Below are 144179 nucleotides of genomic sequence, written 5' to 3' on the forward strand. Positions count from 1 at the left end.
CTGTTATATTTGGGACTCGAATTTCAACCATCGCTGAATTGGAGTAAGCATATAGACAATCTTTGTAAAAAATTATCAACCTCCATCTTCCTAATCAGACGAATGAGGCAAATAAGCGACATAAAAACCGCAAAATCAACATATTACTCGAGTTTCCATAGTGTGGCCACGTATGGTATATTGCTCTGGGGACAATGTGCAGATGCTCAAAGAGTTCTCATAAAACAGAAGATTGCTCTAAGGACCTTATACCAGATGAAGAACACAGACAGCTCTAGAGAAATATTTAAGAGGGAAAAAATACTTGCCATCACTTCATTCTTCATACTGGCTTGCGTTAAATATGTTCATCAACACCAGAACAAATTCCCGAGAAATGAAAACTATCATAGTTATGATACTCGGGGAAAAAATCATTATGCTGTCCCATATGCAAGAATAAAGAGAACACAACAAGGTCCGAATCATACATGCCTGAAACTCTATAACAAGCTCCCCAGCGATGTAAAAACATTAAGCCTACCTGCATTCACGAGACGGGTAAAAAGTTTGCTTCTCGAAGATACAATTTATAATATGACTGAGTTTTTTGAACTCACCTTTTCTGTCAGTTAACGTTGCATATCTGTGATATGTTTATATACTTCATATTGTGTAACTGTAGTGTCTACCTAAATAATAGTGTTCTGTTATATATTTTTTTGACAGGCCATATAATTTTTAATGGCGAATATTTATACATGTAATCATTAATTTGTAACATGTGTGAATAAATATTATTATTATTATGAAGTTTGGTTTGTCTCCAAAAAATAATTATTAACTTTCCCTTCTAAGAACACAACAACGAAAAAAAACCCTTTGACGATATTAATTATTGAGCTTTAAGTTGAGATTGTCTGTGGTTTCCTTTTTTCATATGGTTAGGTATGTGCGAGGTACCTTACATACGTAGGTATAGTATACATATTGTCGTGTCTCTACTAACCTTTTCATCCTCCTTATGTGTCCTAATCTTTTTTCTCTTTGTTGTTTTTTCTTGTGAGATTTTCAAATGTGTATCTCGATAAAACTCATGAATGTCTGCTCACACACATTGCTTAGGCAGAATCCCTCAAATCTTGTTCACCAAAATTGTAGTTATGTTATTTCGTGTAATATTATGTTATGTTATGATCTACAGATGTTATGATGTACAGATGTTGTTATGTTAATTTACTTCTGGAAAATATTTATAGGTATTCTTTGTAAAGCTGGATAGATCCTCATTATACTTATTTTTTCGATTTTCAATCACTGTTATTTTAGCCTATTGGGTTCATTTTTTTTATCAAATTAATTCTTGTGAAAAGTCCATTGACTATTTTGATCGAGTTACAAAAAAAGAAATAACTATAAATGAACTATAATTAAATACTAAAGCTCCTCAATATAAGGAATCAATTATTTTCTGAAATTCCTATAACCATCGCAATTTTTATTTCATTAGGCAAGTCATTATAGAAAGTTAATCCCTTCACAAGTGTTGATCCTGATACGGAAATTATCCACATAAAAGTTATTCTTATTCCTTATTGTATTCCTTCCCAAAATAACTGTTAACTAAGAGAATATTATGAGAAAGATAGAATAAGGTGGCTCAATGAAGTCGATAAATTTTGTTGATATCGTATATGAGATCATTATACGAGTATTCGCACAAAAAATTCGAAGTTTTATTTTTATTTCATAATAAAATTTGTCGACTCCACCTAAATTATTCACGTCTTGGGAGAAAAACTTCGAGAATGATTTCATCAGTTTATAATTGATAGGATTATATAGAATGGACTAAAATTCGTAATTGATATTTTCAGCATGAATTCGAACTTAATATTCTCTAGTTCCCATCTAAAACATAAACTAGGCCCTTGTTCCTTCAGGTGGTTGAATACAGTGACCTCCATCATAATGAAGGATATCTGTTCATACTGTATCATAACATAACCATAAATTATAGTAATCTTGTTTGGAAAAACCGCAACATTTGTTATACCCAGAAATTATCAATAGTTTTTGGGATAGACGTCATACAAAATTCCAATAAGAATGATATTATGGAAAGAAGCAATTCATCGCATGTATATTTTAGTTCACCAAAAGTAAACATATATTAAATACCTATCCTACAAAGAATTCGTTAAATTCTTTGCTTGTTTGCCTTTGGATTTCATGATTCAAATTTAAAAGTATAGTTCCTATTTCCTATCAAATTTCATGCTATTAAGTCTCTAGTTTTCACAAAAAGATCAGAGGATTTTTTCAATTAAATTGTTGTATTCTTCACTATTGACTATAGTCCAGGTGTTTGAGGTAAAAAGGGTTTTGAAGATAAAGACATTTTTATAGGTTACTCAGGGTCCTCTCAGATGCTGAGTTTTCGACCTCGTGTCATGTGTGCTATCCCAGAGAGAGAATGAAAACATAATTATCGATTTTTTTCTACTTTATCCTAGCAGAGAGTGAGCAGTGTTTTTCATTGAGTTTCCTTATAGTTATATCCGAGGTTACATCTTATGTCAGTTCATGTCAAGAGTATTTTGGGATTTTCAAGAAAGATAAAAAAAATTTGCAAAAGAGCTGTTCGAATTTTGCATTTGAAATGGAATTTCGTGTGTCGAAATGTTGAAAAAGTTAAAAAATGAATCAACTTCAGTAAAAACAGGTGGATATGCAATTTCTTTATCTAATAAATCAATGTTCATAATTTTGGAAGATTGGAAAATGATGAAAGGTGGAGGTCGATGAATAAATCAATTCCGATACTTCATCAATAAAAAACTTATGTAATTTAATTCGTGATGAGGCGTGCATTTACAATTTGATATGCAAACTTTTCAACAATCTTAGAGATTGCAGATAGCAGAAATGTAATATATGTGAATTTTGCAAAGTTTTAGCAAATTCGTCGAAAAAGATATGTTTTTTGAGGGAAAAAGTTTTGGATTATGCATTATACAAATTATTTAGGCACCATGTTACAAGCCTATCAGTGTGAACGCATTTCTGTCAGAAATGGAAGCACACAACTCTTCTTTTTGTTCGTTTCCTCCAAATTCGTTTATTTGTTATTTTGAACCAAAACTTAATTTATTCAGTAACTGCACATGTTAAATGATTATATTTCACAAAATAAATAATCTGTCAGTTAAAAACCTTAGTTTTTTCTTTCACCTCGAGAATAAAATTAAAACAATATATGCTTAGTAATGCTTATTTTTTTACTGGATTCATTATTGACTTGGTGTGCTGAGTCTTCGCGCAACATCTATCTTCGTATATCCACTTTTTTTGTTTAAGAATCCTCCACACTCGATTCCTTTATTTTTATCTCGTTCAGAATACTTACCTACGTCAAACTTGATGCTACAGCCCACTTAATTGTATTGGGTTTTCACGAGAGTAGCAGTGTATTGACCTTCATCTTCAGACAGGATGGTGAGTGCTGAATTCTTATATTCAACCACAAGGGAAATACCCATTCGGTCTGCAATAAAAACAGTGGAAGTGTTTATGACCAATTTTGATAGGTAAGAAGACGACTGAAGAGAATCTGAAGGATCGAATAAAACTGAGTTCTGATGAATTCCCAGTTAGTAATACAGTAGGTTGAAGTGATTATGCTGATAGCAAATTTGTTTTTCAACTAGTAGTTTATCATAATCCATATCACATAAACAATATCGGAATTAAAAACCTTCAAATAAAACTTGAAATTAATGAAGAAGTCATAACTACAAAGTTGTATGAAAGAGTGAATTTAGCCAGGACCGTCGCTAGGGGGTAGGCAGGGTAGGCGGTTGCCTAGGGCGGCAAAATTCAAGGGTAGCATTTCAAGCTTGATCAACAAAAATTATATGTGTAGAAATTCAAAGTACCGAATGAGATTTAATTCAGTCAGCAACAACAGGAAGGAATACCGACAAATTTAATTAACATAAAAAACCATCAAAAAGACATGCACTCATCAGGCTTGTCGGCGTTCTCTTTACGTTGCGGAATGTTATTGCCACTTGGGGTACTGGATTATTTTCTTTTCAATTATCTAATCAGAATGTTGATTCCTCAGAATGGAATGCAAAATATAAGAAAACAATTCCATTTCATCACTTCCAACTGATCCTTCTTGAGAAATATAAGAAGATTTATTATGTCATACCACATTCCATTATTTTATAATATTCTTAATTTTTTATATCAAATTATCTAGTTTTTGGCATGGGCGCTTTCAAATTAAATAATGGTTCAACCGATTATTTCACTCGATAAACAAAAAAAAAACAAATTTTCAAGCTTTTTCTAAATTCGAATCTGAGCTATGAACCTAAAAATGCAGGGCCCACTCTAGATGGGCGGTAAATAATGGAGGGAGGCATTATCTACTTTTTCTGGGAAATCTGGATTAGTGAAAGAACGAATTTTTATTTTTTTTGACTCAAACGAATTTCACTAATGATTTTTTTTCAAATCTACTAATCTTAAACATCTTTGCATCGTTAATATCTGTAACATCTATTCAAATTTAAAATAATGGTTCATTCGCATCATCCGGTTTTTTGATTCAATCATATCAAAGAAAAACAAAACGATATGTTCGAGCGTTATATGTAGTCAAAACTCAGCAAAAGGATCTGAAACCGGAATTCAATTAATATATTTTATCATTTATTCATAAGAATTCAATTGAGCACGTTTATGTTTATTGCATTCCACTTATCCTAAATCATCCATTGGATTCAAATTTGAATTTATAAAAACTAATTACACTTAAAATACATTTTTTCCTTCCTAAAAAAATGGAAAAGTGCGGAGTTTTTCACACTGAATATTTGAAAAAAATTCACCAAACCAACATCCAGCCTAAACTCCCCCTCTCTTTTGCTTAGTACAAAATCCGTAAAATAGTATTTTTGCCGGGCCGGTAGAAACGCTTGAGCAGACGCTGGACCTCGATTATCCAATATTAATTTTTAGCATTCTGTAGAGTAAACTTCTGTTAGGGCGGCAAAATGGGTCTCTGCCTAGGGCGGCAGTTTGGCAAGCGACGGCTCCGAATTTAGCCCTTAAAAGGGATTACCACCATGTGGTTTTTCGCGTATCGGTTTAACTTTGGTACCTATTCATATGTCCCCTATGGCGTTTCTGCGATGACCAAGCTTTGTGCAAAGTAAATATCATCAATTTTTTTGCAAAAAACGAGAAGTAACCAAATTTTTTTCCATTCGAAAATTAACAATATTTATTCTCTACCATGTAAGTGAAAACCCCATATAAATCGGTGAATTGTAATACTACTCTGTTATCTGTGTAAGAAATATCTCTAATTTCGGTAGTGGTGTTCCCTCTTATGGTGGATTTATGCACCAGTCCTAAGAACTAAGACTAAACCTAAGAACTTAGAACTAAGAATTGAACGCTAACAAATTAATGAGGGCGTTTATGCACGTTTCCTAAGAACTAAATACTAACACTAGCAGGCCAACTGTTAACTAAGAACTAAGGGCTCAGGTAAAATATAGAAGTCCGCGTGCGCCGCATAGAATTTCAATATTAACGAGTACCAGTTTCAATAATTTTATCTTCCGTAATTCGTGTTTATCGATGAAAAGTATTAGGTGTATTTGAAAAAATTAAATTTAATTTTTTCCCAATAAATATCAAAGAAGTTCTAGTACGTGCGCATGCCTTAACTAAGAACTAACAAGAGAGTGCATAAACGCCACTGAATTCTTAGGTTTAGTTCTTAGTTCATACTTCTTAGTCCTTAGTTCTTAGGTACGGTGCATAAATCCACCATTAAAGATAAAGAGTGCGCGATGGGTATGCGCGTAGGTGAAGTTTTTTGGATTTCCATATAGCGCGCTCTGGTTTTCTGTATTAATGACAATCAGTTTAAATATCCCAACAGAGTAATAATTTCGAGTTTTACTAGGTTGGGGCATTAAAGTTTTCATAGGAATGTAAGGAATATACGAGTACAATGTGCGTTGCGCATGCGTGAATAAGAAATTTTCAGAAGATAATGTACAGGCCGTCCCAAATTCGATATTCACTGAAAGCATGAAGTCTCAATATCTTCAAAATGCATGAAATTTGTGGAAAACCGATGATGGGATGCTTTTCCACAAATCTGCACCTAAAAAACTACGTTGAAAAATATAGGGTGCCCCATTGAAACACCAACCCTCCTCTATATCTCAAAAACGGAAATCAATTTCTACTATCTGTTATGAGTATCATTTAAACCATTGATATGACTGAAAAAAAAAACGTGTTAGAATTTTCCGAATATCTGGAACAGAAACCAAGATATAGCGAAATATTTGAAACAGGCATTTTTCAGAGAGTGGATAACGAATCAAGTTATCTATGATCTGCTTTCTGATATCTCATTTTTATAAAAAAAAATTTTCTCTTTAAATCTTATAGTTAGTCTACTTTCAGTGAGCATCGAATTCGGAACACCCTCTAATGTAGTGATTTGGTTTTTGAGGAACGAAGAAAGGGGAAGTTAAAAGGCACACCTATTCACAACTTCAGAAATTGAAATATTATTATCACAAGCCTTTTGTGTCCGCACTAAAAGCGAAGTACATCTCAATTGAAAATTGGTGAAAATGATTGACGTGGACGTTTTGGTTAGATATAAAACCTGGTGCCATTATACATATTTCATCGAAAAACCAAACCTTCAAGTTTTTTATGGAATCCTGAAGGTCAAAAATACATAACCCGCATTAGTCGAGTACAATAGTTTTTAGATAATGGAATTATATTCCAAACTATATATTGAATTGAACCGCAGTAAAAAATCTACAATAAGGAAAAATTTCCCGATTGAAACATATCAAAATGCTATCATCTTTCCAACCAATCTCTAAATCCCTGGAAAGTCAGCCCTCTGTCCTGTAAACCGAACAATTAGCGCTGTCAACACTTGCACTCAAGAGTGTGTCAAAGGAAACCTCAAAGGGGTGCGTATTTACATCACAACGGAAAGCCTGAGGTCTCTGGAATCTTATAGCCGGGGTCTCTGTTGACATGGGAGTGCCGTAATACCATAAAGCAACTGACCAGAGGCAATAAAGTAACTCTACTATGGGTACCGCGGCATTGTGGTATTGCAACTTGCAAAAAGGGCATCAAGGTTGACACCTGTTGATCCGGAACGCTTCTGTGGTCTTGAAAAATAACAATACAAGACAGCGGTCCAACAATGGGAGGGGGAATATAGGAAAATCCTCTGAAGGAATACTCCGGGTCTTGCTCAGGCAAAGCAATTTGTGTTGCTTTCACAGACCTATACCAGAAAGCTCCTGAAGCTACCACGAGCTGAGCTTCGGGTAATGGTGGGACTGCTGACAGGACACTGTCAGTGCAAATACCTTTTGTACCGCATGGGTAAGTCAGCAGATGAGATCTACAGACTCTAATGAAACAGCCGAGCACATAGTGTGCAAATGGCCGGAGCTGACTGGCCCAAGAACCACTCATATGGGAAATTCATTTCTGGATACTCACGAAGTATTAGCTAAAAGGCTCCTAAGGATGTCGTCGGTTTCATTAACAGCATTGAGGGCCTTCCTGGGGCAGGCTAACAGAGTCGTAACGACTTCGATTCAGTGAAATAATAATAATAATCTATCCAACCATTTATTATTAAGTTTAAAATATTAAAATTTGATAACAAAGAAGTGGAGTAGATAATGTTGACATTATAGTTTTATAGTAATACAAATCGTTCAAACTTCATCATCTGCTGATTCATCCTCGTCATCACTCTTGATTATACCTAAGGTTTTGGCCAATGATTTAACGTTGGTTATAACCTCTTCTTGGACCAAGTTGAAGCTCATGGCCAACAGAGCTATGCCGAAAAGGAGGTATAGCGAACACAAGGCTATACTAACCGTAACAGTAGTAGTAGTTTTAGTGCTATCTTGACTAACACCCTTCGCTGGTACCAGGTCACCAAACCCTATAGTGGTGAGAGTGATGAAGCAAAAGTAGGCTGCATTGAGGAGTCCCCATTGTTCCCAGTAGTCAAACAGGAATGCTCCGCCCACGATATAACTCATGACGAGGAAAACGCACAGACCTATTGGTACTGGACGTGATCTTTGCTTTCCTGTATCGTAATATACATTGTCATAGAAGAACTCTTCATCTGAGTCGGGGTCGTCGAGGTATTTACTTCTGTATCCATAACCTAGTGGAGTCATCATCTTCGGACTAGAGTTCAATCGAGCTGAAAGTATAAAACTTGAAACAAATTGAATTTGAAAAATAATAAGTCCGAAAAGACAATGGTTGAAAAGCCTAGTTTTGAAAATAAATCAGTCCTACTCATTTATTTTTGATGTATAGGAAAAAACTGACGAAGGCTTTAAATAATTGAAGGTCCTCTTCCTCTATATTGATGATCACTCAATGCTGTCTAAGTTTATAGACGTTAGCTAATGAAAGACATCTCAATTATGAAAAATCCCCCTAAAATAGGATATACTAGAAAAGTTCTAGCCATTGATATAACTTGCAGAGGATAGTAGTATATTTTGCACTAGAAGACTGCTTCTTGGCTGGATATATACTACGATTAAGGGGAAGTGTTCGTAGCTAGGTCTGGCCCTAAATTTAGGTATATCTGCTTATATAGTACATTTTATCCCTGTAGTTCACATTCAGAAAGAGTGAATTATTATAAAATTCGATTTTACCTAATCGTTATCAGTACCAGTGCTACCATCCTCAACAATAGTCTATCAAATGAGGAAATAGCAAGCTTGCCGTGGTATCTTAATAGTGACTTTGGTGGGGTTTGAAATAATAGCTGTCGTTCAAGGAAAGTTTGTATGAGAAAAGTACGTCGTAAACCTTACATCACGTCATATTCCATTTAGAAATTCACCTTCTACAGAAAACCTTAACAGGTGTATTAAGGCTTAGATGGTTTTGCGAAAAATGTTTCTGAGGTCTAAATAACCACCATTGAATAAAGAGAACTCAGAGTACTTCAGATGTTGCTTTGAAAATATACCTACTTCTGCAGTTTCTCAAAAAAAAAAAAATAGTGAACATCTTACGTGAACATCTCTTCTTCCTAACATGATGAGCATCATCTTGATCTTCAACAAAATGATCAGCCACTGGAAGTTGTAAATGGTTGGGATCTCTAGATTCAGTTAAGGACTCTTGGTTGTAATTGCCTCTTCTATTTTTTTCTGAGTCTCTCATGGTTATCCCTGCTGAAAATAATTCAATATGCATCTGATATGCTTAAGATAGATATAAGATATATGAACAGAAAGATAAATACTACCTGGTACTTCATTGCCGTTAAGTTCTCCCTCTTTAATAACATATTTATTGCAAAGAATTGGCGTTTTGTCGAAGTTTTGTAACTCTAAGGTTTCAAAGTCTCTGGGCCTTTGACGATTCTGGAATTTCTTCCTATCCAAAGAGCCTCCTCTACCACCAAATCTTGGGGCTGATTGCCCTCTTCTCTCATCTGAAAATCTAGAAGCCTGGTTTCTTTGTAGACTGGTGCCGCGTTTTGTGTAGTCATGGTATCTGTGGTAAATTGAGTAATTTAAATTTAATAATTTAAATGATTCCTATCAACTTTTTTCGACACATAATTGAAATTCATACTTGCAACTCTTGATTTTTAGACTAAACTCAATACCTACGTGAAATATAGTAAACAACATTTTTTTTTCAATAAAATGCATCAACATTCTTTTTACCTTAAATCAGTATCAGAATGAGAGGTCTGCAATTCCAAATTTCCATATCCGCTGTCAGCAGATCTTGTTGAATTTCTAACAGATCTTCTGAATGAAGTATTCCGAGATCTTGAAAATCTCCTGTAACCATAAATCTATGTGAATTCTCTACGAAAGTTCAGTAATGAGAAATATGAAAATACTGAAATTGAAATATATGTATATACGAGTATAGAACGTCCTTCCATAGTGATGAACCCCACCCCACCACAGATCAGCTGCTCAGAATTGTGGAATATTTTAAATAATCTCTCAAAAATATATTCATTGGAGTTACAACATTCGATATGTTTTCTAAAATAATAGTCGCAGAGGTTAATAAATTTTAATTTCCACCCATACCTCTCAGTGCAAAATAAGAAAAGAAGCACAATTCATAACTTATCAAATCGACGACAGGAATATCTCCAATAGATCCTTGGTCTTTAGCATACAAATAGCCAAATAAATAAGACAGTGCTGCTGCTGCACCCCAATAATTACTCGTCATAACAGATACAAATATTATAGAAACACCATATGTATTGATCAGTATCGAATGATGCAATTTTGCTCGATATTTCTAAGGCTCTAGATGGCACGTGGGTCTCGTCTTCAAACTTCATGAAGCGTCAACTCATCTCTAAAAGCCATAGTGCTCCAAGTTGGTGTGTTGTCTCCTCTTATATATTCAGCATACTCATCCGAAATCTCTTGTATTATCCGTGAGGATTGCACAATTGGTGATGGTTTTAATTGAATCTTTATTTCGTACTCGTAACTCGGCGTCCTACGCATAGGTACCAACTAACTAATAACTAAGCTTTATTATAAATCCCCAATTCTGACCGAGCCTTTCTAGCCATATACACAGATAATACTGCTATCATAGCTAGGTCAAAAGCCCCCTGATTGGCAACTAAATACCTTCAGAAGGATGTAAGCCATCTGGAAGAAGTCGAAGTAAATGGCTAATCAAAGTGAACCCAGAAAAGTGCTGCTCTTCTCTTGTCACGGGGACGATTCAAACTGTTCGGCCACGTCCAAATATACCCTGGGAATCCCAAGTAAAATACGTGGCAGTTATCTTGGATAAAAAGTAAACATTCTACGAGTAAAAAGGTGCTTGACAAATTGCTTTCGCTGCTCTATCATAGCAGCAACATATCCCTTCAGAACAAACTTTTCTTGTAGAAAACCATTGTCCGTCCAACTGAAACTTATGCTTCAACGTGTTGGGCTTTCGCACTCTCCGCAACGAAGTTCAATAAGTTATAAACCATTAGAATACATTTATTAAGACAGCCTCCAACACACCTGGATTTGTTTCGATATCCAACTCTATCGTGAGGCGAACCTTCCTCTTGAGAGACTCGAACAAGGTACATTAAAGTTCTGGGAAAATTCCTGTATAATTCAGCAAACTTGCCAAGCATGTACCAAGCATGGAATCAATGTTTGGAGATAGAGCGGGTCAGTCAGAGAGAGTCAGTTTCAAGATACTCATTTACATCTCTGGTGCTATCAGGTCGAACATTAATGTTCCATAAAACGATTGGGCGACCAACAGCCGCTCTCCATAATCTCACGTGAGGATTTAGAATATCCCTGAAGTATCTATCATCAGTCGTGGATCCCTGAATATGAATTTGTTCTATGCGACCATTGGACATAATATCAGCCCAAAACATCTGACGAATGGAGACACAAGGCAAGCTGAGCTATTCTTGTTGGCTCTATCCACAGTCGAATTTCATGGCTATCCTATATCAAACAGATTCTTGTCTCATCGAAATAAAATCTTCGGACAAGTATACGTACTCTTGGGTCAATTGTAGAGGCAGAGCTCTGTGCTCAGGTTTTAGTCGAGTTTCTTTCAGTGGTCGACAACAACTAAAACCTGTCGCAAGTATTCGTCTTCGTAATGTTGTGAGCCAGGCATGTCTCATATCTCTTATTTGTAGTGCTGGTAAGGCTATGATAGCGTTACTTGGAACTTGGAATTTCTTTCTCTTATGCAGTTAGGCTATTAGCCTTTTACTTCTCAATCTCAATATAATTCACCTCTGGTGAACTATTAAGATCTACTCTAGCAGGTGGCACTTTGCCACTAAGAAGGTTTGTGTAATCATTACACAATCTCTGTGCCAGTAGAAGTTTGGCTTTAACACACACTTCCTAGGGAAGTGCCGTGTTTGGTCTCTTATGTTTCCTAGGGGCTTTTCCATCATAGTTGCAAGTCTTTCTTATAAGGGTTTGCATGATTTTTCATCTACTGAAGGTATTCACGCTCAGGTCTTTTAGATGGTCGTCTAGGATAATAGGGTTTCTCCGAAGAGTTGAGTTATATAATGGTTTTGTCATTGAATAGTGAGACGTCTTCTACCGCTCCTTGGTCTGTCACGATGATTTTTGGTCAGAAGATAGCGATTTCATGTCAAGAAAAGGCACTTTGCGAAACAACAACTTTATTGCCAACAAAAAATGAGCATCGCCTTCTACAATTCTTGCACGGTCAATCTCACTGTAATGTTCATCTCGGCAGTCAAAATCATAAAATTCAACTACTTTCACTTAACGAAATATTCGTACTAAAAATGTTATTAACAAAAAAAATTTCTAAACATCTGTTTCTTGCAAAAAATATGAGATGATTAGGATTAAGAAAGGTAAACATTCATAAAAGAATCCACAAAAATCCCCTCATATGAGAATAAAGGTGATATAAAATGTTTTGAATCTATGTGTATATTCAGTTCAGTGACAGTGAAAGTTTATAGGGGATGAATCCTTTCTTGTTGAAAATTAGGGGAGGTCGTTCTTGTGATCAAACCTCTCAGGCCTTTCCTTGAAAAATTACACGCTTCCAAAAATGAGAAAATACATTTTCATTTTTTTCCTGAAACATTAACAGCCAATTACTCAGATTATTCCAATTTCAATTTTAAAGAAAAAACACAAAATTTTTCGATGAATCGGATTCATTATTCTAAACTGATATTTTTCAATTGAATTTCGTTAAAAATCAAGTGAAATAGGGGGTGCATGTTTTGTTCCTTTAAAATTTCATAACAAAATAAAAAATCGTAGGTAGACTTATTGGTGAAACATTCCCTCAAAACGCCATCAATTCAATTTTTCAGCAATTTAGAGAAAATAATAAAAAAAGGTTTTTCATTTTTGGAAGTGCGTATTTTTTCAAAGAAAGGTCTTCGAGCTTTTATATGTGAAAGACCAATAATTTACGACGAAGATTGAACCCATTAAAACTTTCGCACTTGGAAACAGCCTGTATAACAATATTTCACGCTTCACAATAGCTTTATCATATTCTTAAATTTTGCTTGGAATTTGAATAATTATTTTATTATTACGTCAATCAATGCTTAATATTCTCAGAAAAAATATAATTATATTGAATACCTGATAGTTATACAAAATGTAAAAACTGATGAAGGTACTGCGTAATGTAACAATTGTTGTATGCTTTTTATTTAATAAATAGTTACATTTAAAATTAGCAGTCTTTGAGTAACAATTTAAATCGACTTTCATCGGAGAAGTAACAGTCAATCAAATATAATTAGTAGTTTAGTATTGGAGGAAATATCGTGTATCATGAGTTGCCTAATAAAAAAAAATATCCATTTCAATAGTTCAATTAAAGTCATTGAACTATTGAAATGGTTTTTTATTAGACAACCCAATATACTCTTTACATGTATCGAAGTTTGCTAGAACTTACTCTGCTGATCTTATGGAACCTCTCATCGATCGCGCCTTCCTAGGTTTCTTAGGCCTCGTACAAACGTAACAACACACCCTCCAATAAAGAAACCTGAAAGAAGTGGCCATAATATCCCCTATATTCGATAGGCATAGCAGCATCAGAGGTATGCCCAAAATGGCGTAAAAAATTGTGACTACTTTGCCCAGTGCTGTTTTTGGGGTTATGTGACCATATCCTACAATCAGAATTGATTTAAATTTTCTTTAATTTGGAATTCATGACAATTTATTAGTCTATATATACTTAGTGAAACAAGAAGTGTTACATCTGGAAGAGATAATTTCTTCAACAGAATCACGAGTCTTTCAGAAGTAAGTCCATATGTCTACCTACATTTTTTATGGAAAAAAATTTCATGAAGAAACTAGTATGAGCAGATATTTTCAATGATTTCGAGTCCGTCTACTATAATTTCCAGTGTCAGAAAATCTATAATTCGAGATTTTAATGGACTGTACTTAGGATTCCACGGAATTTTTTTTACATTTTAATTTCGATTTAGAATCTTTAGAAACTGAAGGTTGCTCCTCCTCGAAGAGGGAGGCAATAATCTTTCTCCATGACCAGCCATCTCGCTGGATTTAAATCCAAAGCTAGCGTTAGGGGTGAAGCAACCGTTCCAGGCGCCTCTATTTGAAGGGCGGCAATTCGGTCCATTTTGCTGGCCGCCTTTTCATATTTTATTATTGATTTTTAAAAACAACATAAAGGTTGTTCCGCTGCGCTGCGTTTGTCAACATCCCTGCAATCAAAATCTCCAAACCGCCTTTACTAAGCCACTTGTATAATAAACAACACATGGTAGTACAACCAATATCAACAAAATTCTCTATTATCCTCAGTAAGAGAGGGATAAGTATTTCACAAAGATGAAAAACAACACTAGCTTCGCTTTCAAATTATTTGGAGGCCGATGTTTACACAATCAACATACGGAAAATTCCTACGATTTTGCTTTCGAAACTACACTGATCAACAATTGCTAGGGATCACTTATGAACTTCTCTTCATTTGTATTTTTTTCAAGTTATCTCGTGAATATCTGTACATTATATGTTCTCTAAGGAAAAAGTAAGATGTTTTGAGTTGATTATATCAAAGTCTTCCTCACTTCATCGGCTCTTGTTCACAAAATCGATTATTATCTGTAGGCTGTTACAGGTGGAGTGAAAAGCAATGTGGTATTTGTTATTAAATCGGTTTTTTTCTTTTGTTCAAACACATAAGGTGACAATAATTGAAGAAATGAGAACAATATCAGCTTATCAGTCATGCCGAGAAGACGTTTGGCTCCTGTGCAACTGGACCAAATCATACGGTGGATACAGGAAGGTTTGTCCCAGCGAGAAGTGTCCCGGCGGTTGAATGTCGCAAAGTGTCGTGAGTCGGGCTTGGAATAGGTTCATCCAAAACGACTCAGTAGCTTATGTTCATGGGGGAGGTCGGCAGCGCAGTACAACAGCTGCCCAAGATCGTCTTTTGATCCTCAATGCTAGGAGAAATCCCACTTACCCGCTTCGCGGCTCAATAGATCACTGAGAGTTGCACCAGGAGTTCTAATTTCGAACCAGACTGTAAGACGACGACTACATATTCGTGGTTTGAGAGCACGTAGGAGGGTACAACATTCCCGTTTGAATAGGGAACACCGGGTTCATCGACGGCAATGGGCTGAGGAGCACCGCAATTGGACACTTGAAGATTGGAGCCGATGTTTATTTACGGATGAGTCTAGATTTCGTTTGGTCAACTCCGATGGACGTATTCTTGCTTGGAGGGAAAGAGGTCGAAGGTATGCAGAACAGTTTATGGTACCCACAACAGCTTTTGGCGGAGGTTCTATATGTGTATGGGGAGGCATTTGTTTGAACCAACGCACAGAGTTGGTTGTTCTACAGAACACCACCATGACCAGCCAGATATATCACGATATGGTTATTGAACCCATAATTGTTCCGTTTGCGGCTGCCGTGGGCGAGAATTTCACATTAATTGACGATAATACCCGTCCACACCGTAGTCGTCTGGTTAATGAAGCGCTAGAAACTCATGCTATTGATAGGATGGACTGGCCAGCTCGCTCTCCAGACATGAATTGCATCGAACATGTCTGGTCTGAGATGTATAGACAATTGTCAACCTTAGACCTTTCTAACGCTTTACGGGATATTTGCCCCAAAATTTTATAAATCGTTTGATCGAAAGTATGCCTCGTAGGGTAGAATGCTTGAGACGAGCTCGTGGGGGACCAACTAGGTACTAGCTCAACCGAAACTTCAGCCTTCTTGTGGTTTCATCATAAAATTTTTATGTTATTCAAACACAGAATTTTGAGTGTTCCTAATAAAGTCTTTTTTTCTCTTCAACTTTCCATTTTTTCATTCTTTTCTCAAGTGAACCATATTATCAACTGAAAATACTCTGATATCTGACTAAATTTATAATCTTGGAGCGAATATTTCAGAAATAAATTTAGAACAAGTAAGTGATCCCAGTGCCCTATTACCGCCTAGGCCAACATAGGCCATGGCCTAGGGGCGGCACAATTTTAGGGGCGGCAAATTTTTCGGTGAATAAAAAAAAATTCTTTAACTCCTCTACGAAAATGTAGAAATAGCCATCTTCGAAAATTTCGCACATTTTTTCATTACCGATGTATAATTCTTTTGAATGGAAGATAGAAATATTGTTGCATTTTTCACACCCCTCGGTAATCTGAAAATCAAAGGAGCCGCCCTAAAACCGAACAGCAGTCGGCACTGTCGGCGGTTAAGCGCATCAAAGAGAACATGGAAAACCTATCCTATCGTAAATTGTAATTGCTACTAATAAAACACGGATTACTGTCAGGGAAATCAGAGGACTGGCATAATATTTAAAATATGAATGCGGCACGTTTGATGAGTTGCCCTAGTAGGTATTATTTTCAATGGATGCAAGTAACTAGTTAAATTTTTTGCGTGAATTTCGGAATCGGCACTGGCAGCTCGTCAGTCCTATTTTTCCGTCCATGCAATACACTCAGAATCTAGAACTAACCACTATAGAGTTGTCGCCAGTCATTTTTAAACATTGCTAGTGCAATTTTTAGTATAAATAAATTTTGTGGGAACTTATCTTCAGATCTACTTGTTCATTCTTTTTTTCGCTATGTCAAGAAAACGTGAAAGTGGTTGTGAATATAGAAAACGAGCAAAGGAAAGATCAGAAAAAAATGAGGAACTGGTGAAGAAGATTCCCAAGATTGACACCTTTTTACAAAAAGGTGATAAAAAACAAAAAGTGGACTCGACAGAGCTGAGTGAAATTCAACAAGAATTCGATCAACCTTCAACAAGTGGTAACAACACATCAAACAAAGCTGAAAGCATTATGGAGATTCCGGAACAAGTGGAATCTTGTGAAAATCCGAAAAAAGCTTTTCCAGAAATTAGCGGCAGTTCAGATAACTTCAGTGATGATCCAGCTCTGTGGGATGAAATAACAGAGGAGTTGAGGCAGAATTTTATCAATCGTGGAATTAAACAAAATATTGATTTATTAGATTTTGAAGCTTCAAGAAGGAATTACAATGATCGCGTTCGATATTGTTCGAAAGGATTGTTTAAAACCCGATTGAAAAATGCCGAGACTCACACTCGCGATTTCTTGATTTACTCTGCCAGCACAGGACGTCTCTACTGTCTGCCATGCCGTTTATTCAGACTTCGAAGCTGTGTTGCAAAAATTTGCGGAAAAGAAGGCAAGAAGAAAACCATTATTAGTTTGATTATGAAAGCTGTAATTTTTTACTATGAAATATAACTCTGAAACATTAGATTGTTTTATTTCCAGATAGAAAATTGTCTTTATCAACTTCTGCGAAAATCACGTATTTAAAAAATTTGAATTTTTAAAATTCTCATTACTCATAGGGGCGGCAAATTGTTTTTGGCCTAGGGGCGGAAAAGAGTTTAATCCGGCCCTGAGTGATCCCTATCAATTGTTGAGCAGTGTAGTTACTGTTGAATGCCAAATGTTTTCAGTGGAATAGATCTTTGTTATCCCAATTTAGTTTTGAAAGCAATACTGAAATTTTGCATGTCCTACCGCCCTTTGTATCTTGTGGTGTGATAGGTAATTTTTCTTCGATCGTACGCAGTCATTCGTATGTGAAAATCAGATATAGTACTTACGCATTATTTATCGGTGTCGAAAAAAATTTTTTTGTGCTATTTTGTTTCATTATGATCTCTTCAACACATTACATAGAAGTTGGATTTTTATGTTTGCGATATACCATGTGTTTTTCGATATGTTTGACCATTTTATTTTATTCAAAAACCTTGGAAACACTTGGTGTAATATTATATAGGATGCTTCACCGCGATAGCCTATTAGACGTTTATGGAGAACGTATCATAATTTTTTGCTGAAAATTCGCATGTTGGGGTTAAAGACAATGATCTTCGACTCTGAAATATTTCCAGATCTCTAGAACTTCCGGTTTCATCGGAAACAGACTACTACCTTCTTATTTAAAATGGTACATCCAGTACATTATTGCATCATTAGATAGCTGATTTGATGATAATTTCGGCAATGGCAATGTGCCATAACTTCGATAAAAACTCAAGGGTTCATGAGATAATAGGATTTTTATGAAAATAATTGTGGCGACGATGACTCTTTCTTTTTAATATTTCTGCAGAAAAGTTTTTCCCGAAAAAAGCTTTTCGATTTTCTATCCTGCAAATACGTAGTATTTTAAGACTGTTTGCGGTTTGAACCAAAAGTGTACAGAATGTTTATGAGAAGATCATGAACTTGATGAACACAAATTCATCAAAACTTGAGATATCCAAATTTGAATCTATATTTTTTTGTTGGGATTTCGAAGTGATTACGAGGGAGATCATGTTGTTATTTGATGCTTTTTCAGCAGGGGCGCCGAAAAATTGTTTGCTTCAGGCGCGAAAATTACTCGCGTCGGCCCTGTTTAAATCCTATGGAAAATGTGTAAGATAGGATGGGGAAGAGTATGTCCACTTCGCACCTTCAAAGACAGTGCTAGATATTGCTATTCACGAAGTTGAGTACGTATGACTTCCACAGTTTTGCTTTCTGTTCATTTTCGAATTGACACCTATCAGGGTAAAACGATTTCGATGACCAAACTGGAAATGACAATCAGAAGGTCAATGCTTGCATTTTTAATTTGTTGTTAGTTTTTCATGAACTTCAACTTGCGCATAAACATATTTTTCAAGGAAATGAAGAATGGAATTAATGCCCTAATTTGTCTTGTTCACTATAAAATGAGCATCGCAATCGTCTCCTGAGTCTTGCTTACATAACAAGGCACCAAGTGGACCTCCCATAGGCTACCATTGACCCAGATATACCAATGTTGACGACTCTTACGCATAAGAATATATTCAGTCGTTGATTTGCTTGCAAAATATTATTAGTTCAATTCATTATATTGGTTCGTAAAAGTAAAGCAATAAATACCCTCTTGATTCGCTATATGAATAATAAACCTTGGATGAGTTTGCGACAAAAATTCTAACCCCTCTTGAAATTGTCATAAGTAGTTTACGTTTCGAAAATTCAGATGCAGTACCTATCTACTAGGTAATATTGGATTTGTAGTTTTTGATATAGAAATTTTATATTTATTTTTGGTTGATGTATAATATACAGAATATAATATGGTTTATTCAGAGACAACAACAAATTCACATACAAACTAGTTAAATCCTTATTGAAAGAAAAACACACTTGAAAAAAATGAAACAAGCCAAGCGTATCCTTCTAAATATGAACTATAACTAATTTGAAAAGTAGCAGAGTACAGGTTCAGACAAGTTGCGCAATATGATATTCAAACTTAAAACTGTTTGAAGAAGTTTGATTTCAAGCCAAACCTAAAGATACAGAAATAAATGCAAGTCAAACTTTTTAACGTAAAAAGTTTGATTTTCAAGTCAAGTCAAGTTTGTGAGTAAAAGAAAAATTTTTGACTCGAATGCATCTCTAATTAAGACACCCTGTAAATTTAGATTGCATGCATATAAGTTCACTTATCGAAACTTTTGATTAAAAATCATACCTACATCGATTAATCTCTCCAATTATTATTGACATGTAATCAGAATTCACCCTATTCTGTTTAAATTACTTATTATTGAGATCGTTCTCAAAATTTAGTGTTGCTACAATTCCTAAGAAAAATTTCCTACCTACTGAACGTAGTGTTTGGTTGTAATGTTGAAACAAAATTAAATCAGTCCTTGTTAGGAAACAATGAACATTGAAGAATGTAAGAATTGGTACTGTAGATATATCCAATAAGTCATGGTCGAACAAGCTAGGTTCCTTGGGCAAAACCCAGAGTAAAATGTGTGGGAAATAACGACGATAGTCTATGACATTCCTTATGCAGAAAAGAAATATGAAGAACAAGATATGAATACTTAACAAGTCTGATAATGAAGAGATTCTTAACTGGCAAAAAGCAACGAACATAAAAGAAATTGAATACATTAACCATTCCTTGTACATGGTTCAACATGATGATGGCCCAACGCACTTTGCTGTGGATTTAAGTACACCTATTGAAGTAAAGAATTACCTAATTTGTGGTTCTATCATCATTGCGTTAAAATTTTACTCACGATGGAAAATAAGAAAAATAGAGATAGTGGAAATGAGATATCAATATCGTGCGTCCGTCAAATCAAAAGCCACAAAACCACCACCCCTATTCAAAATCCAATTTTTATAGTGCGATTTGTTTATAGTATACTTGTTTTTAATTTAATCGAATTTTAATTTCAAGGTGAAGTTCGGAAATTCAAATCTGCTATCTAGAATTTCTAAAACTGCATACCTATTTATTTTGAGTTTCAATATATTTGTCCAATTAGTGCCAAAATGCAGGGATGTCTTTATGGGATAATTACTAAAATGTGCCTTTGAGGACTAACGAAATCGACAAAACAAAACGTCCTTTGATAAATTCGACAAGGTGATTTTGAGTTAAAAATACGATTTGATATAAAAATGAAAACATGCCTGAGAGGAATAACAGAGGCTATTTCAAAGATAATTGAAGAACCCGCAATTTGAAAGCGCTAAATTATACAGGGTGCAGCACCATTGATGCAACGCTTTGTTAGGGTTACCTAAGCTAAGAAATTTTCGATTTTTTTTTTCGACTCACCATCATGCTCCATTAGAGCTAAATTTTCTCGAATTGTTTAGTGACCACGTAAATGGTAAATTGTAAATGACCACGTTTTTTTACGAAACACCCTTTTTTTTATTGAAATTTCAGATTGTATGGAATATATGAACCCAATTTTGTTCGAACTCTTCATTCTTTAATTTTTCATAAAATTAAAAAACCTTATAACTCTGAACTAAGATATTTGAATGAGATTTCGAAAGTGAATACTAGGACAACAGAGGTAGTAATAAGTACTAATGACTTTTTAATAATCATTGAGAACTACTAGGTGTTCAAAATGAGAAGGTTCATTAATGACTTATTGAAACGTTGAGATTTTGGCTCATTCCAAATAGCATACCATGTATTTTATTTTTTTATTAGGTAGCAAATTTTATTATCTTTGAAAAATTCTCTACCATGGGAGAAATTGAAATAAAGGGTGTGCCATTTGAAAATTGCCCAATATTAATGAATAAGTCATCAATGAATTGTATCATTTTGAACACCTTGTAAAATTCCTAATTATTATCTAAAAGTCGGTAGATACTTACCTCTCTTTCTTCTAGTGTTCACAGTCAAAATTTTATTCAAATAAATTCATTCATTTTGAAGTTAGTAGGTTTTTCTAAAATCAATTATAATGTTTTTAATCGTTTAATGTATGTATATGCAAAGCGGTTGTTTTAGTCTTTCTTTTTCAATTTACCTTTGGATTTGAGGACTTCAAATTGAGTCTTTTTGATCTATTGGAAATATATTCATAATTTCTCTTGTGAGAATTTTATATACATTACACCCTCCCTCTGTATAGTACCATGGATCCGCCACTGCCTTAATAGGCAAAATCGAATCAAAAGATAAGTCACCTTAACAATGGTGAAAGACAGCCATAATTTAATCCAATTTTTGTGTAGTTCTAGCTTCAATCTATAGGGATCTTTTGTCTTAAAGTGTGACCTATACACTGAATTTCCTGGTATTCGCTGAACCAAAACGAGATTGACTTGGAAATGTATAATCATACTCAATGTTATATGTCCAGAAGATTTCAATTGAACGGATGTACCTGGTATTCCTTCGTAATTAGGGAAGTACCTTGAAGTCTTTCTGGTCGGAAATAACCACCGAAATTCACGTTGAAATATTCACAATGATAAGTCCCCATGTACAGAACTGCAGATATCATTAATTATTTCCTTATTCGAATATTTTCACGGGTACCTACTTATATTCGTGTTTTAATTTATTGTTATATTATAATGAATAATTATGAGGAGAAAAAACGTGATAGCTATGACTACTTTTCACTCAATTTTTGTGTTCTTCATTCGTATTGAAATCTCCATGAAATTGTCAGTACATAGGTCGCTTTATTAATATTGTAAAATTCATTCCATATAGGTCAAGGGAACTGTAACAACCTAAAATCCCAATATTTTCTTCCTTCAGTACCTAGTTTGATAACCACCGCCGATAATGATGAATAAATTTTGACCGCTCTTAGTTTTAAAATTTCAACTATACACTGCTCTATAAAAAAATATGCTCTTTATTCATTGATATTTTTCATTCCTTTATACATAATATCCATACGGTAAACCAATAAATGTTTAGCAATCAAACCTAATTTAATCCTGATCGCGTAACCAGGTTTGATCACATCATAAGAACTTTAGGAAATAGACCATAGAACATTCAAGAAGAATAGTGAGAAGAGAGAAACACCCGATATTTCCATGATTACAGATTCGATTGGATGGATATTAAGCGTGTATATGTATGTAGAATATCCATGTAGAGGTACAAAATTCAAGAAACATATCGAAACACGACGTCGAGATGATTTTTACATAGCAAAAGTTAATACTACATTAATGAATAAATCCACATTTAGCAGGGGATTAGTTATATTTAATAAACTACCTGAAAAGATCAAATATTGTAATAATTATAGAGAATTCAAAAAATGTTTAATGAGTTATATTTATGAAGAATTTAATTAAGTTAGTGGATTACATTTGTATTGTTTTCAATAGCCGAGTGCTAAATAAAGTTTATTATTATTATTAAAAACAAAAACCTAATATTTCATTGAGAACTGAATAGACCGATGTTAAATTTTACACGAATAAATAGAATAGCAATACGAAGCTCCCTTCGACTGATCACATCATCAGAACATTCAGAACCATAACATTCATATTTATTCACAAAAATCATTCACATTTTCATCTCACTGAGGTGAAAAAATAATACTCATAACACCACAAGACAAGCTTTGATAGCTTGATACAATCGATTCAGTTAATTCTACATGAGAATATAGGATATATGAAAAATAAACAATAAACTAAAAATTTTCGCTGTAATCAATGGCTGCGTTCAGCGGAAAAATCAGTTGCAAATCTGATCACTGAGTCCTCGCTAATCCTAAATTGATCAGAGAATGGTTAGAAAATACCTAAACTCTAAAACCTCTGTTTTTACAGTTCTCACAACGTGTTGAACTCAGTGAGCGTAATTCAAAGTCGCTCAGAAAAATGGCGTCCGCTCACTAAACATGTTGCGCTCACTGATCAAATCCGTTCAGCGAAAATTAGTCCAACTGTTTTAGAACTGTTGTGTCCGCTGAACGCAGCCTATAAGACATATAGTCTGCAAAATACAGAATACAAATAACACTAATATAACATAACAAGGATGATATAAACATAACAAGATGAATTTGAAACAATTAATATTCTTGACCCCCCAATGAGATAGAAAAAGCAGAAATCTCTCCATAAAAAAAAGAAAAGGTAGACACCAGAAAAACGAGACAAAGAAAAGAATTAGACCTCATATTCAGTAATTGTACACATTATTAACGTCAACACAATAGTGCACCCGCAACCAAGGTTTTTCAAAGAACCACTTCCTAAGTATGGATTTAGATAGCTTTGATTTGAGAAAAAAATATTGGCACCAGATACGAGTGGCACCTCTGGATGAGGTCTTGCTATCACAACCGTATTGTGTAGATATGATCCTTGGGTCATATTTGTGTTTCATGTAAACAAGTTCTGTTCTATACTTATAGTATTGTCTATATATTTCGGTGCAGAAATAGAGTTGTCTCAAATAAAAATTCCGGAAATTGAGTATTATAGTATATGTAATTTTCAATAAAAATTTTTGAACAATTTCTAGCCTTTTTCTGATAAACATTTGAGGCTGTCCTCCAGGCTATGATATCACATCTAAAGTGACTTTCCGCCATAAAGCATAATATCGAACTCTCATTAAATCCATTGTAGCACCTTAGTGAGGTATCTCATTTTGCTGAAATGGATCTGAGTTTCTTCAGTAGATATTCATCTGAGCACCATAAATCTAAAATAAAGAAAATTCAAGAAGAATTTGGAAAAAATTAGAAAGGACTGACTTGTCCGCTCTAGTCTCAATTGGATCGGGCTAGTGAGGTCAGGTAGCGACGATTTTTCTATCGGCTGAAATGTTCCAATCCAAAATTTGAACCATGATAGTGAAAGAGATTATTATTTTCGAAAAGTTGATTACTCACAGAAAGAGGAGAAATAATACGAGATGATCGGAGTAATTTAGAATTCCTAGTTTCCTCTACAAAATTTTTCCAACAAAGTAATATTTGACATATATTGTGTTGAAAATAGGTAGGTATTCTAATTCAATTTTTTCATGCCATGCCACTGAATATCAATCGAGTTATTGTATTCGGTAGTGATTGAACTTTTATTTCTATTTTGGATTTTTCATAAACGTAATACAATATTCTATTACAATACAGGAAATAGAAATAAAAAAAATTGTGCCTTCCTATTTTTAATTTAATAATTCAATCTTTCAACAAAAGGTCTTTATCCATAAATTTTAAAGGTTATGAATTTAAGATTTTGAGGGAATTCGTCCCTATTGGTATATAGGGTTGGGATGAAGTATGGAACCAAGTAAATATCTTTCGAACGGAAATACCATTATTTATGAAATTCAGCAGGTTCGTGCAATGGTGCAAAATGCATCTGACGTACAATTTTTTGTTGAAAATATACTTCTGGTTGAACCGCAAATAACTGCAAAATTTCATCAAAATTGTCCTTTTCGTTCAAAAGATTACTTGGGTCCATACTCTACCCCAACTCTGTGTACAATACGACTTACAATGAAGGAATTGAAAACATTTGAGATTTGAAAAAAATAATATGCAATTTAAAAAAAAATCGCATAAAGAGCTCTTGAGCGCTCGCCATTCATGCGCCATTGAAACCCTATAATTGTTTATAACTAGATATATATTTGATGTGGTGGTTCTGATGATATAATTCCCTTAAAATTTGAAATTAACATTCGAATGGATTTTTTAGGTATACCAACCAAATTTCAACCTTATTAAAATATTGGGAAGGGTTTTTCGAAGTTTTGCTCAATTTTTTTTATTTTAGTAGTAGCGCAATCAACAGCAAATGCTGTACTTAGCTATATATCTTCATATTATACAGAATGTTTTACGTAAGCGGGTCACTGAATCTTGTGGCTTATCCTTCGAGCAGAATTGAAAAGTGACCCATCAATATGATAGTATATTTAACGGGCTATCCAAATATGTTATTGGAAAAACTATTGAATAAAGGCATTAAAAGTTATTGAAGAAAAACTATTTTTTGCGAATATTACAAGTTTTCAAATTAAACATGTCTATAGACAATTTCTCATCAATTGATTCTTCATTTGAAATGAAAGGATGGAAAGTTATTGAAGAAAAACCGTTTTCCCAAAAAAAATTCTTTATCAAATTTGGCTGGTTTTCGAAATGAGAAAAATTTGTTTTGGGAAAACGGTTTTTCCTCAATAACTTTTCATGCCTCGGTTTGATAGTTTTTTCAATAACATATTAGGATAGCCCGTGAAAAATACTATTATTTTGATGAATCAATTTTCGGTATTGCTCAGAGGATAAACCACAAAATCCAGTGACCCGCTTACGTGAAACACCCTGTCCATCCACATTCAAAATTTCAATTTGGTCCCTGGTAGGATATTCTGTCAATGAAATATTAGGTAGTTTTTTCTTCGATATTCCACCAGAATGTTATATGGTTCTGATGTTGCGATCAACAATAATTTTTCTCCTAGCTTCAAACTGTTATTGTTATTCTTTATGTTCTCTCAGAATCTTAACTTGTTCGGATTAAGTCCTTTTTTGGTATTCTTCTTGAATTGTTGGAATTTTTTTTCAATGTCTCGCTTGAATTTTCTATGATTTTAGTGACGATATCAACACGAATGTTGTATGCAGTTTGAAATCGTTATTGTACTTACATTCATATCGTCATTGAAATATTTTGCACTCACCATGAAACTTACTGTTATTCTTCCTGTGGGTTTTAAATTACCAACAAAACAAAATTTCGAACGGTCATATCAAAGAACTTAACCATGTATTCAAAATCTGAACCTATGCTGTTGTGAATTTCAAGTTTCTAGTTCTTTCCGTTCGAGAGTTTGATATAGTATTTAGGGACGGCCGGCACCATAGAGTACTACTAACTGTCATTGTGACTAAATGATGGTCTGATCAGTTTGGCGAACGACCGCTCATTGAAACTTAAACAATGATTTCGAATATAATAATAAAATGCCTAGCACTAGAGCGAAAAATCTGGAAAAGTTTCATTGGAAAAATACTGATATTCGAAAAATTCGGCGGAAGCAATGTTGTGAAATTTGTTTTTCAAAAAAAAAAGGTGTTTACCGCGTGGAGTATTGAGTAATTTGTAACAATCGAACGCACAATTCATCCATTACGATGTTCTTGCAGTGTAATCGGCATTAATTCCAGCCCTACTTCGAAACAATAGTTCTTCATGGATTTTATCAATTGGAAATACAAATTCATTCAAGTGTCCAGTTCCTATCCCACCAATGCATTGAGAAATCCTTAAATAAAGTCTGCAGATATTACCAAATACCATTTTGTTCACCTTGTCGGTTAGTGTGGTCGATCAGATGTATTAAATTCACAATGCGGTTCACTGTTGTATTAGGTAAGCCAGATCATTTTTTTTTTCAGAGTTTGATCGCTATAAGAATCTTTAACCTTAGTATATTTGAAAAACACCGAAAGGTATCAATGGGATTTTGATTATATATACAGGGTGATTCCGATGGAGATCGTCAGATTTAAGGAGAAGATTACACTCCAGTAATGTAAACTTATGGAAGAATCTTAAGCAGGTAGCGAATTTTTGGAAACGAAATGTACGGAATATTGATAAAGCCTTACCAAAGTTATGAATAAAAGAAAAATCGTACAAATCACCCTGTAGACTCTCAATAAAGGCCCCCAACCATAAACCAAACATTGTTTCTAAACTTTGACTAGTGTAAACTTCTCCTAAAATCTGACGGTCTCCTCCGGAATTTCCCTGTATATATAATAATAAATAATATAATAATAAACTTATAATAATAATAATATATTTGAAAAACATGGGATTTTGTAAGCCAATAAAATAATATTTAACATAATCTACATAATAACATTTTCAAAATAAGTTCCGAAAATTTCTTCTAAAATGTTTTGACTATGAAGGTATTGATTTATTTCTCTCTGGTAACGATACTATTATCAACTGTTTTTTGCAGGCATTATATGCACTTCAAGTGTGACTATTTCAGCTGCGGATAACAAATGGGTTTGGAAAGATAGTGGAAGAAGTGAAGAAGGAAGAAACCGTGATTCAAGATATGAGAAGTACATACTTACGAATTATCATAGTCATATTGACATAAGTATTATCTATCAACCAGCAGAATCATTTGAATTTAGTTCCATTTTCATAGGGCTTTTTTTTTTGAAAATCTTCATGAAAATTCGGATTAATTATAAGATTTCACCATTTCAAGTCATATCACCTTTTTCTATAGGAATATAATAAATCAATATTGAATAAGTTGATTTTTTTTAGATCAGACAATGGCCGATACAACGTGCAGGAAAACTACGACGATTACGTTCAGAACAGACCCATTAATGACAGACCAATCTATCCTAATCCTGGACTGATTTCCAGGCCCCAAATTGGTGTAATTCCTATCGATCCTCCATATAATCCAAGACCTCCAATAATCCAAAGCAACAGGTGAAATAATACAGTCGATATCAGGTGGAATTTCTCAAGATTTACTATTTATTATTCATTTGAATATACGAGTTTTGAATATCTATTGGCGCTTTAAGAATTAGGTGTCGGGTGTCTCAATTTCGTTGTTTAAAGAGAGTATCTCAGAATTCCTTTGAGCTAGAAAAAAATAAGCAGTACATTTTCGGGCCCGATTTTGAGAGAATCGATTTGGTGAAAACCGCAACGTTTTAGGTTCAACGGTTTTCAAGCTATAAGAGAAAATTGGAAAATGGCGCGGAATGAAAAGTTTTAATAACTTCCTTGGTTTTGTGCTATGTATAAACAAGAAATAATAACATCCCACACGCACTTTTTTTAGTAGAATCCATTGGTGTAATCATTCATTTTTTATTGCAATTATATTATATAATTGTAGTTATCATATTGTAATACAAACTTGTTTGTTTTAATGTGAACTATAACAAATTTCATAACAAATAATACCGTTTTTCTTCTTTATAAAAATATATAACATGATATTTAAATTTTTTATCAAACCTTAAAAATCATCAAAAGTTTCAGTTTCACACCGAAAATCAACCAAGTGCCTAACTACGATAATCTGTGAACTTAAAATAGTCGGTGGCCCCAAAATCTCCGGATTCAACACCGTTTGATTATTTTTTTGATCACAATGATCACATTCAAAGAACAATATTTATCAATTTGAATATGTTGAAAAAATTTAACGATTTGAAATCCTTGGTGGCCACTGAACATTTTAATTATCTGAGGTTTACATAGATAGGCATTTTGTTGGTTTGCCGTGTGAAACTGCAACTTTGATGATTTTTTATAGTTTTATCGAATATTCAGGTATACGATATAAAAAAAATAATGCTGGGGCTTTTGAAAATTCGAGCAGAAATTCGAAAAAAAATGGGAAAAAACCAATGTCAAGTCTTCCAACGCTCGTCACCCATGCGCCAATTGGGCTCTCGGAGACCACATATACCCAAAAATAGTTGTGATATCCAAGGCCGCAATTGACGAATGAATGACGATCGCTCGAAAGATCCTGACTTCACGTCAGCGATTTCCTCATTATTTGTACTATTATGGTGTATCAATTAATACGTGAGCTTTAGTTTATATGATCTGCAAGTGTGCAATTGGACATAAGGAGCGCTCCAAAGCTCCTGTCTTCATGTAATTGCTTTTCCCATTTTAGCTGTTATGGTGTATCAATTAATAAGAAAATATTAGTTTCGGAGATACATAAAGTATGTGTTGTGGACAGATAATAATTTTTATCATCCGCGAGCGGCATCCTGAATTCAATTTTTTTTTAAATTTGTCATCGACAGTTCAATTAAAATTGGAAATAAAGATCTAATATGTTTTTCTATTCGAAACATAGAGAAATAAACATAAGATAGAGGAAGTATACGCAATTTTTACATGTCCCCAACATTAAATTACGTTTTCGGAAGGTGATATATTTTCAAATTCACAATTTTTCTATATCCTTATGAATGAAATATATCCATTTGAGTGATTCTCGATTGACTATGCAAATTTGAATATTTGGAATCCGATATTTTTCCTTCGAATTTATAATTAGCAGAATATTCAATATTTTCTGTATCTACCTGCTGAAATCCAAGGTTTGGCAACTTTTGCTCTCTTGTGTCGTCAGTTGTTTCACGTCGTTTGAAGTTCGTTTTCTGAATTTTTGATATATTTAGGTATTTATTTTAATATATTTTGAGTTAATATGAAAATTTTATTCACTATGGGACATATGAAGTGCGTTCTTTGTGGAGAAACTTGCGAATTGAGTGAAATATCATATGATATTTCATTGAACTGATATGTTTTCATTTCCTCGCGCTTCATGTCAAATTTGATAGTTTATGTTAGGGAGAAAATTTACTGAAAATGACATTTGCTCCCTCTATCTATGTTTATTGCTCTGAGATTCGAAATAATATCTTCCCTTTTCAGACCTGGAGGTTTGTATGGTAATAATGGCTATGGCCGACCAAATCCATCAACGGGATATTATCCCAATGATCCAGCAGATCCTGGAGTGCTGACTGGTCCCATACCATCATGGGTTAAAGAGGGACCCTTCAAAAACTACGACACTTGTAAATGCACTGAAAAATTCAACTGTAGATCACCGGGTATTAGCTACGTAAGTTATCCCTACAAAGTTATTTTCATGATACTGATAGTGTTGTTAAACATATCAGAATCAACTTTTATAGTTATTTAATAGGTTGTTTTTCAAAGACCCTCCAAAACACCCCGTTATAGAGCGTCGTGTCAATGATGGAATATGCTGTATAACTCGATTTCAATTTACTATTTATTCGAAATTATTTTATTTCATGACATTGGAAGTATCACACTCTAAAACAATTAATAATTTGTGTAATTATTGCATAAAAAAAAATTGCCATCTTTAATTCCACTTTATAAATTTCATGAGCATATAGTCTGAAAAAAATATTTGACCACATCATATATAGTTTCGAAATATAAATCCATTCGATCGACCAGAATTATACCAATTTATTTATTATACAGGGTGGCCATTTGAAAACGAAAAAGACGAGATTACAGACGAAATAAAGTTTTTCGATAGAAATGCTCGGACAGGTCGATTTCTGTTTCGAGGGAGACAACTTAAGATGTAGGTTACGGACGCATAGCGCTTCAACCCTTGCTGCTACAACCCCCACCCCCAATTTTTGAATAGGGAAGATGGGGTGAGTGATACCTCAATTTAAAGGTATTTTTATACTGATTTCAGCACAGTAATTGCTTTTTCATTTTATGCATTAGTTCCCGAAATATTCATGCGTTTGTTAGTTAGGAAGGAAGCAACAGTCATGGTTGTTTTGAAGCTCAAAATGTCGATTTTTCACAAAACACTACAAGTGCCATGAAAACACCACTTCATTTTCAAATACTTAGTTAAGAATATTTCGAGAACTAATGCATAAAAAGAAAAAACAATAACTGTGCTGAAATCAGTATAAAAATACCTTTCAAATGAGGTATCACTCACCCCATCTTCCCTATTCAAAATTTGGGGGTGAGGGTTGTAGTAGCAAGGGTTGAAGCGCTATGCGTCCGTAACCTACATCTTAAGTTGTCCCCCTCGAAACAGAAATCGACCTGTCCGAGCATTTCTATCGAAAAACTTTATTTTGTCTGTAATCTCGTCTGTTTCGTTTTCAAATGGCCACCCTGTATGTATTTTGGATTCCATGTAGTTCCAGCCTCAAAAAAAAAAAACATAAACTGAGAGATAAAATATATTCTTCACCAAAATGATTTATGAATTATAAAAAGTTGATAGTGCTATCCGTTCATGGTTTAATGTATACCTTTATGTAATAATTTTGTCCCCAAAAAATCAAGTTGAAGGAATTATTTCTCCTTGATGTAACACTTTCAATTCCATCGAGTCTATTTCCTTATTGTCTTTTAGGGTCACTGTGATGTGGGAAAAAAATATTGCTGCTACAATCGAAACAAAATTGAAGATCTAGGTAGTGATTATCCTCAAATTCCTGTACATTCTGCAGAGAATGGAATATTAGTGGGACCAGGAGGACCTAGTGGAGGTCTAGGTAGACCAGGATATTACGGAAGGCCTGTAGGTAATGGACGACCAGGTAATATATTTTAATTTTGCACTATTTTTTTTAGAACAATCCAACTTTCATATAAATCTAAAAAGACCTACGATTACCCAAGTAACATCTGAAAGGAAATATCAATTTTTTATTGTTCTTTAATCTTCACAATTCAGAAAAGGAAATTATAGATAATAAAGTTTTTTCATTTCTCAACAGGAAGGAAGAGTAATCTATAAAAAAATTAGTATTGAGCACCATTTCATGCGAATTAAATATTGTTTCTCTTATTTTTTCAGAAAATGGAATATTAGTGGGTCCTGAGGGAGACAGAAATGATTTAGGAAGACCAGGAGGGTTTGGAAGACCAAGTGGGATAGGTAGACCAGGTAAATAACTACATCACTTCAACCATTTTTTTTAGACAACATTAACAAGTTGAGAAAATTTAATGTTTCACACTCCTGTCAGAAATTCTATTGGTTCTACATAAAATCATAAGATATTATGACATTGAATTTGGGATCCTCCGTTCTGAAATTGCAATAAAATAATGGAGAATTCATTACGCCGAACTTACTGAGTAGAGGTATTGCGGTAGAAAATACTGTATTCAGAATTTTCACGCATTTATGATTATAGAAAATTAAAAAAGAATATCAAAAGAAAATCACCTTATATTTCCGTGACGCATGATGTTGAGATTTCGCATGTTTATATGATATAATAATTTCAAACAGCATTCAAAATTTCAAACTGATCACTCAATCAGAACCATAACAATTCAACAAGAATATTAGAAATTGAAGAACAGATATTTCACTACAGATCCAATCCAATCGAGTTGATATTATGTGCACGTATATACACTCACCGGCAGAAAAACTCGGCCACAAAAATTTTGCTGAAGTTCGTTGACCACGAACCATCCATTTCGCCATCTTTCAGTTTTAATTTCACTTCGATATCTTGATTCCTTTTGTAAATACACGTATTCAAACAAAAACCTGGAATTTTATGAACACGCTAAGCTCCATAAAGGAACAGGCCGGCATATCAAGAGCAGGACGTACCGTATCATTATTTATTGAAAACGGAGCTCTAAATGCTCCACGTTACATACAAGACATCATTCAGGAAGCTGTAGTTCCCTATTCTCCATTTGTTGGAGATGATAATGCAAGACCGCATGTAGCAAATATTGTTAACCAATATTTGGATGTGGCTGATATCCAACAATTAGAATGGCCTGCATGTACTCCGGATCTAAATCCGATTGAACATCTCTGGGATGAAATTCAGAGATATATTCTTCGTCGTCCTATATTACCCGAAATACTTACCAAGCTGCGTTTTGAAATCAGTATTTGACGCAATTCATTAAGATTGCATTACTTGTCTTATCAATTCGATGTCTCGGCGATTGCATATAGTTATTTCCGTTAGAGGTGGCATACGAAGTATTGAAAAATGCCAATTATGTTTTTCTTTTTGTTTCGAATTTCTTTTGAATATTGAAACATTATCAATTAAATTTTTCCCTCAAAACAATTCCAGGCTTTTATTTGAAAACGTGTATCTTCAAAAGAAATCAAGATATCAAGGTGAAATAAAATCTGAAAGATTGCGAAAAGAATGACCCTTATAATAAATTTTGTGTAAACAAATTTTCCGAGCTGTTCCACAGGGTGTTAAGGAATTGGACTACAAATACATGTTTTTTTTTCACCCTGTATATTTATACAGCTACCAACATTTTTGGAAAACTGCTCTGGAATCTTCTGGTTTCGTCACTTTTACAGCGATAAATTAACTCCAATGTTAAAATGTCATATCGTCGGCTAAGATTGTAAATCTGCTATGTCCATAATGAACAATTTTACAGGAGACCAAAAAACCCTACAGTAAGTGTTATAATAATAATAATAAGAGAGTTTATTCATGAAAATACATTCAATAAACTCTATTGAATGTATTTTTATGAATAAACTCTCTTATTATCATATTATTATTATTATAACACTTACTGTACGGTTTTTTTGGTCTCCTGTAAAATTGTTCATTATGGACATAGCAGATTTACACTCTTAGCCGACGATATACCTGGAAATGTTATTGTCATTTAATCGACATCGATAAAAAAGGTGCATCCTTTTTTATCGGATAAAAACTTCTCTTCCTCAATATCTAGTATAACTGTCAATTAGTCTGTCAGATTTTTGAATTTAATAGTATATTCTAAAACAAGTTGCAGAATGGGCTCCTATTCCAACACGAATGCGAAATTCGAAAACGAGCGACGAAGGAGCGAGTTTTCGAACGCAAGAGTGTTGGAATTGCCTTCTGCAACGAGTATTAGACGATATTTTCTCTATTTCAGTCAAGTTTTGTGAAATATTGTCGAAATTCAATGAAAAATTCAGATTATATATCCTAGTGACTTTTGTATTGTATCTTGGCAGTTGGTGTGACTGTTACGGAAATTGACAGATTACGGAATTTGAATATGAATTGTACGTTTCGAATTTTGAAATAATTTACAATTACGCATCAAATTCGTGAATTATACCTGATCAAATCGATTCAACACAACCAGAATTAAGAGAAATTGCGAATTATGTTGCAAATCATTCCACTATATCCAAATTATATAATATTGACAATTATTGACGGTTGTTGAAATTTGATAGGATTGGGAGTCAGTAAAGACAACCACAAAACGAAAAATATAACTGAAAATGATGCTGTAATGAGTTCATTACAGCACTGTTTTTTAGAACTGTAATGATCTCATTACGATACTGAAATAGAGAAAACATATTATAGTGCTTTTACTTTGAATTGGTGTGGTCTTGCCAAAAAACACTCGAGCTTTTCTTTTATCAGATAAATTTCTCTTTAACTCAAAGTTTTGCCAATCACCAAATTTGCTCGAAAAACTGACATTAGATAAAATGGCCCCACCTTCGGTGCCGCGATTTTATCATGTCAGTTTTTCTCGTAAAATTAGTGATTGGCAAAACTGTTTCGTTGCAAAGAGAAATTTATCCGATAAAAAAAAAGTTCTTGTGTTTTTACTGTTGATAAAAACTGCATCGTTTTTTATCGCTCGAATAAACTTATTAGGATCGCAATATTGTGAGATGAACTGATATGGCTTCGAGAATTTATCCAGCCGAAAGCACTCGAACCATTTTTGAGATCGGACAAACTTTAATTTTTCAACTCGAACTAGATTTTTTCGAGCAATTCAACTTGAACGAACAATATTATAGATAAAAACAATCCAGCTTCGCTTCGACTTTTATCTGTCTCGTTTTTTCTTTTTTTTTAAGTTCAATATGAATATCAAAAAATTCACAACTTTGTTGTCTATTCTTTTCACAATAATTACAGTGCCGTATCTAGGGCGTGGCATTGCCACGGGCGCAAGGTCTGCAGGGGCGACCCAAAATATCAAGAGAAAAAAATATTGGAGCACCAGACATAATAATTCGAAAGATCACAACTCGGTTTTCATGTATACGCCTCACAACGAGCAATGCCGAGGAACCTGGAAACCAAGGACGGAGATCTTTCTTTTTTCTTGGAGGGAGGACTCTCGAAAAAAAAAATTTTTTTACAACAACGTTTACTCATATCTGTAATGTGAGAAAAAGAGGTTTGATAACGAAGTTGGAACTTAATTATTCAAAATATTTTTTTCTATTACCAATTCGATGGTTCTCACCTTATACTGGGTTTTTCTAAAACGGAGTTTCGAAGGAAAATATTCCATGGATAATTTTAAGAAAAAAAAGTCCCATAAACATGAGCCCGCAAACACTTTGTTTTCGAGATACAGGGTGTTTCTTGTATAGTCATACTTTTTAGTGATGCTTATATTTATTAGTTTATCCAATCTTTATTAATCTTCGCTACAGAATTTGTTGATAAGTACCATAAGTTATAATTGATTTATTCATCACAGCATTCAAACTGGATTTTTATAATAATTTGGATTTTCCTGAGGATTACCAGAGAGCTGAATTTTTTTTTCGAAATCGATAGCAGATATGACAAAACTACAACAAACCAAAAAGTGTTGTACTAGACCAGATTTTCTTTTCACATTTTTTTAAAGAACCAGTGCTTCACCAAAAAATAGTCCTGGTGGAAAGAAGCAGGTACCCTTCCAGAAAAAATATCACCCTGTAGATTTGCATACAAAATAAGCAAATCACAATATGAAAACTTTAAATCGGAAGATCTATGCCAATTCAAGGAGAATATCTTGTGAAGGAAAGGTGCTATGTGAAAAAAAACTTTGACACCGGTATCTCAAAACCAAAGCGTTTGCAGATTCATGTTATAGGATTTTTTTCTCAAAATGATCCCAGAAATCTGTCATTTTCATTTGTACACATTAGGAACACCGTTTAGATATAATCATTTCAAAACTGATATCTGCACAATTAAATTGCAATTTGAATGAATCACAATAAATTGTATAACACGGCCCAGACAATTTTCCGATGCGAATTACTCAGTTCAGTACTTTGATAACTACAGTATTGAAATTTTGTGACGAGAATGAAACAAAAAACCGAAAACAATCAGTAAGTGCATACCGATTACGAATGCAAAAATTACAGATGGCAAATAAGGGGCGACACCGACAAAGCGGATAGATAAAGAAAAATAATAAACCTCGGACATAGATCTTGAAAGCGATAATAAACTCATAAACCGTATAAAAGGATCCGATTTTGTACTCCGTGTCGATTTCAGAGGAAAGTAAAATGATCATTGGTTCTTTTTATGGAAAAATTTTCGTTTTCCGTCTTTACGAGAATTCTGAAATTTTATATTTTGGAAATATTGGGGGGGGGGGTTATAATTACCACCCATTTCTACGCCCTTGCTGGAAACATTGAAAATATTTCTAGCCTTTCCTACTAATTTTCTATTTGCGTACTAAGCATAAAATAATCACAAAATATATGACTTAAGTTATGAACAAAAAAATAATATAAGAAAATATAATCGATGAAAAAAAATTCTTCAAAAATGGGGGGGCGCTGTCTAAGATATTGCCACAGGCGCAATAGTACCTAGATACGGCTCGGCAATAATATATCTTTATAATATATTTTTTTATTTTTGTCTTGGACTTCACTTCCAATTCTAAAAATGACAAAATTAATAACCAACCAAAAGAAATTTCAGAATAACTAAAACTATAAGGTACTGATAACAAAAAATTGTATTATTAAATACAAACATTCCGAAACGTACGTCTGTCTTTATGTTAATTTAGTTATTCAATTTGTTAATCGTTCACTCAATTTGTACAGTTTTAGTTATTTTGAAGTTTTTTTTGGTTAGTTATTAATTTTGTCATTCTTAGAATTGGAAGTTAATTCCAAGACAAAAATAGACCAAATATATCATAAAGATTTATTATTGTGAAGGGAATAGACAACGAAGTTGTAAATTTTTTAATATTTATTAGTATTCGTTTCGAAATTCAATCAAATATTACAATATTACATGTTGGTAAATACTGATATTTGTTCTGTAATTGAAAAATACAAAGTTGAGATTCTAAAATTCAAAACAGAAAATCGATATGAGACAAATTTCTTCGATATCAACAATTTTGAAGTGATATTCTATAATGTCAATATTATTGTTGAGTATAAAGAATTCAATAATAATCAATATTCAGCATTTATCGCGTTCGAAAACATCCGAATGATCGTACGAAATTCGAATTTGAACCCAAATTATTCCTCAATGAGTTTGACCTAATCGTTTCAGATTATTTTGGTCAAATATAAAAACATGTAAATATGCAGTTCATTTATCTACCAATAAACCTCAACTACTTCATTGATGCACGGTCATGTTAAGCCTTACTTGAATTCATCTATAACTTCTGGAATAAGGGGGTTTCCAATAAGATATTTCATTTATATATTAACAAAAAACTAGCATTAGTTTTGCGAACTGTGACTGCAAAATTTTCATCATTTTTCTAGTGAATTTCAACAATTCCAATAAGGTTTTTAATAATGTATAGTTCCATCTCCAGTAATGGCGTAGTTTTTACTTGTCAAATGTCAAAAAATGACAGCTTCAACAGTTATAGCTGCTCAGATAGCGGACTATTGAAAATGAAACCTGTTATTGGAAAACCCTTTATTATATAATTCGGTATTGAAATGATGATATTTCATAATTGAAACCCTGGATAGTGAACGGACAGTCCATTGCGCAATTTTTTCTCTAATTTCTTCAAGCTTTCAAGGCATTTCAATCAACTTCATTCGAAGAATGGCTTGTCAAGATTCGATTAGGTTTGATCTTGTGGTTCACTAAACTCAATATTTTTACAGGATTTGGTGGAAGACCAAATGGTTATGGAGCAGACAATGGAGTACTAGTTGGCCCAAACAGATCACCATACGCTCGACGAAGAGATTCTTCTTGATTTGAGTAAAAGAAATCCGTGTCTCCATACGTGTATATATTGTATATTTTTTGAAAATAAATCGTTTCGTGAACCTTATGTAATTATGCAACACCTCAGACCATTATCATATAATGAATTCACATAAAATATTCGCAAGTTATTCGGTATTATCTATATTCGTCAACAAGTAATCCTCGTAATTCATTTGTTCGAGTATCGAAAGATATGAAAAAAGATCAAAACGTTGCTTAAAACTAGAACAGGTTGAAGGTGAAGTTCTATTCTAGTCATTCACTCTGTACAAGTTCAACTCCATCCATCCGACATAGACGCTATAATCTTGTGGTGATGTTTAAAATAATTTTGTTACTCTTGATCCAAAGTCTGGCACATATAAATGAGGTATTTGGGGCTGAGGACGAGCTACTTTCAGTTGTTGCGGTGAGTTAATTTCTTCAACGAAATTCTTCGAACCCAATTCTGAACAACCTTCCAGAATATCTTGTTCTAGATGACTCAACATAAGTTCAAATTCATATTTTAATTCAATAAATAATTGGTGATATTTTGATTAATTTTCTTCTCAACATGAGAGTAATTTCAACAGGAAAGTAATTTACCATATTTTGGAACATAAGTATTCCAATGTTCTCTAGTGATACAAATTTATTATTTTTTCCTGAATAACATTACTGATTTCTATGAATATTATCCGGAAAAATTATTTCCTCATTTCGAATTATACATTTCATATTTCGAAACTGAAGCTTTGTCCTAAAAAATCATTCCTAATTAATATGATTCTAATGAATGCATTCCTCATTTCCAATTGGGAATTATTTGAAAAAGCACCTACTCTTTCTTGCAAATTATAATATTCTCAATTCCATAACTTGAAAACTAGAACCTTCATTACCCATACCAGTCGAAATAATTGGTTTTATATTTTTAAATTTCATTTAAAATTCATAAACGAAGCTGAAAGGAAGATTGCATCGATTTGTGTAATACATTTGGAATTCAAAAAGAGTCTGAAAATTTCAAGCCATAAAAGCTATTACTAAAATAATGATCAAAAAATCGGTCTTGATCATCACTCAAAATGGTATACTATTTTATTATCCTCAATTATAAACCTATGTAATTTTTCAAGGATAAAATTTTTCTAAACTTTCCTACAATTTTCAGCAAGAGAAATTGAGATATCCGAAAATAGAATCAAATACATATGGATATATAGATAATCATAAATTTGAATGCATCATAATCGAAATTATACGTTTTTAAAGATTCTGTTACTACAACTACAATGATAAATTTGAATTTCCACGATTTTAAATACAAAAAACGCTGTTGGGTTGGGTTGAGCCTTGGCGCCTCTTTTTACTGGGTACTGACAGACAGACAAACGTCAATAATTAAATTACGTATTTACATAAATATTTATGTCGCAAAAATTCAACAATTTTGATTGAATGCAAAACTTACTTATCAGCTTACTATACTCTCTCGAAAATCAATCTTGATGTTTGAATAAATTCAAATATGGAAAATACAATTTAATGGTAGCTAAACATATTACAATGTTTTGAAGAAAAATGATCTGTGAACTAGTATATATATATAATTCTCTCATCAAAAAGTGGTATGCGCCAAATTGAAATTAAGCCGAAGAAAAACATAAGGAATTGATTCAAAATGTAATTAAAGCTATGTTCGAGTTTATATTTTCAGCAACTACTCGAATATTTCATACAAAACCTTTGAAATAATGAAATGTTGGTATCTCTACTGAGTTTATTCCTCTAGCTTTCAATGATATTTTGATACTAAATACTCACTGCAAGTTCTGCACCAAATAGTTTTGACACTATAAATTCTTGAGAATTTAGAACTCTGCATAGTGGTTGAATTATGGAATGAAAGAAAATCCTTAATCTCATAAAATCCCATTTTCTAGTGTTGAGTATGAACTTCGGGAAAATACTTTATTAAAGTTTTGATTTTGTCATTCTCATTTCAATTAATATTGATATTGTTGTTGAAATCGACATTCATTTGGATATTGATAGCTAATTTTTAGGTGTTCAGGCATGGGGATAGAACTCCAACCGATTTTCCACCTACAGATAATTACCAAAACCTGAGCTATTGGCCAACGGAACCTGGAGAACTGACAAACGTAAGTGGTTAATTGGTATAGAATGGTTCACAATTTTCTCATCTCTCGAATAATTTTTGAGTGCTCATTCCTTGAAAGGATCGCTCTGTCATTTGATCACAATGTCAGAATTTTTTGAATTTTAAACCTAGATTGGTCTCAAACGATGGGGATACTGAAATTAAATGTAAAATAACAATTTCAAGCTTCATGCAAAATTTCGTGTATATTGCGTCGCCAGATTCATGGAGATTTCGAACAAAATATTGAAAAAACTGAATTAAATCCAGGTATTTTTGGGTGGTCGCTCATTTATGCTCATTTGTGCTACACGACTACACAATTTTATATAGTTAAATCTAAGGTTGCAATTGGCGCATGAATAAATGAGCGCTCAAAAGCTTTAATTTCGATGCTTTCCAATTTTTTTAGATACTCTGACAGAATTATCCATGGTTCTAATAACGCAATCGACAATTGAAATAAAATATTTCGCAAAACGCTTGAATTTTTTATTTTATATTCAATATACATATTTGCAGAATCACAACTCAGTAGGATCAGTTCTCACTGAAATATAAGACTTTTTTTTGCTATTTCTACTTGAATTTTATTTATGGTGGTACTATCACATTGAAATTGTTTTTTTCAAATATACTCGCAAAAATATCATTTCGATCGAATATGTTATCACTGAAATATTGTCGTTTTCTTTTCCAACATTCTTTCTGAACTGAGTTAAATGTTCAATGTTCAACTTGAAATTTTGCACAAAGCATGAAATTGAAATTTCACCTAAGATCTCAACTGCGTCGATTTTGTGGTCACGGAAAAAGATATTTTTTTGGTTTTTTCTTTGAAATTTTGCACAAACTTTGAAATTGTTATTTTGAACCAATCTGAGGTTATTTTGAACCAATTTCAAGGTTCCAGCTCTTTTTGTTTGGGATTCTTCGTGTGTGAAATTTTTAAATTACAGGCATTGTGACGCAATTGCCAGATCTATCTGTCCAAGAAAAGAGCGCTCAAATGTATATTCACAAATACCTGCATTCCGAAGATTAAGACAAGTACAATTTTCAAAATGAATTGAAAATAATTATATTAAAATCTTAAAAAATTAACTATTTTTTACACAGTGTGTCAATTTGTCTACAATATAATTGTTATCAAATGAATATCTCGGACCTCATAATGCAAAATCAGATGGTGTCAATCAATTTGTATGAACCCTGTAAACGTGACGACAGCTACCTCTAAAAAAACTTCTTCAAAAATGCCGAATGTAAGAATACGCATAGCATGCCAAGAAATTCAAGATGAAGTTTTGCAATACGTAAGGTCGAATTTGGAAATAAATTATATTTTTGTCTACAAAATAATGGACAAGATTTTGAAAATCTTCTATAGTGTAAATTTCATTTTATGTTTCATTGCAACTGTTGCTTTGCTATTAAAACTATTCTTCTCTTTTTTCTTAATTGTACTAACAAAAAAGGTCAAATGTATGGCATTGTTGAAGGGGCAATCGAATTAACTTCAAAATAAGGTGTCACACGACCCCCCTTCCCTTTTAAGATTACGAACCAAAGTTTACCCTTTTTTCTTTTTTACATTTCGCATGGAAGCCAATATACATATTGGTCCATTGAAGATCATATCGAGTACTATCTGACCCTAAAATTTTGATTCAAAATATCCATCGACAATGAAATAACAGCGGAGGCAATGTGGAATTTATCTCCAGAATATAATTCGTATCCGACACATTTTAGATATTGTGTTTGATTGTCTCAGTCTTTACTTGTCGGAAATTCATCTTGATGATTAAAGTTATTTTACTTTTTAATCATCATTTCAGATATAGTAGAAAGTACTCTTCCGTCTTCCATTATTTTACCTGTCATTTGGTCATCAATCCAAATTTTGAAGTGAAATTTCAGGATCAGATAGTAATCGATAAGATCTTCAAAATGAGGTATCGCAACACACCCCATACCTATTCGAAATCAAGGGGTTGTACTCACCCCCGAGTTGTTCCCCCTCAAATCAAAAATTGATGGTCCGAGTGATTTTCCACATTTTCATTTTAAAGCCGGAAAATCGAGGTGTTAAGTTTTGTTGGACCACACTGTATTAAGAGTGGTACATTTCCAAATTGCCACACTGTATATTATTGAGGTCAGCTAATATTTTTCTTTTCGAAAATTATTTCTGTTCTATTGTTTTTGTAGATTGGTAAAACGGAGCATTTTGAACTTGGAAAGTGGCTCAGGAAGCGATACTATAATTTCCTCTCTACAACCTATCATAAGGATGACATTTACATCAGAGCCTCCAACACCGATCGCTGTCTGATGTCAGCAGAAGCCAACCTAGCAGGCTTGTTTCCTCCTGTTGACAGACAAATTTGGAATGAAGATCTTAAATGGATGCCTATACCGATACATACAGTTCCCTCAAAAGACGACAACTTATTAAAGATGGGAAAAGCCTGTCCTAACATGAAACAGAAATATAAGGCCCTATTAAACAATGACCATTTCAAAGATATTGACAAGAAAAACTCGAAATTGTACGATTTTCTGTCTGAAAAACTCGGATTGCAGATCGAAAAGTTTTCTGACATTGAGGCACCTTACGATACCATGACTGTAGAAGTTGAATATAAGTTGGAACAGCCGGAATGGACTAACACACCCTGGGGTGAAGATAACCATAAGCTATTTCCCGACGAAATGAAAATTTGGGCGGATTTGTCTTACCAAACCCCCACTTACAATCAAGAATTAGCCAGACTTGGCACCGGGAGGTTTTTTGATACTGTTGCTTCCCACTTTCAATCAGTATTAAACAAAAACACTGAAGAATTGTTAGCAAAGAAAATGGCCTTATTTTTTGGTCACAAAAGCACCATCTGCGATTTAACTCACACCTTAGGCACATTTAGGTTGGCATCATATGCTTCATCATTGATCTTCGAACTTTGGAAAAGCTCTACAGATCAAACTATCTACGTTACATTGAACTACCTCGATAATATGAATCCTGAAAAACTCACAATTGCTGGATGTACGGAAAATTGTGCTTTCGAAAAATTCCTAGCCATACTTGAACCAATCAGAATGAATAAAACAGTTTGGAAACAGGAGTGTAAAGGGAATGGCGCACATAAGATCGCAAGCTCCATTACGGTTATATCACCTGCAATTTTGGTCGTGATATACTATTTAGTATAAACTCTGTCAAAAGAGGGTAGAAAACATAAACCTTACTTCATGGTAAATTTCCAAAACCATGAAATATCTGATCATACAGACTCTTAAGGTGTCATACCAATTATTCTATGTATTTTATTACAATAACCTTCTTGCCCAACGGTGCTTTTCAAGGAACAAAACAAATTTCAATTAATATTTGATAATGTAAATATAAATAAGTATTAAAGCATATCAGTTCATAAGATTACCACGACCATATGTATGTGTAAAGAAGTGGTACTACTCACCAATTGTTGTAATAACTACGATAGAATAAAAAAGTGACCCAGTGCGTGTCCACTGAACAATGTTCTCGTCTTCTTCTCCATCCCAACCATCTTTGTTCATGGCTTTGACCAAAGCACCTTCGAAATTCTGAATGAGATTGGAAGCGTTCCTTGTGAAATTTGTCTCATCTAAAACTTTGGATTCCAAGGCCAGTTGCCATAGATAATTGGTGACATTTTGTCGTATAAATTTGATACTTCTTTTGACCTACCGGGAAAAAAACTGTATTATCTTTCACTAATACATATTGTCCTCATTTTTGTTCTTACTTCTTTTTCATTATCGACCTCCAATGCCTCGAAAGTGAAGGCTCCTGCAGCACAGTAAGCCACCACAAGGGATATCAAAGTGACATGGGAAAATATACAGGTAATTGTTTTCCACGTAATTTTCCAGCATTTGGCACATGTACTTTGATTTTCCAACTCTGATATGGTATTTCTCGACTGATAACGAGACATTTTTGATCTCCTATTGTTTTCTCCCACACCCTATTTGTTTGACAAATTCATATTCATCTCCACAAATCTATCGAGTTTTCACAACCCCTCGCTATAGACTACAAACTGTCACATCAATCAAATCCTGTATAAAAAAACAACCGCATATACACAACAAGACTATGCAATTCCACAACTAACCAATACTTCTGTTCCCCAACGATTTGAAATAACTCTATTTATAAAATACTCATTTCCACTTCTCTAAAAATAGTGGGTTCAAATGTATAACCATCGTCGGAAGAATGAACTTAATTAATAAGGCAGCTCTGACATAAACATTTTTGTTTATTTTTTGTATTTGTCTTTCATTTATTTATATTTTGGAGATTTCATATTTGATGTATTCGGTCTTTACTTGGTGGAAGTTCGTTATAAATAAAATAAAATAATATTTATGGAAATTGCTTTGTTTTATAATTTTATGGATTTTCAAGATTCAAGATTTAATTTCCATCTAATAAATTAGTCATTCAATATCTGACGATAAGTCATTTTTTTAATTGAAATTGAATAATTTTTATATCTCTAATTCATTGTAAAAAAAAATAACACAAGAACATTGTGTAAATTGTTGTAAATATAATAATAAAATCATTTCAACAAAAAATAGGTAAAAAATTTTAAAACTCTTAAACTATCAATGCTTTCCTGCATGCTTGTGCTGATGATTATGCTTATGTTTATTACTATGGTGATGATCATGTCCATGTTTCGCATTATGCTTATGATCATGACCATGACGATGATCATGATCGCTGTGATGCTTGTGACTATGCCAGTTCTTGTGATCTTCATGGTGATCGTGGTGATCTTCATGTCCATGATGATGTTCATTATCGTGCTTGTGATCGTGATCCTCAGAATGCTTATGGTCGTGGGAACCATGGTGATCATGATTGTGATGTGATTTGTGATGATGCTGTCCTTTTTCATGGTGATCATGCCAGTGGTTATCGTCGTGACCATGCAAATGAGTGTGCTTTTGTTTTTGATCATGTCTGTGATCATGATGATGCTCGCCTTGGTGGTTGTGATTATGTTTTTGATTGTGATCGTGCTCGTGGAGATGCTTGTGTTGATGGTAGTGGACCTCTTTCTTTTTCTTCTTTTCTGTGAATGATGGGATTGTTTCTCTTAGAGGTGAGAAGTTATTTTGCAAGTTAATAATATAGGTACTAATTGACAAAGAATATGCAATACCCAGAAGGAGCTGTTTAAATTAAATTTTTTTTTTATGAAACATATATTATAGCAGGGAGTAAAGGATTGCATTTGGAGAAAAATATCGTGAAGGTTTTTTCATGTCAACAATTTTTGTTACTTAAATATTATAGTCGTTTTTTGGAAGTTTTTTAAATTTTACAACAAACCAGCAGGAGATCCAAAGTCGATGTTTAGTTGTTGTTAAAATGCCTAGAGTACGTGTACGTGGATTTATCGCCAGCTAAGTGAATTTGAAAGAGGTCGAATTATTGGTCTACAGGAGGTGAGGTTGTCATTTCGAGAAACCGCTTACCGTGCGAATAGAAATCCAACTACTGTTATGAGATGTTATCAAACGTGGTTCGATAATGCCCTAAATCGAAGAAGTAGGCACCGGAGGTCAAAGGGGCACAAATGAAGTTCAAAGCCGACGTCTAAGATCTATGGCCATTAGAGACCGATTTGCGACAACTTGATCTTTGGCTGGTGGGTGGTTAGGAAAAAAAGGCCATCCTGTAACTGTCCGAAAGGTTTACTACCGGATAAGGTCTTTTTACTGCAACATTTTCGACACCATCTTGTGTTATCTCTGACGGCAACGATTACAGAGGTGCAGATAACGTCAACATTTGAATGTGGAATGGCATCAGATCGTCTTTTTTGATGTTTCTCGATTCTCCTTGGGTGCACATGATGGTCCAAGAAGAGTTAGACGACGTCGGAAAGAAAGATGTGAACCTCAGTTTGATGTTGAGCGTCTTGTTCACCGAACACTAGACGTTATGATATAGGGTGCTATTGCACATGCAAGTGGGTCACCTTTAGTCTTTATTCGATGTTACATGTCAGCGCTGCGTTACCTTCAAGAAATAGTGGAGCCATATGTTCTCCCTTAACTTAACCGGCTCGAGAATCCAATATTTCAGTAAGATAATGCCCGACCTCATATTGCCAGAGTTAGTTTGAACTTTTTCGAAGCGACCCATGTGAATCATTTGCCATGACCGCCCAGATCCCCCGATCTTTCGCCCATAGATCATTTTTGGGACATCATAGGTAGAAGGCTTGGAAATTTACCCCAGGCCTCACATACTTTGGCGGCTCAGAGACATGAAATACAGGTTGCGTTGGATAGTGTCCCTCAAGAAGAAATAGACCATCTTATTGCATCAATGCCGAGATGTGTTGAGGAATGTATAGATAATCGCGGTGGACAAACACATTATTAACAAATTTATTGAAAAAAATTGTAAACCTTTCGTTTTTTCTCCAAATTTCAATTGTTAACTCCTTGCTATACTATCTATGTTTTACCAAAAAAAAATTTAATTTAATCATCTCTTTCAGGGTATCGCAGTTTCTTTGTTGGTTAGTATAATTAATCGGTAACTCACCACCATGGTAAACGTGGTATTCTCCATCGTGTTCCAAGTACGGTTGGTGATCTGGATACTCCTCTACTTCATAATTATCGCTTGTTTGGCCTATGCTATCTTCACTATTGCGGTGCTTCCTAGATCTACCGACTTGAGGGTGTTCCAATTGTTTGGCATTTTCTATGAGATCTCCCAGATCTTGAGAGAAATATTCGTATACGGCTTTCTCTGGATGATGAAAATCTGAAGTTTTTGGTCTGCTGATTGTATTCTCTATATTTGAAGATTTCTGACTATTGGCTGTATGATCAGAATATATAGAATTCTGTTTTTGGAAGGTTGGTAACTTTACGTGAGTATGTTTCTTTGAAGAATGTGCTGTTGATGGACGATCCTGCTCAGTTGACCTATATGAAATTGCGATAGTTTTAATGATTTTTTTTTACTTTTAACTTCAAGAAGATATGATAGAACACTGTTAAAATATCAATTATTTGAACTCACCTGAAAATTGGCTGATTGCTGAAAGACGGTACGTTTTGTTTATTTGATTGCGAGCTATATACTGGGAATTGAGCAAGAGTGGGAGTTGTCTTAACTGAGGGAGACAATAATGTTCCACCCTGTTTAACCTTCTCCTCTATATTCTTCAGTCCTAACAAATTGATGCCTTTAGTATTTGGATTACTAGTGGAAAACTTTTTCTTGGATTTGATTCTAGGATTGGATTTATTAGAAGAGAATGAGTAGTAATGAATATTATTCTGCTCTCTGCTGGGTACCAGTTCATCTTTCGGATATCTATCCACAGGGTTTTCAACGATTAGGAATTGGGAATTTGAATCGTCAACTTTGATTGGTTGTACGAAATTCTGAATGAAGATAAACAATGCTATGTGAATCTGTAAAAATAAATAGCATTATGTAATATTATTCTTATTGTTGTTAGTAATTTTTTTGGAATTCTTTTACTTAGTTACAAAATCTGATAATCTTTCAAGAGCTAAAAGTCGGGTATTCGAATACAGAAATTTATCCTGGTTAATTTAATTTAGGTTGATAAAAAATATTCATCAATCTCATTTCGATCGCTTTTGAGTAGCCGTTTCCTCAACAGATCGCTCTATAATTCCGTTAAAAAGTCAGTAATTTTTTAATTTTCGACCAGGGGTGGTCCCTAACGATGAGGTTCGACAATGATGACGCCGCGGTCAAGTTCGTTAAACAAAATACGACTAGAGGTTCCGTACCTAAATATGATCGCTTTATATTTTGTTTTAAACCACCAGAATCATAGAAAGTACAAAAAGAATATAGGAAATAAATTATCCAATACTTCCCTGGACAGAAAACAGATGAATTTGAAAAATTTCGAGTTGAAGCATCGCCAGCAGCATATGAGAAATTCAAGCAGAATATAAAAAAAATTGAGGAAAGTACTGACGTGAAGCTAGGAGTTTTTAATAGACCGTTTATAAATGCGCCAATTGCGCCCTTGGAGGCCATATACGAGTATACCTATAAACAGTTCAGTGTTCTTCAATGGTGCAAATGGATTATGAAAGCATGAGCGCTCATAACCCTCAGTCTTTACTTCAGCACTTTCCTCATTTTTTTTTATTGAACATTTTACATTATTTTCCATCTTTACTTATTTTTCAGAAGATTTATATTAATGGCACAATTTCTGTTATTCCATATTTTAATTCCACACAAATATTTCGGTACTAATAAATCAAAATAGTTTCGTAGTCTGTTACTATTATTATAATTCTTGACAAATTTTACTGATTGGTTTATCAATTTCTCTTTTAGACGCTGAATATCTCGATATAAAAAATAAAAATAATAAATAATAAAAAAATAATATAATAAAATAATAATAAAAAAAATTAAATATTAAATATTCATATGAGAATCGAACGCGGGATCATTTCTAACTTTAAGCGCAAGACTTTAGGTACATACGGTAAAAAAAATTGTCGTATATTAATAGATGTTCTCAGTTTGAAAAATTTTCATACATATTCATTTTTATGGAGGTTTTTCAATAACAGTTGATATAATTATTTGAGAATAGGAAATTATGAGCCATATAGTGTGAAATGATCAGTGAATTTTCATTCAATTTTTCAATTCTATTATACCTACATTCCAAAAAGTAAGCTGAAAAATTCAAAGGGATTAATTCATCACTGGAAAAAAACCGTATTCTCCCGCATTCTCTTACCAATTCAAGAATACGCTCAAACGGCGGACGTTGAAAGTAACTCCATGAATATAGGGTATTTCATTATAAACTGGACAAACATATATAGTCACGTAGATGACAGAGGGAGTATCATTTTTGCCTTATGAATATTACTTCGTTTTAGAAGCATAAGCGATATACCTCGAGGGTGTTCATCATAATTTCTGAGTAATATTCTATTTAGTGTGGTCAGTTTTATGTAACTTTTCAAGTTACGATTTCTGTTCACTGTTTGAGGGCTCCGTTCAGAAAAGATGAAGAACTCTGGAAAAAAATTTTTGAACTGGCGGAAAAACTGCAATGTTCGTGATTTTTTTTCAAAGACAAAGCGTTTGCGGGCTTATATTCATGGGACTTTTTATTGCCAAAATTATCCAAGGAATCTCTCATTTTCCTCCGTAACTCTAATTTGGGAACATCCAGTATAAGGTAAGAACAACCGAATTGGTAATAAAAAATTATTTCGAGTAATTTGGTTCAAACTTCGTTATCAAACTTTTTTTCTCACATACAGATATGAGTAAACGTTGTCGCCAAAAAAATTTTTTCGATTACCCCTCCCAAGAAAAAAAAGATCTACGCCCTTGTCTCCTTCTGTCCTCTAACATGATTGAAAAAAAACTGGTTGGGCTATAAGGACCAAAATTTCGAAATTGAGCTGTCGAAATATTGCAGGTAGTAATATAAAGTTATCACAAAAAAAAATGTCACTGTAATTTCAATGAATCTCTATTGGGGGTCGAACTCTCTACTTTCGAGTATATTACCTGTGGAATGTAAATTTGAACTAATCCAAGGATATTATAATGGCTTCAATATAGAACCGTTCCATATTTTTCGATTCTGTTCTCGTATTCATGTTAGGTATAAAAAAGTACATGAAAATTTCGTGAAACATTTCAACTATTTCATGAACTTGAACATCTTATATCTCGTTTATGCTTCCAAAACGAGGTATTATTCATAAAGCAAAAATGATTCTCATAGTCACAAGTGTCACCTACGTGACTATATATATATATGTCCAGTTTATGATGAAACACCCTGTATAAGCGCACTTTTATCACGTATGGTTGTTGACAAGTAAGGTGTGTAAAATATAAGGCCAAATTGTGTGAGCTCAGATTTCTTATCACGTGATATCATGCGTGTACTTCGAGTTTGATAACATGAGATACAGTCCAACCAAAGTCACTTGACCAACGTATAAAAACGCTAATATCCTTGAATATTAAGCACCACGTGTTTTTAAATACTAGGGAGAAAATTACTGAAGCGTTATAAACTTCCATGCATCTGAAGAAGAGAATAACTTACAACTCAAATATTAAGCTTTGTATATTCAGTATTGGTCGATTGCTTTTGAAAAAATTAGATCATCTCTAGCTTCCAGAAATAAGTTTTAAAACCAGAGGCGTATCTAAATACTATTGCGCCAATGGCAACATATTTGACAACACCCCCCATTTTCGAAGATTTTTTTTCATGCATTATATTTTCCCATGGTATTTTTTTGTTTATGATTTAAGTCATTTCATTTTAAGTTATTTCCGTTAAATTTTTAAAATACATATCACACCATATTATACAAGGTGTGTATGAATTGTTGCGAAAAAATTCAGGGACGATTACTTGTCAATAACTAGGGTGGATCTTTCATATGAATTTTTTTTTGAGCCCCCCCCCTGCTTAGTTACAGCCCCCTAAAGCAGGCTCTCAAAATGTAGTTTTCAATTCGTGAAAGATTCATAATTTCTGCTTTTTTTTTTGTTACATTTATTTTAATTTTGTACCAGTTCTCAATAAGAATATCGTTTTGACATGCGCCTTTGGATACATTTGAGGTCGAAAATAATTCCAACCTTCACAACTCAGGCGTTTTATCTGTTAATATTTTTTCTCAAAAGCCGCGAATTTTAGCAAAAAATTATAAGAGACCTTATTTGTTAAGAATGAAGCAGTCTTTCCAAAATTAATTTTCTTATCGCAAAATATGAATTAAGAAAAAGTTATTGCGAAACAAGTTGGTGAAGTGGCTTTTTCTACCTCTTGGAATCATAGAAGAACACCAACAATTAAAGAAATAACTACTGAAAATCTAAACAACCGATCGTTATAAAATTGTATCGAAGAAAAAGAAACCCCACTTTACACAAAAATTCCGTTTGTCGAAGAAATTCCAACAAGCTTGATGAAGCGCAAAAAACCCGTAAAAATAGGGAAGCACACATGCCGACGCGCGATCGTAATATTTATGATATAAAGCGGCACCTTTGAACATGCCGATAACAGAAATATTAACTACTAGATTAGGGCACGCTTAAACATAGCCATATTTAAGTATATTACTTCTTTCCTTGAATTTTGTTTTGGTGATCTTGTAATTATTTTAGGCTTTGTACGCACATTCTAGGGAAGGCTAGCTATATTTTAAATATTTCCAGATTTCTCGGCATCGCTGACTTGTGATTTTTCGAATTACTTCGCCTGGTGCTCCAATATTTTTTTCTTTTGATATTTTTGGCGCCTCTGCGGACCTTGCGACCATGGCAAGTGCCACTTTTGCCACGCCCTAGAAGACCTAGAAATTAATGGTTTTTTCAGCAGGAGGAATTTTCATATGACAAATGAACTTTATGCCAAAAACTGAACAAATCTCATCCAGTCATCCCTGATATAGTCCTGGTGGACTGTTCTCCTTTCCATTAATTTTCAGATAAAAGACGGCTAGTAAGTTCTGAAGTCGTTTAAAAATATATCAATAAGTTATTGTATTATTTCAGAAAGAGCCTACTTTGAACGCAATACAAGTTTGAATCAACAATAAATCGGAAAAAAAGAAGACATGCCAATTTGATTCGGTTAAAAATCTTCTACATACCCATAACTCCATAGTTAAAACACTGAACAGTAAGATTCGAACTGTAGTTTCTACCTCAGATCTGTTTTTTATATCTGACACATTTATGGAAAAAATGCAGCGGTAGGAGATGAACCAATCCTTCTATTTTTCGCTCCGGTGCAACAACCATGGAGTTATATGCGTATCGTTCATGTCTTTTATCAGGTTTAATAGGCATGCATTTCGTGCAATTTTCTACTTATTGATTATAATTGCTCAGTTATCTTATCTTACGGCAAATCTGATGCTAGGCCTTTAATCAGCAGGTGAAAATGTATGTACCAGGTACAGATTGAATGGATTCACACCTTTTTCAGCATTCGTTCGGCGAACAAAACGATCTATCATTTCGTCAAAGTGTCTGCAATTTTCGAAATTTGAGCCGGGAATGGTCTCAAACGATGAGGTTCACCTTTTATTAGGTCCAGGCGTATAGGTACATGATAACATTCAAACGTTTAGACCTAAGAACTAGAAATTTGTAGGGTAGGTTCGGATCTTGAATACCCTGATGGGCACAATCCGACTAAGGGTTCCGTGACGATTGCTAGTTGAAGATTTTCTTCCGGCTGATTTCAATACTAACGATTCATTACTTCGAACTGTAACACCCAAAAGGAGTTGTTTAAATTTTATTTTATTTTTTTTGCTAAAATAGTATAACAAGGAGTAAATGATTGAAATTTAGAGAAAAAAACGAAGGGTTACAATTTTTTTAATAAATTTATAATTAATGTGTTTGTCCACCGTGATTATCTATACACTCCCCAACACGTCTCGGTATTGATACAATAAGATGGTCTATTTCTTCTTGAGGCATACTATCCCAAGCTACATGTACGTCATGTCTCAGAGCCGCCAGAGTCCGTGGGGGTTGGGATATATTCCCAAGCCTTCTACCCAATATGTCCCAAACATGCTCTATAGGCGAAAAAGTTTAAACTAACTCTGGCAACATGAGGTCGGGCATTATCTTTGTGAAATATTGGATTCTCGAGCCGGTTAAGTTAAGGGAGAACATATGGCTCCACTATTTCTTGAAGGCAACGCAGCGCTGACATGTAACATCGAATAAAGACTAAAGGTGACCCACTTGCATGTGCAATATCACCCTATATTAACATGTTTATCTAAATGATACTTAGTTAAGAATATTTCGAGAACTAATGCATAAAATGAAAAAACAATTACTGTGCTGAAATCAGTATAAAAATACCTTTCAAATGAGGTATCTCTCACCCCATCTTCCCTATTCAAAAATTGGGGGTGAGGGTTGTAGTAGCAAGGGTTGAAGCGCTATGCGTCCGTAACCTACATCTTAAGTTGTCCCCCTCGAAACAGAAATCGACCTGTCCGAGCATTTCTATCGAAAAACTTTATTTCGTCTGTAATCTCGTCTGTTTCGTTTTCAAATGGCCACCCTGTATATGCCAACGTACTTAATATGGCCTTCTGTATGGATATATTCCTGGTCATCAATCTTTAAAGGTCCTAAATCCGGCTGACTGGATTCGTAAGATGTGAAAGTTAAGTAGGGAGTTTTCTTTGCATTTAGGGTCAATCCGTTCTGTCTGAACCATCTTGAAATAACACGAAGATCAAATTGTATGTCCTCCTTTAGTTTCTCCCATGTTCCCCCTTCAGCCATTAAAACCACATCATCAGCAAAGGCTATGATTTTTCCAAAGATTTTCATACTCAATAAAGCGTTCACATAAATGAAAAAAAGAATCGGTCCCAAAACTGTGCCTTGGGGGGCCCCACACGTTATCACCTCCTCATGGCTGGTTTCATCCTTCATTTGAACCATTTGAATTCTTTCAGTTAGGTTACTAGCCCTAAACAAGTCAAGGGCTATTCCTCTTATACCGTAGTTATATAATTTTTTCAATAGTTTTTCATGGTTTACCGTATCAAATGCCTTAGATAAATCGAGAAAAACACCAACCTGGGGTACACTTCAGTCTAGAGCATCGTATATACATTTTGTCAAATCCTTGATTGCATCTTCTGTCGACATTCCCTCTCTAAATCCATATTGACGGTCTGATATTACATTGTTTTTCTTCAGGAATATTATTATTCTCGTCTTAATAAGCTTCTCAAGTATTTTTGCTAAGTAGAAAATAATCGATATAGCCCTATAATTGGACATCTCTAGTCTGTGTCCTCCTTTGTAAACTGGATTAATAATGCCCTTTTTCAAACAATTCGGAAATATTCCATTCATTGAAGATGTGGGCTAGAGGTAGTGAGATTTAAGGTTCAATTTCTTTCAATAATCTCAACTGCAGCCCGACAATACCTGGGGTCACACTTTCAGATCTTCTATTTTATTCTCGACCTCTTTTTCATCAGTTGGAACAAAGAAGAAACTGTCTCTTATGGATAATTCTTTCAGGTTCTATAATTTTGTCGGAGTATTTCCTTCCCAGATTACTGAAAAATCGATTGGATTCACTAGCAATTTTTGATTTTTCATTTATAATATATTAATATAACCTTTATCGTCTTTGATCTTTACAGTACCTTTTTCAACTGTATTTTTTTTATTGTAGATTTTTTTTACTTCTTTCCATAAAACTTTTGTTTCTCCTTTACTGCGATGAACCACTCTCTGGCAGGCCTATCGTCGAAAATGTCGATAAAATCATGGTAAATATCAAGATAGATCATTATGCTACCAGTCGTAGCATCGCCCAGGAGTCAAACATCAATCAAAAAACCGTTTTGAACTATTTGCAGAACGCTTTATTCAAAAAAAGCTTCATGTGTGGTTGCCGCTACCTTCTGATGCATGGACAGAATTTCCATCTGCAAATTCCTGCTGAATCACAAAATATCGACCCATTTCTGAAAAGTATGTGGACTGGAGATGAAAAATGGGTGAATTACGAAATGTCAGGTGACAGATTGATGACCACTAAGATGCATAGAATACCTGGTGTGTTTACTGATTCGATTTTGTTTCAGACTTTTTGGGAGACCCACCTGTTGATTTGGTGGTCTGCTTCACCAGAGTTCTGTAAGGTGGCACTCTTTAAAATTTTTCGAATTCCCGCTATCTGCCTGGTGCCGTTCAAAAAGGAAACACTGATTTTAGACACTGCAAACATTCACAATAAATTACAATTCAGTTCATTTCAAATTTTCAATCAAATGAATGGAATATAATGACAGACCATAGAATATAAAATATTATTGTTCTATACTCAAAGTTCACGACAAGAGCGTAGAAATAGGGGGATACTGGGGGTTAATTACACGGTGTTCCTAAATTGGAGATACAAATGAAAATGACAGATTTCCGGATCATTTTAAAAAAAAAAGTCTTATAACATGAGTCCCCAAACATTTTGTTTTGAGATACATGTGTTAAAGTTTAAGTTTTTTTCTGGTATAACCTTCCCTTCACAAGATATTTAATTTGAATTGGCCATAGATATTCCAGTTTAAAATTTTCACCATTTGATGCTAATTGTGAATGCAAATCTACAGAGTGATATTTTTTCTGGAAGGATGCCTTCTTTCTTCCTCCAAAACTATATTTTGATGAATGGCTGTTAGTTTAGAAAAATGTAGAAAAAAACTCTGGTCCAGTACTACACTTTTTGGTTTGTTATAGTTTTGTCGTATCTTCTATCGATTTCGAGAAAAAATCTTTAGTAATCCTCAGGAAAATCCAAATTATTATAAAGATCCAGCTAGTAAGCTCTAATGAATGCATTAATAATAAGTTTTGGTATTTATTTACCCAATCTGTAGCGAAAATTAATAAATATTTGATAAACTGTACGACACACTAGAAACAACCTGTTTATTGAAAGGAAAGCGTTTGTGGGCTCATATTAATGAAACTTTTTTTTCTCAAAATTATCCAAGTGATTTCTCATTTTCCTTCGTAACCCTAATTTGGGAACACCCAGTATAAGGTAAGAACAACCGAATTAGTAACAACAAAAATTATTTCGAGTAATTTGGTTCAAACTTCATTATCAAACTTCTTTTTCTAACATTACAGATATGAATAGGAGTTGTCGTCAAAAAATTTTTTTTTCGATTATCCCCCTCAAAAAAAAGAAGATCTACGCCCTTGGTTCACAAGAGTCGAGAATTGAGAGAAATGTCAAATGTAAACGATGTATGCGCCATCTGAAAAGCCCGCGATCCCTCGAAATCAAGTAGGTATAAATCCGAAAAATCTCCCGTTTTGTCTGAAAGTTTTACAAGTATAAGTAGACACACCAGGTATTCTATGCATCTTAATGACCACGAATAGGGTTGCTATGTGTTTGAAGGGATTGGCAGGGAATACTCTACTATGAGTTGCTTCCCTCTGGTTCTTCTTCTTTTTTAGACGCCTAGGTTGGCGACAATTTCAGCAAACTCCTTCCTATTCAAAGCTTTACCCAATGGTTAAACGCCCAATTCTCACTTCGAGTTTAAAAAGACGATAGTTTCCATAGACGTTAAATGAGAAAATCAATTTTTTAGGTTTTAACTTTATTGCAAATTACTATTTGCATTATTCTTATTTTTGCTCATTTATATTAACGACCTCTTTTATATTGGACGCTCTCTGCACCTGTTCTCACAACGTCTCCTTATCTTGAGGAGAAAGGCTGATTACTTTTGATTTCCTGATCACCGCTGCCTTTTGACATAGTATTCCAACCTATTTTACTCGAGTCTCATTTTGGAGGATGCGCCGACATACGTTCTAGTCCGGAGCAATTCTTCAGACTCCTTTTCTCGAATGAAGTTTGTCCGTCGGGTTCCTTTATTGTGAGTCAATTCTTATTTGGAACTACCGGGCAAAGCCCTTACCTTGAGGAGGGGGATCGTGAGTGGTATCGATCAAGACTGTGGTCTGTGTGGAACAAAAGCTGCTTTCCAGTCAGGTGCGTGTCACCCCGGGGCTCGGCGCACTAGAGCTTCGAGCCTTTGCTATTATTATTATTTGAACTGGGGTCGTTTTGCTTCGGTAAGCCTTCCGGGACTTGCGACCATGCAGATCTTTTGTCCACTACCCTACTCATTCATAGAAACCCAGGGAGGTCGTCAACGACCTTAATAAAATTGACAACCTCCCTAGGGGCCTTGACCATTACCTCTCTGGTATCCAGGACCGGCTTGCCCATGTGAATGGTTCTTAGGCCAGCCAGCTCTGGACACTTGCATATCAAGTGTTCAGCCGTTTCTACCTCCGATCCATGGAGCCTGCAAATCTCGTCTGCTGACTTACCCATACGGTACAAATGATGTTTGTACCGACAGTGCCCCGTCAGCAGTCCCACCATCACCCGAAGCTCTGCTCGCGACATCTTCAGGAGCTTTCTGGTGTAAGTATGTGAAATCTTCACGAATTTCTTTGCCTGAGCAAGTCTAGGAGTGTTAGTCCAGTGGATTGTCCTACTGTTCAACTACCATAGCTGGACCGCAGCTTTGTATTGGTCTTTTCCTATCCCACAGAAAGGCTCAGGTCCAGCAGGTCTTAACCTTGATGCACTTTTTGCAAGCTCATCCGCTCTCTCATTTCCTTCAACCCCACAGTGCCCTGGTGCCCATAGTAGAGTAGCCCTTGCTATGAGTGGAACGCGCCAAAACGAAACTGTCAAATTCAACGTAAACAAACCAGCGTTCTACAGCTGTCTCGTACTTTATGCGAAGTAACTGTTTACTGGAACACTACAAGTGCGCTTCGCTACGCTTCGGAGCTGTACCGAGGAGCTCCTGACGTTGGCTGGAAAGCACCTATAGGGTATATTATCACTTTGCCGACATCTCAGACTGCATTTTACTCGTCATTCTGCATGTTTTCACGGTTATCTGTATTTAACTTCGTCTATTCTCTGCATACCTATCTATTTCTGGTGCTTCATATAAGCTCTCTCTTAATTCTCGTTTTGTACCTTATTTGCACCTATTTGCTTTTTGATGTTTTGAAGTATTAATATTGTATACAGGGTGTGACTAAATAAGTGTGAAACATTTGAGGAGGTGATTCCTCATCGAAAAAAGATAGGATCTTTCATATAAAGAGCATCCCTTGTTAAGATACAGCCCCTTAAAGGGGATACATAAAATTTGTATAACAATTTTTTTCACAAGCACCAAAAAAGTAACAATATTGAAATAAACCTGATGTTTTCTACTACCAAAAAGACACTTAGCCAGTAATTTATTCAGTTTACCTCATGGTTGTCGGGGGTGGAAAACGCAACCCCTAAAATTTATTTCCGATGTAACTTTATGTCTTATTATTTGTTTACCATTTGAAAATTCATTTCCGATAGCTTGTTTCATTCCAAACAAAAAATGTCTTCTGGGTTTTTTGCCTAAAATAAACCAGTTGCTGTATAATAGTGAAAACCTATAAAATATATAAATCGATGATCTGTGGCGTAAAACATAGCTTACTTATTTTTTAACTGACCGCTGAAACGGTATAGACATCAAGATCAAAATTATATTAAATCGAAACAGAAACGAAGATATTCAAAAAAAAATTAATCAAAGAAATAGAATAACATCGTTATCCTCTATGTCTATGACTTGGAATAACTAATCCATAAGTGGAAAATTCTATTCATATTTGCCAATCCAACCATGAAATCCGATGCATAATCAATCTGAATCAATCACGATCAGGGTGTAAGATGAAACGATAGACCGCCAATTAAAATTAAAAAGTTTCGTTCAGTTGATTTTAGTAATCACATCTATCGATCGGAAAATGAGGAAAACGTAATTTTTTCGTGTCGAACGGAAGTATCTCCTTAACGCAAAATGTTGGTATAAATGTACATCAAGTTCATGGGTTCTTTCATTCTGTATTTTATTGGCTTCTTGTGTAGAGCAGTATGGCAGCTTGGGTGAGTAACTTTTTTTTCTTGATATTTAGAATAATAATTTCATCAGAAATAAAGCTATACTTCCAAAAAATATAAGGCAAAGTTCAAAAGTGACTTTATAACATATAATATATTTATAATCAATATTCCAATTTTACTTGGACGACTCTAAAAAAACACTTGTCCAGGTTTCATTTGATGTCATGCCACTCTTTAATTTGTTGAAAATTCGATCGAATGAAACAAAAAAACCGCTGCATGGATTGAAATGAAATTCACTGGGATTCTTGTGGTGATATTTAACTGTAAAACGCATACTTAACATTGATGGCTTTTTCTATATTTTCAATTCAGCGCTTGATTATCCAAAAAGCCTCAGAAAGAAAAAAAATTCTTTCCGAAAATCCAATAACTAGGTACTTCTTGTAGAGAATTAATTCAAGATTTCAAAACCTCCCTTAAATTTTCTGTGCAATCATTGATTGGTGAGATATTGATGGTTAAAGCCAAAAAGGTCCTTTACATTACAAAGTTCGATATTTCAGCGAGAAGTGCTCGCATCGAATTTCGAAAAAATGAATAAATTGAAGCTGATTGAACAAGTTGTCTCATCCATGTAGTGATTAAGTTGGAAAAAAATTTCGTAGAAATTTTAGATACTGTATTCATTAGAATTGACAACATTGACAAAATTGATCAGAAATTGTAGTGGAAATGTTATTGGTTCATTTCACCTAGAGCTTTTCATATTCCATCAAAGATCTTTTATTCTGTGTTATGTCGGTCCTTAGGATGTAAAATCATTTTCTTCGAAACTTGACTTATCATTACCGACTTTGAGATTAACTGAAGCAATAGATTTGAACGCAAAATATTCATCTTCAGTTTTTCAACATGTCACAGAATTGTTCGGCATCACCTTCATTAAAAACTTGTCCCCTTTCTTGGTGACTGTAGAATCTTTCGTCGGTGTTCGATCGAAATAAAACTGCTCTAACAGCTATCAAAAACTCCCAAAACTAGTTATAAGTATAAGCACAAACCCCACCAATAAAGGCGATCAAATTGCCACGTGGCAGCACGTGTACTATTTCAGGCAATGAAAGTGACCAAATCGACACATACTATTCCATATGGTGATCAACTAGCATACTGGGATCTATTGAAAATGATTATTGATATAATAAATTCCCTGCTGACCCTTTTGAATATTAGAAATATTCTGGCCTATTCAAGTGAGTTTGAATATACTTCATCCAAATTGAAAAAAATCAGTTACAGAACAAAAATAACAACATTTTATTAATCTACGTACCACACTAGTATATGCGAATCATTAGAAATATAATAAAAGAGTGACAGCTACAGTCAATGAAAGAAGCCAAATCAGCATGCGGTGAAGCGTGAAATATTTTAGCCAATAGAAACAACCAAATCTACACATTCTGGTTCCAGAGAAGATCCGCTAAATACTGGGGTTTACTTGAAAGTATTGTTAGGCAATAAATACCTTGGCTCCTAATGAATTCTGGTAACTTAGAAAACCCTTGTGTAATGAAAACATTCTGGCTTCCTTCAAGTGACTTTGGATATACTATGACAATTCATAAATTACATAAGTTTTAATCGTTCCTTGAAAATTTAAAATTTTTAGGAAAGGTTCAGAAATAGATTGGCCAACTTATCCGCAACTGTATATAAATGGAGAACTCATCGGTGGATTAGATATTGTTAGAGGAATGATCGGTAGTAGGGAGTTGAAGAAAAAATAGAATGTTGTGGTTATCTTCCTGATGACTGGACATAATTCAACTATGGCAGTCCGAACATTATTTGCCTGATAATTTTAGAACCAACATTTCACACTTCATGAATTTTCTAGTTTATCGCATCACCAGAACCAAATTAAATTCAAGAAGAATATCAAAAAAAATTCTATATTTCTGTACAACAAATCTGACCATGTCGACAATAAAACCTAGAACTTGAAATTTTCAGCTTAAGTTCAGACCTCGATCTCTTAATGGGCAAAATTCGTAGTTCCGTAGAAAAAATATGGTCCTTCGAAATATTATTTTACTAGTATTTTCAAAACTTTAGATTCAACCAAGATAAAATTCTGCATATAGATGTAGAATCACAATTTCAAACCTTGTGCAAAATAACATGTTGATCGCATAACCAAAATTTTCTTGACATCAGAACCGATGGAGTTGATATTTTGTGTATTGATATGAAATAACAATGTGAAGCTCTGTGCAACAGTTCAAACATATATCAGAATCATAGAAAATTCAAGAAGAATATTGTAAAAGAGATATTTTCGTGATGACCTACAAATTCTATCAAGTTCAGATTTTTTTTTCATATATAAAGAATAACCATTCAAAACTAAAGTGTGGATAGCATAATTAGAACTATGGAAAATTCAAGTAGAATCTCGAAAAATTAGGAAAGCCCTGATGTTAACTCAGGAGCTTTTGAGCGAAGTCATGCGTCAATTGCGCCCTCAGAAACCACAAGTACTTTTATACAGCTCTTCGGTCTTCAAGGTCTCAATTGGGGTAAGAATGAATGAGCGCTCTCTTCACGTTAGTGATTTTTTATTTTGTTTTTGTATTTCATCAATTCATACTTTCACATTTGGTTGAACACTTATATTATCTAGGCACTTGTGGGGATTGTCCTATTCTTCTTCACGGAGTACCACAACTGTTTGTCTGTTTCTGATGACAAGTACCTTGCTGTTTATCCAACTTACAAGTTTGGGCAAGCCGTAGTAGGATATGAAGACAACACCCCACGCTATTACAACTCTCACGCTGATGCAGCATCCATTTATTCATCACGTGGAAGCGCAAGTTCGAATTATGAGAATTTTAAAGATCCGCAAACTCTACTGGCCGATGAGATAAATCGAGATGATGACTACAAAGGAAATAACTTTATTGGTAAGTAAATTGACTCCACACTGCCTTTTTTACAGATACTACCACGGAAGGTGTTCTGCCGCCATTGCCTCCATGATTCCTCCAGGGGCTCAATTTGATCAACGAACAAGGCAAGCCGATAATAGTCACCAGTTTGTCATGCATCTTTCTACAGCTAGGACATCGGTGTATCAGAAGGCTTTTCTTTACCGAACTGCAAGGCTATGGAATACCCTACCTCAAGATGTATTCCCCCTTGGTTACAACTTACAGCAGTTTAAGACACGCACAAACCGATTTCTTCTAAATTCATCTCGGGGCGCTTGAAAGGGCGTTATAAGCTCAGTCTTTTCCCGAGAGATGCGTGTAAAAAAAAAAAAAACCACTACTATTATTATTTACTGAATCAGGGTCGTTGCGGCTCTATTAGCCTTCCGAGAACTGCGACCAAATTGATCTTTTGTTCTCACCATGTTCTTTATCTATTCATACAAACCCAAGTAGGTCGTCGATACTTTCAATGAAACCGACAACATACTTATGAGCTATAACCAGAACTATAACTTTCCCATATTAATGATTCTTAGGACAGTCACTATGTGTTCGGCTGTTTCTACCTCCTTTCCACAGAACCTGCAAATCTCTGCTGCTGACTTACCAATGCAGTACAAAAGGTATTTGCACCAACAGTGTCCTCGCAGTAGTCCCATCATTACCCGAAGCTCAGTTTATGGTAGCAACAAGAGCTTCCTGGTAAAGGTCGGTGAAAGCTTCACAAATTTTTTTGCCTGAGCAGCACCAGGGATTTTTCTCCAGGAGGTTTTTCTATTGTCCCACTCCCATTGTTTCTAAGGCTACAGAAAGACTCGGAACCAATAGCTGTTAACCTTGATGCCCTTTTCTCAAGTTTATCGGCTTTTTCGTTTTCTTCAATAACACAATGCCCTGGTATCCATAGTAGAGTTACTTCATTGCCTTTGGTGAGTTGATTTATGGTATTACGCCACTCCCATGTTAGCAAAGACCCCTGGCTATATGATTACAGGAACCTGAGCGTGATCTGGTTGTCCTTAATGTAAGTACGCGCCCCTTTGAGGTTTCTATCGAGACACCCTTAAACGCATGTATAGACAGCTAGTGTCTCGGTTTGCAAGATAGAGGGCTCACTTCCCGGGGATCTAGAGATACTCGTTTTAGGCCCATATACCCCAATACCTGTGCCTGTCTCTGATACTCTCTCTGATTTTGATCTATCAGTAGTATACCATTTGAAGGACCTTTTAGTCAAGCGATTTACGAAGTTCATTGAGTGAGACGGTCATCAATGACCGTTTCAAAAAGTAGTTAGAAATCGAAGATAGTTAACATTACATCCGTTGGTTTTGCCAAGAGAATTGATATTAATTGATTCAATATATGCCCATATGATACATTTCTTCACATGTAAACGTTTAAAGGAGGCAGATCAAGTATAGACTCAAGCGCTGCTGTGGGAGTTGTATAGCTCCTGATGTAACACCAATACAGGTCCGCCTTTGCAATTTATGTTCCACACTGATCTCTCTGTTTATTCTTTTTCCTCTATTTATGTAAGACAACTTTCATTCTGTTATTAATTCGTCTTTTGTCATATAAAAGATATTCCTATACTAAAGGTTCAAGTGAATGATATCAAGAAAAATATTCGAAATATTAAGAGTTTTATGAGATTCGTAAAAAAAATATTCACCCAAGTCACCTAATCTCCTTCTATAGATGATGGTATTTTATAATACATAACATAACTATAGATTGTAACTTGTCCCAAGTTACTTACAAAAAAATTCATCTTCATATGTACTTCAAAAAAGATCATCTTACCTTAGCAGCTTATGCTATAAATTATGTATTGAACGCATCATCCAACAATTACTACCTGTTGTATTATTCATAGTTGATATCTTGAAATACATTGTAGTATCAAATTTCCAATCGAAATAACGTGAAGGATCTCAATTGAATTAATGTATTTTAGGGAGCACATCGGGATTCAAACAATACAAAGCATCCACTAGTTTCAACTACAATGGACCACATCAACTGGAAACAATAGAAACACGTAGCTTCCACAAAAAAAGTGAACCATATTCCCTTCACGAATTCGATCACTCTCATCATGGAGAAGAAGAGCATGCGGAAATCCATTACCACCAGCACAAGCATTTGCATAAACACAGTCATAAACAGGAACACCATCATAAACACAAACAAGATCACAATCATCACCATGCACACCAGCACGAGGAAGAGGGAATGCACAAGCATGCACACAAACATGATCACAAACACAAACATAGTGGTGATCACCATCACAATCACGAAGCTATCCACAAGCACGAACACAAGCAGGATCACAAACACGATCATCATCACAGTAACAAACATGAACATAAGCATCATCACGACCACAAACATGATGCTTATCATAAACATGGTCATAAACACGACCACGATCACAAGCACAATCATCACCATGGTCACAAGCACAATCATCATCATGGGCACAAACATCATGATGATCATAAACATAAGCACGGTCATAAGCATCATCATGGGCATAAGCATGATCACAAACATTATAAACATTACTGAATTGTGTGTATATTATCCTATTTTATTGTGATTGTTACCGATTTGCCTATATATATATATATAATACGATTTTAATTTGTGTTTAATAAAGTTTTATTTTTGCACTTTGTTTTCGATTATTTTGAGTTGAATACATCATTTCCTCAGCTAGCTCAGGAGCGACTGGTGTGAAAATTTTATGAACAAAAAAATATTTTAGGGAAGCTGCCGTTTTGATACGTCAAAATACACTCTTATAGCTATTCAAAAACAAAACGGTAGACGATTATCGCGGTGATGAAGTGGTAGCAGAAATTTTCAAAATAAAAAAAAATTTCAAAAGTATTTTAGAGAACTTGAAATTCATATATATTCTTCTTTGTAGTTTAATAAGTTTACACTTCTGAAGGCAGACCGATACGTCGGTTCCTTCGACCTGGCAGACAGTAAAATCTTTCTCCCCCGCGAGTGTAAGAATTCAGGTTGGTCCAGATTTAAGTCGTATAGAACAACTGTTCGTTTTAGAGATAATATATGGGTCATTCTACGCATACTATCATTTTACCAGTAACTGCCGATTTATTAATTGGTATCTATTTTACCATGATTACGACTATGGAATAAGTACGATACATTGGAAACTGTTTGGGGTTTGAACAACAAAATAATAAAAAATAATATACATATTACAATTCTATTTCGTATTTTACTTCCAAAAAGTCATTCCTCTGTCATGTCCCCGCACGAATATTTCGAATTGAATTGATTATTTTAGACTATGCAAATATTAAAATAATAGCAATACTCCCAATAAGGATTCGAATAAACAATAGAATTTGTGGATATTACCAATTTATTGAAAAAAAATTTTTTTTTGGAAAAATTCACCAATATATTATGTAACCATCCTATTTAGTCATTCCTCTAGCCCTACTAGAAAATTACATAAACGACATAACAGATTAAACTATAAGCTAACGTTTCAGAAGTAGACATTTTGTATTTCAAGATTAGCCGGTGCACTATTATTTGTTTGTTAGCCTGTTTCGTGTACCATTGTTAATTTAGCCTTTTGTTATCAAAAAAATAATATTTTTTGAAAGATAACATATATGTGTATTCTTCAACAAAGGGCACTTCGATTCCTAAAAAAAAAAATAATTGTTGGAGAAAAAAGTAAAATGACTAATATATATAAAATATATGTAAACAACTTCAGGTATATGAGATTATTTTGATGAGTTGTATTCAATGATGAGGGAATTTCACATGAAAAAAGTTTCACTAGTTTTTTTTCGGCTCCAGGTGCTGGTACAGAGATGCAGAGATGTAGGGCACGATGTATGATATATATGTGCTTCCTTGATTACTCTAAGGCTTTCGATAAGGTGGAGCACAGCAGGTTGATCAATATACTCAAGGAAACTGGAATAGATGGGAAGGATATTAGAATTATATCCAACCTATATTGGAGACAAACTGCAAGGGTCAGGATTCGAAATGAATACACCGACGATATCAAAATACAAAAAAGCGTTCGGCAGGGTTGCATTCTCTCTCCTACGTTATTCAACATTTACTCCGGTAGAATATTTAATTTGGCATTGCAAGGAATGGAGATGGGCATCAAAATGAATGGTAAAATAATTAATAATATCAGATTTGCCGATGATACAGTGGTGCTAGCAAGTGGGATCGATGAACTTCAGTTTCTTGTGAATAGGATTAACCAGATCAGTGAAGATTTCGGATTGAAACTCAATACTTCTAAGACCAAATATATGATCGTGAGTAAGAAAATTGCACCACCTAGTATCCTAAAAGTAGGAAATAAGCCTATTGAACGTGTGGAAAAATACAATTACCTTGGCACTATAGTAAATTCCAACTGGGAACAAATCACTGAAATCCGCAGCCGTATAGAAAAAGCAGGATCAGCATTCCTGAATCTGAGAAGCTTGTTTATTAACAGGGAACTTAGCATTTCCTTGAAAGTCCGTCTATTGCTGTGTTCTCAGTACTGTTCTACAGAGTTGAAGCTTGGACCCTCACTGACGCACTGCTCAAAAGACTGGAAGCATTCGAAATGTGGACTTATCGCAGAATATCATGGATAGATCACATCACTAATGAAGAAGTATTGAAAAGAATGAAAAAAAACAAGGAAGTTGTGTTTACCATCAAACAACGAAAGCTTCAGTACTTCGGACACGTCATGAGGAACAGCAAATATCAAGTACTGCAGTTGATAATACAGGGAAAAGTGGAAGGCAGGAGGGGACCGGGTAGAAGAAGACATTCATGGTTGCACAATCTCAGGAAGTGGTTTGGCCAGACATCCATACAACTTTTTAGGAACGCAGCGAACAAGATAAAGCTTGCCATGTTGATTGCCAACGTCCGGAACGGATAGGACACGCCAAGAAGAAGAAGAAGTTTTTTTCGTTTTCTTTAGGTGTGATAGTGATTAATGCAAAACATTTTTATTGATTTATACTGCACATACAGATATGACACACCTAGGTGCTCAAAGGAAAATATTTCGTTATTATCATTTATAAAATTGTACCATTGATGAATATTTATATTGCATGTGTTGTATGTTGCGTGATTGCTATTGCTATTAGGTACTATTATATGAATATATTTTTTGTAGTTGCTTATAAATAGCGGAAATACTCGCTTGAACTGAGAAAAAACTATATTCATTGTTCATCATATTTTTTTCTTGAATAAATATCACAAATAATCAAATCACGGAATACTTTTGTTTACAATGATTTTACCTACACTTGAAAACGAATGATATAGAGGGCGCAGCCTACCCTTGAATCGGGAATACTTTACTGGTTACACTGGTTTCAGATTAGAAGAAAAAGAAAAGAGTATTGAATAGACTATAGACTGATAACCTCTTTAATTATCTTCTTTAGTCTGTATATACATTTGAAAATCGATTAACTTCAAATGTGAATCTTGAATCTTATCAACCTTCTGTATTGATATTGATCACTAAATATAATATATTAATATCAATATTTTATTATGCATCTGAAACGTTTTATGAGGGTATAAGTCAGGAAAAGGTTGTCTGAGTACACTGTTCCACCATTTCTCTGAAGGATAAACAAGACTGTGCCGTACGAATAGACTAACAAAGCCTTCTGAAAAAAGCGGTATTTTTTTAATTATTGAACTTCTACTGACGTTAGGAGTATATGAAAATTTTTTCATTATTTTCAACTAAGTTATTTTTGGTAGGTATATTACCAGAATTTAAGTTATTTTTCATTGAATAATTGATCCTTTGGAATTAATCCTTAAGCATCCTGCATATTGTTATAGCGGATCCACCATTGGTGCTTGCGGAATGTTTTCATAATTTACAAAATAATAATAATGAATTTGTAGCACTTATTCATTTTTCATAGTAACAACACAGAAATAGTTGATCACATAAAATTGAAATCCATATAATTATAATATGTATGGTGGGTGTTCTGAACCTCAATTTTAAGTCTATTGGAATTTGTTGTCGATTAACTGTCGTTGAGATATTTAGGTATATCATGATGTTTTATTCATAATCATTTACTTTCTTCAGCACAATATTTCCCATATTAGTGAGAAACCACTGTTTTTGGAATTCCCATCAGAATTCTATGGAGTTTTTCAATTCAATTGTTTCATTTTTTTTGCAGATATACTTACCATAAATTTCAAAATGTCGAAAAATACCAAAACTCCAGCAATGTTATTACAGGAATATACAGTGAAGAAAAAAATTTCAGCTCCAGAGTATAATTTGATATTAAGCAGATGTGGAACCCATGAGAACGAGTTTCACTATAAAGTTTATGTTGCAGGCATTTCAGCTCTTGGAGTTGGAAGGTAATTTATTTATTTATTTATTACAAACGGCAGAGCCAATTTTCCAAGATATACAGCATTATATAATTCTTAAGATATAATACAAACAACAACAAAAATGTTTAACCCTAGAGAAAAAAAAAACATCAAAGAGAAAAAAAATGAAAAAAACAGTTAACAAATTCAAATAGTCTCAAAATATCTTTTGAGACTAAAAATAGATTGGATATTGATAATGGAGAAGATTAGTACAACTTATATTAGCAAAACCGAATATTGAATGAAATATTTGCATGAAGTTTGTCAATTGCCATTAATTTCCAGGTCAAAACAAGTGGCTAAACATAGTGCAGCTTCCAGTGCCCTTCAAATATTGGATAGAATGGGCATTTACGATATTCATGATGAACCACCAAACTTTCAACCAAATTTGCATAGAAATGAGCCAGAGAATCCAAATGAAGGATGTGTCAATAGTATTGGTGAGTTTTGAATCATTATTAATTTTCTTTAGTTTAATATTGTAGATTCTATGATTGTTTCAGGTTGCTTACAGGAGATCTGTGTTGATAACAAAATTCCTCTACCAATATTTCATGAAATATCTGATGTAGGGCCTCCTCATTGTAGGCAATTTACTTATGAATGTGAAATAGATTCAATAAAAACTCAAGCTATAGCAAAAACAAAGAAGCAAGCTAAACAATTGGCAGCTAAATTAATGCTAGAAAAGTGAGAATTTAAAAATTTATTTGAACACTTTCGCGGCCAAGTTCATTCGATGAAAAATGTCCAAAAAATGTTTTTCATTATTTTTCAATTGATTCACTGATGACCTCTGTGCAATTTGTAGAAATATTATTCCAACTTATAGACAGCGGTCATTCTTGCAAGTTAAGACTCGCATCATATTCATCTGAACTATGCTATTTGTCGTAATAAGAGTGATGAACATACAAACCTTTCGATTGAGATCGGGAAGGCTGTCATAGCCTGACTGAACTTTTCACCGTCGGTCATTTGTAACCACTGTGGCCGCCAAAGTGTTAATACAAATATATATTATATACTTAGTTTTAAATACACTTGTTTTAGAATCAAACAAATTATACCAAATTATGTGGTTTCTAATAATGTTTTCGACAATAGTCTTCCGGATCAAGAGGCTATACATGAATATTTAAGACGTCAACCCTTCAAGGTTGTTTCAAATAAAAGTACAAAAATAATAGATTTTCCTAATTGTTTCAAATTAATAATGAAGAAGTTGAATCTCTCCATATCTGATATCCATAGAGTAAGTAATTTGAATTTTCTTGAGTTTCAAAATGTTTTCCTTCAACACAATTCTAAAAAAAAATTTTTTTAAGTTTCTGAAAGATGAGAATGAAGAAGGACTGAAAAAACTACTCGAGAAGTTTGAATTAGCATATGATTTCACTGAACTTCAGAGAGAACCCCCGAATGTTGTTGTAGCATTGGATATTGAGCTGGAAACTCCCTTTACTATATTAGGAACTGGATCAATAATGGAAGAAGCTAAAAATAATGCAGTGAAAAAAACATTTAGCACAATAAAATCATACTTGAAGGTCGTCAATTTGAACTATTGAGGCTTTCTATTTATTTTAATTCCCCTAATTAAGTTTTAATTTAACTCTTAACTGCATGAATTTCAAAAAATTCACAGAAAAAGAATGAAAAAAATCCAAACGAATGACTTCAAACTTATTAACTCCCATAGTTGCTTTCACCATATAATTTCCTAAAATCGGATGCAAGAGATCCCTTATTATAAACACATGTAACAGATGAGAAAATGATAATTCCTAAGTATTTTTGAAATGATTTTAGAGAAAGTATCGCTGGTTTATTGGGGTTTTTCTGTACCGAGTGTAATAGAGATTGATCTACCATATGATTTATCAACTCATCATCAAAAAAATATTTGAACAAATCATATGGATTCTGTAGGGATAATAAATCAGTAGGAATAGTTGAATTGCCCCTAAAAATTTTATGAGTGTCCAAAATGATCAATGAGTACTAGGCTCTCTCAAAGTACAATATTGAACGTAAACAAGATAAATATGTATAATATGCTGGAATGCATACTGTCACAAATGAGTGTCATAAAAATCGTAAACTCTTTCATAGATGTCCCCAGCAGTATCATAAATATACGATATATCAAATATGATACGCTATGCAGTTAAGGGTTAAATTAAGATAAAACTATTTGTTTCACTTCTAGCTAAATATTTCGAAGTTATAGATCATCACTGGCTAAATTTATTTGACTGATTTCAACACTTGAATGTCATCGATTGTAACTATTAAGGCTTTTTATTTATTTTAATTCCCCTAATTAAGTTTTAGTTTGAATTAAGCTAAAACTATTTGTTTCACTTCTAGCTAAATATTTTGAAATTCACTTGCTAATTTTATTTGACTGATTTTAACACTATTTATATTTGAACCATATGGATGGTGCTTTAGTTTTTTTATTACTATTACCTTGTATTTCTTATTGATTTTTTCCAATTATGTTTGCAGAGAAGTCAAAAAACATCCTGAAGATAAAAAGTTTAACATTTAATATTCTACACAATATTCAATAAAATAAATTCAACTAAAATTTTGAACTTCAGTACTTATACATTATTTTATACATGGAATGAATAGAAATGGGATAATTATATAAAAATTCTTCTAAATTATATAATAAATTTTGATATCAATATTCAACTTGGGCGTTTCATTAAAAACCACAAATATTAATTCATAGATTAAAAACAATTATCAAATGTGATAATAAAGGAAGAGTAAATATTCTCAGTGTTAATTTTTACTTGTCCTTCACACTATCGATTCCTAAATAGGTATTCTTTTGAGACACATCATTAAGTGATTGAATACATTACTGCAAATAATGGATATGACTTAACTATTACAGCAAGTATTAAACTTTATTAATAAAGCAGAAGAGCTCATTCCTAAGCCTTCACAATAGAATCGTAGGCTTGAAAAACGAATGGAGCCACTTCAACCGACCTAGTTTTCAAACTGAGGGTGGCAGTAGTGGAACCCGGTGTGAGTTTCAGTTCTAAAAGGACCCAAATATTGTTTGTTAGCTTCAAAGATTGATAAAGCATGTCCTGTCCCTCAACATTTCTTTTCGCTATTGTGAAGATATTGCTTTGAGTCATTTTGTTAGAAATGACATCTGCGCTACCCTTGAGATCGTTGAGAGTGTACTGAACCTGAAACAAACACATTATAAAATTTATATTCAATTTGGAAATTCCAGTGAATACCCTGAAACACTTCATGGTAGAATATGATAAAAGATCAATAATGAGAAATTATGAAAGTAGACTGACATTTAATTTTTATTAATATCTTACATAAAAGAAATTACTCTAGCACTTGTTTCTCACTAGAAAGAATACAATATTAGATCCTCTTGGAGATCACAATTAACGTGCCTACTCGCGTACTGGCGACCTGAATATATGCATATATACTGAGTGACTGTCAGGTAAATTTTTTTATTCTGGATCAAAAGTCCACTAAACACAAGTATATAAGTGGAGGAAAACCATCCAATGTAATCGACATTGTGTCAACTCTTTTCAGAAAGTTTACTGGCTATTCCCACCATCATAGGAAAAGTATAGTATTCAAAATGTGCGAAATAGTTATTTATAATACAAGGGCAGAAGGCATTGATATATTCTTCCACAAGTTCAAAATTCAAAAACGAGCCACGAAGTGGCGAGTTTTGGAATGAACGAGTGGTAGAATGAGCCTTCTGTACGAGTATTATACATTATTTTCTCTAATTCATTGCATTTTCATTGAAATTAATGAAATATTTCCATAAATATAATTTAGTGATTTTTGCATTGAAAAATGTTGGTTGGCAGAACTGATTTCTTTAAGCCAGATTGATGAATTGACAGATAAAGCCGTTGCGGAAAGTTCGGTGTGCCAACATAGAATAATAAAATATAACCATAAAAACAGTGCGTTTCTGATATATTCTCGCACGATTTTGTTCTACAAGATGTGGAAGAATGAACGGAATAACCACAGAATTAGAGAAACCACATTTCTAGTTCATGTGGTTGTAGAACAAGCCAATGTTCTTATTCTAGGTTAGCTTTATCACTTCTGTTAATTTGGCGTATGAATAAAGATTATTATTATTATTGTGGAGGTGAATTCACTAGAATCATATGTGGGAGAGAGACAGATGGGATGGTGGAAACTTACAGCGTATGGAAGATGATACACAAGTTAAAAAGGTATGGGAGGCGAGAATAGAAAAGAAGCCAAAGAGAGGAAGACCACAACAGACTTGGGATGGGACAATAATGAGAGAAATACAGAGGAGAGGAAAGAACCTCAAAGAAGTGAAAGAGTTAGCGACTAACAGGGCTGAATGGAAAAAGTTCATTAGATCGTAGTTAAGTTTCATTTATTGGAATGTATTTTTATTTAAAATCCAAACACCGAAAGGTAAAATGAATGTAGATCATATATATATATATATATATATATATTATTATTCTCACCAAACGAAATCAACACGTGAACAAAAGATATATAAAAAGAAAGTAAAACAACACATGGAAACGGAATTTTTGAGCGAACACAAAAAGACATGATCTTTTGTTTAAGGAAAGCATATATTTTAAGCAATTGATACCCCATGAAGAAAGTCAATAAATCCTTGATGATTTTTCAATAAAAAAGAATATAACACATAATTTAAAAGGTTTTGAAATTCTCTATATAAATATCCTAATTTTGCAACAATTTGAATCATCAGTTTCAAATGAAATGCACAGTAATATTATTTCCTTTTGCAAAAAAACATTGCACACATTTGCATCTAGATGAGTATTTTTGAAGAATTATAAAGCAACAGTAAAGTCATTACCATTTTAATAGAATAATAATTTCTTTATTTTCTGCAAATTAGGCAATATGTTTTACTTACTTCGTTGGCAGAAGGGATGTCTCTCCAAGTAGTCAAAAATACTCTTTTGTCCAGGGTACCATCTTCGGTGAAGAGTATTTGCAGGGGAATCTGACATGCATAGTAGAATACGTCAACATTGTTCTTGATGGCTACCTGAAGAGTGGTTAGGGGGTCCATTCTCTGTACTGGACCAGTTGTATTTAAAAGCAAGCGATACTCAAGACTCTGGCCAGGTGGTAAGGGTCCCACATTCATTGGCTGGATGGGCGACATACCGAAGCTATTTTTGTTGAATTGGATCGCAAATCCACTCATAGCCTAAAAGATGTTAAACTATTATCGTTTGCTTTCAACAATTTCTATAAAACCATGTCAAAATATGTATAGTATATCCAAAGTCACTTGGAGGAAACCAGAATATTTCGATTATACAAGGGTTGGTCAAGTTTCCAGAAATTCCTTTGGGACCAATAAATTCATTGCCTAACAATAATTTGAAATAAACCCTGGTATTTAGCTGATCGCGGTATGATGTCCCATCAAAGGGACATCTGGAAGCGTTTTTATGGAGTAGTTCAAGTAACTTTGGATATACTATACTGAAAATTGGTCAACAAAATACAGAATATTTGTAATATTGCCTCAAAAGTACGTCTGTTACGAAAATATTCATGTAAGCCAACTAATAATCAAATCATCAAAACATTTTTGAACGCAGGAATTGCTTTCTAATCTTTTTGACTAATTATATAACATTTTCATTGCTTCAGCACACAAAAGTTCATTTGTAATCCACATTTTACAACAGAGTGTTGTTCAATATTCTTATGTGTTGTAAACACCGCAAAACACGTTCGAGATGAACTCGGATGAAGTTTTAAATGATAGATGATGTTCAATCTCCGTGGAGTCTAAAGCCTACACACATTTGCTACAAAATCTTTATACACGATTTTCTTAATTGGTCAACTGCTATGTATATATATATATATATATATATATTTGAACTTTGTGTGTTTCGGATTGGACCGCGTCTAATATTTTGTCGTGTTCGACGTTTCGGCTCCGATTTTGGAGCCATTTTCAAGAACCGTTGACTTTACGCCGGGGTCTCAATCTGCCTACTCCCCAGGTATCATCAACAAGAGTATTCTCGTAGGTGTGGTTATCTTCCAGTTGCCTCGAGGGACGGAAGATAACCACACCTACGAGAATACTCTTGTTGATGATACCTGGGGAGTAGGCAGATTGAGACCCCGGCGTAAAGTCAACGGTTCTTGAAAATGGCTCCAAAATCGGAGCCGAAACGTCGAACACGACAAAATATTAGACGCGGTCCAATCCGGAACACACAAAGTTCAAATATTTCCTACCGCGGAAACCTATCCGAACATATATATATATATATATATACATATAATAACTATTGTTGTCCTTAATTAAATTTCATTCAATATATACATATATATATATATATATATATATGATTTACCTGCATTGCTTTATTTGTTATGGTAAGATCCATCCCCATCTGACCTCCTCTACGAGAAAATGTACCGAAAAGTTCCAGTCCTTTGCCTTTTTCCGCCGGTAACCAACATGTTTTTGGAGGATTGAGCTTCACTGGCGCTGTAGACATAAATATATCCCCCAGAAGACCTGTTGTTGATGGTTGAACACCACTTGTTAAATCTGGACTTGGACCACTCAACTGCAATTTGAACAAGTAGGTTAGTCTAAAAGAATTTCAAACACTTGTAATTTTAGTGCTGTTTGCTTAACATATTTATAATATTTCACTGTTAGAATTTGTTTCTTGAGAAATGAACATACCAGAATATCCAAATCGCCACCAAGCAAGTCAACATTGGATGTTGGTTGTGCAGTGGGTGCCGGTGTGATGGTACTACTGATGTCCATAGATAGAAGATCTCCAATAAGGGACTCCTGACTAGGAATTACTGTAGCTTCTGGTGCAGGTTCTTCGACACCAGGCTTAGCAGCTGGGAGGGTTTTCCTTATACCTGAAGTAAAAAACAGTAATTTGCAAAATAGTAAACAATTGTTTAATATTTTTTTTACCTGCACTGCGACCTTCAACAAACGCAGTAGGCGGCTTGTGATAAACACTGGCTAAAGATGAAATATGACAAATGAGTTCATCAAGTAAAGTGGGTTCCAACAGATCTGTTTCTTCAGAAATAAGAGGTTTATCTGCCAAAACCACTTCCTTTGCTGCAGCAGGATCTGTACTCAATAACCTGTTAAAAAAAGGTATATTTGGAAATTTACGAAAAGTTGGCAGAATTTTATTTTTCATCACCTCCAATAAATAAATCCCCTATCCCTGAGATCTGGATTGTCTGAGTCCTGAGTTGCCAGGCTTAAGACGTGCTGCACTAGCGCTTGCGTGTGTGCCGGTCGTTTCAGGAACAACTTAACAACTGCTGTCAACAGCTGTAGTTGAACTTGAGCATTCTCATCAGCGAAACCCTCCAAGAAGCTGTCGAGGAGCTCATCAGCATTGTCAATCCTCTCAGCGTATTCTCCAATGATCCACACCATACTGGCTCTAGCCTCAGGTTCATCTAAAGTGTCTAGGTTTTCGCAAAGTGTACTAATGATACTCTCATATTTGTTAGGGTATTTCCTGCAAAAGATAATAATTGTAAATATTAAAACAATAGAGAGTAACGTAAAAGTCATCTACTATATGGATATGAATCTCAATCATTCTATTTCAAATATAGACTATAAACTTCATGTATCATGATAATGAATAAGTTGAAGCAATGATCGTTGTCATTATGATAGCATTCGGTATTTCTTTTATACAGGGTGTTTCCTAAACATGCGGCAAAAATTCAGGGGGTTGTTCCTTGGACTATTCTAAGAATATTTTGTCCTTTGATGATTTTTGAAAAACCTATTTGTTTCGAAGATATAGGGGAAACAAAATTTCAGATAATAACATTTTATTATAAAAAATTACATGAAAATTCAACTCAACCTACAAAAACTGTTGAAAATGACCACCTCTAGCCAGCATACAAGCATCCAATCTTCTCCTCATTGACTGCCGAACCCTTTCAAAAACACCAGGATCATTTCTTATTAAGTTACACCCAGCAATTATCCGATTTCGCAAGTCTTCCACATTTTCTACTGGAGTGGTATAAACTAATGATTTTAGATGGCCCCATAGGAAATAATCTAAGGGGTTTAAGTCCGTTTTTAGTAATTGGATTGTTGTTAAACAAATTTAAAAATAAATTGTACCTACTTAGTAAACACAGTGCGGTACGCATTTTTATTTAAACTATTATTAATTTTAAAAATATGAAAAATGTTGTTCGCCCTGTATCTTCGAAACAAAGAGGTTTTTCAAAAATCATCCAAGGACAAAACATGCTTAAAATAGTCCAAGGAACAACCCCCTGAATTTTTGCCGCATGTTTAGGAAACACCCTGTATACCGATAATAAAGAAAACTAAGGGTAGTAGCGATATCTTATTCCTTTATTGAATTAGCTCTTTGATTAGTTAATTCCTATTTGTTATTGCTTTTCTATTTCGTGCCAACTGATTGTTGGGGTACAGTAAACAAAACTCAGAATCTTTTAAAAAAAAAGTGAAGTAACAAATTTGAAAAAATTATAAATATTTTTATTATTATTATTAACTTTTTATTCAGAGTTCTTTTATTATGCCGAATAGATTTTTTTTACCTCTAAACCCCATCCTAGTTACGCCACTGGAGGAATAGTCATAGAAACTATATTCATCACATAGAATATACACAAAGAAACATCCATATTTCTATCCTTTTCTCGCTGCCCCACCTTACAAATTGTCATTAAACATTAAATTAACCTACAAATGTAGGTCAATACTTCGAATTTTATTATTATTTATTTGAGAAAAAGTCTGATTTGACGCGTCTATATAAAAGGAACAAGTAGAAGCAAAATTATTTTAACAAACTTTATCTAAATTTAATCCTTTTCCAAAGTAAGTAGAGCGAGATTTATTGTATGAAGTTATTTTAATAGGTAGTATATTTATGACTTCAGAAAATTCATGTTATTTCGTTCAAATCAAATCTACGTTTAACTTTTTAGTTTATGGCAACAATTAATTTGCCACACATGAAATGTTTATCATTTTTACCGAGATTCATTCCTTCCCAAAAAGAAATTGAAAAATATTCACTTCATTGATTAAATTAATTACCAAAAAAACTAATATGGGAAAAATCAATTTTGATTCCGAAAAAATTGAAATTGATTCAACAATTGTTTGGAATTGTAAATAGCACACTGTTGCCTAAATACTTCATCATATAGTATAATCCACTTGTTTTCATAAGGATTATTTGAAGCTACATCATGTGATAATCATATCATAGAATTTTTAATTCACAGTAAATCATAAGTCAAAATATTACATTGCTATTAAAATGAACTCAAGCACAAAACCTACTTTGGTGTAAGTGATTTTTTTTTGCGAAGTAAATAATTCATTAGCTAAAGTCATTCTGAATGAAAATGCTCAGGCATTTTGAACTGGCATGAAGAGTTAACTTTTGTCAGAAACAATTACAACTTTTCACTTTCCAATGACTAATCTAGATTAAGATAACATAATAATGTGTTAATTTTATCATTTCAATGTTATCTAGAAGCAATTAAATTCTTTAATTCAAACAATATTGCCAGTTCAACGATAAGTTGTTTAATATTCAGATACTCTACCAGAAAGACACCTTTTTTTGTTCAAGAACTTCATTTTGAATACTTAGGAACTAAAATGATGAATGAAGATAAGTCTTTTGCCATTCCTTTGGAAATGTAAATATTTGAATACATACAACTGGTCTATTAATTACTTTTTTTTTCAGATCAACAAACATGCTTGACGAGAAGCTTTTGCAAGAACGTCTGAATCAATTCAAACCAAAACCCTTGATAGAGTACAAACATGATCCAAATAAGATATATGAAATACTTGCAGTTGAAAACAAGGACGGGGTAGTAGACTTGGCCAAAACCAACTTTTTGGGTATGCTTGATGATGAGGAAATAAAAAAAACTGCAGAAGAGACTATAAGAAAATATGGAGTTGGGACTTGTGGTCCTAGAGCATTTTATGGTAATGAAATTAGGTCCTGCATCATTTTGTTAAATTGAGCTCAAATATTTATTAAAATGCTTACTATTGAAAAGAGACATTAAAGAAAAAGAGAATGGTAAATGAGCACTAAAAAATTTGATTTCTCATAGAATTCTTATCTTTCTCTTCAGCTCCTACTTCTTACAGAAAAAACAAGAAGAATCAATGAAAAGACAAATTAATAGAAAAAATTCATAAACCGTTTTTTTAGGGACTACCGATGTTCACCTGGCTCTTGAAGAAAAAATAGCTAATTTCCTTGGTGCTGAAGAATGCATAATTTATTCATATGGATTTGTTGCCATTTCCAGCTCTATAGCTGCCTATATCAAACGCAAAGATGTTGTCTTTGCTGACAAAGAATCTAATGAAGCCATAAAATATGGCTTGGCCAGTTCCAAGAGCCGAGTTGTTTACTACAATCACAATGACCCCGAAAGTCTTCTAAATGAAGTGGAAAAGATCAGGATTGAAGAGGCTAAGAAAAAACCCTCCAGAAAGTTTCTCATTGTGGAAGGAGTGTCCTGGTGTACTGGTCAATTGTGCAACCTCCCAAAATTTGTTGAAGTAGCCGAGCAGTTCAAAATGAGGATCTTTTTGGATGAGACATATTCCTTGGGGGTACTAGGTAAGAACGGCAAGGGGCTAACTGAGCATTTTGGAGTAGATATCTCTAAGATTGATATGACCTTTGGCACCATTGAAGGTGCTCTGGGTTCTATTGGCGGCTACTGTGCTGGCTCTCATGCTGTCATTGAACATCAGAGGCTTTCAGGGTCAGGGTACATCTTCTCTGCCTCTCTACCAACCTACCTAGCACAAATAGCCATAAAATCCATAGAGTTGATGGGTGATAAGCCAAGTAGGTTGGTCAAATTAGCCAATGAAGTCCATGATTTCTTAGAAAGATGCGATTTTGAGGTTATCAGCCACCCCAAATCACCTTTCAAGGTATTCAAGTTTAAAGGAGACAGAAATAGGGCAGAGAGGGAGGAAGAATTTCATAAGATTTGTGCTGAACAAGGGATTCATTTAGTTCTTAGTGAAAAGGGGCTGGTAGCCAACTTAAATGTGAATCTGTGTGACCAAATGCAGAAGGTTTATGATGTCTTCGAAAAGGTAGTAAGACAATTGGCGTAATTTTTTTCAATGTTTCCAGAATTTAAAATTTTGAGGCTTTGTTAGATGCATTATTACATGGAAATTGTGAATTGTAGGTTAGGTGTACTTCTGTAATCAAGTTAAATATTGTAAATCCATTTAAGGGTTAAATGCATTCCAGTATTTCACTACTCTAAAAGCATAATATTCAGATTAGGATAAGTACTTGATAATTGGATTTAAAAAGCTGAAATGACTGAAAACAGTTGGATCCTGTATAAAACTAGATAATGGCAATAAAGATAAACATCGTTTTTCAAGAAAAGTTTTTTTCTTTAAAACCTGAAGTGCTTATAATTTTAATTATTTGAATGAGTTACAAATGCAACCATATTGGGCGCTTTCGGTATTATTACTATTTTATTTTTCAATTTTTATTCAGAGTAACATTTCAGAATATTAATAAACATATATGTTTCAGATTCTATTATTGCTATATTTGAAATTTTATAGCATATTCCACTGGCTGCAACAGTGCGAATTAATTCGAATTTTTGTAGTGCTAAATGACATAATTAGCTTGAATTAATTGAACTGGTGCAGCCAGTCGAATACGCTATAAATTTCGTTCCAAAATCACTGTCACTAATGTCAATTACTCAACATGTTAATACCAAAAAGTAGCATAAAATAAATTCGCTACAAAAGATGACAACAGCTCCTTAGCAAAAACTGAAAGAATGCTTTCAGCAGAAAATTCATATATTATTGACAACTATTCCTCAACTGTTGAATCTACTGAACGCGCCCATCATATTAATAGATCATAGAATGCAAATTTGATAGTTGTTATGGTAATGCCATGCTACTAATTATTCAACTTTTCAGCAAACAGCGGGAAAATAGTTTCGATTCTTTTTCTACTGAAATTTTAAGTAGTAACAAGTGGCACAAATGATTGAATTTTGGCGAAAAGTATGTTTATTTATTACATAACGAGACTGAGTGGCTTGAAAACACAATGAGTCCACAGGACAAGTGGTATTTTTCTAACTCACTATCAACAAATTTTGCCAAACCCATACATTTTGAGGAATTACAAAATTTTCAAATATCATAATAAATCTCTCAAGTTGAATAAAAGAATAAATCAAAAAGAAACTAAATTCTCAAAAAATTCGTTTTTCACTGAAAAGCAGGAATATAGTTTTGATTTTTTTTCTAGTGAGATTTTCAGTAGTAATACCACAAGTAATTGAATTTTTGCAAAAAGTCTATTTTCATAACGAGACTAAGTGGCTTGAAAACACAATTTCATAGGACAGGTGGTGTTTTCTTCTAACTCGCTCGACAACAAATTTTGCCAACTCCATACATTTTGAAGAATTAAAAAATTTTCTAAATTCTCAAAAAAAGGTCTATTCACAAATTTGCAATTTTCATTCAATGATTCACTTACCTAAATATATCCTTGATGACAACAATGGCCTCTTGTACAACGTAATTCACTTTGGTCTGAATCAAATCAAGCAAAGTGGATACACATCTTTCAGCAGAAGGTTCAACTTTGATGGCACATCTACCAATAGCTCTGACTGCTTTTCTGACAAAGTCAACATCGACTTCTGTGGCATACTCCTTTAACTCGCTTAGAACCTGTGCAATGTTTGCCTGGGAGGCCAATCGAATCATAATGTCCAATTTTTCCAGTTTCACATAAATGGGATCATTATATTTCACAAAGAACACCTGCAGAAAGGAATGTACTTTATTCATGGTCTAAGATCCATCCACAGAGATAATGTGAAACTAATGATCAGGAAAACTTGGAAGTAATTTAAAATAAGATGACATTTTTTCTTTCCAGAGATATATTAGAAAACAACGAGGATATCGATTTCAATTTTTTCTCTATAAAATCATCATATCATTTTGAATGATATTGCAATGTACCTTTTCGATACTATGCTTAATGATTCATATCCTGAATGCTTTTCAGAAGCATAATAAATAACTGGAATATAATTTTTTTTAAACTAGTCTGAAAGTGTACACTAACTTATTATCTTAATTATATACATCAGGTCAATGAACTTTCATCTCATATTACCTTCATCTCATGCTTCAGAATGTCTGGTTTCTTTTGTACAATAAGATTAATATTTCTTAATGCCACATATTGGACTTCAGGTTCAGATGAAAGTAAGGTAACTAAAGGTGGAGCTAACTTTTTACTCAAACTGCTACAAAACTCTGTATCAGATGCAAGAATTTCCATCATTTTCATTAGAACCTGAAATAAAAGGTCTACTATTTTAAGCAATAACTTGTAATTTTGGTGGGTATTACTTTAACTGCAGACAAAACAACTGCAGCATTAGCATGTGCCAGCCTAGGAGTTATCCTTTCACAGATGCTTTGAGCTTCCCGATCATCTTTTGGATTGTAATTAGATAGGGAATCCAAGATGAACACTTGTCCCCATTCTGTGCATTCATTCAGGGCAGTAAGAAGCTTGTTGATGGTTGAAGTATTAAGTTCTGAAATTCAACAAAATCATAAATGATCTTCTACAATAAAATATATATATTTTTGAATTGGCTAAATAAAAAATTTTTTCATATTACTTACCAACTAGTGGTTGACCAGTCGGACTACTTTCATTAATCTCTGATAAAGCAGCCACGGCATTCGCCACCACCATTGGGTTTGAATCACTAAGCAATTCTTTTAGTTGGTCTAAGAAACCCTGATCTTCAACTAGACCTAATTAAAAATTAAGAAAAATTAAGTACTTTCAAGTTAAACTACAAAAATATTAAATGCTATTGGTTCAATTCTCATTTGTTATTTTCAGGATTCTTCTTAATGTTGGCTTTAGATATTTTTTATTATCATTAGTTTCTACCTGAAGAAATATCATAGAGTTTAGCAACACAGACAGCAGCTGTCTTTCTCACATAGGGATCCTCATCTTTGAGGCACTTCCGTAGAGGTTCACAAAGGTACTCAGTTATTTTATCAACACGAATACACCCCATTGTGCGAACAGCAAGTGCACGAATCAAAGGATTGGGATCTTCACAGTCCTACAAAAAATATGACGTAAAATACCATTGATTGGAAAAAAGTAACATTCAAGTGTGAACATATTTAGAACTCACTTTTACAAAGGTATTTACAGCCATAATAGCCATATCTGGTTGAGACTTGGCATAATTCATCAAATACAGATATACAAGTTTCTTAAGCTCCAAATTATCAGTTTGCATACAATTTACAACATCCGGAAACAAAGCTGATACATCTTTTCCAACAGTCATGGAAGCTATTACCTGAAGAAACGGTACATTACTTGCTAAAAAGATCATCCATAGGATTCAATTTACCTTCTTCACGGCTTCCTTCTTTTTCTCTTTCTTATCATTATTCAATTCTGATTTGAGCTCGAATATTTCACCCTTTTTAGTGGTGGTGAAATATTTTGAATCGGTCATCTTGGATTTTTGATATGGGAATAATTCCAAAATGATGAAGCCGTGTATCAGAAAATTTGTTCTTTAATGTTCGCACGCTGGCGAATTAAAGTTTTGACAATACAAATCTATGGAAATTGAAATTTGAGTTAAACTTTAATTGCTATTATTAAACGCCTCCTTCACAATGACGTTTGTTGTTGACAACCCAACTCATCAAGTGAGGAACTTTTAAACTACTGTTTATAAAATCAAGCTCAATATTCTCCTGAATCTTCAAGTTATTTGTTGTTTAACATGAAATTAAAGTAATTGGGATGTAAACAATATTTAACTAAAGAATAATAAGGAATATACTAGATATAAGGCCATTCCTCGTATGAATTCTTCTTCAAAGATATGAGGATGAGTAGTTCAGGATGAATATTTTTATAGAGTATATTTGTATATCGGTAATGGCGGTAGCCGGTAACTCGGAACTCCATTTGTACCGATATTTTATGACACTATCGAAATGTATCGATATACAGGTGTCCCGTAAAGACCACGTCAAACCGAGGGAGAATGTAGATCAAAGGATAACCCACCTGCTATGACAAAATTCCCATCATAAAAGTCTTACTGTTTTCGAGATATTTTTTTTTTTTTGAAAATAATGAATTTTTGCCCCCTTCAATAGTTTTGTCCTTACGGTTGGTACAATTTTACATCTTTTTAGTTAATTTTTTCAGTAAAATATTGCTGAAGAATGAATTTAACGTTTACGTTAAAAACATCCTCCGAAAATTTCAAAGGGGGGCTATGAGAAATACCTATTTTTATTGGAAATTTTGGTTGTGGATTATTTTGTTCATGAAGTTTAGCCCATCGTAGTGGAAAAAAAATGTACCGAGCTATTGCTGCACATTACACCAATAAATTGTCTATTTTATAGTGATTTCAAAGAGGTATCACACAAGTCATTTGTTATTCAAAGAAAAAAGATATGGCTGTTTTTATCCAAATGGGTACATTTCTGACAAAATCAAGTTTGTCAATTCTGTTAAGAAATCTTCGATATTGCATTACTTAGTGAACAATGGTAATTGTTTACGTGCGAAAATATTACTCGCATAATTATTCACCTCAACGAAATTCAATTTTGCCGGCAAATTTTGCGAAAACATCATGCAGATCCAGATTTTTTCAATAAGATCATTTGGAGCGAAGAGTCTCCCTGTACCAAGGATTTCGATCTATACCATCTTTATTCGATATGAAGTTACAGAATAGGGCTAAATGTTTCCTACCTGGACACCCTTAGTCTGAAGAGTCTCAAAGTCTCATGAAAGTTCAATAGAGGAAATAAACTCTCGAACGATCAAATTATATTCAACTATAGATAATCTACGGCCAGGTGTATTGTGGAGAATGCGCTTTTGGCATTCTTGCATCAAGATTTCGAGTTTTTCAGAGCACTATAAATTCATTTCCCGAAAAGGCTGCCATGACTACCCTCACAACTTTTATGAACAACTTTTTTTGAGAAGAAAGAATTAATTTATATACTTGCGAGGAAGCGTACACCTTGAAAATAAAATACATACCTGTGAAATCCCATTATGTGTGGACTTGAATCTACCATCGTAAGAACTGCTACTGGCGCTGCAAAAGAGTTCAGGTGAAAATTCACAACCTATCTGAACCTATTCTGAATATAGGGCCAGGTTGTGAATAAATAAAATTTAATGTTAATGCTAATGGAATTAATTTCATTTAATTCATTTTAAGATGTGCTTATGAAATAAAAATCAGAATAAGTTGATAAAAAATATAATCGAATCAGACAAATAAAATGACAAGTCTAGAAATACGACGGAAATAAAACTACGTACTGCTGTCCAATTCGCCTTTTTCAGTGGTACTGACGTATTGCACTTGTTCTTTGGCTTAAGACTATGCGGATAGTTTTGGTTCTTGTTTGGCAAGCTTGGTGGTAAGGGCACAGCTGAAGCCATTTTTGGAGCCAAAGATGGAATGCCATCCATAGGGGGAGATACTTGCATGGGAGGCGGAGGTGGTGAAGATATGCTCGATGATTCCTGCATTGGTGGTGCAGGAGGAATTGAGTTGTCATTCTCGCCCTCCAATGATCTCTCATTTTCTTTCTCCAATACTTTTTCGCTACTTGCTGTTTTAACAGAATTTTCACATAATATATTAAGTTTAGCCTCTATTTCCTCTTTGGCTTGTAGAGCCTTTCCCAGTTGTCTTTGGAGTTTATGCATTGAATTCATAAGATATTAGCGCCAGACAAACTGGTTTTATTTCGTCGCTAATAATATGGCTTGGTATAGGTTTTTGAGGGGGCTTTTTCTTCTCTTTAGCTTCTTTCCTTAGCTTCTCATTAGTCTTCACTCTGTTTAAGAAATCAGTCTGCATGTGGAATGCGATACATGTTCAACCCTGAGATTAAATTCTCTTAAGAACCCTTTCTTATTGACTATAACCCATAGAGCATGAGGGGTTACGTTGCACACATGTCCTGTTTTTCCATGATATGCCTTTTGGGGCAAACCTTTTTGTATAGTACCATTGCTTTTTACTATATCGCCAACTTTGTTCCTTAACTCTGGCGCTATAATCCCAATTAGATTTCTCTGGAATGAAGTGGGGGAAAAATTGAGTTGCATAAATAAAGAGAAGGTACTAGCATGGGAGGCGGAGGTGGTGAAGGTATGTTTGAGTTTGATAATTCCTTAGCTGGCTCAACTTCCATCTAACAATTTAATTTAATGATGAGTTCTCCATTGACAACTTCAGAAAGTTTCTTCTGTCTTTACTTGGTAGAACTCTTCGTGTTTCACGACAATTTCTTCTTCTGCCGACAAGAGAGGCTCTTCTTTCTCTACTTGGTAGACTTCCACCTTGATCTCTTTATCGACTCCGTGTTTGTGGTGGAGGAGATGATATCTCCTTATGAATGAATTGCAAAAATTTCAAACTGGGCAGTGACCTATCTATCTTTCATATTTTCAAACAAAATTGTTCGGCCTCAGTTAATTCTTCATAAGAGTTCTTGTATTCTTTGAGCTTTTTCAATTGTTCAGCACTGGGTAAAAACAAAAAACATAATATTAGTGAAAAATATGAAGAAGACAAGAGGATAAAATGGAACTAGTTTTACTATATTTTCATTTCCAAAAAAAAAGTATTACAGATTAAAGGTGAAGTTTAGAACTGTGAGTTTTGAGAACATATATCTTCAGTACCACCCATAGAAAGGTTGACCGAAATTCTGTGGATATTATTTTGGGCGAAGGTTGAAAAAACGGGCTTACATGTTGGTGGAACAAAAGACTAATTTTCTATGGGGCTCGAGGTTCTTTTGATTTGATTGGGTGACATCATCCACTGGTTTCCGATGGAATGTATTTGTGGGTTGTTTTCTGAATATGAGGTTGGTGGTATTTCATTGGCATTGCTTCCACTATTTGATCCAATGATAGCCAAACTTCCGTTAGTAATAGGTATGTTCGGCATATAACCATCATGATGGCTGTTAGGACTAGCTGACTGTCCTATGTTGTTGGCGTTGGTATCCTTGCTTCCGATCCCTGATGCAAAATGCGACGAAGAAGGAAGTGTTTCGGGAGAGGGGTTAGAAGATACGCAGCTGGTTTGCGCGGGGGTTATATTCATGCTTTGGGATAGTGGGAGAATATGGTGTGGAAGATATATAGAGGAGGAAGAATAAGGGTTCTGTAGGTTCATTGGTGGATTTGGCAGATTTGGTGACGAAGAGTGGCTTGCGTATAAGTCGGACATTTGACTGGAACTGCTGCCATTTGGGAAGCCTCCTTCTCCTACGGGTTGTTCCAGGGTGTTGTAAAGGGTTGCTGGGGCAGGATAGGGTGCGCCTATAACGCCCACGGAAGAGTAAGATGTCGAAGATGATGATAGTTGCTTTCTAAGTCTCGCTCTCCTGTTGCTAAACCAAACCTGTATTCTAGCCTCAGTTAGTTTGGTACGCTGTGCCAGTTCTTCTCTGGTGTAGATATCTGGGTATTGAGTCATCTCGAAGGCTTTTTCGAGTTCGTCTAATTGGTGAGCAGTGAAGGTAGTCCTGGAACGTCTCTGATTTCGCTTTAAAGGGATGCCTGGCTCACTTTCGCAATCCGAACCTGCCTCGTTGTCGGAAGATTTATCGTCAGATTCTACTCCACGTCCTCTAAGTAGTCTTGAAATCGCGGATATACTAGGTGCCGTGCTTCTGTCGCAGATGCCTTCCTTGGCTAGTCTTTCCCAGATTTCCCAACTGAAGATAGAAGGGTTTTCTCTCTTGTACTGCTCAATCCTATTCTCCACTTCGGGCGTTGCTAACCTAGACTTAGAACCGCCAATGACTCCTGGTCTTATAGAACCAGTTTCCTGATATCTGTTGAGTATCTTGCTGACACAACCGTGAGAAACTCGAAGTTGCCTAGAAATCACACAAGGTCTCACTCCAAGGAGCTGCCAACTCCACAATCCTCAACCTGATGTGGTTTGGAAGAGGTCTGTCGTTGATGAACACTTCACCGAGCTGATTTACTCGACCTTGCCCTTTAAAAAGATTTTCTTTCAATAATTGGATTCTCACATATTTGAACAGATAATGTAGAGGTAGGTATATCAAATAAAGAAGGAGAAAAATGAGGAAAATACTGACATAAAGTCAGGTTAGTCAGGAACTGTAAGTGCTCGTTCATAATATTCGTAATATTGTCATATGACCGGCATCGAACAATATATAATGTGTTCCAACGGAGCTCCCCGACCCTCGAACAAAATCAACCTATAACGGCGAATAAAAATCTGGCTCCCCAGTGTACGAAAAACTAAGCGACAGCCCAGAGCACCCCTATCATCGAAGAAAACACAAACATGACCCACACTCAGGAAATAATAAATGTATGACCGTTTCTTTATCAGCGTTTACAGCCCCGGCAATCATCCGGATGCTCATTCGACGATCTGCACCAATACCTCCTAGACTAGGGCTGCCATAAATGTTGGGACATCGACCGGGACAAGTGGCACAAAAATAGGTTAAAATATCACACAAAAATTAAAACCTCATCTGAGAGGTATTCATTTATTAATAATCCAGGGTTTCTATAGGATTATTGAGTTTTTTGCACGTAGTAGTTGAATTATAACACATTCCCCAAAAAATAAGATTTATTCAGACATATCTGAAATAATTTATAAAGAACAAAAATAACATCAACTCGCAATAAAAACAACATAAAGTCGCAGCAATAAACAAATAGGTATGGTACCCTTTTTTATAGGCTTGATCCTCGGTGCCATTTTTTTTAGCCCATTTATATATTTCAAAGTTATGGCCTTTCCAATCAATTTTTTTCTCACATAAATATAAAATTCTACGTTTGTCATTTTATACTGTAAGTTGTTTCTGCGTACTAATGAAAACCTTTCATCATTCGACCCTTTCAGAAAATATCGAAAAATATTTGAAAATTTTAAGACCAATAGACTGCACAGAAATTGACATCATATCGGCGGAAGTGGAAGAAGTTTTGTGAATTATGTGCGCTGGACAACCGATAATTATGATGTCTTTGGAAAAAATTTCTTCTAATGAAAAAAAACTCGCCTTTATTTTACTTCGAAGTAAGTACCTATTTGAGTTATCCGCACTGAGAGCGAAAATATTTCATATAGAAATATTGAGGTCCTCTTAAGATTCAATACAAAATAAAGTGATTGTATAAGACAATTTATTTGGCCATGTGTCCAATTTTAATAATTTTATTTTCAATCCTTTTTCAATCCAGTTTCAGAAAAATAATGTTTGAGCAACGGAAACAGTATTTCAGCTTAGTGATTACTGGAATCCGTTGAGATTCCATGAAAACAAATTTTGTCTCATCTACCCTAAATAAGGAAATATGAATCTCAAAACGGTCAAATTACTGACCGGGACACGGGGACTCAATGATCCAAACCGGGACATGTCCCGGCGTACCGGAACGTATGGCAGCCCTATCCTAGACAGGTATTGGTCGAGCGCCGTGGCCTTATTTTCTAGGAGGTATTGTATTTTGATTAGGGATGGGCAAGGGACAGAAAACTATCGATATATATTGTATCGATATTTTCTGACACTATCGAAATGTATCGAAATATGTTAGAGAAAAAATATCGATATATCGATATTTACCGATATATATCGCTGTATATTTTAGTGTGGGAAAATTTTGTTGAATTCAATAAAGTTTTTCTATCATAGAGAAGAATAATGAGATTCAGTTGAAGATGACATATTTAGTAGTTTTCAATATTTCGCATTATGATTTCGATCACACGAAACATATTTTGATCTACTTCCATTAGTCGAAAATCCGGATTTTTAGTAGTTTGCTCCCATTTCATGGAATATTTTCGATATGCAGAATTTCAGTTTTGCGATTCTACATTTCGATATTTAGATATTTCAGAGTTTCAAATTCGATATTTTCAATACGTCGCATTATGATTCATCGTGACCAGATTCAGTTGAAAACACATTTAGTAGTTGGCTTCCATTTTTATAGAATATTTTCAAAATGAAGTAGGTACTTCAGTTCTGAAATTCTGCATATCGAAAATAGTCGATATTTATTTGAAAGTGTCAAATTCGATATTTTTTAATATTTTGCATTATGATTTTGACCACATGAAACATATTATGCTCTAGTTTCATTAGACGAAAATCCATATTCATCGTGACCAGATTCAGTTGAAAACATCATATTTAGTAGTTTTGCATATTTTCAATATGTAGAATTTCAAAACTGAATATGCTTCTTATTGTATGGGTTGATATGGGGTAGGTAAAAGGGATCTTGGGAATTCCAGCAATAACCAATAAAAGGTTCAGGACGTTCATGTACAGAAAGAAAGGTATTTAACAACGGCCGTTGAATTTTATTACAATTTTATTATGTCTTTTTTTTCTTGAGCTTTCAGCAAGATCGAGACATAACTTTTTATTTTCGATGAGTAGAATTTCAAAACTGCCATATATATCGAAAATATTCGATATTTATTTTATATTCCGCTAAATCGGGATTTTCGACTAATGGAACTAGTGTATTATAATATGTTTCGTGAGGTCGAAATCGTAATGCGAAATATTAAAAAATATCGATTTTGATACTCTTAATTTTATATAAATATATCGATAATATATCGGTTGAAAATATCGACAATCGATAGTATCGAAATTGAAAATATCGACGATATTTATCGAAACTTTTCTGAAAAAAATTTCGATATTTCGATATATCGATATTTATTGCCCATCCCTCATTTTGATCACTGTTTCCGAAATTGAAACAGTGACAGGGTGACCTGGGCGTTGGTCATCTTCAGTGCTCTCTCGTCACTGAAGCGCTTACACGAATACACTCAAAAACACGCGCACGAGATGGACAATTGTCGCCATAGACCTCTTGTAACAATTTATAGCACTCAGTCGGAGTTTTCTCAATTTAATGAGGAATTTGAGATTGATACATTTCTCCTGTTTTTCATCACACATGATTTTCGGCACGAGAAAAAAAGCAGTTCGTTTCAAACCGCTACTCCACAAATACAATAATAGTGACGAGAACGTATTTTGGTAAGTGCATATACAAGATATCTAGATACCCAATGCAATACTCGTTTTTTCCCCACCCCTTCACGGCGCCCTGTCTCGTTATTTAATAGCCAGACCTCGTATCCTACAATTTTCCGTATTATTTGAGACCGAACTATATTTCCAGTACATCGATTATATTTAAATTATAAAGAATCAGTTTCGATACTTCAGAATAAATCCAATTCTATCGAAAGCTTGAAACAATTACTGGTGGTCAACTAATGAATAGAGCATTTACTACATAAAATATGTTTCTCTAATTCTGTGGTTATTCCGTTCATTCTTCCACATCTTGTAGAACAAAATCGTGCGAGAATATATCAGAAACGCACAGTTTTCATGGTTATATTTTATTATTATATGTTGGTACTCCAAACTTTCCGCCACGGCTTTATCTGTCAATTCATCAATTTGCCTTAAACAGATCAGTTCTGGCAACCAACATTTTTCAATGCAAAAATCACTAAATGATATTTATGGAAATATTTCATTAATTTCAATAAAAATGCAATGAATTAGAGAAAGTAATGTATAATACTCGTACAGAAGGCTCATTCTACCACTCGTTCATTCAAAAACTCGCCACTTCGTGGCTCGTTTTTGAATTTTGAACTCGTGGAAGAATATCAATGCCTTCTGTACTTGTATTATAAATAACTATTCTACTATTTTCCAATTTTTCATTCCATTCGAAATAAACCATAACAAAATATCAGATTTGAGATTCTGTCACTCACCTGTATAAGAAGATCCACGATTGTTCCAGAAAGAACCTTATCATCGCATCGCAGTATGAAGTTCTTAATTTCATCGTAATCAATGTGCTTCAGTGAACGTCTTAGAAGTATGCTCACAGTATATTCATTGAAAGTCAGATATATCCCTCAATTCATAACACCCAAATCAAGTCGAGACATTCATGGAACATGTTCTATTAATGGAGTCTGTTCTTCTTATAAAAATGATTAATGGGTGTTCTAGCCTTACTTTTTAACAATGGCTTACGAGGTTTTTTACTACCATTAAAAACTATAGTGGGTGAGCTCAAAATCAATGAATGGTATTCATCAAATTCTTGTGAATGGTTAAAACTAGTACCTACTTATCTCAACCTTCTTTGTTCTTTCAAGTGTTGATCACTTTTTTTGAGTTCCTTCGGATGCTTGAATTTGATCAGACTATTGTCAATCAATTGTTGAAGGTTCATAGTGGATTTTTCAGAATTTTTTTCAATTTTTCCTTCATATGCCCCTTCCTTAAGAGGCTCATCCCAAGGATGCGTGGTCTATACAGTGGTATACTAGGGCCCGGCCGCCCCTAAAATTCTGCTGGCCCCCCTCCTAAAATTTGACATACTGAGGCTTTAAAGACTAGCAGAACTATAGTTTCTCTTAACTTTGGCCCCCCCAAAAAAATCCGACCCCCTCTTGGACACCCCTCTTTTTGAAAGCTGGAGTCGCCACTGCACTTCTTCCTTATTCTTCCCTTATATATTTACAAATTACATTTGGTATAAAATACCCATAAAGAATTACTAAGCGTAAAACTATGCATAAAGTATCAAATCGATATAAATTATATTGAAACATCAATACTTAGGTTCACCTTACTCAAATTCACCCAATTATGAGAGGATAATAATTAATAATATGAAAATCAGACGAATCATATTCGGTTATGACCATACTCATGTGGAAAAGTCTAGTTAAGTAGTCTTGGTTCAAGACTAATCAACAAGTGAACATGTAATTTAGATTAATTAGAGAATTCATATTCATTTATTTACATAGTTATATATTTATATACTCATTTATTTGTTTGTCTGTCCCAGGAATTATTAGTGGGTCGATGGCTTTTTCCGAATCCTATAATTGTTGAGTGCCTTTAGTGTTTGAGAACTCATTTCCTTTTTGTATATTTTTACTTTAACACAGGCTAATTACTATAGCAGTCGATGCCTTCATTCAAAGTAAAAAAAAATTAGAGATGAATAATGATATTTACAAAATTCATTGAAAGTCAGATATATCCTTCAATTCATAACACCCAGATCAAGTCGAGACATTCATGGAACATGTTCTATTAATGGAGTCTCTTCTTCTTATAAAAAGGATTAATGCCTCACTTTCTAACAATGGCTTACCAGGTTTCTTGCTACCATCAAATACTATAGTGAGTGAGCTCAAAATCAATAAATGGTATTCATCAAATTCTTAATCTTAACCTTCTTTGTTCTTTCAAGTGTTGAACATTGATCCCTTTTTTTGAGTTCCTTCGGATGCTTGAATTTGATCAGACTGTTGTCAATCAATTGTTGAAGGTTCAAAGAAGGTTTTTCAGAATTTTTTGTCAATTTTTCCACATAGGATTTCGATGAGATTGTTACTTCATAATTCATATTCCACTTCTTGAGAGGCTCATCCCAAGGATATGTGGTCTATACTAAGGTTCTGCGCCGTTCTTGGTTCTAAAATCCTTACTTTTTTCTTCTTCAAATTGCTAGTACTATATCAAACAGAAAAACAAGAAAATTAGTTGGAATTGAAGAAAAAAATTAATAACTGATATTATATACTTTATATCATGATGATATTATGATGATATCATGAAATCCCTGCGAATTTGACAGTATCTATAGTTTATTATTTACTCTTTTATCGCAAACTACCTCAATAATTATTATTGAGAACATGCGGCGGAGGATTCGAACCTATTCGAGTCGAGACATAAAAGGTTCTATAGGGATTTCAGTTTTTTCAAATATCAGTATGCGATCAGATTTTTTCAGGAATTGATACTGAAAACAACGTAGGGAGTAGAGTTCTGACTTTTCAGGGCGAAAGAGCGAAAGACGAGTAAGGATAAGGTCACAACCATTGGATCGTATTTGAGAGTATAAAGATTAATGCGGTATAACAAATAATTTTATACAAAAGTAAATTCGAATAGAGGAAAAAGCTCTGGACGACAGACGAATGTTTTTGTTTTCAATATTTTGAATCTACTTATTTCAAAACGTAAACTCTAGAAATCTGAATATTTTTCTCTAATTCTGTGGTTATTCCGTTCATTCTTCCACATCTTGTAGAACAAAATCGTGCGAGAATATATCAGAAACGCACAGTTTTCATGGTTATATTTTATTATTCTATGTTGGCACTCCGAACTTTCCGCCACGGCTTTATCTGTCAATTCATCAAATTGCCTTAAAGAAATCAGTTCTGCCAACCAACATTTTTCAATGCAAAAAGCACTGAATTATATTTATGGAAATATTTCATTAATTTCAATGAAAATGCAATGAATTAGAGAAAATAATGTATAATACTCGTACAGAAGGCTCATTCTACCACTCGTTCATTCCAAAACTCGCCACTTCGTGGCTCGTTTTTGAATTTTGAACTCGTGGAAGAATATCAATGCCTTCTGCACTTGTATTATAAATAACTATTCTTTGATTGATCCCAAAGCTTTATCAATTGAAATAATGAAACCACTATTTAATTCGCCGTCACTGCATTAGGTACTTGACTTCCAAGAAAAAACTGTAATTCCTTCACATCAGAATGCCCACTAAGGATAGACATCCACAATGGAGCATATTTCAAATCTTGTAATCATATTAATACTCCTTTAGATCTTGAAAGGAATAAATATTAAGTTAACACAAAATTACTTCAAGATTTCATTTGAATTTGTTATTGATATAAAGAGTGTCCCGTAAAGACCACGTCGAACTGAGGGAGAATGTAGATCAAAAGATAACCCACCTGCTATGACAAAATTCCCATTATAAAAATCTTACCGTTTTCGAGAATTTTTTTTTTTTTGGGAAATAATGAATTTTTGCCCCTTTTAATAGTTTTGTCCTTACGGTTGATACAATTTTACACCTTTTTGGTTAATTTTTTCAGTAAAATATTGCTGAAGAATGATTTCAACGTTTACATTAAAAACATCCTCCGAACATTTTAAAGGGAGGCTATGAGAAATATTATTATTGAACATTTTGGTAGTGGATTATTTTGTTCATGAAGTTTATTAGCCCATCGTAGTGGAACCAAAATGTACCGAGCTACTGCTGCACATTACACCAATAAATTGTCTATTTCATAGTGATTTCAAAAAGGTATCACACAAGTCATTTGTTATTCAAAGAAAAAAGATATGGCTGTTTTAATGCAAAAGGGTACGTTTCTGACAAATTCAAGTTTGTCAATTCTGTTAAGAAATCTTCGATGTTGCATTACTTAGTGAATAATGGCAATTGTTTATGTGCGAAAATATTACTCGCATAATTATTCACCTCAACGAAATTCAATTTTGCCGGAAAATTTTGCGAAAACATCATGCAGATCCAGCAGATCCAGCTTTTTTTAATAAGATCATTTGCAGCGACGAGTCTTCCTGTACCAAGGATGAGTACATGAATCTCCACAATTTGCTGGAATATCATGAATCCACAAGAGGTGAGAGAACATAGATCACAATATCGATTCAAGATCAATTTATGGACTAGAATATTTAATGGTGCAATTTTGGGCCCGATCGAATTGCCGCTATCACTGAACGCAAACAATTGTTTGGAATTTTTCACCAACCAGCTGCCCATTTTATTGGAAGATGTGCCACTGGCGCTGTGACGTAGTGGATTGGAAGAGGAGGTGAAATTTTGTGGCCTGCTCGTTCACCTGACCTAAATCCTATGGACTTTTATGATTGCGGCTGCCTAAAAGAACAAGTTTACGCAACACCCATACATGATGAAGCCGAATTGAGAGAACGCATCCGCAATTCGGCTTCATCAGGTATGGGTGTTGCGTATACTTTGTCTTTTAGGCAGCCCCAATATTAAAAGTCCAGAGGATTTAGGTCTTCATGTACCCATCGTTGGTACCGGAACACTCGTCGCTCCAAATGATCTTATTAAAAAAATCTGGATCTGCATGATGTTTTCGCAAAATTTTCCGGCAAAATTGAATTTCGTTGAGGTGAATAATTATGCGAGTAATATTTTCGCACATAAACAATTGCCATAATTCACTAAGTAATGCAACATCGAAGATTTCTTAACAGAATTGACGAACTTTATTTTGTCAGAAACGTACCCATATGTATAAAAACAGTCATATCTTTTTTCTTTGAATAACAAAGAAATACCTTTGAATAACAAAGTGATACCTTTTTGAAATCACTATAAAATAGACAATTTATTGGTGTAATATGCAGCAGTAGCTCGGTACATTTTGGTTCCACTACGATGGGCTAATAAACTTCATGAACAAAATAATCCACTACCAAAATGTTCAATAATAATATTTCTCATAGCCTCCCTTTAAAATGTTCGGAGGATGTTTTTAATGTAAACGTTAAAATCATTCTTCAGCAATATTTTACTGAAAAAATTAACCAAAAAGGTGTAAAATTGTACCAACCGTAAGGACAAAACTATTGAAAGGGGCAAAAATTCATTATTTTCCAAAAAAAAAAATTATCTAAAAACGGTAAGACTTTTATAATGGGAATTATGTCATAGCCGGTGGGTTATCCTTTGATCTACATGCTCCCTCGGTTTGACGTGGTCTTAACGGGACACCCTGTATGCCGTTTGTAGTCGGAACATTTTCGAATTTGCTTCGATTTGTTTTCCGCTGATAACAAACTTTTATTGGGGATACTAAAACGAACATAAAGAAATAATAATTTGGATGCTGAAATTAATACTTACTTTTGCTCTTCATTTTCTGGTTTCGACTAAGTAACAGGTGAAAATTTTTCATCCAATTCTCTCAATATTTTGTCATTGGTAAACTTTTCCTCTTCCATATTAAGGAATTCTCGGTCATTTTATGAGGAGGGATCTCAAAAATAACCCAATATTGTGAAAATTCCATATCTCCGCATATGAAGTACCTACTTATTTAGAGTTCACGGTTAGCATAGTATTCTACAGAAGTTAAATAAGAACCGCACTCTAATCAACAGAATCTTTACAACCATTTAAAGAACGTTTCGACAATGTTTTCATCTTCAGAAAGTGAAACTTTAAATGCTTGTTCTCCGAAATTGAAATTTCTTTCGATGTAGGCTTTGGGTTCTGAATCATTGCTAATGAATCCGTTTTTTTTCGACAATGGCTTCTGGTGTCGTTAGAGGGTTGCTCAGAGCTCCTGGATTGGTCATTGTGCCATTTTTGACGGAGAAGCTTCAGTTTGCTTCAGTTCTAGAGGTTCGAAGATGAATATAGTTTGCGAAAAATTTGTACCGAATAATTTCCCCCTAGCTAAGCCCACGTCTCCTTGAGTGAACCCTAACTTCATCTTCCTCTCTGTGAACGTCTTGGATAACTGTTGCAGCTCCTCCAAATCCGTAGTCCCTTCCTAATATAGTTTAAAAATAAAAGTTCTTGTAAAAAGGATTTATGGGTGTTTCAGCCTTGATTTCCAACATTTGATGCTTACCAAGTCTCTTATTGCCATTTCAAATGATTTTATCTACCTTTTTTTCACTATCAATTGTTTTTATGGATTTTGTTTTTGGTTGCTGGGATAAATTGCACTTGCTAATGAAAACACTCCAGAGTCCAGTAAATTGCTCAATAAGAAATTCAGGAATTTTTTTCAGTTTCGGATGAGAAGGATTTTGGTAATGCCAATTTACTGGTGGCTGGATCTTCATTGAAGGAAATCCCCGTTCTCAGATACTTTTGGTTATGCTCGACATATCTATTATAGTCCTACCTTCTTCATTCTTTGGAAATTTATTAATATTAAGAAACGGTTCTACCTTCTGTAAACTTCCATTTTCTGAACAGGTAGTTTGAGATATATTCTCAAGTTTTCTTTTTTTCTGTTCTGTTTTATCTACATCATGTTTTCTTTTGAGCAATTTTTTTCTGAACTTCACTAAGCGGTTATCAGCTTTACGAATGTTCATATCTTTGATATAATCTTTTGGGAGTTTCAAACCAACCACACCCAATGGATATACATATATACCCTTACTTAATTTCCTGAATCTGAAAAGTATGGAGAGATTAGTGAAAAAAGATATTAATCTGTCACTTATCAATAAATTGAAGGATCTCTCAACTTACTGTTTTGAAAGTAAATTCATTGCTTCTCTAGCAGGTACTTTGCTATTTTCAAAATATTTATATTTAATGAGCAAGTCAGCAATCATTTTAAGGCTGAATTTCATTTGAGGAAGATCTACGTTAACCCTACCAGCTCTTGGATCTGAAGGCTAACTTTCTGAAGTAACAATTTCATCCTCAGAAACTTGCCCTAACTCAACTTTTTGCATTCAATGAATAGTACCGGAAATTCTTGCTACAAATGAATGAAAAATGTTAGAAATTGTTATTGATTATTTATAAGAATTTATGTTTTTCGAAGCGTTATATCGTTATCGTATTAAAAGTCAAAAACTTACTTGTTGATCTATGTTGTCTTTCTTTCTTCTTGAGTGGGATGAACTGACTACTTCTTCAGTGACGACGCTAGGAGGGGAACATGGGGGACCCGGGCCGCCCCTGAAATTCTGCTGCCGCCCCCCTAAAATTTGACATACTGAGGCTTTAGAGACTAGCAGAACTATAGTTTCTCTTAACTTTGGCCCCCCCAAAAAAAAATCCGGCCCCCTCTTGGACACCCCTCTTTCTGAAAGCTAGCGTCGCCACAGCACTTCTTCCTTATTCTTCCCTTATATATTTACAAATTACATTTGGAATAAAATACCCATAAAGAATTACTAAGCGTAAAACTATGCATAAAGTATCAAATCGATATAAATTATATTGAAACATCAATACTCAGGTTCACCTTACTCAAATTCACCCAATTATGAGAGGATAATAATCAATAATATGAAAATCAGACGAATCATATTCGGTTATGACCATACTCATGTGGAAAAGTCTAGTTAAGTAGTCTTGGTTCAAGACTAATCAACAAGTGAACATGTAATTTTGATTAATTAGAGAATTCATATTCATTCATTTATATAGTTATATATTTATATACTCATTTATTTGTTTGTCTGTCCCAGGATTTATTAGTGGGTCGATGGCTTTTTCCGAATCCTAATTGTTGAGTGCCTTTAGTGTTCGAGAACTCATTTCCTTTTTGTATATTTTTACTTTAACACAGGCTAATACTATGGTAGTCGATGCCTTCATTCAAAGTAAAAAAAAATTAGAGATGAATAATGATATTTACAAAATTCATTGAAAGTCAGATATATCCTTCAATTCATAACAACCAGATCAAGTCGAGACATTCATGGAACATGTTCTATTAATGGAGTCTGTTCTTCTTATAAAAAGGATTAATGGGTGTTCTAGCCTCACATTCTAAAAATGGCTTATCAGGTTTCTTGCTACCACCAAATACTATAGTGAGTGAGCTCAAAATCAATAAATGGTATTCATCAAATATTTGTGATTGGTCAAGACTAGTACCTACTTATCTTAACCTTCTTTGTTCTTTCAAGTGTTGAACATTGATCACTTTTTTTGAGTTCCTTCGGATGCTTGAATTTGATCAGACTGTTGTCAATCAATTGTTGAAGGTTCATAGAAGGTTTTTCAGAATTTTTTTTTCAATTTTTCCATATAGGATTTCGATGAGATTGTTACTTCATAATTCATATTCTCCTTCCTTGAGAGGCTCATCCCAATGATATGTGGTCTATACTAAGGTTCTGCGCCGTTCTTGGTTCTAAAATCCTTACTTTTTTCTTCTTCTTCAAAGTGCCAGTACTATCCAACAGAAAAAGAAGAAAATTAGTTGGAAATGAAGCAAAAAATAAATAGATGATATTATATTCTTTATATCATGATGATATCATGATGATATAATGAAATCCCTGCGAATTTGACAGTACCAATAGTTTATTATTTGCTTTTTCATCGCAAACTATCTCAATACTTATTATTGAGAACATGCGGCGGAGGATTCGAACCTATTCGAGTCGAGACATAAAAGGTTCTATAGGTATTTCAGATTTTTCAAATATCAGTATGCAATCAGATTTTTTCAGGAATTAATACTGAAAACAACGTAGGGAGTAGAGTTCTGACTTTTCAGGGGCGAAAGAGCGAAAGACGAGTAAGGATAACGCCACAACCATTGGATCGTATTTGAGAGTATGAAGATTAATGCGGTATAACAAATAATTTTATACCAAAGTTAATTCGAATAGAGAATAAAGATCTGGACGGCGGACAGATGTTTTTGTTTTCAATATTTTGATTCTACACATTTCAAAACGTAAACTCTAAAAATTTTAATGTTTTTCTTTGATTGATCCCAAAGCTTTATCAATTGAAATAATAAAACCACTATTAAATTCGCCATCACTGCAAGAGGTACCTGACTTCCAAGAAAAACTGTAATTCCTTCACATCAGAATGCCCACCAAGGAGTGACATCTACAATGTAGCATATTTCATATCTTGTAACCATATTACTACTCCTTTAAATTTTGAAAGGAATAAATATTAAGTTAACACAAAATTACTTTAAGATATCATTCAAATTGGTTATTGATAAATGCCGTTTGTAATTGGAAAATTTTCGAATTTGTTTTCCGCTGATAACAACTTTTATTGGGGAAAGTGAACTTAAAGAAATAATAATTTGAATGCTGAAATTGATACTCACTGTTGCTCTTAATTTATCTGGTTTCGACTAAGTAACAGGTGAAAATTTTTCATCCAACTCTCTCAATATTTTGTCATTGGTAACCTTTTTCTCTTCCATATTAAGGAATTCTCGGTCATTTTATGAGGTGGGATCTCAAAAATAACCCAATATTGTGAAAATTCCATATCTCCGCATATGAAGTACCTACTTATTTAGAGTTCACGGTTAGCATAGTATTCTACAGAAGTTAAATAAGAACCACTCTCTAATCCGCAGAATCTTGACAACCGTTTAAAGAACGTTTCGACAATGTTTTCATCTGCAGGAAGTGAAACTTTAAAAGCTTGTTCTCCAAAATTGTAATTTCTTTCGATGTAGGCTTTAGGTTCTGAATGAACGCTTTCTCTAAAGCTAATTTCTAATGAATCTGTTTTTTTGACATCTTCCAATGGATTCTGGTTTCGTCAGAGGGTTGCTCAGAGCTCCTGGATTGGTCATTGTGCCATTTTTGGTGGAGAAGCTTCAGTTTGCTCATGTTCTTTAAGCCAAGTTCTAGAGGTTCGAAGATGAATATTGTTTGCGAAAAATTTGTACCGAATAATTTCCCCCTAGCTAAGCCCACGTCTCCTTGAGTGAACCCTAACTTCATCTTCCTCTTTGTGAACGTCTTGGATAACTGTTGCAGCTCCTCCAAATCCGTAGTCCCTTCCTAATATAGTTTAAAAATAAAAGTTCTTGTAAAAAGGATTTATGGGTGTCTCAGCCTTGATTTCCAACATCTGATGCTTACCAAGTCTCTTATTGCCATTTCAAATGATTTTATCTACCTTTTTTCACTATCAATTGTTTTTATGGATTTTGTTTTTGGTTGCTGGGATAAATTGCACTTGCTAATGGAAACACTCCAGAGTCCAGTAAATTGCTCAATAAGAAATTCAGGAAATTTTTTCAGTTTCGGATGAAAAGGATTTCGGTAATGCCAATTTACTGGTGGCTGGATCTTCATTGAAGGAAATCCCCATTCTCAGATACTTTTGGGTATGCTCGACATATCTATTATAGGCTTATCTTCTTCATTCTTTGGAAATTTATTAATATTAAGAAACGGTTCTACCTTCTGTAAACTTCCATTTTCTGAACAGGTAGTTTGAGATATATTCTCAAGTTTTCTTTTTTCTGTTCTTTTTCACCTACATCATGTTTTCCTATGAGCAATTTCTTTTCGAACTTCACCAAGCAGTTAACAGCTTTACGAATGTTCATATCTTTGATATCATCCTTTGGGAGTCTCAAATCAACCACATCCATTGGATATATACCCTTATTTAATTTTCTGGAAATTGAAGGATCTACTAACTAACTGTTTTGAAAGTGAATTCATTGCTTTTCTGGCAGGTACTTTGCTATTTTCAAAATATTTATATTTAATGAGCAAGTCAGCAAACATTTTAAGGCTGAATTTTATTTGAGGAAGCTCTACCAGCTCTTAGATCTAAAGGCTCACATTCTGAAGTAACAATTTCATCCTTAGAAACTTGCTCTTCCTCTAATTCAACTTTTTGCATTACATGAATAGTACCAGGAAATCCTTGCTACAATTGAATGAAAAATGTTAGAAATTGTTATTAATTATTTATAAGAATTTATCTTTTTCCAAGCATTATATCGTAATCGTAAATAAAAGTCAAAAATTGATACTTACTGGTTGATCTATGTTGTCTTTCTTTCTTCTGTTTGCGTAGTTCTCTATGGTTCCTAAATGATTCAATAAATAGCTAGTCTTCTTTGTTCTTTCAAGTGTTGAACATTGATCACTTTTTTCGAGTTCCTTAGGATGCTTGAATTTGATCAGACTGTTGTCAATCAATTGTTGAAGGTTCATAGTGGATTTTTCAGAATTTTTTTTCAATTTTTCCACATAGGATTTTGATGGGATTGTTACTTCACATTCCCCTTCCTTAAGAGGCTCATCTCAAAGATATGTGGTCTATACTGTGGTATACAGAGGTTCTACGCCGTCCTTGGTTCTAAAATCCTTACTTTTTACTTCTTCATCAAAGTGCCAGAACTATCAAACAGAAAAACAAGAAAATTAGTTGGAATTAGAGCAAAAATAAATAAATGATATTATATTCTTTATATCATGATGATATGATTATGATACCCTGAAATCCCTGCGAACTTGACAGTACCTTTAGTTTATTTGGTCAAACTACTATACTATTATTTACGCAAACTATCTCAATACTTATTATTGAGAACATGCGGCGGAGGATTCGAACCTATTCGAGTCGAGACATAAAAGGTTCTATAGGTATTTCAGATTTTTCAAATATCAGTATGCGATCAGATTTTTTCAGGAATTAATACTGAAAACAACGTAGGGAGTAGAGTTCTGACTTTTCAGGGGCGAAAGAGCGAAAGACAAGTAAGGATAACGCAACAACCATTGGATCGTATTTGAGAGTATAAAGATTAATGCGGTATAACAAATAATTTTATACAAAAGTAAATTCGAATAGAAGAAAAAGCTCTGTACGGCGGACGAATGTTTTTGTTTTCAATATTTTGATTCTACACATTTCAAAACGTAAACTCTAGAAATTTTGATGTTTTTCTTCGATTGATCTCAAAGCTTTATCAATTGAAATAATAAAACCACTATTGAATTCGCCGTACCTGCATTAGGTACTTGACTTCCAAGAAAAAACTGTAATTCCTTCACATCAGAATGCCCACTAAGGATAGACATCTACAATGGAGCATATTTCAAATCTTGTAATCATATTAATGTTCCTTTAAATCTTGAAAGGAATAAATATTAAGTTAATACAAAATTGCTTTAAGATTTCATTTGAATTGGTTATTGATATACATATGCCGTTTGTAGTCGGAAAATTTTCGAATTTGTTTCGATTTGTTTTCCGCTGATAACAAACTTTTATTGGGGATACTAAAATGAACATAAAGAAATAATAATTCGAATGCTGAAATTGATATTCACTTTTGCTCTTCATTTTCTGGTTTCGACTAAGTAACAGGTGACAATTTTTCATCCAACTCTCTCAATATTTTGTCATTGGCGCTAAGTCAGAAGTTCATTGTTTTGTCCATTTTACTCTGAAATTTCAAATGTAATGATAGGATTCTCTTAACAGAAACAGAAGTTTCATCAAATTTGCATAAAAAAACCAGAAGGTCGCAAAGCGATAGTTTCTCTACGATGAGTGGATCTTGAGATATAGCCGCTTACCCCGCTTATTTGTCCACCCTGTGTATATGATTGTAACTGAGAAATTTATTCAGGGAATAAGAATATTCACTTTCTTCTTTCAAATGGAAGACCCTGTATATTCTGTATGAATAGGATTGCCTAATAAATATTTTCACACTTTTATTTTTATTTAAGTTTATAATTTATAGAGTTTTTCCCAACTTTTATCGATTAAATAATAATATTATTTTGAGAATTTCAATTTATTGGGTTTTATCAAAAATATCGAAGCCCAGACCACCAATTTGAAGGGGATTTTATACTAGCGTGTCATCTATAAAATAATATTTGTTTTTTCACGTAAATTATTCATCATTTCTATGTTTATTTTGAGATCGATTAAACACGTGTTTGAAAAATCAATTTTCAGATATTCTATTAGTCCAAACACCGGAAGGTAAAATGGATGTAGATTATGTATATATATTTTCTATTAGCCTGTGTCAGATATTGGAAACAGAAAAATTTGTATTTTCTTTTATCCTAAAAACGGACAGAACGTTCCGGTAGACCAATATTTTAGCCAAACAGTTCATATGCCAAAAGCATCTTATGGCCCCTTCAGTTTTTGAGGAACACCTCTAATGATTAACATTTCGTTAATGATCCTGTATTGAAGCCAAAAATAGATTACACATATTGTACTAACCTGTTCATATCGTCTTCTTGAAATCCATATCAGTTAATTCTTTCAATGTAGGTTTAACTTCTTGTAATCCATTTTCTCCTGCAGCGTTTTCTCTCCTCAACCGAGCAATTCCTTTATTTTTCTCGATTTCGCTTTTTTTATAGGAATTTTTTTTCGATTCCTAGAAAATATTTCATTCAGATAAACGTTGAAATATTGTTTTGTTGGAATTTTTAAATGAAGACTGAAGAGAAAGATAAGGTATCATCAATTATTTTTTTGAAATATCAAATATCAGAATAATATAAAAAACAGACTCAAAGATTATTATGAAGTTTGAAAATCATCCCTAGAAGATTAACTTACAATGAAATCATCTTTGTAAATTTTCAAGTCTGTGAATAATTCGTTCTGGTCGTACTTCTTTAAGACAAAGACATTCAACTCCGCTAGGATGTCATTCTGATTCCTCAAACATTTGTTGCAGGAATGCATACTCTTTTTTCGACTGCTCGATAACATCTTTCATCACTACAGTAAACTTGTCTTCTTCATTCTGCGGTTGAGATTTATTTATGGTATGGAATGACACTGGATAAACTCTGAAGGACCTCATTCTAATTTTCAGCTCACTCAAACAATTGTTGCAGGATGACGTACTCTTTTTTTTACACACACTGTATATTGGTCGTCTGAATCAAACGAGTAGAGGCGGGAATGCATTATCATCTACAAGCCTTCCGTTTTTGTCTGCTCAAGTAGGGAGGAGGAGAATGGGTGTATGTACAGTCATGGGTGTGCTTTTTGACAATCTCCGCCATTTCGTTCAATTCCTCCTTGATATCTTTATTGACTCCGCACCTAGGGATGGAGCAGATGATGCCTTCTTCAGAATCTCCAGTGGCATCTTCTGCAGTCGAAAGGTTTTTCATTGGTGCGCCTTCAGCTGGTTGAATTCTGAGAATTCGTTTCTACACTATTCACAAGCGTAAGGTCTTTCACTTGTATGCACCCTAAGATGTCTTCTCAGATAAGCAACCTGCATATCTGCCTATCAGAGTGCTAGGTTCTTTCTCTGGTATGTATAACCTCATGTGGGTCTTCAAGTGATGCTACTAGTGAGCTTCTTATTGCACTCGGGACATTCTAACGACTTCTCACCTGCATGTGTATGTTCGTGGTTTTGCAAGATATGTTTGTACCCAAACAGCCTGTGGCAAATGGTGTAGGTAGACTTCTTACCCCTGATGCCTCCTTCGGAATATGCTGTGGAATCTTTTGCAGTCGAAAGGTTTTTCGTGTGCACCCTAAGATGTCTACTCATGTTAGCAACCTGCATATTTTCCTATAGCAGTGCTAGGGTCTTTCTCCGGTATGTATAACATCATGTGGGTCTTCAAGTGATGCTACCAGTGCTCTTCTTATGGCACTCGGGACATTCGAACGACTCCTCACCTGTATGTGGTTCTGCAAGATATGTTTGTACTCAAACGACCTGTGGCAAAGGGTGTAGGTACGCTGCTTGCCCCTGTTGATCTCGAAGGCGACGATATTACCTCTCTCTGCTTCTTTTACTTCTTCTTCTCGACGGCCTTCAGCTCGTTCGTGCTGTTGGTGACAATGTTCTTGTTGATTGGAATCTACTTCACCTTTGAGGTTGGTGACAATTACTGGCTGTTGGGTGGTAAGGGGGGTGAGGTCTGCGGCAGGTTAGGGGTCCCTGTAGGCTGGGATGGAAGAACGCGAGGTTGGCCAGAAGGGTCAGTCTGAAAGCCGCCATGAACTGGGTGGCTATCAGCAGTTGAGAGGGGGTGAACATGGCAGGGTTTGGGAACGGCGATGGGTAGCTGACTGGTGAGAATGATCCGTTTTGGATTGTTTGACCATCGGCTTCCTGTTTGATGTCTCTTGTGTTCAGAATTTCTGGAAAGAGAAGAGAATGTCAGTTTAGATGTTTTCGAATGATTTAAGGAACAATATACCTATAGTGAGGAAGTGATAATAGTAAATGTATTTATATTTATTATGATACAAGTCTGTATAAGTAAACTTTTAAAGCTTAGTAAATCTGCTTCATTACTCCAAAAACAATAATAACAATGAATATCAGTAAAATGATCCCCCAATAGGCTATTTAATTAGAACTTGATATTTTTTGTCCACAAAGGAAGTAAATATTGAAAAAAAAAACGAATAACAATTGAAAATTCAAAAAGTCCGTCAAAATGCAACTTCAGGCAACATGGTGTAAGTGGAAGTATAAAAAATCATAGTATCTAATGATTTTTTATATATATTTTATAAGGCAATATACTTTATTGTCTTATAAGAAAGTATCTGTTTTTATTATTGCTAGTTTCGTTTTCTTTTGTGAAGGTCATGAATCTTAATAGTAATTTTTTCTAAACATTACTATAATTCATTACATTGTTCACAACGATGTTTTAATTTCAACAAGTTTTCAATGATCTTTCTACAGGCAAAACTCTCAAAATGACTAGTACCAATATTTTATCTTGATCTAATGTTTTCAGAATCCCAAGCCAACTCAGTTTACTTTTCTTTTAAAGTTTTTGTGCCTGAATAAACGTTTCTTTGAATCAATATATTTAAACTCATTTCTATTAATTTAGAAATAGTTATTGAAATGAATTCTCTGTATGTTGTTTTTTAATAATTTCATTTAACACATTGATACATTTTTGTATCAGCCAAGGGTTTCTTGTTTTGTCCATTTATATTTTATTGTCAGAAATAACCTCTACCTGTTTCCTGTTTTGATATTATCTAGCAAAAATTATGCATAATTATTTAACAGATCTATTTAACGAACAGGTAATACTGAACACAGTTTACTGTTATCTGATGCATAAATGTGAAAAAGTTCGTTATTCTCGGAAAGTCGGGGGTACCCTGGTTTTACCAAAAAATTTTTTTCATATTTTTATAATCAAATTGTCGTTTGGAAAATTCAGCAATTAGTTTTATGACAACGTACAAAATACAATAGATCCCTAAATATACGCAGTAAAACCTTCGCTGGGACGCTATAATTTACATAGACCCTTACCCTTTACAGCTATACAGGTATATAAATCCATTATAGCTATACAGGTATATTCTTTTTATTTTCCATTATCTTTCTTATTTTCTTAGAATTTATTTCATTGAAAATACCCATCATACTCATCTTTCCGAATGTATTTTCTATCGGTAAAATCTTATATAATTTTTATTAGAATTCTTTATTGCTGAATTGATATGTTAGAATTCATATTTGATTTGCATTTTTCACGTACTGCCGGTATGAGATTAATGTAGTACTAGAACTAGTTCTACGAGAATCTCGGTGATCTGAGGAGCGAAAAATTTTGTAATGGGGTAATAAATTAGTTTGAATAGAGCCTAAAATTATGCCGAAATAAGTTTTTTTATATTCATATTTTATTTTGCATTTTTCAAGTACCTACTGCCGGAATGAGATGAAGTACTCATGAGCTCTCGGTAATCTGAGGAGAAAAAATGTCATAATAGGGTAATAAATTAGTTTGAAGAGAGCCTAAAACTATTATGTTAGTCAAATTATTCTGAGGAGTTTACTTAGGATTTATTAAAAATCAGTAATTAAATTAAATTGAAAATTATTATACTAACAAAACCCGCGATTTTTCCGACAATTCAGGAGCAAAAAATTTTTGAATACGGTAATGGATTAGCCTAAAATGAGACTAAAATTATGGCCTGAAAAAAAAATAAAAATTCGAAAGTGGTTCTGCTAGCTTAACAAGGGATATTCAACTAACAAATATAGGTTAGGTCCGTGTTCATAAACACGTGTACGTAAGTGAGGTTATGCACGTGAAGATAAAGTTAAAACATAGATTAGATATTTTATATTCAAAGTTCAGAAGAAAAATTAAGGTTATGCAAGCGTAATTTCAACTAATTTAGAAAATTAACCGATCGGGGCAACAATAAGTGGAATATAATAAAGAGAAAAGAAACTATTCAAGGTATAAATCTAAATATTACTGCCGAAGCAAAAATTCAAGAGAAATAACTATGAAGAATATTTTGAATTAGTTCCACGCTATCAGAGGACTAATCGCACTGAACAGAGAGAAAAATATGGTTAAAACTATATCAAATATACAGGGTATTCCTTCGAGGGCCGCAAACGCTTTTTTCGGTTTTTTCTCATAGCACGATATAAATTCGACGTAGATATTTCAATTTAAAATTTTCATCATTTGATATCTTTCTGGAACAGAATCTAGAATATCCGCTTCTTTCCTCCAGAACTTTTTTTTTGGTATACCACTGTTTATAAAAATGTAAAAAGAAACTTTGGTCTAGTTCTCAACATATTGACTGACTAAAATCAAAAACACACTCGTTAAATAATGCAAAGAATTAGTTCAAAATTGGCACTGAAAATTTGAAACACAAGTTCGCAATTTCTCAAAATAGCGCTTTCCAAGGGAGTTATCTCAGATCAGATGAAACTAAAATCTTTTTCGAAGGACCATTTTTTACGTTGGGATAAATGCTGTAGTTTAGTGAACTGTATATTTTGCTTCTAGTTTGCACTGATTAGAAAATGTATCGTGGATGATAATTAAAAAGAAATGATAAAATAATGTCTGACCTACCTTGAGTCTGATAGCTAAGGGCTTCGACTTTTGCCGGCGCTGCTGCATGTTACTAATAGGTGGGTTACTACACACTGTGCAGTACCATAGTATAAGGAAATATAATTCCTTATACTATGGTACCACAGAGTACTACTACTAAAGACTGTTGTTACGAAAAGCAACTGTTGAAAGAACATTGTTCTTTTCAAAGAAAAGAAACTCTTCTTCTTGAATAAGCAATACACACGGATCTAGTGATTTAATTAAACATTGAATGGATTCTGCGCAATGATCGGTTGAATCTAACTGCTCTCGGAGCTGCTACCGTTCTTTATTAATTATTTAAGATCCAGTATGTCCCAAGAATGATTAGTGGAATTATCAATTATATCAATACGCTCTACTAGTGATGACGTCACACATCGCCATTTTAGTTCATTTAGTGTTCGAAATCCAAACAAACGAATTGTCATTCAAATTAGTACGTTATCGTTGAAGAAATTGGCTTATTTTGATAAATAAGATTATTTGAAGAACGATTTTACTATTATTGATAGACAGAAGGCACGAGATTAATGCCAGTTTTTTCGAACTTGAAGTTCAACTAATAAACACGGCTTTATATAAAATCTGGGGAATGATACAGGATTCAAACTTACTGGTATTAACCTCGTTCCTTCTGTCTATTAATTAATACTGAAATAGTTCCTCAAATACTATGATTTATGATAATGAACCAATTCCTTCAACGTCACTGAACTAATTTGAATGACAATTTATTTGTTTGGATTCCGAACACTGACAGGAGAACCAAAAATGGCGTTGTGTGACGTCACACTAATAAAGCGTATTGGGAGTGATTTATGAGATACACTGGACAGAAAATGTAAGATTCAAGATATATATTTCAAAAATTATAACTAATTTTTCGTTGGTATTGTTGAGAAATCCATAAAACCAATACAATTTTCAATCACGAGTAATTCATTACAATTCTTGCAATGTCAAATTCAGTTATTGAAACATCGAATTTTAGTTTCTTTCTGTATTCTCCGGAAGTCACAGACTATTCCACATAAAAATACGCTCTATTAATGTGACGTCACAGACCGCCATTTTTGGTTCTCCTGGCAGTGTTCAGAATCCAAACAATTAAATTGTCATTCAAATTAGTACGGTGTCGTTGAAGGAATTGGCTTATTTTCATAAATAAGAGTATTTGAGGTTAATACCAGTAAGTTTGAATCCTGTATCATTCCACAGATTTTGTATAAAGCCGTGTTTATTAGTTGAACTTCAAGTTCGAACTTAATGGCATTAATCTCGTGCCTTCTGTCTATCAATCAATACTAAAATCGTTCCTTAAATAATCTTATTTATCAAAATAAGCCAATTTCTTCAACGATAACGTAGGTACTAATTTGAATGACAATTTGTTTGTTTGGATTCCGAACACTGACAGGAGAACTAAAATGGCGGTGTGTGACGTCATCACTAATAGAGCGTATTGCGGTATTTCCTCATTTGAAGTTCTTCCTCGATAACCCTAGAAGTATTCATTTTAGGTATAGGGTTTCTTCTTCGTCTCTTTTTATAAGGAGAATCGATAGAATTAATAAAAATATAGGTTCTAATTTGAAAATCTTGAATTTTGATGAATTTGAGGGGTCCAAGTCCATGATCTTCTGATGAACACCCTGTACATTTTTCGTCCAAACCGCGAACAGGTTTATGATACTACGTATTTGCAGAATCTAAAAATGATAGAGGTTTTTTCGAAAAAAACTTGTCTGAAGAAATACCATTTCTTCCATAAGAATCCCATGAACTCACGAACCGTTGAGTTTTTACCCAAGGGATGGCATATAGCTGAAATTGTCATCAAAAAAGCTATCTAATACGCAAAAATATTCTAGGTGTGCCCTAGAAGAAGTAGTTGTCTGTTTCCGGTATAACCGGAAATTGTAGAGATCTAAAAATATTTTAGGGAGAAAGATCATTGTTTCAAACCTCACCATGCAAATTTTCAGCACAAAATTGTGATCAGTTTTACATAAACTCCTAATAGACCATCGCGGTGAATCACCCTGTATATTTTTTCGTCGAACCCTTTACTGACTTTCACCCACATATCCATTAGACAAAAAAATATCGAAACCCAGCAAAAAACAATTTTTATACAAACACATATACAGGGTGTTTAAATGTTTAATTTAAAATTGAAGCGAATACCTCAGGTAGGAAATTGTGGGAAATTTGCAGCTATTGGGTAGTTCAAAAATTTTCCAGATATTAATGGTATTTTATTATTGTAGAAATTTTTAAAAGTAATTCATATTATTTCACATACGTGAGAATAAACAGCACATCAGTGGAAGAATTGCAAAATAATATTCAAATGCGAATACACTCATGCTGGATCAGTTCAAATTTACATTTTGGGTAATACCTCGAGAGGTCGAGAGTTCGACCACAGAGATTTATTGAAATTACAGCAAATTTTTTTTGTGTTAATTTTATACTATCATCTGGAATGTTTCGACAGTGCAATTCCAAAATTTTGGCCCTAATAGCCCAGTTGTTTTTTTCAATTATGTTAGAGGACCGAAGGATAAATTTGAATGTCCGTTCCGCAGGAACCGTTTGATATTTTTCGATTCTGTTTTCATATTCGTGTTAGGTATAAAAAAAGTATAATCGGGGGAAATTTCATTAATTTCTGGTGGAATTTTTTTTTCGCTGTTGACATGTAAAAAAAATTTTGTTCGATATTTGAAAAAATTTTCTCACAGAAAATTTTAGAAAAATGAGTTGATTCTAAAAAAAATTTCAAACTTTGCCAGTTTTTTCGCCATTTTGATTTTTTTTTCTTTATCTTTTCCGATTTGAGCACTCAAAAATACTACGATTTGACCAAAAATTGTAACTTCACACTGAATAGAATATTGGTCAGAAATGACGTTGCACACCCTGTATCTAGCTTATCCTTCGGAAACTAGGTATATGTCATAAGGCAAAAATGAATCTCCCGGTTTCATCTACACGACTATATGTGTTTGTCCGGTATAAAATGAAACACCCCGTATGATGCTTTGGTTCTTAATTGCTCTCCTTTGATTGTACCTCTGGTTTTATATTCTACCCACACTGCGACCATATGTCATAAAACACAGAAAAGTGTTAAAACGTTCAAGATAATAGTAAATTAGTAGGTTTTATTCTCATTTGTAACTTGTTTATATCTTAAAACATATTTTTTTGAAAATTTTTATTTATATTCTGGTCGCTTAATGGGTAATAGTCGAAAACTAATATTACTATTGTTATGTGAATGCAAATAGTTTATTTGAAATGTGTTTGTTAATTTTTTATCCTTTATTTTGTTTCTACTTTGAATATGGTATCTCAGATGTTATTTTTCCAAAAAATAGTTTAGAATGTTTCAGTTCATTATATTAGTGATTTATTTTATTCAAATGTTATTTATATGATGAACTTTTTCGCATCAAAAAAATACAAGGCGAGTCAAAAATGTGTACCGAGCTTTCTGGGGGTGATAGTACATTGAAAAATGAGTATAGTTTGATGAATAAACTTATGGCCCCAAATGCATTTTAAGGGAGATATATCCTACTAAAGTTGATTTATTACCGTAATACTGTATACCGAAAACCGTGGACAATTTGAACAGCTAATTTAATTCATTTTTATCATTCTCTTTTGATTCAAAATTATTCATTAAAACTACTTAAAACAATTTTTAACTTTTATTTTTATCCAAACCTTGTTGGGTCAGACTTGTGTTATGTACAGGGTGGGCAAATTTCGATGTTTTAGCACTACAACTTTAAAACCAGAGGAGATAGACAAAATCTGATACCCCTTCTCGGTCTCTTTTTCTGAGAAACAAACAGAAGTAGTATTCAGTTTTGGCCACCTTCTTTTGTCTACGAGTTATAAGCGAGAATTGTAAAAATGGCGATATCAAAAAACATTTATATCTCCGCTAATACTAATGAGAGAGCTCTTAAATTAAAACATCATACAGGCACTTTTTTTACTGTAGAAAGGAACTTGAGGCAGTAAAACTGATATAAGATCAAGTCTCGAAAAAAAAAACAATTTAGAGGAAAAAACATGCAGAATAATGTTCCGTACAAGAGAAAAACAAAAAAAAAATTCAAGGTGTCATACATTCTCGATATCAAAACCATTCTAAAAATGAAAAGTCATTGAAAATTTGGTTCTTTTTTTTTTTCTTCATGGGAAAGTTTCATCGATTGTGCAGAGTAATCTAATTCTAAAAAAAAATTCAAATGTTTTATGAAAAAACAAAAATTGGATTTATTCCTCTTGAACAGAACAACCACCTATTTTCAGAAACTGCAGCAGATGAAAACACTCGAGAATTTCATCAGTATTTCAAATTTATCACCCTTTCTGGTTCACATCTTTGTTTTTCGTTTAAGGACAAAATTAAAAAACACTAATATAGGAAATGATAAATTAGTGAAACTTTACTTTCCTTCGATATTCATGTTGGACTTTCAGACATAGGCGAAAAGTGAAATGTTGTGCACTCTATACGAGGATGAAATACCTGTACAAGAAAATAATAAATCGTAATATGACCGAAGGAACTGTACTTACCCTGCTCGTGTTTCTCGATCTGTTTGTTATTGTGCATGATAACGACGAATCCTGATGGTTTGCAATGTTCATACACAAAACCATTGGCAAAACTCTCTCAGAGCTTGAAAACTAAATAAACCTATATTTATGACGTAGAAAAATAAAACAATTCAGGAAAATATAGAGCGGTAAATGGCGTGGCGTACTTTGTAGTTCTCAAGACGACAATCTGTTTCTTGGCAACACATGTTGGTGCAGTCCACTTCTTTTTATATGACCATGTAAAAAACAATGAATTTTAATTTTAATTGGAATATATCGAAATAGGCTACAAAACATGCGTCAAACAATATCTTTGAAATGTGAATAATTCTTGTTTTTGGTAAGAATCAGATGGAAAAGTGAAATCGAAAAAATTTGGTAGAAAGTTAATTTTAATTGAGGAATTACCTCCTGAGTTTCGTAATTTTATCTTCTTCAAACAGAACACACCGTATCGCTTACATTCTCTAAATGTGAAAAAATGAAAAATTAATATTTGAAAATAAAAATAACCATAAAAAATTTGTTTGGGATGAAATGAGTAATCGAAAGTATTCTGATACATTTTTACATCAAACCAATGCTTTATCATAAAAAAGAATATATGAAAACTATAGATACCGAATTGATGTATGATGTATTAAGGGTAGTAATTTTATTTTGCTTTATCTTGAAAGAATATTATATACATATTACTCACCTTTCCCTATAATGAGCTAGCCAGTGGCGTACCCTGACATAAGCCTTGGAAGGATAAATAGTTATAAAAAAAAATAAAAAATTACAATTATTATTCGTTTCCAATGTCCTTTGACACTTCTTGAGATCGATTTTCATCTGTAGAAGATTTAGCTGTTGTATTCAAACGCGAAAAACTTGAAGATTTGCCTGCTTCAATTTCCCTTCCTCTGAAGAAATTTTCCAACAAGATTTCGAATAGTTTTGAGATCATGCAACACACATATAAATGTAAACACGAAATATAATAGATAATATAATAGAAAAATTTTACATCATCACCTCGAACTAAGCAACTAAATATACTGAAACTACTGTTAACGCAGTAAGTAATGAAATCCAAAGTGCCGACAAAGAGATACTTTGCGACAAAGGGATAATTAGGTATAATAGGATATTATTCATTTACTTTAGGATTCCCAAAATTTGCAGAAATTATTATCATAGGTGCCGATGTGTTTACCTCAGAATCTCATTAATTTTTACGCGATTGCTTATCATCAATGTGGCATTCATAGCTCATAATGTAAATAATGATTGTGCCGACGAGAGTAGGGTCAAATGGAGCCCTTTGATATGACCATTAGTTGATGAATTCCTTGATTAAATTTTTGCACGATTAAATTATTGAGCACTTTTGACTTATAATGGATATTTCTTCTGGGGGGATATATTCGTTCCTTCAAAAAATTTCCAATTGGAATTGTTATTGATGATGGAGCTCAAAAACAATAAACGAAAAATACTTTTACTTTAATAATCAGTATTACCTAATAACTTATATTTTGAAAATAGTAAGATAAGAGTTAGGAAAATCTCATTCTTATCATATTATGTTCAAAATATAAGTTAATAGATTATCAAAAGATAATGTTCCAAGCAACACTTAACTACAAACTCTAAGTGAATTTTGAATAGAATCTTCAATTTAGTCTACTCAATATTGAAAAAAAACTTTTTTTTGTTTATACCCTTTTCTTTTTTCTCCGGTGGATAATCAGTGTTGGTAAATATTTGTTGTTTATTTAGATGAATACCAAGCGAAATCATGGGGTTTTAGAATAGTGTTCAAAATTTTCTCGAATTTTTTCTGAGATTTCGATAAATTTCGAATAAATATGTTTCTGGTATATTAGTTACTAACTAAGTTATTAGTACTTTTCCCTCATTAACAGACGGGATGGCTCTTGGCAGCGATGCCCGGGTCATCTAACTGATCCACATTGCGTGTGAAGGTAAAAAAAAAATATATATATATATATATATATATATATATATATATATATATGACTAACGTCGAGTTCCAAGACATTTTTTACCAGCTAACCGCGAGTTCCAAGACCGATGTATAGTTCCAGGACAGTCTTGGAACTGATATATGCCTAATGTTGACTTCCAGGACCGAAATGATAGTTCCGGGACAGTCTTGGAACTGATATATGTATAATGCTGACTTCCAGTACCCTAATATACTGCATAGTTCCAGGACGTTTATCACGTTGATATCGTCTCTATTGCGTTCTTATAAAATCTATTCATTCGATTTCGACTGTCCCGCATGTCAGAAATATCTTTGCACAAGGAATGAAAATGGTTTTCTCAATGAAATTATATTCTTCTCGGAATCGGAATGACATTCGGTTCTAAATGTGCCATTGGTCCGAACATTTCTCGGTATATGAGTGGAAGTTTCCGCTTTAGATGGGAAATTAACTATTTCTTCGCATTTCAATTCTTCAAGTAGAAGTTCACTATATGTATAAATGACATGAGGAAATATAAGATGTCAATATGTAGTACGCAGTTCAATGGGATATCAGGCGATATTTTTGAAATATATCTCTTTATTGTTGAGTTTCGGGACATTAATTTTCGGTTGAAATTTTTATCATCTCGCATTACGCAATAAATATATATTTTTTTCATTCGTTCTTTTCTTCATGAAATGTGTGGGTCAGGAATTTGTGCAAATATTGCTTATGGGATGCAGATGTACTCGCATTTGAAAAAAGTGATGTATGCAGGGTCTTCCATTGGAAATGTCCATAAGAAGTTTATGGATAAATGATAAGGTTCGACTCACTGATGACGAATCCGTCCTCAAATTCAACTCTGACCGTTCAGCCGTATAGGTACACGATAATTCTCTAATGAAAGGTCTTAGAAACTTAAAATTTTCAGAGTAGGTTTGGATCAGAAATGCCGCGGTTAAGTTCGTTTATGGATAAAATCCGATTATGGTTTCCGTAAATATTGACGTTCGAAATTTCATTTTCTTGTTGATGTCGGAACTGCAGTTTCGATCGCGATAAAGATTTCCAATTGGATGGAAAATGACATTTAAATGCTTTGTGCAAAATTTAATGCTCATCATCTAATCAGCACAATAGAAAATTAAAAAAGAATAACCAAAAAAATGACCAATATTTACGTGACCACACAACTGATGGATATCAGATTATGAAAACCATGACAAATGGACTATAGAAGTTTCAAGGAGAATATTGAAAATAGAGCCGTGATTACAGATCCGATTCAATTGAGATTTTGAATGTTCATATACAGGGTGTTCCAAATTGAGTCGGCACCATTGCCAACTCTGTTATTATGGATGCTACGATGTCGGTTAAATGGGCAAACTGGTAGCATTCTCAGTGGCCTTCTCGATGCCGAAAAAAAAAAAATAGACGCGTTGTCATAATATTTCATAAAATGATATTTTTTCAATGGAACACCCTATATTTTTTCATGCATTTAGATTCGTAATAACATTCTCAGCAACAAAGCTTATCTAACATTTTTTCGTAAAGGTGAAAATAAGACAGTTGTATTAATAGGAAACATTTATAACAGACGGATTTGATAAAATGCTATAAAATATCGAGTTAATGTTCAAAAACACCGCCTTCTCGTTGAACACATATTTGGGCCCTGTTAATTTTTGTTTTGTTTTCGGCATTTTTGTTTAAGATTATCGAGTAATGATCGGATGATGAGGATGAACCATTATTTAATTCGATTGCGCCCACGCTCGACTCTAGATAATTTGATATAAAAAATGAAGAATATCATAAAATAATGGAATGTGGTATGAAATAATGAAACTTATATTTCTCAAGAAGGATCAGTTGGAAGTGATGAAATAGAATTGTTTTCTTATATTTTGCATTCCATTTTTGAGGAATCAACATTCTGATTAGAGATTTTTTTTTTTTCTTTCATTGAAGGCATCGACTGCTATGGTCATTAGCCTCTAACCTAACCATCACCGGACATGTACAACATCCATGACCTAGCCAGGATTCGAACCCGGTACCTTCGGCACCACAGTCGACATCTCTGTCCACTGCACTACCGAGGTAGTCTGATTAGAGAATTGAAAAGATAATAATGCAGAACCCCAAGTGGTCATGAAATCCGGCAACGTAAAGCGAACGCCGACAAGCCTGATGAGTTCTTGAAAACTTCACTTTCACTTTGAAAATGTGTGCAGTAAAACTGTCTGCGCGAAAATTTGAATTACACTTCTCAGTTTAGTTTTTAGTGGTGTTTCCGAATATCGAAACAGATTTTCAAAATTCCGATGTACAGGGTGTTGTTACGAGGATTCAAACTATTCATAATTTTTTGTTAACCAGGACCTGAATTTTCGAGGTGGTTATTGCATGATACGTTTGGGCTCTCAATTAGGAACATATTTGCCAAATATGAAGAAAATATACTGGGTGGTTCGTTTGAAATGGCCTCTGAAAGGAACGGGCAAAACGCATAAAACACTCTGTATCTCGCCTACGAAGACTGTAAGACCCAATGAATGGGGTATCTCCAGAATCGCCTTGGTGTCAACTAAGCACCTATGAAGTATTTCCGTTTCCCAATGAAACACCCTGTATACGCGAAATTTGCAGGGAAGGTTCGGATCTCCAATGCCGCAGTTGAGTTCGTTTAATAAGCAGAACCTGAATAGGGGTTCCGTAAATATGGCCGTTCGAAATTTTGTATTTTGTGAATTTCGAAACCAAAGTCACATTTGCGAGGGAAATTTGCATTCAGATGTAGAATGACCATATAAAGCTTCGTGCGAAATATCTTGTTGATCACTTGATCAGAACCATAGAAACTCTGTTACCACAGAACTGACGTTGAGTTGAGATTTTGGGTATTGATATAAAATAGCAATGCTAAGCTCCTCGCCAAATTTCAAGCTTATCGCATAATGAGAACCATAAAAAATTAACCATAGAAAATTCAAGAAGAATATTGGATATTAAAAACTTGATATCTCTGTGATTACAGATCTGATCAGATGGAGATTTCGCGTGTATACATAAAATGATCATTCGAGACTGCGTGCACAATTTCGTGCGGATAGCATAAACAGAACAATAGAAAATTCAAGAAGAATTAAAAAAATGTACACCTAATATATAAGTTACAACAAATTTGCTCGAGTTGAAATTTTGCCTGAATATATAAATTATCAATTTTGATCTTCATGCAAAATTTCGTGTGAATAGAGGCTTCTACATAAAATTCAAGCAGAATATTGAAAATATTAAAGTCCGGCTTGAAAAGACTCCTCGGGGTCGGTATAGAGATGATTCAGATATAGGTACATCTTTTTAATGTTGAATTTCGGGACCGTAACCAGATGTCTTCAATCCATATAGTGAATTCTCCAGTTATCGGCAATACAAGGGTTGTAAATAAATGTTTACACCACGTCTGGTGTTTTCTTCAAGATGTGGATGATGATATTCCCCCTCTTATCGAATTTTTGCTGCAAGAGCCCTAGTACAGCGTTGCCGTTCGTACGATAATTATCGTTTTGTACGATAATTTGCTGCTCAATTCTATGTACGATATCGCATGTACGATAATAGCGTTTTGTACGATAATTTCAGTGTACCTATCATTTGAGCTAAAGTGTCAATAGATACTCAAAATATAATGAAACTCAGTATGACCAGATTTAGTTGATATCCAATTTTTCAGTAGATTATTGCATTTTCAGGAAGTTTTTAATAGGAAGAAATCATTTGATAGATTTTAGTAGTTTCAAAAAATCTAACCGAGACGGTTGGGAATGTCTAGACTCAAGAATGTTCCGATGAATCAATTCATATTCAATATAATATACTTTTCAATTGAAAAGGGCGTATCTGCAAAATAGCACATTTGGGATATTTGTCTTTGAAGACTTTCATTTCATCCACAGATTCAATTGAATTAATATGAAGAAAAAATAAATGATAATGCATGTTAATTAAATTTAATCTGTAGATGGCACAAATGAAAGTATTTAAAGTTCAATCAATATCCCAAAAGTGATTTTTTGTAGATACGCACGCACTTCTCAATTCAAACGTCAGTATAGATTCATCATATTCCAATCTGATCACGCTGATGAAACTGTTGAAATGATGTTCGATCAATACATTGCTTTCCGGAAATAAAGAGGATCTTATACGAATTCAATACAGTAATTACAATATCTTATGCATAATGGACCTGTACTTAGCAACTCTCATGCTTGTAGACACCTCTGATAATGCTTTGTCGGCATTATCCATAACAGAATTACGGTTCGTTTTATGGGTCGGCTTTAAAATTCAGTAAAGACGGATAACTTTTTTGACCGTTATGCAAATTTAGGTAGCTATTATTTGAAAGCGTTGAATATTTTGCAATAACCTGGACCACTTTAGGAATCACTGGCCTGGCGTATACCGATGACGAATACAAAAATCACATTTGGCAAAACCAGAGGCAACGCCGACAAAGTGGATATACAAAGGATAATAATAAATCTCGAAAATAGACGTGCTCGTAGGGAAATAAAAATAATTATCTTGAAAGCGATAATAAACTAATAAACTCTGAAGGGTGCGATTTTCGACTGCCTTGAAGATTTCAAAGGAAAGTAAAATGATTATTGGTTCATTTTTATGGAATTTTTACGAAGATATATCTCTGTATTTCCAATCAATTATTTAGATTCATAATATTTTATATGTGGTTATGGGAGCAAATGTTCAATTGTTGAAAGCACATTAAAAAGACCATCAAAAATATAATATACGTTTCAATTGAAAAGGGCGTATCTGCAAAATAGCACATTTGGGATATTTGTCTTTGAAGACTTTCATTTCATCCACAGATTCAATTGAATTAATATGAAGAAAAAATAAATGATAATGCATGTTAATTAAATTTAATCTGTGGATGGCACAAATGAAAGTATTTAAAGTTCAATCAATATCCCAAAAGTGATTTTTTGTAGATACGCACGCACTTCTCAATTCAAACGTCAGTATAGATTCATCATATTCCAATCTGATCACGCTGATGAAACTGTTGAAATGATGTTCGATCAATACATTGCTTTCCGGAAATAAAGAGGATCTTATACGAATTCAATACAGTAATTACAATATCTTATGCATAATGGACCTGTACTTAGCAACTCTCATGCTTGTAGACACCTCTGATAATGCTTTGTCGGCATTATCCATAACAGAATTACGGTTCGTTTTATGGGTCGGCTTTAAAATTCAGTAAAGACGGATAACTTTTTTGACCGTTATGCAAATTTAGGTAGCTATTATTTGAAAGCGTTGAATATTTTGCAATAACCTGGACCACTTTAGGAATCACTGGCCTGGCGTATACCGATGACGAATACAAAAATCACATTTGGCAAAACCAGAGGCAACGCCGACAAAGTGGATATACAAAGGATAATAATAAATCTCGAAAATAGACGTGCTCGTAGGGAAATAAAAATAATTATCTTGAAAGCGATAATAAACTAATAAACTCTGAAGGGTGCGATTTTCGACTGCCTTGAAGATTTCAAAGGAAAGTAAAATGATTATTGGTTCATTTTTATGGAAAAAAATTTCGTTTTTCGTTTCTGCAAGAATTCTGAAATTTCATATTTTGAAAATCTTGGGAGGGGTAATTACTATATAATACTAGTACTCTTCACTATTTCTATACGGTCTTGCTTACTGACTGACTGATATTTGTACGTTTTTGAGACTCAATTATTAAGTGAAGTTAGTGAAGGTGTTTGAAGTTTTTTTATAAGTTATATTTGCCTTTGACCTAAGGACTTTTTGTTTATTCAGTTATTAAAGGTAAGAGCTTAATATACAATTCGATATTTTTCAACCTTAAAATTACTTTTTTGAAGATATAAAACTTGAAAACGATTTATATTTGAATGTATTAGATTTTTGTGTATAACCAATATCGGGTGTTTCATGTCATCGTATATAGGCAAAATCTCGCTCATTTGACGAGATAATAAAAAAATTTCTGTTACTAGGGCCTAGTAACAGTTGGAATAATACAGATCTATTCTGAATTTCTCCAAGTGAATATTAGAACTCTGAAAATAGACGAGCAGATAAATTCGATTTTTTTAATCTGAAGTTGGTTGTGTTGTGAATATTTCGGAGTGAAAACTTGTGTTTGAATATTTCGATCTTTTTGTAAGGTAAGATCTATTGATAATCTTAATTGAGACAGTTAAATAAAGAAATTGTGTTTTCCAGGAAAGCAAAAATGTTTGGTCTAGTTCATTTTCCCGACCAGACTTACGGAATATATTCAATGAAAAATATTTCAAAGAAAAAAGGAGATAATAATGCCTGCATTGTAAAACATAGAGGTGCCAAATATGAAGCAGTACTGATAACAGAAAAAGGTGAGTTGTTTTTTTATATTATCACCCATAATTATTTTTTATCGATTGAAAATAAGTTGTTAGAATGAAATTTCTTTTTGAAAATCTCCAGGGATACATATGAATTTTGCCACTATAATTGAATATAGAATATTCTTAATTGATCACAATACTGCAAAGTTCCATAACACCCCCTGTACCTCCTGTTTCGTAATCAGAAATTTCGAAATGAAACTTATTGTTGATAAAATAAAATTAAATTTTTTCGAGTGCCTGTATCCGAATTGATCGCTCTATCATTTCATCACGATGTCTGTAGTTTTTGAATTCCGAGCCGGAAATGGTTTCAAAAGGTTCCACTCACTGTTGACAAATCTATCCTCAAATTCGATTCTGTCCGGCCGAACGTTTATACGATAACTTCCGAACGAGAACTCGGTTGCTAAATTTAATTTAATTTTCTGAATGAACTCAATTTTCTAAGATAATTTTTGTGAGAAAATTTTTTCATAAATCGAACCAAAATATTTTTTACATATCTAAAGCGAAAAAAAATCAACAGAAATTGATGAAATGTTTGATGATTGTACTTATCTCTATACCTCACACGAAAGTAAAAAAGAATCGATAAATATCGAACAGTTCCTTCATTAAAGCCATCTAAATTTTTCTTTTGGTCCTCTAGCATAATTGAAAAAAAAAACTGGTAGGGCTATGATGGCCAAAAGTTTGAAATTGAGCTGTCGAAACAATTCAAATAGTAATGAAAATTTATCACAAAAATATTTCACTGTAATTCCAATGAATCTATGTTAGGGGTCGAACTCTCGACCTTGAGTTATTACCTGTGAATTATAAATTTGAACTCATCCAAGGATAATTCAATTTTGTTAGAAGACCGGAGGAGAATTTTGGATGGCTTTAATGAAGGAAGGTTTGATATTTTTCGATTCAGTTTTCATATTCGTGTAAAGTATGAAAACAAGACAATCGTGAAATATTTCATCAATTTCGGGTGAATAATTTTTTCCTGTAAACATGCAACAATTATATTCCTTTCGATTTATAAAGATTTTTTTATTGAAATTCTTGGAAAATTGAGTTCATTCGGAAAATGAAATTCAATTTGACAACCGAAAAAAAAAATTACGAACATTGCAGGTTTTCCGCCAGTTTGAAATTTTTTTTCAGGGTTCTTTACCTTTTTCGAATTTAGCACCAAAAAATAAGTTGGTGTGACCAGAAATCGTAACTTTAAAGGTTCATACTGATCATGTTCAATAAAATATTGCTCAGAAATTACGTTGAACCCTTTGTGTCTCAAGTTCGCTTTGAAAACGAGATATATGTTGTCTACCTTCGGCAGCACAGTGGTTTGGGAGACGGCTGTGATGCTGAAGGTACCGGGTTCGAATCCCGGCTAGGTCATGGATGTTATGGTATGATGAGGTTACATGTAAGAGTAGCTTCAAGCTAAATGTCGCCTTGTTGTATCTAATTGAAGAATAAAGTCGTTAAAAAAAAAAAATATGTCATAAGACAAAAATTATTCTCCCGGTGTCATCTACACGACCATATATGTTAATCCAGTTAATAATAAAACACCCTGTACATATAGAGCCAAACATTTCAATTGACTATATCGGCTGTCCCAAATTCGTTGTCTAGTGATGGGATCTCAGAAAACTTTTGAGCTAGCAAAAGATGAATGGCACATTTGCGGACTCGAACAGATAATAAATTCAACTGTTTTCAAGCTATAGAAGAAAATTGGAAATTGGCGTGAAATGAAAAGTACTACAGTCACTTTTTTGGTAAAATCCATTGGTATAATTATTTCATTCTTATTGCTTACTTAGTCTAGAAGTTATAATACATAATTGTTGTTTATTAAAAACCACAAATGTTTCTAAAATAAATAAAATCGTTTTTTCAATTTTCGAAGATATATAATATGATAAATAAATTTCTTTAAAAACTACAAAAATCATAAAAAGTTTCAGTTTCACACGGCAAATCAACCAAGGGCCTATTTATGATAATTTGTGAACTTCTGATAATTAAATTATTTGGTGGTCAGTAAGGTCTCCGGATTCAACATCGTTAAATTTTTTATTTCATATGAATAAAAAAAATTGAAAAAATTAATCAATTCAAACAAAAATGAATTTTCCCTTATGAATTGAACACAAAAGGAGAAAGGGATTCCGTTTTGGACATTAGGTATTCATCTTTTGAGAATTGAAGTTGAAAATATGCCATCCATTCTATTCCTTTCTTAAGGTTGTAGTTGAGATTTTCTGAGTGACAAATAATATATTCATATCGAATCTATATTCATTTTCAGAGAAAAAAGAAGAACTGAGGGTACTTCAAGATGAAATGGTTGGACAGCTAAAATCAGTAAAGAAATCTGTAAGCGATAATAATTTCACTGATTCGAAAATTGGAGAAAAATATGTGGATATGGACAGACCATCTACTTCCTCCATCAACCATAAATATGTTTCCTCCGTTGTTAAAAAAGATGAAGAAAGTAGTGATGAAGCAATTCAAGGTAATTACTTTTTCTCGAAATATTTTCAATAACACGGTCATTTGACACGTATTTTCAACCTTAAATCGTAATATTTCGGTCAGATTTTAGCTGAAATTCGGTAAAAAGGCAAAAAATATCGGAAATTAGGGTTTCCACTATTTTCAGAATCAAGCATTTGAATATATAAGTTTAATAAAGTATCATTCTTTATGTCACCTGATTAATCATTTATTTCTTTCTATATGAAAAGTCAGTTAAACTTTCAATTTTATTGTGTTGATGAAATATAGCTTTCAAAAATTCAAAACGAATCGTTATTAATTAGCATTCATTAACTATAAAAATTCATAAAAATGAATCATTGAATCCAAAATGAGATTTCACTCATTAATGAATAAATAAATAGGGATTGGTTTTGGTCATTATCCATCTTTTAAAAATCGAAGTTGAAAATATGCCATCCATAATTCCTAGATCCTATGGCTACAGGGCTACTATTCAATACCATCGAATTTTGCCCAACGGGTACAATTAAGTTTTTCTGAGTGACTGTTTGCAATAAAATATTTATATCCAATCCATATTCATTTTCAGAGCAAAGAGAAGAACAGAGGATTCTTCAAGAAGAAACGCTCGAACAAAGAGAATCAGTAGAAAAATCTATAGGCGATAATCATTCCACTGATTCAAAAATTGGAAAAAAATATGTGGATATGGACAGACCATCTACTTCCTCCATCAACCATGAATATGTTTCCACCGTTGAGGGTAGAGATGAACAAAGTAGTGACGGAGCATTTCAAGGTACCTACTTACTTGTTCTTCACATATTTTTGATAACAAGATCATTTGAGTCTTATTTTCATCCTCAACTATTATATATGTATGTATATTATAGCTCAATTCACGAACAACTTTAATTTTATAGTGACGCAGTGGCGTACCCAAGGGGGGGATAAGGGGGATATATTCCCCCAGGAGGAATATCCATTGTATGTAACAACCTTATATAACACAATCTTATTATGAGTAAGCAAACTTCTTTGGAAAACTTCTTCAAAAGAAGGAAAATGCGAACAATTTTTTCTATATCCTCCCCAAGGCTTATGCCTGGGTACGCCTCTGTAGTGACCTGATAGCTAATAGCTATATCGAGGGCTGATATTGAATCTTTATTGATTTGCAGAGAAAATAATTATAGAAGATATATTGCTTAATCCGCGGAGATCGCCAGAAAAATCTCTAGTCTATGAGGATTTCAATGATTTTTCAATTGGAACAGAATATGTGGAAATTAACCGATCATCTACTTCTCTTATGAAGAACTTCGATGATACTGTTTTCTCCACTGTTTGTGGAGAGGAGGAAGACAGATATGCAGAATTTCAAGGTACTTCATTTATAATAATCAACCTTCCTTGAATATCCCTGTATATTTATGTGTGATCATTGTTATCATGCCATTGAATTAAAACGGTATTATATTATGCTTCAGATAATAGTACCATGGAAGCTTCAGATATGAATGTTGACAAAAACAAACAGAGTATTATGCAACATCATGGAATACCAGTTCAAGTGGAACCTGAAGATGAGATAGAATTATCAGGTAGTTATACCCTTCTCAGAAAAAGCATATATTTTCGTGAGAGCAATATTAATTGATTAAATTAATACCCATATTCCTTGAAACTTGTTTCTACAATCTATACTGAAAAATGAAAAAATATATTTGTTCAGATATCGTTACTGTAAAACCTTCTTTCGAAATTTTTCGAATCTTTTGCTTATACAGGGTGTAACATGAGTGGTTGGCTATAGCCTAGTGGTGAGTGTAGGTTATCCAGGCTTTTTAGAGAAGTGGCTTGTTGTGTATCTTAAGACAGTTAGTAATGTACAGGAAGATTAATGAAAATCGGCTTCAATTTCGGATAACCATTACTCGCAAATCAGCAGTCCGATTTTATTTGAATTTTGTGGGTTTGTTCACATCAAACAACCTTTCAGAGCGTTCAATGTTATTTTGATATTTCTAGGGCAATAATAAGATCTTTGAGATTTTTCCCTGAATCACCCTGTATCTCCGAAACTAACAGTTGGGATACGCAACAAGCTACTTTTCTGAAAGGCCTGGATGACTTGCATTCACTACTAGGCGAAGGCCAACCATTCAAGATACACCCTGTATAGAACAGTAATTCCTAATAATGGGACCTGCAACATTTGCCCAATGTTCCATACCTCTTAGAGAAATTATTACTTGAGCTTTCCTGAAAGAAAATAAAAATATGGATCTTCATAATATTTCTAAGGTTATGGTTGTTATGAAATCATAAAAAGTATATATTGTACCATTCGAAACAAGTCTGAAATTAAATTAGTTTCATTGTTAATTATTGTCAATCGTTTATTTCATATGCAAATATTTAATTGGACGTTGGACTTCTAATAGGCCATCGCGGTGAATCACCCTGTATGTAAATAATAAAATATAATAAATATTTATATACATTCTATACAGTGTGTGGATAACGTGAGAAATCAAATTAAGAGCTGTGTTATTGAATCTTATCAAGCAAAACGCTCTTTCAGGTGAATTCAAGTTTTTAATTAACCATCTTATGGTAACATTGCTCATGAAGACCATATTTCACAGAGTCACAGCATGATTTTTTTCTAATTATTAATCCAAATATTTTCTCTCCTTTATCAAACTTGCCTTAATGATGGTGTACACAATTGAAACCGTAGATAACAAATTTTTTCAAAAGATCACACATTTTCTGCAATTTACCTAAATAATGGTGTGAAAGATTGTAATTAACGTAACTTATTGCACAACCTCATGTAAGTAGGTATAATAAAGCAGCTAAAAAATGGGGTAGTTATTTGAAAGAAAATATGACGTCAACCTGTAAAAATAAATGACGTCATGAGTGAAATCATAAGAAAACATTAAATAACTCACTTATTGATTTTGCCCCTTTTTTATCTACACACTGTATATGTTCCCTAATTCGAGAAATATGAAACATCGCGCTGTCGCTTTCTTGTGAACCTAAATGTTTATAACTTCAAAGTTTTTCCTAAATTATTATTATTATTTTCAGTTTATGGAGACAATTCTGATGATGATTCAGATTATAATTTATCTACTTATTCAGAAACGCAATCTGATAACTCACGAGATGGCAGTCGGAGCTCAACACCATGTTCCTTTCTATCTGAAATGGATCTGAATATTGAGGAGAAAACGCAACCGAATGAGTCCAATAATAATTCCCTCTCGAAAAGCATCCAAGTTCATTTATCTGCCTCGTTAAACGAACCAGGGTGCGATGATGAAAATATGATGGTAACTGAGTCCCGCGGAAGAAAAGGAGACAAGAAGGCAAATTTTTGTTTCTACTGCCATACGAAACAGCAAAAAATCTCACGACACCTAGAGAATAAACACAGCGGTGAGGAGGAGGTGAAAAAATTTATTATGTTACCAAAAGGTAACGTAGAAAGGGCCAAGATTATTGGTCAGATAAGAAAAAGGGGAAATTTCCTTTTTAATACGAATGAGAATTTAAATGATGGTGAGCTGATTGTGGCGCGACGGCCTAAAAGCAGCAGGAATAAAAGTGGTAGGGATTACAGTGCATGTGCAAACTGTAAGGGATTTTTCTCAAAAGCCACCCTTCGAGTGCATTTCAGATCCTGCACAGGCATTGATTCCGACATTAAAAGATTGCCAAATTTGCTAAGTAAAAAAATCACATCAAGAATACATCCTATGGCATCAATAACTGTGAGAAATCATTTATTCCCACCGCTGAGGGAGGATGATGTATGTAGAGCAATCAGATATGATGAACTCATCATCATTTATGCTAACAAAATGGTGGAAAAATATAGAGAACCGAGACATTTCCAAATGATAAGGCAGAGATTACGATTAATTGGTAATTTCCTCATTAAAATGAAGGCACTGAGTAAGGAAATAAATAATTTAGCCTCTATATATGACCCAAAATTTGTAGACATGGTTTTATCTGCTATAAATATGTGTGCCCGGTACACTGAAACTACGAACTGCTTCGAAGCTCCTTCGGTAGCGTTCAGTTTGGGCACACTGCTGAAGCAGATTGGCAATTTATTAATAACAGAGTGCATTAAAAACCACAAGGAAGAAATGCGAAAAAATGCTAAATATTTCTTGAAAGTTTTCGCTCAAGAAGTGAACATAAATGTAAACAGAACTGTTGCTGAAACTCAACTGAAAATGAGTAGAACAAAAACAGTTATGCTACCCACAATGGGCGACATAAAAAAACTCAGCGACTATTTGACCAAGAAGAGAAAAGACGCCCTTGAGAAATTGAAAATTTGCTTCTCGTCATTGGCCTGGATAGACTTAGCAGAGGCAACGCTAACGTCTATCCAGGTTTTCAATAGACGACGCGCTGGAGAAGTCGAGAGAATTAGCATTACCGAATTTGAAAAATACGAAACGATTGAGAGAAGTAATAATGATCTATTTCAATCACTTTCAGAGAAATCAAAAGAAATTGCAAAAAAATATGTTCGATTCACTATAAGGGGCAAGTTGAATCGGACGGTTCCTGTTCTATTGGATACTCATTTATGTGAGTGCATCCAATTAATAATAAAAAACAGAACAAATATGAGGGTCCACAAGAGTAACCCTTATGTATTCGGTACACCAGGGTCGGATACAAAAAAGCATCCACATCTGAGTGCCTGCACTTTGATGAGGAAATTCTCTGAAGCTTGTGGTGCTGAGCACCCGACAAGACTACGTGGCACCAATTTGAGGAAACATATAGCCACTACGTGTATTACTTTGAATCTTGAAAATCAAGACGTAGTGGATTTGTCGAACTTCATGGGCCATTCGGAGAAGATACACAAGGGCATTTATCGTCAGCCCATTATAAGTAGGGACATTTTGGGCATTTCACAACTCCTGCAAACAGCTCAAGGAGAAAATGAAAATGCAAGCAGTGATGACTCCGAAAATGAGGTTGTCAATGATGAAGAACCAATTCCTACAAATGAAATCAATTCAACAGGAGGAACTCCAAATCTTAGTGGGGGGAATAGGAGGAATTCCAGCAAAGGTGAGATACATAATTACATTTCATTCGAACTGCTAATTGTAATCAATTCACCAACCTCAAAATAGTTTTTTTTTCAAAAACATCTTGAAATTTCGACTTTACTAATGTCATTTCCCGAAGCAATTTTTTTTGGTACGGCCGTGAACGTAAAATAGTGATTTCATCACTATATTTTATATTATAGTATTACCAATCGAAAACAAATCTACAGCTGAGCTCCAGCGAGGGCTCTCGTGAAGTATATTGAATTTTTCCACTCCAGATCTAAAATATAATATGAAAGAACTTGAATTTCAACAATTCATGTTCATTAGGACCAAGTGAATCACTACGGAGTGGAATAAATGTCTCTTAAAAAAATTCTCTTGATATATCATACGATTTATGTTTGAGAAAAAAAATTGCTTGTGTTGTTAGAGTAGAATCACTCTCGTCTTGAAAAGTTACTGAAACTTGTGTATTGTTTCAACTCTTTTTTCCATTTTTATAGCCCATACCCTATCTGGCACCCTCAAAAGAGTGAGGTGGACCCAAGAGGAGAAGGATGCTATTTTCCGTATTTTCGGAGAATATATGAATAGAAAAGCTCTACCTCCTTTGAAAGTGATACAAACAGTGATAAAAGAAACTCCTGTTCTTCAGAATCGCACGTCACCACAAATAAAGACATGGATTCACAATCAGCTGAAGGGCTCCAAGAAGAAACTTTCATTTTCAAACTGAATATTTGTGATATTTTTAATTTATACATAGTCATTCGTTTTTATTCATATTTATTTATTTTTTCATATATTTATTTACTTTTCAAGAAAGTTGTTTATGTTTCTTCATTTTCATTCATTTATTTTCATTTATATTTGTTCGTTTTATTTAGAGATTTATTTATGTTCCTTTGAAATTCATTTATTTGTATTCTTAAGATTTTTTCAAGATGGTGTTTCTTTCGAAACACTTCATTTACAATTGAAGTTTATTATTTTTCTTAATCAAAAACCAAAGAAAAACCGAATATTTTATTGTCACCATATTTTTATGCCTTCAACTGGAAATTCCTAACTAGATATTACAGAAGAACTAGGTCGACTAGAAATTTGGAAATGGAGATTAGAATATTTATCATTCCTGGCTCTTTCGTACATATAGAGAAGATATTTAAATTTGAAAAGAATTATGATTCCCTTGACTTCCTCATTATTTAAAATACTTTACCCAATAATTTAACTTCACCTTATTTTTATGACCTTTAACTGGGAATACTCAAGTTCAATCAAGAAGTTACTGAGGAACTGGGTCGACTAGAAATTTGAAAATTGAGATTAGAATACTTTCTCAATCTAGGCTCTTTCGGTTATACAGAGGATCAAAAAAATGTTCATAACGGCGACCCCCCCCCAATTTAAAGGCTAGGATCGCCCTTGTCATAAATGCAATTTCTGTAACGAAACTACAATGAAATATATTTTCGAAAATAAAATAATCCTCATATTAAGACCAATTCTGTTCACAATTTTCATCACTATTCGAAACGTCCTATGACGATATTTCGAAAATTCTCAGCAGAGTTTTGAATAATTATATGACCCATATACAGTATTTGATTCCTTCATTCTAGTATTCACAGCCAAAATCTCATTCCACCAAATTTTTTTGCGTCGGAGTTATCGAGTTTTTTTCAGAGATGCTCGAATTGACAAATTGAAATATCTCAAAATCGGAAAATTTTGAGCACATGAGACGTCAAAATTAGCCTCATTCTAACCATGCTTCCTAAATCTGGAGTGAAATATAGGGTATTTCCTAATAAAAAACACAGGTTTTGTGCCTACCACCTGAGACACCCTGTATATAAGAATATATAGGGGGTGTCACACAAAAGCGGATTGGACGGTGACTATTGTTTTAAATTATATAGATACCCTATATTTTTTGGGGTATTTCAATTCCAGGAACATTCAGCATATTTTTACATATTTTTTCACTCATTTTCCGTTCAACAGTTTTCCAAATATTTGTGATCTCGGCAAAATTCTATATTGTATGTATCAATCGCGTTATTTAAAATAGCGTATTAATTTGAATAATTTTACAGATTCTGGTCGTAGATTACGAATCTGGGACTCACGAAGTCTGTAATCCTGCTAGTTTTTCCGTAATAAAATTGTAAATTTGGTTTAATGAGGGTAAGGTTATTCATAATAATGGATAGTTTTCTTGTATTTTCTTAATTGGTTCTCGTTGTAAATTATGAATTCCTGAAAAAAAATCTGTTTTCGTCAAAAACTAGGATTTATTAGTTTTGTTTACATCCGATGGAGGATATGATATTTCAAACGGAACAGCTGACAGAAACGATTGAAGCCGCCATGGGGTGTAAATATGAATACAATCGTCGTTTTGACAAAGAAAAAAGGCTTGAAATATGATTAATTCACCATATCTAACGAAAAACAATTGGGAAATTACAAGCAAAATATCTATTATTAACCTTCATTAAGCCAACTTTACAATTTTATTTTGGAAAAACTAGCAGGATTATAGCATTTTCGTCACCCAGATTTCAGATACGACATAACTCCGGACATATATTCATAGATTTTTCTTCAAACGACCTGACGAATGATCCTCTAGAGTTTTGTATCGAGGTTAGGAAATACCTTTTTCATCTGAACAGAACTAGGACAATTAAACATTCAGCAGGAAATTGAAACAAACGATGTTGAACAGATGTAGTTAAGAACCCATTTATTTTATTAGCATATTTTTATGCGAAGAAATATAATACGGAGACGATCGAAAAATTCCGTGGAGTTCTTGACATAATACAGATTCCATATTAGGTATACTCATATCCACATTGCCTATGGTTCTATAAATATTTCATTGTCAAATTTTTAAGTATTAATTCTCGAATATAACATGAGCGAAAATATGAAACTGAATTTTCATTCAAAGCAATAAATATATTTACTCTTGGAAAAAAGGGTTACTTTCGAAATATGTAGTAACAAAAAATGCTATTCAAAGAAAGTGTTGAAAATGCCTGCCACCCACTTCTTCGCACAGCATTTTTGTTGTTTTTGATATAGGTATATTATAATATCACATCTTTTTTCAAGAGTGAAAATATTAAAAGTTTTGAATGAAAATTCAGGCTTCATATTTCAGATTATATTATAATCGATATTGACAACTTGAATTGAATTTGAATTTCATTGATAAAACAACAACTCTACTTACATATCCGGATTCAGAATCGATTGAGCATTCAAAAGATATGAAAAAATATTGTGAAGTATATTTTACAAGAAAAAATTTCTACTTTCTAGAAAATCGGAAGTTCAAATGAGGAAACAAAGGCTGATAAATTGTCTGTAGAACTTATTTTGAAAACCAGTCAAATTTGCAGAAAAAAATTTTTGAAAAAACTGTTTTTCCTCAATAAGTTTACTCGCCTTGGTTCGATAGTTTTTCCAATAACATATTTGAATAGTCTGTGGAATATACCATCATATTGATGGGACACGTTCCAATTTTGGTTGAAGGATAAGCAACAAAATCCAGTGATCTGCTTACGTGAAAAATGCGATAAGAGGAGGAATAGCATCGTCCATTTCATAAACCGACGTGGTGAAAACATTGATTTACAACATCTTTGATATTGCCGCTAATTGGAGAATTCGCTAGAAGTATTAAAGACATCTGGTGGCGGTCCCGAAATTCAACATTAAAAAGAGGTACATAAATATATCCCAATCATTTCTATGTCGACTCCGAGGTTAATTTTTTATTGTTCTCATTATGCGATCAGCTTGAAATTTGGCGAGGAGCTTAGCATTGCTATTTTATATCAATACCCAAAATCTCAACTCCGTCAGTTCTGTGGTCACAGAGTTTCTATGGTTCTGATCAAGTGATCAACAAGATATTTTGCACGAAGCTTTATATGGTCATTCTACATCTGAATGCAAATTTCCCTCGCAAATGTGCCTGTGGTTTCGAAATTAAAAAAATACAAAATTTCGAACGGCCATATTTACGGAACCCCTATTCAGATTCTGCTTATTAAACGAACTCAACTGCGGCATTCGAGATCCGAACCTTCCCGGCAAATTTCGCGTACCTATATAAGTTCAAAAGTTATAGTGTATTAATTGTAGTGAGTCGAGCTAAATTGTTTGGACTATTCACTGCTGAGAACTCGGAAATTGACATTGTGACGAAATAATAAAGCGATAAACCTCGAGGCGAGCGCTCAAAACTGAATGGGATGGAGTTGGCCCCTTTTCATAAGTACAAATTTCGGAAATTAGTGTCCCTCGTCCATAAATTGATAACATATCTGAATAGAAGGAAGGAAGAAGATATGTTACGTCATTGAATATTTCGCGGGAAACTGATGTCTCCAAAAACACCATTAAATAGATGTATATTCATTTTGATCGCGTATTTTTACGCGAAGTGAGATAATTCGAAGGCGATCGATAAACTGATAGATATGAAACAACTACATAGTTTTTAGAGTTTTTCCAATATTTTTCCAGATGAGGGTGAAGTTTTTGACATCAGTAATCATTCAGATTTATATGAATCCTGGCAGAGAGTCAAGATCAGAAGAATATTTTCCACAAAAATATTCAATTCGTGAAGTTCGTTTATACCCAATATAAAAAATCCGAATTTTCTCATCCAGAATAGTATACATGTCTGAATGAAGATAAAAGTAGAATATTACATAGTGATTAAGCAATAAACCGAAGTCCCAGATGCTAACAGCCAACATTCAATAGCAGTACTCATATTTTTCGTATTTTTTTTTTCAGTGGATTAATGAATGATGATCGAAAACTTGATGGCAATGAAATATTTATAACAGTTCATCTGATATTATGGTAAACAGGGAAATGTTTATTCACAGTATACGTACTTGTCTTTTTTTGTCATGTGTTGTTAAGATCATTGCTGTTGAACTGTTTTATAAGGAAGTCATTTTTGGAATTCAATATCATAGAAAAAATTAGATTTAGAATACGATACGCTAAATAAATTCCAATCATAATTATGAAACAATTGGGATATGTCATAATAAACGGGGAATCCAAATGGAACAGAAAAACCTTTGTTCATTTATTGAATTAATTTCAGCCCGGAGGGAGTGGAAATATGTCTACGAAACGTTGGCAAAGTTAGAAAAGTGTTTCAGACACCGAAAGTCCTATCAACACTGTTAACCTATATACATGTACTTTGTTTCGTTATGACTTTTCAACTGATATTTCTTACTCGACTTTTCTTCATTTTAAGAGATTTTGAAAACGAATTGTGGAATAATGGGCGTTTCATGAAGGAAACGTGACTGCGAAAATAAAATTTCTAAAAAACTTTCCAACATAAAATAACTTTTTTAGGGTAGGTCTCGGAACTGGACATTACATGCAAAAATTGATATATAAATTGACCAATAAAGAGTACATCAAGTTTGATGTTACCAAAGCTTTCTTAAACTTATATATGGTGAAATGAACCTATATACTATCGGATGTATACAATCTATCCATATGTACAAAATGTCTTGGAACTCAACGTTAGTCATATATATATATATATATATATATATATATATATATATATATATATATATATATATATATATGACTAACGTTGAGTTCCAAGACATTTTTTACCAGCTAACCGCGAGTTCCAAGACCGATGTATAGTTCCAGGACAGTCTTGGAACTGATATATGCCTAATGTTGACTTCCAGGACCGAAATGATAGTTCCGGGACAGTCTTGGAACTGATATATGTATAATGCTGACTTCCAGTACCCTAATATACTGCATAGTTCCAGGACGTTTATCACGTTGATATCGTCTCTATTGCGTTCTTATAAAATCTATTCATTCGATTTCGACTGTCCCGCATGTCAGAAATATCTTTGCACAAGGAATGAAAATGGTTTTCTCAATGAAATTATATTCTTCTCGGAATCGGAATGACATTCGGTTCTAAATGTGCCATTGGTCCGAACATTTCTCGGTATATGAGTGGAAGTTTCCGCTTTAGATGGGAAATTAACTATTTCTTCGCATTTCAATTCTTCAAGTAGAAGTTCACTATATGTATAAATGACATGAGGAAATATAAGATGTCAATATGTAGTACGCAGTTCAATGGGATATCAGGCGATATTTTTGAAATATATCTCTTTATTGTTGAGTTTCGGGACATTAATTTTCGGTTGAAATTTTTATCATCTCGCATTACGCAATAAATATATATTTTTTTCATTCGTTCTTTTCTTCATGAAATGTGTGGGTCAGGAATTTGTGCAAATAATATGTGGATATTCCTTTCTATTGCTTATGGGATGCAGATGTACTCGCATTTGAAAAAAGTGATGTATGCAGGGTCTTCCATTGGAAATGTCCATAAGAAGTTTATGGATAAATGATAAGGTTCGACTCACTGATGACGAATCCGTCCTCAAATTCAACTCTGACCGTTCAGCCGTATAGGTACACGATAATTCTCTAATGAAAGGTCTTAGAAACTTAAAATTTTCAGAGTAGGTTTGGATCAGAAATGCCGCGGTTAAGTTCGTTTATGGATAAAATCCGATTATGGTTTCCGTAAATATTGACGTTCGAAATTTCATTTTCTTGTTGATGTCGGAACTGCAGTTTCGATCGCGATAAAGATTTCCAATTGGATGGAAAATGACATTTAAATGCTTTGTGCAAAATTTAATGCTCATCATCTAATCAGCACAATAGAAAATTAAAAAAGAATAACCAAAAAAATGACCAATATTTACGTGACCACACAACTGATGGATATCAGATTATGAAAACCATGACAAATGGACTATAGAAGTTTCAAGGAGAATATTGAAAATAGAGCCGTGATTACAGATCCGATTCAATTGAGATTTTGAATGTTCATATACAGGGTGTTCCAAATTGAGTCGGCACCATTGCCAACTCTGTTATTATGGATGCTACGATGTCGGTTAAATGGGCAAACTGGTAGCATTCTCAGTGGCCTTCTCGATGCCGAAAAAAAAAAAATAGACGCGTTGTCATAATATTTCATAAAATGATATTTTTTCAATGGAACACCCTATATTTTTTCATGCATTTAGATTCGTAATAACATTCTCAGCAACAAAGCTTATCTAACATTTTTTCGTAAAGGTGAAAATAAGACAGTTGTATTAATAGGAAACATTTATAACAGACGGATTTGATAAAATGCTATAAAATATCGAGTTAATGTTCAAAAACACCGCCTTCTCGTTGAACACATATTTGGGCCCTGTTAATTTTTGTTTTGTTTTCGGCATTTTTGTTTAAGATTATCGAGTAATGATCGGATGATGAGGATGAACCATTATTTAATTCGATTGCGCCCACGCTCGACTCTAGATAATTTGATATAAAAAATGAAGAATATCATAAAATAATGGAATGTGGTATGAAATAATGAAACTTATATTTGTCAAGAAGGATCAGTTGGAAGTGATGAAATAGAATTGTTTTCTTATATTTTGCATTCCATTTTTGAGGAATCAACATTCTGATTAGAGATTTTTTTTTTTTCTTTCATTGAAGGCATCGACTGCTATGGTCATTAGCCTCTAACCTAACCATCACCGGACATGTACAACATCCATGACCTAGCCAGGATTCGAACCCGGTACCTTCGGCACCACAGTCGACATCTCTGTCCACTGCACTACCGAGGTAGTCTGATTAGAGAATTGAAAAGATAATAATGCAGAACCCCAAGTGGTCATGAAATCCGGCAACGTAAAGCGAACGCCGACAAGCCTGATGAGTTCTTGAAAACTTCACTTTCACTTTGAAAATGTGTGCAGTAAAACTGTCTGCGCGAAAATTTGAATTACACTTCTCAGTTTAGTTTTTAGTGGTGTTTCCGAATATCGAAACAGATTTTCAAAATTCCGATGTACAGGGTGTTGTTACGAGGATTCAAACTATTCATAATTTTTTGTTAACCAGGACCTGAATTTTCGAGGTGGTTATTGCATGATACGTTTGGGCTCTCAATTAGGAACATATTTGCCAAATATGAAGAAAATATACTGGGTGGTTCGTTTGAAATGGCCTCTGAAAGGAACGGGCAAAACGCATAAAACACTCTGTATCTCGCCTACGAAGACTGTAAGACCCAATGAATGGGGTATCTCCAGAATCGCCTTGGTGTCAACTAAGCACCTATGAAGTATTTCCGTTTCCCAATGAAACACCCTGTATACGCGAAATTTGCAGGGAAGGTTCGGATCTCCAATGCCGCAGTTGAGTTCGTTTAATAAGCAGAACCTGAATAGGGGTTCCGTAAATATGGCCGTTCGAAATTTTGTATTTTGTGAATTTCGAAACCAAAGTCACATTTGCGAGGGAAATTTGCATTCAGATGTAGAATGACCATATAAAGCTTCGTGCGAAATATCTTGTTGATCACTTGATCAGAACCATAGAAACTCTGTTACCACAGAACTGACGTTGAGTTGAGATTTTGGGTATTGATATAAAATAGCAATGCTAAGCTCCTCGCCAAATTTCAAGCTTATCGCATAATGAGAACCATAAAAAATTAACCATAGAAAATTCAAGAAGAATATTGGATATTAAAAACTTGATATCTCTGTGATTACAGATCTGATCAGATGGAGATTTCGCGTGTATACATAAAATGATCATTCGAGACTGCGTGCACAATTTCGTGCGGATAGCATAAACAGAACAATAGAAAATTCAAGAAGAATTAAAAAAATGTACACCTAATATATAAGTTACAACAAATTTGCTCGAGTTGAAATTTTGCCTGAATATATAAATTATCAATTTTGATCTTCATGCAAAATTTCGTGTGAATAGAGGCTTCTACATAAAATTCAAGCAGAATATTGAAAATATTAAAGTCCGGCTTGAAAAGACTCCTCGGGGTCGGTATAGAGATGATTCAGATATAGGTACATCTTTTTAATGTTGAATTTCGGGACCGTAACCAGATGTCTTCAATCCATATAGTGAATTCTCCAGTTATCGGCAATACAAGGGTTGTAAATAAATGTTTACACCACGTCTGGTGTTTTCTTCAAGATGTGGATGATGATATTCCCCCTCTTATCGAATTTTTGCTGCAAGAGCCCTAGTACAGCGTTGCCGTTCGTACGATAATTATCGTTTTGTACGATAATTTGCTGCTCAATTCTATGTACGATATCGCATGTACGATAATAGCGTTTTGTACGATAATTTCAGTGTACCTATCATTTGAGCTAAAGTGTCAATAGATACTCAAAATATAATGAAACTCAGTATGACCAGATTTAGTTGATATCCAATTTTTCAGTAGATTATTGCATTTTCAGGAAGTTTTTAATAGGAAGAAATCATTTGATAGATTTTAGTAGTTTCAAAAAATCTAACCGAGACGGTTGGGAATGTCTAGACTCAAGAATGTTCCGATGAATCAATTCATATTCAATATAATATACTTTTCAATTGAAAAGGGCGTATCTGCAAAATAGCACATTTGGGATATTTGTCTTTGAAGACTTTCATTTCATCCACAGATTCAATTGAATTAATATGAAGAAAAAATAAATGATAATGCATGTTAATTAAATTTAATCTGTAGATGGCACAAATGAAAGTATTTAAAGTTCAATCAATATCCCAAAAGTGATTTTTTGTAGATACGCACGCACTTCTCAATTCAAACGTCAGTATAGATTCATCATATTCCAATCTGATCACGCTGATGAAACTGTTGAAATGATGTTCGATCAATACATTGCTTTCCGGAAATAAAGAGGATCTTATACGAATTCAATACAGTAATTACAATATCTTATGCATAATGGACCTGTACTTAGCAACTCTCATGCTTGTAGACACCTCTGATAATGCTTTGTCGGCATTATCCATAACAGAATTACGGTTCGTTTTATGGGTCGGCTTTAAAATTCAGTAAAGACGGATAACTTTTTTGACCGTTATGCAAATTTAGGTAGCTATTATTTGAAAGCGTTGAATATTTTGCAATAACCTGGACCACTTTAGGAATCACTGGCCTGGCGTATACCGATGACGAATACAAAAATCACATTTGGCAAAACCAGAGGCAACGCCGACAAAGTGGATATACAAAGGATAATAATAAATCTCGAAAATAGACGTGCTCGTAGGGAAATAAAAATAATTATCTTGAAAGCGATAATAAACTAATAAACTCTGAAGGGTGCGATTTTCGACTGCCTTGAAGATTTCAAAGGAAAGTAAAATGATTATTGGTTCATTTTTATGGAATTTTTACGAAGATATATCTCTGTATTTCCAATCAATTATTTAGATTCATAATATTTTATATGTGGTTATGGGAGCAAATGTTCAATTGTTGAAAGCACATTAAAAAGACCATCAAAAATATAATATACGTTTCAATTGAAAAGGGCGTATCTGCAAAATAGCACATTTGGGATATTTGTCTTTGAAGACTTTCATTTCATCCACAGATTCAATTGAATTAATATGAAGAAAAAATAAATGATAATGCATGTTAATTAAATTTAATCTGTGGATGGCACAAATGAAAGTATTTAAAGTTCAATCAATATCCCAAAAGTGATTTTTTGTAGATACGCACGCACTTCTCAATTCAAACGTCAGTATAGATTCATCATATTCCAATCTGATCACGCTGATGAAACTGTTGAAATGATGTTCGATCAATACATTGCTTTCCGGAAATAAAGAGGATCTTATACGAATTCAATACAGTAATTACAATATCTTATGCATAATGGACCTGTACTTAGCAACTCTCATGCTTGTAGACACCTCTGATAATGCTTTGTCGGCATTATCCATAACAGAATTACGGTTCGTTTTATGGGTCGGCTTTAAAATTCAGTAAAGACGGATAACTTTTTTGACCGTTATGCAAATTTAGGTAGCTATTATTTGAAAGCGTTGAATATTTTGCAATAACCTGGACCACTTTAGGAATCACTGGCCTGGCGTATACCGATGACGAATACAAAAATCACATTTGGCAAAACCAGAGGCAACGCCGACAAAGTGGATATACAAAGGATAATAATAAATCTCGAAAATAGACGTGCTCGTAGGGAAATAAAAATAATTATCTTGAAAGCGATAATAAACTAATAAACTCTGAAGGGTGCGATTTTCGACTGCCTTGAAGATTTCAAAGGAAAGTAAAATGATTATTGGTTCATTTTTATGGAAAAAAATTTCGTTTTTCGTTTCTGCAAGAATTCTGAAATTTCATATTTTGAAAATCTTGGGAGGGGTAATTACTATATAATACTAGTACTCTTCACTATTTCTATACGGTCTTGCTTACTGACTGACTGATATTTGTACGTTTTTGAGACTCAATTATTAAGTGAAGTTAGTGAAGGTGTTTGAAGTTTTTTTATAAGTTATATTTGCCTTTGACCTAAGGACTTTTTGTTTATTCAGTTATTAAAGGTAAGAGCTTAATATACAATTCGATATTTTTCAACCTTAAAATTACTTTTTTGAAGATATAAAACTTGAAAACGATTTATATTTGAATGTATTAGATTTTTGTGTATAACCAATATCGGGTGTTTCATGTCATCGTATATAGGCAAAATCTCGCTCATTTGACGAGATAATAAAAAAATTTCTGTTACTAGGGCCTAGTAACAGTTGGAATAATACAGATCTATTCTGAATTTCTCCAAGTGAATATTAGATCTCTGAAAATAGACGAGCAGATAAATTCGATTTTTTTAATCTGAAGTTGGTTGTGTTGTGAATATTTCGGAGTGAAAACTTGTGTTTGAATATTTCGATCTTTTTGTAAGGTAAGATCTATTGATAATCTTAATTGAGACAGTTAAATAAAGAAATTGTGTTTTCCAGGAAAGCAAAAATGTTTGGTCTAGTTCATTTTCCCGACCAGACTTACGGAATATATTCAATGAAAAATATTTCAAAGAAAAAAGGAGATAATAATGCCTGCATTGTAAAACATAGAGGTGCCAAATATGAAGCAGTACTGATAACAGAAAAAGGTGAGTTGTTTTTTTATATTATCACCCATAATTATTTTTTATCGATTGAAAATAAGTTGTTAGAATGAAATTTCTTTTTGAAAATCTCCAGGGATACATATGAATTTTGCCACTATAATTGAATATAGAATATTCTTAATTGATCACAATACTGCAAAGTTCCATAACACCCCCTGTACCTCCTGTTTCGTAATCAGAAATTTCGAAATGAAACTTATTGTTGATAAAATAAAATTAAATTTTTTCGAGTGCCTGTATCCGAATTGATCGCTCTATCATTTCATCACGATGTCTGTAGTTTTTGAATTCCGAGCCGGAAATGGTTTCAAAAGGTTCCACTCACTGTTGACAAATCTATCCTCAAATTCGATTCTGTCCGGCCGAACGTTTATACGATAACTTCCGAACGAGAACTCGGTTGCTAAATTTAATTTAATTTTCTGAATGAACTCAATTTTCTAAGATAATTTTTGTGAGAAAATTTTTTCATAAATCGAACCAAAATATTTTTTACATATCTAAAGCGAAAAAAAATCAACAGAAATTGATGAAATGTTTGATGATTGTACTTATCTCTATACCTCACACGAAAGTAAAAAAGAATCGATAAATATCGAACAGTTCCTTCATTAAAGCCATCTAAATTTTTCTTTTGGTCCTCTAGCATAATTGAAAAAAAAAACTGGTAGGGCTATGATGGCCAAAAGTTTGAAATTGAGCTGTCGAAACAATTCAAATAGTAATGAAAATTTATCACAAAAATATTTCACTGTAATTCCAATGAATCTATGTTAGGGGTCGAACTCTCGACCTTGAGTTATTACCTGTGAATTATAAATTTGAACTCATCCAAGGATAATTCAATTTTGTTAGAAGACCGGAGGAGAATTTTGGATGGCTTTAATGAAGGAAGGTTTGATATTTTTCGATTCAGTTTTCATATTCGTGTAAAGTATGAAAACAAGACAATCGTGAAATATTTCATCAATTTCGGGTGAATAATTTTTTCCTGTAAACATGCAACAATTATATTCCTTTCGATTTATAAAGATTTTTTTATTGAAATTCTTGGAAAATTGAGTTCATTCGGAAAATGAAATTCAATTTGACAACCGAAAAAAAAAATTACGAACATTGCAGGTTTTCCGCCAGTTTGAAATTTTTTTTCAGGGTTCTTTACCTTTTTCGAATTTAGCACCAAAAAATAAGTTGGTGTGACCAGAAATCGTAACTTTAAAGGTTCATACTGATCATGTTCAATAAAATATTGCTCAGAAATTACGTTGAACCCTTTGTGTCTCAAGTTCGCTTTGAAAACGAGATATATGTTGTCTACCTTCGGCAGCACAGTGGTTTGGGAGACGGCTGTGATGCTGAAGGTACCGGGTTCGAATCCCGGCTAGGTCATGGATGTTATGGTATGATGAGGTTACATGTAAGAGTAGCTTCAAGCTAAATGTCGCCTTGTTGTATCTAATTGAAGAATAAAGTCGTTAAAAAAAAAAAATATGTCATAAGACAAAAATTATTCTCCCGGTGTCATCTACACGACCATATATGTTAATCCAGTTAATAATAAAACACCCTGTACATATAGAGCCAAACATTTCAATTGACTATATCGGCTGTCCCAAATTCGTTGTCTAGTGATGGGATCTCAGAAAACTTTTGAGCTAGCAAAAGATGAATGGCACATTTGCGGACTCGAACAGATAATAAATTCAACTGTTTTCAAGCTATAGAAGAAAATTGGAAATTGGCGTGAAATGAAAAGTACTACAGTCACTTTTTTGGTAAAATCCATTGGTATAATTATTTCATTCTTATTGCTTACTTAGTCTAGAAGTTATAATACATAATTGTTGTTTATTAAAAACCACAAATGTTTCTAAAATAAATAAAATCGTTTTTTCAATTTTCGAAGATATATAATATGATAAATAAATTTCTTTAAAAACTACAAAAATCATAAAAAGTTTCAGTTTCACACGGCAAATCAACCAAGGGCCTATTTATGATAATTTGTGAACTTCTGATAATTAAATTATTTGGTGGTCAGTAAGGTCTCCGGATTCAACATCGTTAAATTTTTTATTTCATATGAATAAAAAAAATTGAAAAAATTAATCAATTCAAACAAAAATGAATTTTCCCTTATGAATTGAACACAAAAGGAGAAAGGGATTCCGTTTTGGACATTAGGTATTCATCTTTTGAGAATTGAAGTTGAAAATATGCCATCCATTATATTCCTTTCTTAAGGTTGTAGTTGAGATTTTCTGAGTGACAAATAATATATTCATATCGAATCTATATTCATTTTCAGAGAAAAAAGAAGAACTGAGGGTACTTCAAGATGAAATGGTTGGACAGCTAAAATCAGTAAAGAAATCTGTAAGCGATAATAATTTCACTGATTCGAAAATTGGAGAAAAATATGTGGATATGG

At 33.7% G+C, this 144179-nt stretch overlaps 10 protein-coding genes, 1 long non-coding RNA gene and 1 pseudogene across 21 annotated transcripts in view; 6 read left to right on the forward strand and 6 right to left on the reverse strand.

Annotated features, from left to right (window-relative positions):
* Positions 1 to 7678: 7678 nt before the first annotated feature.
* Positions 7679 to 44428, reverse strand: LOC123674690. 2 transcript variants are annotated; one of them, XM_045609660.1, is made up of 7 exons: positions 44037 to 44428; positions 43728 to 43974; positions 13549 to 13768; positions 9786 to 9905; positions 9359 to 9609; positions 9123 to 9281; positions 7679 to 8287 (listed from the first exon to the last, which is right to left on the reverse strand). In XM_045609660.1, exons 1-7 carry the CDS (start codon positions 44226 to 44228, stop codon positions 7782 to 7784), a joined length of 1695 nt encoding a protein of 564 aa, XP_045465616.1. In that variant the 5' UTR covers positions 44229 to 44428; the 3' UTR covers positions 7679 to 7781. The 2 variants fall into 2 exon arrangements, with proteins under 2 accessions (XP_045465616.1, XP_045465615.1); XM_045609659.1 differs by having other exon boundaries at positions 9123 to 9284.
* LOC123674692 (lysosomal acid phosphatase-like) lies at positions 26612 to 43789 on the forward strand. Of its 5 annotated transcripts, none has more exons than XM_045609667.1 (7): positions 26612 to 26868; positions 27470 to 27578; positions 27793 to 27966; positions 29956 to 30148; positions 31454 to 31625; positions 31901 to 31990; positions 37982 to 38149. In XM_045609667.1, exons 1-7 carry the CDS (start codon positions 26847 to 26849, stop codon positions 38074 to 38076), a joined length of 855 nt encoding a protein of 284 aa, XP_045465623.1. In that variant the 5' UTR covers positions 26612 to 26846; the 3' UTR covers positions 38077 to 38149. The 5 variants fall into 5 exon arrangements, with proteins under 5 accessions (XP_045465623.1, XP_045465622.1, XP_045465621.1 ...); XM_045609666.1 differs by having other exon boundaries at positions 26627 to 26868; positions 31454 to 31640; XM_045609665.1 differs by lacking the exons at positions 26612 to 26868; positions 27470 to 27578; positions 27793 to 27966; ... (1 more) ...; positions 31454 to 31625; positions 31901 to 31990 and adding exons at positions 37332 to 37429; positions 40150 to 40240; positions 42454 to 43789 and having other exon boundaries at positions 37982 to 38499.
* Positions 44429 to 44582: 154 nt separating the features above from the next.
* Positions 44583 to 52180, reverse strand: LOC123674691 (histidine-rich glycoprotein-like). Its single transcript, XM_045609661.1, has 4 exons — positions 51982 to 52180; positions 47354 to 47751; positions 46868 to 47256; positions 44583 to 45380 (listed from the first exon to the last, which is right to left on the reverse strand). The coding sequence occupies exons 1-4, from the start codon at positions 51991 to 51993 to the stop codon at positions 44908 to 44910; spliced, it is 1272 nt and encodes a 423-aa protein (XP_045465617.1). The 5' UTR covers positions 51994 to 52180; the 3' UTR covers positions 44583 to 44907.
* A 6685-nt stretch (positions 52181 to 58865) lies between these two features.
* Positions 58866 to 64448, forward strand: LOC123675259 (histidine-rich glycoprotein-like). Its single transcript, XM_045610606.1, has 3 exons — positions 58866 to 58877; positions 61525 to 61807; positions 63801 to 64448. The coding sequence occupies exons 1-3, from the start codon at positions 58866 to 58868 to the stop codon at positions 64415 to 64417; spliced, it is 912 nt and encodes a 303-aa protein (XP_045466562.1). The 3' UTR covers positions 64418 to 64448.
* A 2881-nt stretch (positions 64449 to 67329) lies between these two features.
* Positions 67330 to 70195, forward strand: LOC123674695 (interferon-inducible double-stranded RNA-dependent protein kinase activator A homolog). Of its 2 annotated transcripts, none has more exons than XM_045609671.1 (6): positions 67330 to 67653; positions 68098 to 68287; positions 68591 to 68748; positions 68794 to 68998; positions 69362 to 69563; positions 69637 to 70195. In XM_045609671.1, the coding sequence occupies exons 2-6, from the start codon at positions 68121 to 68123 to the stop codon at positions 69877 to 69879; spliced, it is 975 nt and encodes a 324-aa protein (XP_045465627.1). In that variant the 5' UTR covers positions 67330 to 67653; positions 68098 to 68120; the 3' UTR covers positions 69880 to 70195. The 2 variants fall into 2 exon arrangements, with proteins under 2 accessions (XP_045465627.1, XP_045465629.1); XM_045609673.1 differs by having other exon boundaries at positions 68812 to 68998.
* A 645-nt stretch (positions 70196 to 70840) lies between these two features.
* Positions 70841 to 83219, reverse strand: LOC123674693 (AP-1 complex subunit beta-1). Its single transcript, XM_045609668.1, has 13 exons — positions 82919 to 83219; positions 82694 to 82864; positions 82438 to 82618; positions 82161 to 82295; positions 81879 to 82069; positions 81640 to 81822; positions 80989 to 81278; positions 75580 to 75906; positions 75339 to 75517; positions 75090 to 75280; positions 74749 to 74967; positions 73275 to 73574; positions 70841 to 71529 (listed from the first exon to the last, which is right to left on the reverse strand). The coding sequence occupies exons 1-13, from the start codon at positions 83024 to 83026 to the stop codon at positions 71263 to 71265; spliced, it is 2742 nt and encodes a 913-aa protein (XP_045465624.1). The 5' UTR covers positions 83027 to 83219; the 3' UTR covers positions 70841 to 71262.
* Positions 77655 to 79849, forward strand: LOC123674694 (serine palmitoyltransferase 1). 2 transcript variants are annotated; one of them, XM_045609670.1, is made up of 3 exons: positions 77655 to 77744; positions 78157 to 78407; positions 78640 to 79849. In XM_045609670.1, the coding sequence occupies exons 1-3, from the start codon at positions 77716 to 77718 to the stop codon at positions 79566 to 79568; spliced, it is 1209 nt and encodes a 402-aa protein (XP_045465626.1). In that variant the 5' UTR covers positions 77655 to 77715; the 3' UTR covers positions 79569 to 79849. The 2 variants fall into 2 exon arrangements, with proteins under 2 accessions (XP_045465626.1, XP_045465625.1); XM_045609669.1 differs by lacking the exon at positions 77655 to 77744 and adding an exon at positions 77953 to 78106.
* Positions 83220 to 84801: 1582 nt separating the features above from the next.
* On the reverse strand, positions 84802 to 87701 carry LOC123675260 (annotated as a pseudogene).
* Positions 87702 to 97775: 10074 nt separating this feature from the next.
* Positions 97776 to 101774, reverse strand: LOC123674697. Its single transcript, XR_006746693.1, has 3 exons — positions 100343 to 101774; positions 98112 to 99438; positions 97776 to 98008 (listed from the first exon to the last, which is right to left on the reverse strand). It is a non-coding gene; the product is annotated as an uncharacterized LOC123674697 (long non-coding RNA).
* Positions 101775 to 102215: 441 nt separating this feature from the next.
* LOC123674696 lies at positions 102216 to 113722 on the reverse strand. 3 transcript variants are annotated; one of them, XR_006746692.1, is made up of 4 exons: positions 113511 to 113722; positions 104593 to 106149; positions 104248 to 104407; positions 102216 to 102392 (listed from the first exon to the last, which is right to left on the reverse strand). XR_006746692.1 is itself a non-coding variant. In XM_045609674.1 (3 exons), exons 1-3 carry the CDS (start codon positions 113545 to 113547, stop codon positions 105894 to 105896), a joined length of 336 nt encoding a protein of 111 aa, XP_045465630.1. In that variant the 5' UTR covers positions 113548 to 113715; the 3' UTR covers positions 104597 to 105893. The 3 variants fall into 3 exon arrangements, 2 of the variants coding, with proteins under 2 accessions (XP_045465630.1, XP_045465631.1); XM_045609674.1 differs by lacking the exons at positions 102216 to 102392; positions 104248 to 104407 and adding an exon at positions 107693 to 107735 and having other exon boundaries at positions 104597 to 106149; positions 113511 to 113715; XM_045609675.1 differs by lacking the exons at positions 102216 to 102392; positions 104248 to 104407 and having other exon boundaries at positions 104597 to 106149.
* A 2527-nt stretch (positions 113723 to 116249) lies between these two features.
* LOC123676881 lies at positions 116250 to 131124 on the forward strand. Its single transcript, XM_045613143.1, has 8 exons — positions 116250 to 121776; positions 121835 to 121986; positions 124313 to 124522; positions 125099 to 125308; positions 125691 to 125894; positions 126000 to 126113; positions 127615 to 129633; positions 130124 to 131124. The coding sequence occupies exons 2-8, from the start codon at positions 121845 to 121847 to the stop codon at positions 130354 to 130356; spliced, it is 3132 nt and encodes a 1043-aa protein (XP_045469099.1). The 5' UTR covers positions 116250 to 121776; positions 121835 to 121844; the 3' UTR covers positions 130357 to 131124.
* Positions 131125 to 137225: 6101 nt separating this feature from the next.
* The window catches only part of LOC123676880, a 14431-nt gene continuing 7477 nt past the window's right edge, over positions 137226 to 144179 (forward strand). The window contains exons 1-3 of one of the 2 annotated variants that reach the window (XM_045613142.1): positions 141402 to 141520; positions 141579 to 141730; positions 144057 to 144179. The exon at positions 144057 to 144179 is cut by the window's right edge and continues 87 nt beyond it. In XM_045613142.1, the coding sequence (XP_045469098.1) occupies positions 141589 to 141730; positions 144057 to 144179 (265 nt within the window). In that variant the 5' untranslated portion in view covers positions 141402 to 141520; positions 141579 to 141588. Of the gene's footprint in view, positions 141731 to 144056 lie in introns of both variants that reach the window. The other variant, XM_045613141.1, reaches the window with a different exon arrangement.

This window comes from Harmonia axyridis, chromosome 3 (assembly GCF_914767665.1).
Source record: "Harmonia axyridis chromosome 3, icHarAxyr1.1, whole genome shotgun sequence".
Taxonomy (NCBI): domain Eukaryota; kingdom Metazoa; phylum Arthropoda; class Insecta; order Coleoptera; family Coccinellidae; genus Harmonia; species Harmonia axyridis.

What these genes read in the sequence shown, in the direction of transcription:
- LOC123674692 (XM_045609663.1), top strand. Translation starts at nt 38,407, where the DNA reads ATGTTTAAAATAATTTTGTTACTCTTGATCCAAAGTCTGGCACATATA. An exon ending in AGCTACTTTCAGTTGTTGCG is followed by an intron (nt 38,500 to 40,141) that starts GTGAGTTAATTT and finishes GCTAATTTTTAG; the next exon opens with GTGTTCAGGCATGGGGATAG. An exon ending in AACCTGGAGAACTGACAAAC is followed by an intron (nt 40,241 to 42,453) that starts GTAAGTGGTTAA and finishes TTGTTTTTGTAG; the next exon opens with ATTGGTAAAACGGAGCATTT.
- LOC123674690 (XM_045609659.1), bottom strand. Translation starts at nt 44,228, where the DNA reads ATGTCTCGTTATCAGTCGAGAAATACCATATCAGAGTTGGAAAATCAA. An exon ending in TAACGGCAATGAAGTACCAG is followed by an intron (nt 9,285 to 9,358) that starts GTAGTATTTATC and finishes AATTATTTTCAG; the next exon opens with CAGGGATAACCATGAGAGAC. An exon ending in TAGGAAGAAGAGATGTTCAC is followed by an intron (nt 8,288 to 9,122) that starts GTAAGATGTTCA and finishes TTATACTTTCAG; the next exon opens with CTCGATTGAACTCTAGTCCG.
- LOC123674691 (XM_045609661.1), bottom strand. An exon ending in AGCAATCAGCCAATTTTCAG is followed by an intron (nt 47,257 to 47,353) that starts GTGAGTTCAAAT and finishes AATTTCATATAG; the next exon opens with GTCAACTGAGCAGGATCGTC. An exon ending in ATACCACGTTTACCATGGTG is followed by an intron (nt 45,381 to 46,867) that starts GTGAGTTACCGA and finishes CATCATTCACAG; the next exon opens with AAAAGAAGAAAAAGAAAGAG.
- LOC123675259 (XM_045610606.1), top strand. An exon ending in CAAAGGAAATAACTTTATTG is followed by an intron (nt 61,808 to 63,800) that starts GTAAGTAAATTG and finishes AATGTATTTTAG; the next exon opens with GGAGCACATCGGGATTCAAA.
- LOC123674695 (XM_045609671.1), top strand. Translation starts at nt 68,121, where the DNA reads ATGTCGAAAAATACCAAAACTCCAGCAATGTTATTACAGGAATATACA. An exon ending in AGGATGTGTCAATAGTATTG is followed by an intron (nt 68,749 to 68,793) that starts GTGAGTTTTGAA and finishes TTAATATTGTAG; the next exon opens with ATTCTATGATTGTTTCAGGT. An exon ending in GCTAAATTAATGCTAGAAAA is followed by an intron (nt 68,999 to 69,361) that starts GTGAGAATTTAA and finishes CACTTGTTTTAG; the next exon opens with AATCAAACAAATTATACCAA.
- LOC123674694 (XM_045609669.1), top strand. Translation starts at nt 78,066, where the DNA reads ATGATGAATGAAGATAAGTCTTTTGCCATTCCTTTGGAAAT. An exon ending in TTTGCCATTCCTTTGGAAAT is followed by an intron (nt 78,107 to 78,156) that starts GTAAATATTTGA and finishes TTTTTTTTTCAG; the next exon opens with ATCAACAAACATGCTTGACG. An exon ending in TGGTCCTAGAGCATTTTATG is followed by an intron (nt 78,408 to 78,639) that starts GTAATGAAATTA and finishes CCGTTTTTTTAG; the next exon opens with GGACTACCGATGTTCACCTG.
- LOC123674693 (XM_045609668.1), bottom strand. Translation starts at nt 83,026, where the DNA reads ATGACCGATTCAAAATATTTCACCACCACTAAAAAGGGTGAAATATTC. An exon ending in TGTTGAAGGTCGCAGTGCAG is followed by an intron (nt 75,281 to 75,338) that starts GTAAAAAAAATA and finishes TTTTTACTTCAG; the next exon opens with GTATAAGGAAAACCCTCCCA. An exon ending in TAACAAATAAAGCAATGCAG is followed by an intron (nt 73,575 to 74,748) that starts GTAAATCATATA and finishes AACATCTTTTAG; the next exon opens with GCTATGAGTGGATTTGCGAT.
- LOC123674696 (XM_045609674.1), bottom strand. Translation starts at nt 113,547, where the DNA reads ATGCACAATAACAAACAGATCGAGAAACACGAGCAGG. An exon ending in GATCGAGAAACACGAGCAGG is followed by an intron (nt 107,736 to 113,510) that starts GTAAGTACAGTT and finishes TTTTCTCCTCAG; the next exon opens with ATTACCGAGAGCTCATGAGT. An exon ending in TCATCTCATTCCGGCAGTAG is followed by an intron (nt 106,150 to 107,692) that starts GTACTTGAAAAA and finishes TTCTCTTTCCAG; the next exon opens with AAATTCTGAACACAAGAGAC.
- LOC123676881 (XM_045613143.1), top strand. Translation starts at nt 121,845, where the DNA reads ATGTTTGGTCTAGTTCATTTTCCCGACCAGACTTACGGAATATATTCA. An exon ending in AGATGAGATAGAATTATCAG is followed by an intron (nt 126,114 to 127,614) that starts GTAGTTATACCC and finishes TATTATTTTCAG; the next exon opens with TTTATGGAGACAATTCTGAT. An exon ending in TAGGAGGAATTCCAGCAAAG is followed by an intron (nt 129,634 to 130,123) that starts GTGAGATACATA and finishes CCATTTTTATAG; the next exon opens with CCCATACCCTATCTGGCACC.